Source organism: Poecile atricapillus, chromosome W, assembly GCF_030490865.1.
Source record: "Poecile atricapillus isolate bPoeAtr1 chromosome W, bPoeAtr1.hap1, whole genome shotgun sequence".
In the NCBI taxonomy this organism is placed as follows: domain Eukaryota; kingdom Metazoa; phylum Chordata; class Aves; order Passeriformes; family Paridae; genus Poecile; species Poecile atricapillus.
In genome coordinates, this window is record NC_081288.1 from 97,167,560 (window position 1) to 97,311,738 (window position 144,179).

Here is a 144,179-nt window from a genome sequence, read left to right on the forward strand (position 1 = left end):
TTGAATGGTCCTGGTTTCTTGTCATGTGCACTGTACAGATCTGCTTTCTTGGCGCAGGCCTGAATCATATCTGCTATGGTGGGTGGAGGATGGATAGGCAGTTTTAAAATCACTTTACGGCAGGCCTCGTTGGCATTTCTTTGAGCCATTTCTTTAATCAATTCTGCTTGTGCTGCTGGTTTTTCTACTTGCTGTTGCATCTGCAGTCTGAGGCAGTCTACAAACTGCAAGAAGCTCTCAGATGGAAGTTGATTAATATTAACATAACTGATTTGGGTTTCAAGATAGGTATTTTATTGTAAGCCTTTTCTGCTACCTCACAGATCTTATCTAAAATAGGTTTTGTTAGAACCTGTGCCTGGTCTTCAGGCTTGGCCCACCTCCCTTCCCCACAGAGGTGCTCAGAAGTAATCTCATTATTTTCTGCATCTTTTGCATCCTGTATGGTTTGCTTGAGTTCATCTAGGAGGTCTTTTAATGACCTTTTCCATGAACTTTCCCAAAAATCAAATTCAGTGGGTGTTAGGAGGCACCTGAAGAAATCTTTGATGTCAGCAGGAACTAATTCCTGAGATTTTAAAGTAGCTTTAATCATTCTTTTTAATATTTCACTATTTTTGCCAAATTCATGTTGTATTTTACATATCTCTCTGATATCATGGTAAGAGAAAGGCTAATATTGTCTATTAGTTCTTTTTTTACTAGTAAATATTAGAGGTGCAGCTGTAGGCATATCCCTATTTACCCCAGAGCCTGTATATCCAGGGTTTCCCTGTCCAGCCCCACCCCCACTGGGCCCTGGAGGCCCTGCTTCACCACCGGATCGGTGAGGGGACTCAGCTCCGCCCCCAGCGAGCCCAGGGGGCCTCGCCCCACCCCCGGCTGGGTGGAGCGACTTAGCTGCACCCCCAACATGTCCAGGGGCTCCTGCCTCACTCCCGGGTCAGTGGATGGAGCCACACACACCCCCACAGGGGCTGGGCAAGGACACATTTCCCACCCCCCCCCCCCAGGGGGCAGGGCCAGGACACCCCTTCCCCCGCCCCCCCAGGGGAGCAGGGGGCAGGGCCACTCCTCTCACTTTCCCCCTCCCTGTGGGGAAAGGAGGCAGGGGCGTGGAGAGAAAGATTGCAATGTTTGGAGGTGGGATTGAAAGGTGATGTCATGCTTGAGCAGGGTATAGTAGGAGGGAGGGAAATGTGGGAGGGAGGGAAATGTGGGAGGGAGGGGAGGGTTTATGGGAAGAGTAAGGGAAATGGGCAGGGTGTGGTGGATGGAAAGAGTTATGGGAAGGGGGAGGAAGATACGAGGGGGGTTCCTCCACGTGGGTATCTAGCACATGGCCAACTCCATCTTGGATTCCAGTCACGTGGATGTACAGGGATTTAATGGTCGGAATATGGGGGTATAGGGAAGTCTCTGGTAGTTTTTGCAACACTGTCAGAGCTGGGGGGCTGAATGAGACACATGAATCCAGAAATGGCATTATTACAGTGCATTTCTTGAGTTTCTGGATTTGTTCCATGTATCTTTTTCAGCACAGGAGCAGAAGGTATGGGAAAAGGGGTAAGAGATACTGATGAAGGCTGCAATGGCTGTTTTTTTATGTCTTTTTCTCTGTTAATCAATTATTTTTGAATTATAAGAAAAACCGGGAGATATTTTGAAGCATTTTTGTCTCCATCCTCTATTTTTAGCGTTAGAAGGTTGCCAATTTGATCCCATGCAGAGATAGAATTTACCTCTGACAAATCAAGCTGTGGAATGTTATGAGATAACCATGAGATGAAGCGTTTTAACTTTTTTCTAGAAATTTTAACATTTATAGTACTTAAAACTTGTTGCAATTTGGATTTTAAATTTGGTTGGGGTATAGATATTTTTGATCCCATTTCTGTTATTAAAATTGTGTTTGCACAACTCGTTTTTATCTTGTTTTACTGCAAAAGCAACAAAGTGATGCAGAGGCAGGCGCTTTTTTTTTTTTCTCTCAGCTTGACACCCCCCCACACACACTGGGGTAAGATAAGCTCAGCTGTCCTTCGGCCACCGCTGCCCACACCGCGCGGCTGCCCCGCGCAATGTGCTGTGGCCGGCTCCGCGCGGAGCCTGCGGCTCGGTCCCCGCGCCGCTCGGGGAAGGGTTTCCGTGCTGCGGACACCAATCACACGGTCCGGGCGCGGCCCCGTTGTCGCTGCCAGCCTTGCGGCCGCCGCTGCCCACATCACGCTTGCGCCCGCCGTGCGGCTGTCACCCCCTGCCTGCGGGGACACGTCACAGGCGCCGGCTCGGGCACGCGCCCTGGCTCGTCAGCCGCGCTGTTGCGCAGGCCGTGGCCGGGACTTGCCGCATCCCGGTTTCTTCCCGCCACCGCCCGCCGGCGTGACTCACCACTCTTACGTTGCCGAGCAGTAATAACTTCTTCCTTGTGAATCAACTTTCTCTGGGCTTGAGAAGGCTACCGATTCTTCCCTTGTAGGCTATATTTGTTTAGCTTTTCAAGGTAGTTGACATGCCCAGGCTTGTGAAGCACACACGTGTGTTTCCAGACGGTTTTTGGGGTCTCTCAGAGCCCTACGTTGCGCACCAACTGCTATAATTCCTATTCCCCTGCCTCCCTGTCACCACTGTCCGCCCCGCAGCATCCAGGGAAACAGGGGAGATAGTTTTAGCTTAGAAAAGAAGAACCTAAAAATGAGGCTCTTTCCCTTAGTTGAGATGGCAGTTGCAGCTTTATTTCTTGGGATCCTACAGAGTTGGGGAGCATGAGGCAAAGAGGAAGAGGTATCGATAAGAACTCCTTTTTGAAGGCAGGGGAAAAGGGTGGGAGGAATTCACACAACCAATAAGGGGAACTGGGGAAAAAGAGATAAGGGAAAGAAACTTACAATTCTACATTTTTGGGGGTACATTCGTTGGGTCATACCATTTTTCCTAACTGCATTACAACAAACAGAAGTAAAAGTTACATTGCAATAATTAGTTTTAAAACCTAATGTTAAAATATTGAATTATTTACAGCTGCTAATGAAACAACCTTCCAATTAATGTTATCTACAAAAGATATTTATGGTTTAAAAAATAATTACCTAGGAGAACTTTACTGTACAAAACAAAGTCAAGTTAAATATATATTACCCATTTGTTTGTTTTTCCACCATTTTAATAAGGCAATTTTAATGTGAGTCCTTTTGTTATAAAAAACACGTATAACAGCATATATATCAATTTGGATTTTGGATTTTAATTAGAAGTTAGACTTGATGTTTTAAAAAAGTGTTATAAAAGCTGAATGGCAACTTCCCAAATCCTGTGTTGTTGTGGTTTTTCTCTAGTAAAACTACACTTTAAAATCCTAACTAGCTTCATCATACATTAGGCAAATTCCTGTTTTGAATAAGTATTTTTAGTAACATGTGCAGTTATTGTGGGTTTTTCTCAAAGCCAGATGACATAAAATTGTGATGTATTTGTTACATTTTTATAATTTTATAGTGAATCCATGTTACTGTTATATTGTGTTCAAAAAATATATGCCAAACTTTCAGTTGTCTTTTTGTAGTAACAGAATAAGATTAAGTTATGCTTTTATTTAATATAAATTAGGTGTTAATAGAATTAAGCAAAGTAAAGTTTCATTATGTTTAAGTTTGAATGTTTTTAAGTTAAGTTTTATAAGTTTGATTTTCTTTTAAGGCTTTGTTATTTCCTTTTGTCATAATTAATTTTTACCAGGTTTAAATATTGTTTAATTTAGATTCTTTTATGTTTTATTGGAGACACTTGTTTAAACTGTAAAGTACAGTCATTTTCCTAGACAGAGAAAGATGACTACAACTGAAACAGCTGTGATAGAACACTGATGAACACCTGCTTGTGGATAAAAGTGAATGCAGTCTGTGACACCATTGATATCATCAGGAGTTCTATTGGTTGTTGCAGTCTCTGCAGTTTTTGTTTGTTATAGCTTTCTTATTTTTCAGTGTTTCCAGAATTTTAAGAACATGTACCATTGCTGAGGATCAGCTGCCATGGGAGAGGCTTCAGATTAAACCAAGTGTTGAATGGTTTAATTGGACTGTTACCTAAGGCTTCTGATCATTTGCTTTGTACAAATGCATTTCAACAGTTTGCTGTGCTGTAAACATCTCATAGCTGCTACTATTGAGAACCTTGTTTTAAAAATGAGTTAAGAGGCATCATTCCAGCTTAAAGCCTAAGGCCCTGGCCTCGCAGCACTGGCCAAGCCTTGACTTTACCTGGATGGAATGTTTGCCAACAGATCCAGATGTCTTCTGTACCAAATCAGTATTTCAGTCACTTTTTGACTCAGAAATTTGACCCTATTAATATGACAGCTGGATCAGTTTTGAAGTGGGCTTGGAGAATCATTTCTGGAGGTGGTTATCCAATCCTTCACTGATTTTTTTTTGTTTGTTTGCAGACTATAAGATGCTGGTGCAGTGTTTTAGTGGTTAATGATAGTTCTATATTACATATATTATTAATAATGTTTATTATTTGATTGATTTTTAACTGCTATAGGGTTTTATTCATTGTATATATGGTTTTGTGTTGATATTGATGTGTAGGACAGAAGTACATCTCATTTTATTTTTTTAAAACAAAAAACGGGGGGAATTCATGCCCTAAAAGCATTTGATTAGTGTAATATGTGCATTAGAAATTTGGACCACAATAATGAAATATTTACATTAAAAGTTTAGAAAAATCATATAATCTAAACTTACAATTGGGTGTACCACAGCTAAGCCAAAATGATTCATTAACTTCAAGGGGAGAAGTGCCTATGTTTTGTTGATAGGTTCAAAAAGGTCACCTGTTCATCTGACGTGACTGTCTGCCTCTGAAAGCATGAGACCCAGTGAACAGAGAAGTCACCACACAATCTTAGTACTCCAAACAAGATCAGAAGTACACCTGTCAGGACACAGTTGTGTCTGAAAACCACACAGACAGTTTGCCAACAGAAATTTTATGTTTTAATCATGATGTTGTGTCTCTGCCAATTTTTCAGTTATTTTCTGGTTTTAGAAAGATGTGAAGAACAACCTGAACATTGATGCCCTCAGTCAGTCACTGATCGGCTGCCAGCTGACGTCACAAGAACAGTGGATGTTCCAAAATTGAATCGCATTAAATCATAGTCTGTTTGTGTGAAGAATTTTGTAGAAGATCTAAAAGAGTATAGAGACTCCATTTAACTGTATATAAAAGCAAATTGTTATTGTATTTTACCATTTAAGCAAATTGCTTTCACGCTTAGATTGCATAAATACCAGAGCACGTGCGTTAAATGTAGTTAGATAATAGTTTAAGATAAAATGTTTAGCTTGTGTGATTATTGTTATTTGTAGGTTATTGATAAGTTTAGTAAAGACATTAGTATAAAGTGTAAGTATTCCCCCTTCAAGAGTTAATGTGAGCATAGTTGAAAGTTCATTTAACGTTAATGCCTTAATTATGAGTTTGCAAATATGATGTCATTTGCATGGAACAAACTGCTTATAGTAATTGTAATGTGTATAATCCCAACTGTCTGCTAGCTAACATCCAAAAGCAACAGAACATATGGGTCACTCTGACACACTGAACAGGTGTCTTGGTTCTAGAAGACAGGTGTCTGCTAGGGAGAGCAGGAGCCTCCCATGGGATGAAAGAATGTACACCCCCTCCCTCCGAATTAGTATAATTTTGAAATCAAGGGGCCTTTAGGCAGAGATCTGGGGATAGGAATAACAGTTCTTTACTAGTATAACCAGGCAAACAAACAACAATAACTACAGCATTAACAAGAAAACAGAACCAGGGACCCCGTGACAGCTTTCTCAGCTGAGATGGGATGGAGGAGAGGCTTTGTTTTCACAAACCCCTCGGGCAGGCAGTCCCGGTGCTCCTGTGGGGCTCTGAGGAACAGTCGGCTGGAACAGCAGGGATGAGCTGAGATCCTGGGCCGGTGGCTGAGGTATATCAGCAGCTCCGCGGCGGTGCCTGGCACTGCCACACGTCCTGGCAGGACAGGGGGTGCAAGGCCACCAACAAAGAGGGGAGAAGGAGAAGAAGCAGCAGCTCTGTCTGGGTGATGGCGAAATTCCCTTCTCTCCACCGCAGCAGCTCCGCGACCCAGGAAACCAATGTCTTTTCCCGAAGCTGAAGAAAGCCAGCCAAAAACTGTCCCCACCCTCCTTTCCTGTCCCCTTCCCCCCCTGGGCCCGGCCACTCTTTGTCCTTTATCGAGCACCCACTAAATACCCACAGTTAGGTTGTCTCTTCAGCTAATGGGTAAAAATTCCACGGGTAGGCCAGAACAACAAACAAGCAAAAAAAAAAAAAGACCTAACCCTCAACAACAGGACCAAAATCAATGTGTTTAAGCCTAGCCACACCTGGAGATCCTTCTCGCACCTGTCTCATAGGAGTCCCTGAACAGGATCCTCAAGCATTTGAAGGTTTAGTTAGCAATGAAATTCAATTGAATCAATGTTATGAGAGTGTGATGGCGCTGTTGGCTTCATGTCAAAACAACTTGAAGCCTGCTAGCAAGCAAAAATTATTGAAGTTCTCAATGTTACCATAGGGCCCCCAGAAGAACTGGACTTGTTAGGCTCCACCAATACCTCAGGTGGATAGATAATGTTTGAGCCCCCGTCAAAAAGCCACTCCTATTGATATATTTTATATATTAGTAAAGGCCTGTCTGCACAAACCAGTCTTTGAAATGTCGTGATATTAAAGGTAAAGTCCTTGAAACCTTCCTGCAGAAGAGAGAGTAAAGCAAAACAATATCCTTGTGTATAAGAGAAAGAATGTAAACCTGTGTGTATTAGCCAATAGTAACTTGCTTAGCCCGAGGACCCTGTAGAACCCTATAAAAGGTGTGTAAATAATAGAAATAAACGGCGTTCACGTTTCCTTCTGTGAAGGGTGGTGAATAGCTGGCGGTCTCTCAATATCTGGCGCTCGAACAGGGACCCTGTGGGCAGGGGAGCTTCAGTGGGTCCACACTTGGTGGGTCCACACATGGTGGGACGGAGCCTTGGACCAAGGTTGGTGGAGAGGATCTGAGCGCAGATAGACGCTGCCTTGGATCGGTACTGGATAGGCTGCCCCCGAATAAAGGGGGACGAGTCCCTGGGGGTGTCCGAGGGGCAGGGGCGTTGTAGAGGGGTCGCAACCTTCCCCCCCGTCGTTTGCCGCTAGCATGGAAGTGGAATTTGCGGTGGCGAAAAAATTGCTTCTTAGCATTCTTGTTAAACGAGGCGAAGCAGCTCGGGAAAAAGACCTGGATATGCTCATTATATGGGCTAATTTTCACGGGCATTTGGCAGTGCCCCCACTGCTCTTTGCAGTGAAGGAACAGACTGATATAACGGCTCTGATATGGGAAACGGCAATCATGGAAAAGAGTAAGGACACTCTGTCTCTTGGTCGAACTTGGCAGATTATAATTAATACCTTAAAAAACAGAAAAGCGAGATATGCTGAGGCTGTGAGCCCCGTAATTCTACCTGCATCACAGCGGCAGATGCCTTTACCTCCCACTGCTGGGCAAGCACTCCTATCTATGCTGCCCTTGGAGAGAGGGAGAGACAGTCAGAGAGAAGAATATAATGAGAAAGAAATTCCACAGCAAACGCTGAGACAACGAACAGAATCTGTTCAGTTACGGCAGGATGTGATACATCCGGAAATATTTGCTTCACTTTTGGAGTCACTCTTAACACTACAATCTTACTTAAGTTCCAACTTTACTACCCTGGAAGAAAAGAAGCCAAATTTAGATTGGTTTCCACCCAAACCAGGGGCACATGGGAAAGCACTGAGGTGTGCGCAGAGAGCGGGGGCACCCTCGGGGTAGAAGCAGTGCAAGAAAAGTTCCAAGGCCACTCTGAACAATTACAGAAGCAGTTGAGCAGAAACAGGTGGCTCAGACAGCTTCAAAGAGAGACAAAATAGCCAAAAAATCGCAAACTATATGGTATCTAGTTCTAAATTCATCACTGTAATTAGAAGTTGATAAGCTGTAATGGTCACCGTTGTTAGCACCTGGTCATGAGAGACTTTTTGTGTAATATTGCCTGCTTTTGTAAAATCGTGGCCTTTTCCCTCTATCTGCAAACAACAAGAGAGAAATTGAGAGAAAAAACTGCATTTGTTAAAGTTAACTTTGTGAGGTTTTTTGTTTCTTCTTTTCTTTCTCTCCATTTTTCCTCTCTGCAAGAGTATGTGGAGAATGTGAAGAAAGATAACAACAGCAAAGAGCAGCAGCAGGGCAGGCAGTCCACCCCCCCCGCTCACTCTCTAAGAAAAAGCACGAGGATAGTACCCAGTTTGTTAAAAAGTCATTATTCACTGGTTTTTCAAAATGTTTTTATATGCTCTTTTAGAGTTAAATTTGTGTTTTAAGTAATTATGAGTTTATGCAGTTGCAGTTTTTAGAGTTTTACTAGAGAAATTGTGATTCTTTGAAAGTTAAAAAAAAAAAAAAAGGAAAAAGAAAGGTGTTTAAGGTGAATATTAACAGAAGTTACCTTGCAATAATTAGCTTTAAAACCTAAGGTTAAAATCTGTTCTGAATTACAGCTACTAGGAAAACATTCCAATTAATGTTATCTACAGAAAAGATTTGTGGTTTAAAAAATAATTAGTTAAGAGCACTTTACTGTACAAGACAAAGTTAAGTTAAGCATGTATTATCTATTTGCTAGTTTTTTCCACAATTTTAATAAGGTAATTTCAATGTGAGTCCTTTTTTTATATAAAACACATATAACTGCATATATACCAATTTGGATTTTGGATTTTAGTTTAAAAATTGGACTTGATGTTCCTGAAAAGTGCTACAAAAGCTGAAAGGCAACTTCCCAAATCCTGTGTTGTTGTGGTTTTTCTGTAGAAAAACTGCACTTTAAAATCCTAACCAATTTAAGCATATACTAGGCAAATTCCTGTTATGAATAAGTATTTTTGGTAACATTTGCAGTTATTGTGAGTTATTTTCAAAGCTAGATGACATAGAATTGTGATGTATTTGTTACATTTTTATAATCTTTATAGTGAATCCATGTCATTGTTATATTGTGTTTAAAAGGTATATATCAAACTTTTAGTTGCCTTTTTGTAGTAACAGAATAAGATTATGTTTTTATTTAATATAGATTAAGTGTTAATAGAATTAAGCAAAGTAAAGTTTCATTATGTTTAAGTTTGAATGTTTCTAAGTTAAGTTGTATAACTTGGATATTCCTTTAAGGTTTTGTTATTTCCTTTTGTCATAAATAATTATTGTTAGGTTTAAATATTGTTTAATTTAAATTGTTTAATGTTTTATTGGAGACACTTGTTTAAACTGCACAGTATAGTTATTTTCCTAGAGAAATGAAGATAGCCACAACTGAAACAGCTGTGAAAGAACACTGGTGAACACCTGCTAATGAATAGAAGTGAATGCAGTCTATGACACCCCTGATTTCATTGGGAGTTTGTGGAGACTTTTGTGGCAGAATGGTTAGGCGAGAAAGGCCATGACTGTACAAACTTGCTAGAGATAAAACATAACTAGTGTAGAGACAGTCTCAAGGCCGGATTGCCCTTGAGATGTGGGGAGGAGAACAAAAATGTAGTAAACAGAACGAAAAAGAAAGAACAGGGACGGTCTGGTAATCGCAAGAATGCAAAGGCAGATAGCTATGTTTCGCAGTGTCGTAGATAGCAGAATAACCAATGATGAGCTATACTTTTGCAATATGTATGAGCTAATTAAATCATGTATTTAAACACAAGTGTAAAGATCAATAAACGAGATTTGCTTGACGACCACCTGGTGTCTGCGTCTCCCTTCTCCGACAAATGGTGACCCCGACGTCGACCCCCTGCTGAAAAGAAAGCGGGGGAGAGAACGCGCCACGGTCGGTGAAGTAGTGTTGGGGCCCGATGCACCCGGGTCGGTGCTAAACGACGAAGGGAAAGCACCCTCAAGGATCACATCGGTGGTCTTGAGCCATACGTGCTGCCGAAGCCGGAAAGGTGCAACAGCGCTGACGACAAAAATGGACAGGCAAGCAGCATATAATTTATTTTTGGGGTTATTAGATAAGCTAGGGGTTAGAGACATAAATCCTAAAAAAGACGTACCGGGATTGCTAGCATGGGGTCACGCAAAGGGTTGTTTTTCCAACCCGCACACGGTACATGAATTGAGTGAGTGGCGTAAGTTAAGAGATGTGTTGTGTAAAGCAGTTTTAGAAAAAGATAAAACAGCAACAAAGTTAAGAAAAATTTGGCGAGTTGTGCATAATACTCTATTGAAACATCAGGCAGAAAAAAGAGCGGCTCAGCAAGCAGTAGAAGCCTATAAAAGGAATGCACGGTATAGAGATCATGAACCTTTAGCGCCAAGTGTCTCTCAAGTAATTATACCTGCTTCTAGCAGTTTGGGCACAGATGATTGTGCTTGGCCCTCGGCGCCCCCTCTCACTGAGTCCACAGAGGACGCTGAAGTGCCTGTCGTAGCCACCTCTGATATTAAAGACCCTTCAGCCCAATCTGTTAAGCCTGGAATGCGTAGTTTACAATCTCCTCCAGAGCCAGATCCTGTCCCTGGGGCAGAGAGTGACCTGTGGGAGGAAATGGCTAGACAGAGGAGAGAAGCATGGAACGCATTGGCTAAGCATGGGCTAGAGAGTGGGGATGAAGTCACCGTGGAGGCGGCAAGGACGTGGGCTCTGCCTGTAGTTTACACCCCGGGGGTAAACCAACAAAGACAAGCTATTCAGTTAGGGACCTATACACCTCTTGATTGGAAGTTATTAGCTCAACTGCGACAGACAGTGAGTCAATTTGGATTTAAGAGTAAACCAGCTAAACAAATGATAGACTATATATTTGATATGCATTTGCTAACTGTCAATGACTGTAGAAGCATTGTAAAACTGATGTTTATTCAACATTAGCAGCTGCTGTTTAACGCACATTGGCAAGCTTTAGTTCAAGAGTCAGTTGCAGTTCAAAAAGGACCAGGTGATCCATTATAGGGAATTATAAGAAAAGAAAATAATGAGAAAAAAGTTCCACAGGGAACGCTGAAACAACGAACAGAATCTGTTCAGTTATGGCAGGATGTGATACATCCAGAACTATTTGCTTCATTTTTGGAGTCATTTTTAACATTGCTATCTTATTTAAGTTCCATCTTTACCACCCTGGAAGAAAAAAAGCCAGATTTAGACTAGTTTCCACCCGAACCAGGAAGATATGAGGGAGCGAGGTGAGCGCAGGGAACAAAGGCACCCTGGGGGTAGAAGCAGCGCAAGAAAAGTTCCAAGGCCTCTGATCGCCGTTGTTAGCACCTGGCCGTGAGAGACTTTTCGTGTAAAATCGCCTGCTTTTGCAAAATCATGCCCTTTTTTCCTTTATCAGCAAACAACAAGAGAGATTGAGAGAAAAAACTGCATTTGTTAAAGTTAACTTTGTGAGGCTTTTTTTTTCTTTCTCTCCGTTTTTCCTCGCTGCGAGAGTATGTGGAAAATGTGAAGAAAGATAAGAGCAAAGCTGCAGCAGCGGCGGGGCGGGCGGTCGACCCCCCCGCTCCCTCTCTCGGCGGGGGCACTGAGATGGTGCCTGGTTTGTTGTCGTGATTTATTGGGTTTTCAAAATGTTTTTATATACCATTGTAGAGTTAATTTTGCGTTTTAAATAATTATGAGTTTATGCAATTACAGTTTTTAGGATTTTACTATAAAAATCATTGTGGTTCTTTGAAGGTTTGAAAAAAAAAAAAAAAAAAAGAAAAAGAAAAAAAAAAAAAGTGTTTAAGGTGAATACTAACAGAAGTTGTCTTGTAATAATTGGTTTTAGAACCCAAGGTTAAAATATGGTGTGATTTATAGCTTCTAGGAAAACCTTCTTCCAATTAGTGTTATTTACAGAAGAGATTTGTGGTTTAAAAAATAATTAGTCAAGAGAATTTTACTGTATAAGACAAAGTTAAGTTAAGGTATATATTATCTATTTGCTCGTTTTTTTTACAATTTTAATAAGGGAATTTTAATGTGAGTTTTTTGTTATAAAACACATATAACTGCATATATGTACCAATTTGGATTTTAGATTTTAGTTTAAAAAATTGGACTTAATGTTTTTGAAAAGTGCTACAAAAGCTGGATGGCAACTTGCCAAATCCTGTGTTGTTGTAGTGGTTTTTCTCTAGAAAAACTGCACTTTAACATCCTAACCAATTTAAGCATATATTAGGCAAATTTCTATTATGAATAAATATTTTTAGTAACATTTGCAGTTATTGTGGGTTATTTTCAAAGCTAAATGACATAAAATTGTGATGTGTTTGCTACATCTTTATAATCTTTATAGTAAATTTATGTTATTGTTATATTGTGTTTAAAAGGTATATATTAAGCTTTTAGTTGCCTTTTTTGTAATAACAGAATAAAATTAAGTTATGTTTTCATTTAATATAGATTAAGTGTTAATAGAATTAAGGATAGTTAAGTTTTATAATGTTTAGGCTTGAATGTTTTTAAGTTAAGTTTTTTAACTTAGATATTTTTTTAAGGTTAAGTTTGTTATTTCCTTTTGTCATATATAATTATTGTGGAGTTTAAAACAGTTTGCTATGCTGTAAGCATCTCATAGCTGCTATTATTGAGAACCTTGTTTTAGAAATGAGTTAAGAGGCATCTTTCCAGTTTAAAGCCTAGGCCCTGGCCAAGCCTTGACTTTACCTGGACAGAATGTTTGCCAACAGATCCAGATATTTTCTGTCCCAAATCAGTATTTGAGTCACTTTTTGACTCAGCAATTTGACCCTATTAATATGACAGCTGGATCAATTTTGAAGTGAGCTTGGAGAGTCATTTTCCGGAGGTGATGATCCAATCCTTCACTGATTTTTGTCTCTGTTTGTTTGTTAACTATGAGATGCTGGTGCAGTGTTTTAATAATTAACAGTACTTTTATATTAATTGATTTTTAACTGCTATAGGTTTTTACTGATTGTGTATAAGGTTTTGTGTTAATGTTAAACAGAAATACATTTTATTTTTATTTTTTTTTAGAAAACGGGGGAAATTGATACCCTAAAAGCAATTTAATTAGTATAATTCATTAACTTTAAGGAGAGAAGTGCCTGTGTTTTGTTGGCAGGTTCAGAAAAGTCACCTGTCCATCTGACCAGACTGTGTGCCTCTGAACACATGAGATCCAGTGAACAGAGATGTCATCACACAGCCTTGGTACTCCAGACATGGATCAGAAGTGGACCTGTCAGGACACAGTTGTGTCTAAACATTAACAGACATTTGCCAACAGAAATTTTATGTTGTTATTATGATGTGGTGTTTCTATTAATTTTTCAGATATCCTTTGTTTAAGATTTAGAAGGGTCTAAAGAACAACTTGAACATCAAAGCCCTCAGTCACCGATCAGCTGCCAGCTGACATCACGGGAGCAGTGAACATTCCAGGACTGAATCGTGTTGGAGAAATTCTGTAGAAGATTTGGGAAGTGTAGAGACTCCATCTAACTATATATAAAGCAAATTGTAATTGTGTGTTTATCCTTTTAGCAAATTGCTTTCATGCTTAGACTACATATATATAGAGCACGTGTGTTAAAAGTAGTTAGATAATAGTTTAAGACAAAGTGTTTAGAAGTACGTATAAAAAATAACATTAAAATTTTTAAGACTAATATACCTTATATTTTAGCAAATTAATTATTCATAGAGAGGGGGGAATATGTTGTAGTCTAGGGCATTGCGCTGCGGAAGAATTCGGGATTGTAACGGGAAGCTGCTAGACCCCCTCTCTGTTAAGATAGCAAAACCTGCAATTAGCCAATAGCACCCAGGTGTGACGTATGCAGATGAGAGTAACACAGTGACCCCCAGGCTATAAAATGTTAAGTTTCCCTGCAACAAATTGCCATATTGCCATCCATCACATTGATACAGTGGAATATGGACCGCGCAGCTGAGGATAGCTGCCCATGCTGGTTCCAGCCAGGGCACCAGCCTTGCTTGACCCCGACATATGGTGCCGAAACCCAAGAACAAGAAAAGTGAAACAAGAAGAAAGCAAGGATACCCTGAGTCAAGAAGCAGCGGTCAAGATAGTGAGTCTATTCTTGACGGGAGAGCCTGGGCCCAGAAGGATGATGGAATCATCGAAAAAGGTTAAATTGTAAGTTATAAATTAATTAAGTCGTAAACCTAATTCGCTTGTTATTACAAAGCGTTAGGTTATCAAAGTCATAAATGAGTTTGTAAAGTTTATCCACCCTAAGGTGTGGGACAGATGTACTAAAACGCTTGCCAAAAAGAAAGCGGGGGAAGTGTGGAGACTTTTGTGGCAGAATGGTTAGGCGAGAAAGGCCATGACTGTACAAACTTGCTAGAGATAAAACATAACTAGTGTAGAGACAGTCTCAAGGCCGGATTGCCCTTGAGATGTGGGGAGGAGAACAAAAATGTAGTAAACAGAACGAAAAAGAAAGAACAGGGACGGTCTGGTAATCGCAAGAATGCAAAGGCAGATAGCTATGTTTCGCAGTGTCGTAGATAGCAGAATAACCAATGATGAGCTATACTTTTGCAATATGTATGAGCTAATTAAATCATGTATTTAAACACAAGTGTAAAGATCAATAAACGAGATTTGCTTGACGACCACCTGGTGTCTGCGTCTCCCTTCTCCGACAGGAGTTCTATTGGTTGTTGCAATCTCTGCAGTTTTTGTTTGTTATAGCTTTCTTATTTTTCAGTGTTTCCAGAATTTTAAGAACATGTACCATTGCTGAGGATCAGCTGCCATGGGAGAGGCTTCAGATTAAACCAAGTGTTGAATGGTTTAATTGGACTGTTACCTAAGGCTTCTGATCATTTGCTTTGTACAAATGCATTTCAACAGTTTGCTGTGCTGTAAACATCTCATAGCTGCTACTATTGAGAACCTTGTTTTAAAAATGAGTTAAGAGGCACCATTCCAGTTTAAAGCCTAGGCCCTGGCCAAGCCTTGACTTTACCTGGACAGAATGTTTGCCAACAGATCCAGATGTTTTCTGTACCAAATCAGTATTTGAGTCACTTTTTGACTCAGAAATTTGACCCTATTAATATGACAGCTGGATCAATTTTGAAGTGAGCTTGGAAAATAATTTCCGGAGGTGGTTATCCAATCCTTCACTGATTTTTTTTTTTTGTTTCTGTTTGTTTGCAAACTATGGGATGTTGGTGCGGTGTTTTAGTAGTTAGTGGTAGTTTTATATTACATATGTTATTACTAATGTTTATGATTTGATTGATTTTTGACTGTTATAGGTTCTTATTCATTGTGTATATGGTTTTGTGTTAATGTTGATGTGTATAGCAGAAGTTCATCTAATTTTTATTTTTTTTCGAAAAAAAACGGGTGTCCTGGGGTGACTTTATGAAACTGGTATCCCCAATCGTCTGGTTTATGTTATATATTAAGTTCTGCACCTTTAAGACTGGCTTTGAGAGCAAGAGAGGGGGAAGAAGAAGCGCGCAGTGTGTTAAGGAAAAACATCACTCCCACACATCCCGCTCCTGGACTGTGGTGTCTGCAGCACGGACAGACAGCGGGACAGAGCTTCTCTCTGGCTTTTAGTTAGTTTTAGCTAGCTGAGGAAGAGGAGTTCCCTGGACCTTTGTTTTTTTCCAATTTTCTTGAATCTGTGCAAGCCTGCTCTGGACTGAATACCCAGCCAAACCCCGGGAGCTCACGCCTGTGGCCCACCGGGGCCTGGGCCTCAACACTTTCCAGCGCCGGAGGGACTGATAAGAACCTGAGCGAGCCGAGCTACACCACATGAAAAGGACTTTTCTTCCTAGATTTGCCATCCCATCGAACAGCAAGAGGTTTTATTGTTTAATATTACTCAATTTCTGTTAAATAAACAGCTTTTTCCACTTCTCTCCAAGGAATTTTTTTTTTTCCTTTTCCCGGACCAGTTGGTGGGGAGGGGCATTTCCCTGGGGAAATCCCCATTTGGAGTTTTCCTTCCTAATTTGCCCTAAACTTGGACAACGGGGAAAATTGATGCCCTAAAAGCATTTGATTAGTGCAATTCATTAACTTCAAAGAGAGAAGTGTCTGTGTTTTGTTGGCAGGTTCAAAAAGGTCACCTGTCCATCTGACCAGACTGTCTGCCTCTGAACACATGAGATCCAGTGAACAGAGAAGTCACCACACAGCCCTAGTACTCCAGACATGGATCAGAAGTGGACCTGTCAGGACACAGTTGTGTCTGAACTCTACACAGACAGTTGCCAACAGAAATTTTATGTTTTAATCATGATGTTGTGTCTCTACCAATTTTTCAGTTATCCTTTGTTTTAAGATTTAGAAGGATCTGAAGAACAATTTGAACATCAAAGCCCTCAGTCACCGATCAGCTGCCAGCTGACATCACGGGAGCAGTGAACGTTCCAAGACTGAATCGTGTTAGAGAAATTCTGTAGAAGATCTAAGAAAAGTGTAAAAACTCCATCTAACTGTATATAAAGCAAATTGTAGTTGTGTGTTTACCCTTTCAGCAAATTGCTTTCATGCTTAGACTACATATATACCAAAGCACGTATGTTAAAAGTAGTTAGATAATAGTTTAAGATAAAGAGTTTAGTCTGTGTAGTAATTGTTATATCAGTATAAAGTATAAGTATTCTGCATTCAAGAGGTAGTGTAAGCATCTTTGAAAGTTCATTTAACGTTAAAGTTTTAGCTGTGAGTTTGCAAGTATGGTGTCATTTGCATGGAACAAACTGCTTATAGTACTTGTGCTGTGTATAGTCCTGACCAACTGTCTGCTAACTAACATCCAAAAGAGACAGAACATATGGGTCACTCTGGCACATTGAACTGGCCAAAGGTCAATGTGTTTGAGCCTAGCCACACCTGGAGATCCTTTTCGCACCTGTCTCATAGGAGTCCCTGAATGGGATCCTCAAGCATTTAAAGGTTTAGTTAGTAATGAGACGCTACTGAATCGATCAGCAATGTTGCAAGAGTACAATCCCACTGCTGGCTTCACATTAAGACAACTTGAAGCCTGCTGGCAAGCAAAAATTATCGAAGTTCTTAATGTTACCATAGAGTCCCCAGAAGAATTAGATTTGTTAAGTTCCACCAATACCTCAGGTGGATGGATAATGTTTGAACCCCAACAAAAGCCATTCTAACAAAGTAATGCAGCACTGGACTGCAGTCAACCCTATGGCTGATCTCGTTACTACCATTGAAAGTAAAGCCTTTATTCGTGGTGCAATCTCACAGGACAATTACCAAAGCGATTACCTAGTTCCATATTCCTAATCTGTGGAGATAGAGCATGGAATGGGATTCCTGCTAATCTACACAGAAGACCCTGTTATCTTGGGAAACTTACTTTGTTCCATCCAAGCTTACACCAACTGCTGAATGTAGCTGATAAATTGAAAAACATCAAACAGTCAAAGTGAAGCCTGAATGAATTAAGGCTTAGCAACTCTAAAAAGGCTCGCTTGTTAGACTAAGGAAGAATTGAATTTAACATCCACAGTGTTAAGTGAGCTTTCAGCCGATGTGAGTAGTGTACGTCGTGCAGTATTACAAAATCGAGCTGCCATTAACTTTTTGCTCTTAGAACAAGGACATGGTTGTGAGGAGTTTGAAGGCATGTGCTGTCTGAATCTTACTGATCATTCAGCTTCCATCCATAAGCAACTACAACAGCTACAGGATGGGTTACATGCCCTGGAAGAAGATAGTGACCCCATTAGAAATTGGTTCGCCAGCTGGGGTATCACTGGATGGTTGAGGTCTCTTGTGCTAGAAGGGGGGCGGACTTTACTTATAATGTTAATCGGGATGACAGTCTAAGTTGTATGTTATCTTGTCTTCATAAAAGTATAGAATGAGTCACATCCAAAGCCTGGTTTGTGCAAAAAGAGAAAGGGGGAATTGTTGATATATTTTATATATTAGTAAAGGCCTGTCTGCACAAACTAGTCTTTGAAATGTCATGATATTAAAGGCTAAAGTCCTTGAAACCTTCCTGCAGAAGAGAGAGTAAAGCAAAACAATATCCTTGTGTATAAGAGAAAGAATGTAAACCTGTGTGTATTAGCCAATAGTAACTTGCTTAGCCCGCGGACCCTGTAGAACCCTATAAAAGGTGTGTTAATAATAGAAATAAATGGCGTTCACGTTTCCTTCTGTGAAGGGTGGTGAATAGCTGGCGGTCTCTCAATACACTCCAACAAAGTGATGCAACACTGAGCTACAGTTAACCCTGTAGTTGATCTCATTACAAACACTGAAAATAAATCTTTTTATTCACGGTGCAATCTCACGGGACGATCACCAAGGCGATTACCTAGTGCAATATTCTTAATTTGTGGAGATAGAGCAAGGAATGGAATTCCTGCTAGCCCACACAGAGGACCCTGTTACCTTGGAAAACTTACTTTATTCCATCCAAACTTACACCAATTGCTGAATATAGCTGGTAAAATAAAAAACATCAAACAGTCAAAGTGAAGCCTAAATGAATTACAATGTGATGATGTTAGAGACCCAGACTTTTGTAGTTGTGTTATAATATGGCAAACCTCCTTTTTACTCTGGGAGCAGCTGCTGCTAAAGGCTTGTCAACTCTAAAAAGGCTAGCTTGTTAGACCAAAAAAGAACTGAACTTAACATCAACAATGCTAAGTGAACTTTCAGCTGATGTGAGTGTTGTACGCCACACCGTATTGCAAAATCAAGCTGCAATTGATCTCTTGCTCTTAGCACAAGGACATAGTTGTGAAGAGTTTGGAAGTATGTGCTGTTTGAATCTTACTGACAATTCAGTTTCAATCCCCAAATAACTAAAACAGCTACAGAATGGGTTACATGCCGTGAAATAACATAGTGATCCCATTAGAAGTTGGTTGGCCAGCTAGAGCATTGCTGGATGATTTAAGTCTCTTGTGCTGAAGCGAGGACAAATTTTACTTACAGTATTAATAGGGATAGTAGTTTTAAGTTGTATATTATCTTGTCTCCGTAAAAGTGTAAAACGAATCGCGTCTAAAGCCTGGCTTGTGCAAAAAGAGAAACAGGGAATTGTGGTAAAACATTTTAACAGAATAAAAGCATGATATTTTAGTAAAAGCCTGTCTGCACAAGCCAGCCTTTAGTATAAATGATGATATTAAAGGTTGTGTCCTTGAAACTCTCCTGAAACAGCAAGAATGAAAGAAAAACAATAGCCTTCTGTATTGGGGAAAGAATGTAAACCATATGTATTAACCAATAAAAGCTTGCTAAGCCCATGGACCCTGTCGGACCTTATAAAAGTGTGCTAAAGATAGAAATAAACAACGTCTGCTATACTTTTGTGAAGACTCAGTGAATAGTCTGAGCAGTTTCTCAATAATTGGTTGAGGGTCCCCTGTGTAGGTTTTAATCCAACTTATCCTTGCCTTGTCCGGGGACTTGTTTTACTTCTAGGCTGGTCGAGTTTGAGTGTCTGATATTGCCAAATTTATCTGGCAGCTACAGACTAACTGCACTATGACATGTATTATCCCTTGTATGGTGGCTATGTATGCATTACCTCAATGAGCACCTCATGGCATCAATCTTAATCACAAGCATTCTGGGGATCAGAGCCTGACTTCCCTCTGTCATATTCACCAATGAAGAATGAAATTTGATAAAACAAGTGCAGCAGTACTGGAATCAGAGCTGACTCAAATGTGCAACATGCAACAATCTCACACCTCACACCATCTTTCTTGCTTGGAAAACTGTTACCAAGGATGAAGGCAGGTCATGGACTGAATGAATTCAACCAAAAATTTTTGTGTGGACATTTTATGACCGTTTCACGGAAGTCTTCCATAGACTAAGGGAATGATGTCTGTATATATATCTATCAAAACAGATAAATAGGAAAGGTTATGGGATACTTGGAACTGTGAAACTTGGCACGACATAAATGGTATGGAATAAGGGCTAGATATTGTCCTGGTTTCAGCTGGGATAGAGTTAATTTCTTCTCAGTAGTTGCTACAGTGCTGTGTTTTGGATTCAGAATGGGAATGGTGTTCATAACACACCAATGCTTTTTTTTTTTTGCTAAACTGTGTTTATTCTAAGTCAAGGACTTTTTTGTCACATGCTCTGCCACTGAGGAGGTATGCAAAAGAAACTGGGAGGGGGCACAGCCAGGACAGGTGACCCAAACTCAACAAAGGGATATTCCACACCATAGAACGTCATGCCCAGTATATAAACAGGGGGGAGTTACCCAGAAGGGTGTCTGATCTGGGTTTGGGATAGGGGGCCTAGCATCGGTCAGTGGGTGGTGAGCAATTGCATTGTGCATCACGTGTTTCTTTCCTTTTTATCAACATTATTATTATTTACCATTATTATTGTATTTTATTTTCCATTATTAAACTGTTCTTATCCCAATGTGATAGTAAAAGGTCTTAAAATCTTAGAAAATTTGGAGACTTAGAAAAGAAAGTTAGGTTTGCCAAGCCCTGGGAAAGTAGGCCCTGGGAAATGTTAGGCCTTGTTAAAGATCATGTCAAGCTGCACCTGCGTAGTCAGTATATGATAAATGATACAATTGTTAGATGTGATTAGATATAATTATAGTTTAAAGAACATGAGGAACAATGCTAGGGGGTTTAGGGGGATCACGAGATATCCATGCTTGGGTAAAAACAATGCTTACAATAGAACAATGTAAGTTTAATAATTAATATGTAAGTTGTATAACGATAGAGTATCAAACATGTTCAGTTCAAAACCAAGACGGGTCAGATTTGGGTATGTGTACCCCTAACACCCAGAGCTCTTTAATAAAGGCACCTTCATATAATCGTTCATGATTATGTGTGTTCCTGAACGCTAACAAATGTACAAGTTTTGCTTCAATTCTCCTCCCCATTTAACTGTGGTGGAGGGTAAGGTGGGGGAGGTTTGAGTGAGTGGCTGCAAGGTGTTTCATCTCCAGCTGAGCTTAAAACCATTACACCCATCAAATTGCCACGGTAGAGTAAGGAGGTCAGGAAGGTCCATGGGCCTTGGAAAGGATCAACTTGATGCAGAGGAACTTCTACCCCAGAGGCATGGAAAAAAAAAAATTATGGGCATGCCCAGTGTAGCATTTTGCTTCCATTTTTTAACCCAAACTAGATAGGACAGGAGGCAGAACATGGTGCTAGGGGATACAGAAAGGCACCTACTTCCACAGTATTCAATAAACTCTGATCTAAATGCTTAATAGAATCACAGTATTTGGTGACACAACAGCGTTTCTCCCTCACTGGACCTGGCTGGACCAAAAGTGCTGGGTGGAAGCTGCAATGGGACTGTATTTGGTTTGCATGTGAAAAAACAAAGCCCTTGGGAAGGACTTGCTTTGGAGAAGTCCATGGAGGACTCTCTCCTGTGGGAGGGACCCCATGCTGGAGTAAGGGAAGGACTCATTTCCCTGAGGAGGAAGCAGGAGCAGAAACAACATCTGATGAACTGACCAAAACCCCCATTCCCTGTCTCCCTGCACTGCTAGGAGGAAGGCGGTAGAGAATCAGGAGTAAAGTTAAGCCCAGAAAGGAGGGAGGGGTGAAGGTGTTTTTAAGATTTGTTTTACTTCTCATTATCCTATTCTGATTCTGGTTCGTAATAAATTCAATTAATATTACCAAGTCAAGTCTGTTTTGCCCATGATGGTATGTGGTGAGTGATCTCTCACTGTCCTTATGTCAACTCATGAGCCTTTTTTAATATTCTTTCTCCTCTTTCCAGCTGAGGAGGGGAGTGATAGAGTGGCTTTGGTGGGTACCTGGTATCCAGCCAGGGTCAACCCACAACAGGGACACAAGCTGCAGTAACAGACTGCTGTTTCCTGCATTGAAAAGACAGTCCTGAAACCCAAATGTGTCACTTTCTAAATAATTTGGACTACTTCTGTCATGGGGTGACTTTGTGATGCTTGTATCCCCAATCACCTTGTTTATGTTACATATTAAGTCCTGAACCTTTAAGACTGGCTCTGACAGCGAAGGGGGAGAAGAAGAAGTGCACAGTTTGTTTGCAGAAACAACACTCACCCCTCCCCGCATCCTGCTTCTGGACTGTGTTGTCTGTGGCACGGACAGACAGTGGGACAGAGCTCTCCTTGGCTGTTTTTTAGCTAGCTGAGGCAGGGAAGTTCCCCGGATTGTTATTTTTCCTTTTTCCTTGGATCTGTTCAAACCTGCTCTGGACTGAAAACCCAGACAAACCCCAGGAGCTCACACCTGTGGTCTGTTGAGGCCTGGGCCTCGGCACTTTCCAACGCCGGAGGGACTGATAAGAAACTGAGCAAGCTGAGCTACACCCCACGACAAGGACTCTTAAGGATGTGTGATCTCTTTGAACAGCAAGAAGTTTTATTGTTAAATATTATTCAATTTCTGTCAAATAAACAATTTTTTTTCCACTTTTCTCTAAGGAAATCTTTTCCTGAATCAGTTGGGGGAGGGGCCACTTGAATTTGCTTTCTCGAGGGACCCCATTTGGAGGTTTTCTCCCAAATTTGCCCTAAACCAGGACAACTTCCTATACATTTGAGAGGAATAACAGATTTGTCTTTACAAATAAGCTGTGGGTCTGCTGGTAAATACAACTACCACTGAGAGATAAAAGAAACAATGGGAAGATTCCACTGTTTGATGAATGGAAAAAAAGATATTTGCCTTTACAAACAAACTGTAGGTTTGCTGATAAATGAAATTGGATCTTGAAAGATGAAAGAGACAATGGGGAAACACCATAAGTTCCATAAGAATTAAAAATTAAAAGGGAGGGTTATACATTAGAGGGGAATCTTAGGTATCAGGTGTTCTGGGAAGTCTGTACCTCTCAAGTACCTCAGCCAATGTGGAAAGAGAGAGGGAAATGCAGCCAGGAAATTAGGATAAAAAGGAGGCTGCGTCCTCCAAAAATTTGAGACACCCCAAGGGAATGCCCCATGGCCTCTCCCTTTTATTTGAATAAAGTAAAAGGACTCTTCTATCTCCTTTTTGGACATAAAACTTTGGTGTTTGTGGATTAATTTTCCTGACTCATTGAAGAAGAAGGGTGAATTAGCCAGTGCTGAATTTAAGCTGGTGCCATTCCGCAGTTCCTACTATGAGTGTGGGGTTTGAGTAAGCTGGAGAACAGTATTGGCAGTGACCCATGACCTTCACTACAGCTAAGAGCCTCTGGGATTGTACTGGATCAGCCCCATCCCTGCTCATTACCTACCTTAGAAGTATCCAGTGTTCCTGACTAAAGACAATGGCATGATGATATAAAAAAAAATCTTTCCTAACAGTTTTGAAGACATGTAAATGAGCAAGACTATTTTAATCCCACAAAGGAGAAGAATAATTCCTCTGTCAGCATGTCCTTGTAGGTAGACAAACCAACATACTTCCTTTGGAGGCTGTTGCCATGTCATCTGTCCAATGTCTTCACAGCATCTTCCAGATTTTTGAGATCTAATGAGAAAGAAAGAGGAACAAAGGCACCAGTTAAAAGACACACAGCAAGGTTGCTGGGACAAATATGACCCAGTCCAGCCTGTATTTATTTTTTTAATTAATTGGAGGTTTTTTCTGCATGATATTTCATCCATAAAACACTGAGTTTTCTCATTTGATTTTTAGTAATAAAGACAGAATTGCAATAAAAATATTTTCAATAAGTCTGTCAGGGCAAAATTAATTTTACCTAACTTCGGCCATCTAAGCCTAGCCTAAGGGGGCTGTCTAGGCTCCTGTTAGAATTAATGGAAGGAGAAGGGTTCCTCCCAAAGATGATTTATCCAGCCTATTTTAGACACCTAATTTAAGATAGGATTTTTACCCTTTGGCAGTATTTATCTCCTTTAACTACAGTGGGACTGTGGATGGACTAAATGTCTGGATTTTCACCCTTTGGCAGTATTTATCTCCTTTAACTACAGTGGGACTGTGGATGGACTAAATGTCTGGATTTTCAGATGAGGTAAAATGAATATGACCAAAAACCTCTGTTAGGTGTTATTCCAGGGACAGAAATTCCCAACCAAAATGAACGAGCTGAGTGAACAGCCTAGGCCACACCTTTGTGCATCTGGAAACAATGCAACTAAAATAAAAATAACTTTTTGCTCCATCCCTCAACCTTAGCAGAAATCAAAAGCCTCCCAGCATATAAATCAGTGCCAAAGGAATTCAGTGAGAGGCCATGCTCAGAAAACAAGTGAAGATAAATTAACTCTTCTTAGATAAAGTTGTCTATAGACTGTGAGTCTACTGAAGTTGCATGGTAGGCTGGTGTGCTGGTTTCAGCTGGTGTAGAGTTATTTTTCTTCCTAGGGGCTGGTATGAGGCTGTGTTTTGGATTTGTGCTGAACACAGAGTAGATAATACAGAGATGTTTTTGTTATTGCTGAGCAGGGCTTGCACAGAGCCAAGACCTTTGCTGCTCCTTGTATGGCCACAGTGGGGGGGGGGGGGGGGGGGGGGCGGGGCTGGGAGTGTGTGGGAAATTGGGAGGAGACACAGCTGGGACAGGTGACCCCAACTGACCAAAGGGATATTCCAGACCATATGACATCATGCTCAGTATATAAAGTGAGGAGAAGATGGAGGAAGGGGGAGACATTTGGAGTAATGATATTTGTCTTCCCAAGTAACTGTTACCTGTGAAGGGGCCCTGCTCTCCTGGAGATGGCTGAACACATGCCTGTCCATGGAAAGGAGTGAATTAATTCCTTGTTTTGCTTTGCTTGTGTGTGTGGCGTTTCCTTTCCCTAATAAACTGTATTTATCTCAACCCACGAGTTTTCTAGCTTTTACCCTTCTGATTTTCACCCCCATCCCACTGATGGGAGAGTGAGCAAGCGGCTGTGTGAGGCTTGGTTGCTGTCTGGGGTTAAACCACAACAGCTGGCATATAAGAATTTAAGTGGTGCATCTGAATAAGAAACAATTTTACATTAATTATGTCCATTGCAATGCTTTAAGCAGACTGTCACATTGAGTGTGTGGGGCTTGGGAGGGACACTGACAAGCAGAGCATGCCTATTTTTTAAGGCAGTTCACTTTGAAAGTATATATTATAGCCACAAATATCCTGTCCCTGAAGGGGAAATTTTCATTTCAGTCATGAAAATAGATTTCACTTGATGTAGAAATAAGGCCAGGACTTGATTCTGCAGCCTGAAGTGGAGCTGTAGGCACCTGTGAATAGCAGCATGGGTACTATTGCAGAGAAGATGCATTAGAGTTTAAAATTATGTACCAGTAAGGCAACGTAGGTGTGTTAAATTTACACATAGATACCCCTTAATCATTATTTCCAGGACCAGTTACACCATGGCCTAGGACACTCTGTGTCGCCATAATAAGCACCAGGTTTTGTGTGACGTCACCGAGGAACTTTTGGGGTCTGGCCCCCGAGGGTCTCACCCACGACACCACGGCTTTCAGGGACCCTGCCTATCCCAGTAGGCCGGGCCCTGCGGGAAGGGGACATCACACGGAGGGGACTCCTGAGTACAACTTGAGGTGAGGCTAAGACAAGGAGAGCAGTCACTTTCTGCTGCGCCGAGCCGGACCAGCCTATCCAGCCGGGCCACCGGACCGGATGCCTCCGCCACGCCCAACCGAACAGTCCCAGCATATCTCCGGAAGCGCTTGCCGGACTATAGCGGAAGCGGGGCGGGGCATATAGTCTCTTTGGTGCTAACCCCCGGAGAAGATGGTGAGTGCTGGGGCCTGGGTGCGGCGATATCTGTCATCATCCGCTGCCGTGCCGGGCTCTGCGAGGCCGTGGGTTTCGTCTGGGGTGCGGGGCGGCCCTGCGCTGTGCTGTAGCCGGCCTCGGCAGTGGGGCTGCGCTGCTGGGAGACGAGGCTGGGACCTGAGCCTGAAGGCCTGGCAGTGAGCCCCGTTCCTGGCCTGTGCGGGGGCGAAAAGGCAGCGATGGGGTATGGGGCTGTGCTACCGCAGGGTCTCCTTCGGAGTCTCCGTGCTTGCTGCGGGCCTGGCCGGGACAGTGCACTTCCCAGGGATGAGGAAGCCTTTCAGATAACGTAGCAAGAGGGAGTTTGATTGCCAAAGCATCTTGTGAGTGTACGGTTAATCTATTAAAATAAATACCTTTCCTCAGGAAAAAGCAGTTTACTGTTTATCACCGATAAATTTGATGGAGATGAGAAAGGAGTTGGAGATAACCACTCAGTGGCTTCATTTTATTTCAGCACTGGGCAGGGGGATAGGAATGGCAAAGAGAAGTGTAAGAAACTGATTTCTTAAAATGGAGGATACCTATAAAAGAAACTGAGTCGGTGTTTCAGAGTTCAGTGTGCTTCTGCCATGTTTATTGGACTTTGTGAATTTGAGAGTGTTTTTTAGAGAAGCCTGTGTTTTGAGTTACACGACGTTTGAGTGACAGTGATATTTACAATGTGCAATGTCTTGAAATATTTCTCAGACGAAGGGTACATCATCATTTGGTAAGCGACGAAATAAGACACACACCTTGTGTCGTCGGTGTGGGTCCAAGGCATACCATCTGCAGAAATCTACCTGTGGGAAATGTGGTTACCCTGCTAAGCGTAAGAGAACTTGTAAGTAGCAGAGTTGAGTTTAAAAACTTGTGTTTCTTTGTCGTCTTCAATAATCTGGCTTTTTTTTCAACCAAGAAAGAATACGGTATCATCTTGCAGTGTTAGGAGCTTTTTTGAAATTAATACTGATTTAACTATATTTCAGATAACGTGCAGTATTACTATATAATACTTAATTTATAATTGTTTTTCTCTTCTGTCAAATTGAATAGTTGTGCTATTCAAACATACCATGCAACTAATTTGGTGTAGATGAGTAACAGTAATTTCTGTGTTCTAGATAACTGGAGTGCAAAGGCTAAAAGACGCAACACCACTGGTACTGGTCGCATGAGGCACCTGAAAAGGGTCTACCGTCGATTCAGGTACGACATTTTATTACAAACTAGTGTAATCTGACATCTTCAATGGATTTCACTGAATTATAAAATTCATCATTCAAAGTTAACACTTAGTATGTTTGATGAGGTATGGTGTTTCTTTTAAAATATATTGTAGCATTAAATGATGTCATATCTTCAAAAGAATATACTGCCAATTATAAAAGGCTCATTCATTGTTAAAACATAGGATGTATAGCAAACTGATGCTTCTGTTAGTTGTAGATAGTACAGAACACAGAGGGTATTGTAATAAAGCACTCACATTTGAAAAGGTATACTTTGTGTAGCATTACCTCTTTTTGGGAGTCTGAAATTGATGGTTGCACTGAAGTTGGATTTTTTTAAGAAACAATTCTTGAAATACATTCCAATCCCTTCTTGCCCACAAAAAAGGATTTAAATACTTCAATGGTTGCTCTTTAATTTGGAGTTAAATTAGTAAGTAACATCTGATTCTGAGTTACAGGTTTCTAAAATGTGTTATAAAGCTTTGTGTTGTACTTAAAAGGTACTGTACTGTTAAACTTGCTAAGAATTTCTTTTTGTATGGCCTCCATGTTCTAAAGCACAGCTCTGTAACTTTTGGCCTGATACACCAGTAAGATGGATGAAAAAAACCCAAGCAATTCAAGAGTCTTTTCTTAAAAATGTAGATTGGATTTAATAGTGACAAGTAAGTAGGTGTATTTGAGTGATCTATTCATCTGGGATTTTTTGGTAAGCACAGTCTTTCCCAGAAGCATCTAGAAAATACCTTACAATGTGCAACTGCAGCCTGATTTCCACCAAGTGTTGCTAAAGTAGAAATGTCATCTCTAAAAGCAAGCTTGGGGTTGATTTCTATAAGAAATTGACTTTCACTTCAGTGCTAACAAACGTGAAGTCTTTTACCGAGCTGCTTAGTAGGAACATAAGGTAAGGCATGCCTTCAGTGGGTGTGCTGTATCGGATTCAGTTTTGCAGTGTTTACTCACTTAATGAAATCTTTCTGTTTGAAAAAGTCATTTACTTCAGCAGAAGAGAGAGAAAACCATATTGCTTATTCCAAACAGTTTGTGAATTATGTTTCTTAAGAAAAATCTCTGAACATATGAACTCCATAGTGATTTCAGTGCATTACTGAGAGAAGCTGAAAAAAAGCTGGTGAATCTGATCTGAAACATTACTTCTTGGAAAATAACTTGGAGCAAAAGTCAACCTTTCAAAAAATAATAACCATATTTCTACTTGTAGGAATGGATTCCGTGAGGGAACCATGCCAAAGCCCAAGAGAGCAGCTGTTGCAGCCTCCAGTTCATCATAAAGATACATGTATTTGTTAAAATAAATTGTCTTATCCAGAAAATATCATCTTTTGTACATGTTTTACTTCAGTGAAATAAGGTATATTGTGTCTGGTTGAGCTGGAGTTCGTTTCCCCACAGCAGCCCTCCCAGTGCTGTGCTTTGCATTGGGACCTGGAAAGGTGCTGATAACACATCAGTGTTTTGGCTTCTGCTGAGTAGCACTGGCACAGCATCAGGGCTGTCTCTTCAACATTCCTCCCCCCATCAAGGGGCTGGGAGGGGACACAACCAGGCCAGCTGACCCAAATTACCCAAAGGAATATTCCATACCACGTGAGGACAGCTCAGATATAAAAGCTAAGGGAGGGAGGAGGAACAGGGATATTCGTTACTTTACAGTGTTTGCCTTCCAGAGCAACCAGTCTGCATGCTGAAGCCCTGCTTTCCAGGAAGTGTCTGAACATCACTTGCCAGTGGAAAGTAGAGAATAAACCTTTTTTTCCTCTTTGCTCATGTGTGCACAAACTTTTGCTTTTGCTTTAGTAAACTGCCTTATCTCAACCTACAAGTTGTTTTCCATCTTATTTTCCCTCCCCTGTCCAGCTGGGAAGGGGAGCAATAGAGCAGCTTTGTGGGCACCTGGTGTCCAGCCAAGGTCAACCCACTACAGTCCTTTTTTGGAACACAATGTGTGGGGTGAGACAAGTGCAGTTAAATTTATACAAATATATAAATCATTCTATAGTAAATAGTAGTTATCAAGTACCAAGCTCCTGTGGGGGACATGGAGTTTGTCAGCTGCACTCCTCTATTTTGCTGAGTTTGGGAACATGTTAACACAAACAATGGCTCTATGCTTTGCCCTTACACTGACGGCCTTGTTATGCTGAGGGAACTGTTTTGCAGACAATGAGGGAATATGCTTCCCTCTGTCTGCCTGAGATTGATGTGAAGGCTTTTATAATGCAGCCTCCCGTGGTCATTGCTCATCCTTATGTAAGCTGCTTAATATTGTTAATGATATTAGCTAATACTGTTGGTACACTATGGAGTTCATGGAATCTGGTGTCATCCTGGTGTAAGAGAAAACTAGGTAAGGAGATATTGAAATATGCCCTGAGGCATCCAGTCATGAGTGGGAGGGTGGGTGGAAGGATTTGGGGCAAGTTCCTAGGGCAGTTATCATCTCCCATTACCTGGCACTTTACACCTGAACAGGTAATCAACCCTGATAAACTGACCTGTCAACTGAAGGGTGTCTTGCCTACCCCACTGCAAACCAGCAGCTCCTCACCCTGTAATGGGTCCTGGCCTGTGCCTATTGAGCCACAGTTCAGTACTCTCAGAGGACTGTAGTTGAGGCAGGAATCCAAACTGCGTTTGAGGATAATAATGGCTGAGATAGGGACCCAAAGAACAACTACAGTAATTGCCCCTGCAGTGAAAAAGAAAAACGTACAAGGCGAGCTACAGGTCCATATCATCGATTAGAAAGGGAGAAGAGGAGGGTCAGTGGAGAAGGAGGGGTGGAGCTTCCAGCGCTGTGTATTCAATACCAGTCACGTCACTGCTGGGGGGAGTAGTTCCGGCAGGTAAAATGCCACGGCCGGAAACAGAAATGTGGCAATTTTTGACTGCCTCGCTTCAGTTAAGGGGCCTGCGGATCCTGGCACCCTACGCCCTGCCGTTTCTTCCCTCGCTTCCCGTCCTTCCAGGACGTTTTTGCAGGACAAGGGACTGAGGAGAGACGGCGGCATCGATATCAGTTGAGTCTAGCCGAACCGAAAAAGGACTCCAGCGGGGTGTTAGGAAGAGGCAGCGAAGCGGCAGAACCGACCCACACAACTCCCAGCACAGTGGACTGGTGGTAGCGGTGGTGCAGGAACCTGGTGCCGAACTGAACTCAGCGGAGGGAGAGTTGACCCGGCTTGGACGACCGAGCTTCTGGGGGGTTTGTTTAGTCATTGTCTTCTCGGGTTTTATGTTGGTGTTTATTTAAATTTTTTTTTTTTGGGGGGGGGGGGGGAAGGGTTGTGTTTGTTTTTTATTTTGGTTTTGTTTTGGTTTTTTCTGGTGCCGGTAGGGGTAGAGCGTTAAACCGCAAAAGCCTTGGCCATATTGCCTTTGTTCTCGGAGGGCCTATGTGATGGTCTAGTGCGGGAACAGCAGCTATATTGTTTTTTCCCACAGGGTCAGGCTTTATATGTCCTTTGTTGGTTAAACCATTCTCTTTTTGAACAATCGTTTATTATTATTACTGTGTTTATTGCGAACCTCTTTAGTAAATTGTGACTCCGACTTCAGTCTTCCTTAGTATTTACTTCAACGTTATAGAAAAGGGAGCGCCTTGAGTGGCCTTAATTTCCCCGATGAGTTTTTAAAACCAGGACAAGGGACAGGATGTGCTCCAGCCACTGTAGCTGAGATCCCCATACAACCCATGGAGGTCCACGGTCCACCTGCAGCCTGTGGAGGAGACCCACGCTGGAGCAGGTGAATGAATGCCTGAGAAGAGGCTGTGAACCTGTGGGAGACCCGTGCTGGAGCAGAGACCTGCAGACCCGTGGAGAGAGTAGCTCATGCTGGATCAGGTTTCCTGGTAGGACTTGTGACCCCATGGAGGACCCACGCTGGAGCAGGCTGTGCCTGAAGGACTGCACCCTGTGGAAATGAGTCATTGATTTAAAAAGAATTAAGGATTTTAGAAAAATTACAGATTTTAGCTAGAGAAAGGCCTTGCTAGAATTAGTTAAGAGTTGATGATTAAGTTAGAAGTAGGATCTGAAATAATGAATCCTGGACTTAGGTAAAGAATTACTTGTCCTTGAATATTTGCTTAGCTGTGCTTATAATGAGAAAAGAGAAAATGATAAATAGGCTTAAGAAGATAACAGACCTTACATCTGAAAACTCAATTAAAATCACAAGGGAGGAAAACTGGAGTTCTACCAAATGTCATTTGTAGAAAGGTCAGAGCAAGAAAGAGCAGTTTTCCTCCATGTTCTGACGACCCCTCCTCACAAAAAAACGACTCCCTCCTCAAATTAGGGAACCAACCACGCAGGCGTAATGACTTTTTAAACTCATTACCATGTATTTTAATATGAAGCGTGGAATGAGAGGGGTTAGTGTTATGAATATGTATTAGTATTTTGGATATTCAAGACTTTTGTAAATAAATAGACACTGGAATCTTTTGTCAACTTGCAGTGTGTATTAAAGGGACTATCCCCACACTTGCCCAGTGCTGTGATTAAAACATACCCTTTCTAACTTTAAACTGTTTGAGAGTTTTTCTTGTCCGTTAACGGATTGATATTGATTCTAGATCAATATCGCTATTTTGGTAAATCAGAAAGGGATCCATGTGGGAGCAATTAGGGGAGGATTGTCGCCTGTGGAAAGGACTCACACTGGGGAAGTTAGTGGAGAACTCTTCTGTGGGAGAGACCCCACATTAAAAAGGGGGAAGGACTCCTCTCCTTGAGCAGCAGCAGGAACCACGTGTGATGAACTAGTCATAACCCCCATTACCCATATCCAGGTGTTTTTAAAGTCTTATTTTACTTCTCATTATCCTGCTCTGATTTTGTTAATAATAAATTAAATTAATTTCTCTAATTTGAGTCTGTTTTGCCCATAATGATATTTGGTGGGTGATCTCTCTGTCCTTATCTCAACCTATGAATCCTTTGTTATATTTTCTCTCCCCTGTCCAGCTGTGGATAGGAATGATTGAGAGGGTTTGGTGTCTGGCATCCAGCCATGGTCAACCCACTACAGTCTTTTTGGTGCCATCACTTGGATCATGAGGATTTTGAGATAAGGATAGTAATTGGGAGAGGTAATGGGCAAAACAAGTACTGAACAGTGTTAGAGAGTAGAATGATCATGGGCAATTGTTGTAATTGTGGCAAAGGAACAAGGGGTGGATTTTGTGTAAGTTGTCCATTTTCATTCTGTGTTATGATGATGTTATTTTGGTTTTTGTGGGGGGAATTTTTGTCCATGGTCTTCACCATGGGTTGCAAGGAAATCTCAGCTCCAACACCTGGAGCACCTCCTCTCCCTCTTTCTCCACTTATCTTGGTGTCTTGTCTGCAGGGTTGTTACTCTCACATATTCTCACTCCACTCTTCTCTGTCTGCAGTTACATCTGCGCAAGAACTGTTTTTCTTTTCCTTCTTAAATATGTTATCACAGAGGTGTTACCACTATTTCTAATTGGCCCAGGCTTGGCCAGTTGCCCATCCATCCTGGAGCCAGCTGGCATTGTCTCTGCTGGACATGGAGGAAGCTTCCAGGAGCTTCTCACAGAAACCATCCCTGTAGCTCCCTGCTACCAAAACCTAGCCATGCAAACCCATTACACATGGGATTCCTGAAAATGGATATATTTATACATAGAAATTCTTGATGGTATGCACTAAAGCAATTAATTAAAAATAATCCCTTAATTGACTTTTCATTTGATAGCACCTCCCCCTTGAAAAGGGCCATAATCTCTGCTGAATTTCAAGAGAGGGTTGTATGGTACTCTACTTGCCTGCAAGAGAAATGGAATATTGGCACTATGGACTGAGTTTCATTGTGTCCTAGCATGTAGAGTCAGGATTTATCGTAAAGACGGTAACTTGAATAATGGCTCTAAGTGCTGTTCTGGGAAGGACTAGTTTAAGAGGGAGTCCTAGTCTTAGACATTGTTCACTGTTCTGTGGCTCCGAAAGGCATGCAAAAGTATTGCCTATTCAGTGCATCATTGCTTGGGTAAAAAGAAACTTCCAAGTCTGGAGCACACATACCACCAGAGATGAAGGGACTGGAGATTTTTTTATTGAGACAAGTTACTCAAATGGTCTGGGAAGGTCAGTGTGGAAAGTTGGCACACAAATAGATCAGAGTTAATTAGTGAAAGGACTAGAGCACAAGTCTTATGAGGAGCAGCTGAGGGAACTGGGGTTATTTAAGCTGGAGAAAAGGAGGCTCAGGGGGACTTTATAGCTCTCTACAACTACCTGAAAGGAAGTTATAGCTGGGTGGGGGGTCAGGCTTTTCTCCCACGTATCAAGTGACAGGATGAGGGAAAATGGCCTCGAGATCCATCAGGGTAAGTTTAGGTTGGATGTTAGGAAAAATTTCTTCACTGAAAGGGTGGTCAGGCATTGAAACAAGCTGCTCAGGGCAGTGGTGGAGTCACCATCGCTGGAAGTGTTCAAAAAACATGTTAATGTGGCACTTGGGGACATGGTTTAGTGGTGGACTTAGTAGTGCTGGGTTAAGTGTGACTTGATCTTAAAGGTCTTTTCCAACCTAAATGATTCTAGGATTTTATGCTGGGTGTAAACATTAAATGGTAGGTAGTATGATACAGAAGTCAGTGGCTTGGGGGTACATTTGAATTATGGATTGATATCTGATAAACTTGCACCCTACATGGTGTGTTACTGGGTCACTCAGCTAGCTTTCAAACTCAGCTTTAAAAAAAAGTGATTGTAAGGTGAAAGTTTTGGAAATTTACAAGATAGTAATTCCTGCAAGGCTTTAGAGGATTTCAGATGCTTTGGAGAGAAAATACTTAACACACACACATCTCTCTTCTCTCCCCCCAAAAAACCCCAAAACAACCACCAAACCACCAAAAACTTCTAATATTTTAAGCTTCTGAGGCTGTTTATTATTTGGTTTCATCATGAATTTCTAGAAGTAGCATACTGCTTTATCAGTACTGAAGGATTAGCAGTCAACAAATGTATCTGCTTGTGCAGATCACTGAAATTTTCAGCCAGGTTTGAGATTGGAGTGCCCTTGATTGCACTTTCTTATATTTTAAATGAAGTATAGTTAATACTTTTGGAGTGTATCTACTTAGGCTGTTTCTAAACTAAAGAGAAATCTTGCCCTGCTGTTCTAGCATTTAACAAATATATTGTGCTCACTCTGCTTTTAATTGGTCCTTCTGAGAATTTGAAAGTAAGTGGTGTCAAAGCTGTTAACTTAAAAATACATTTTGTACATATTGTGCATACATGTATTCACAGGGCTCAGGAGTGCATCTAAAATGGTTTTTTTTATTATATACTGGGAAATAAATGTAAAGGGAAGTAATCATAAATGTCTTTTTGTTACTCTCAGAGTGAGAATAACCCCTCAGAGCATCTTAAAACAGGTCATCAAGGCACTAAAGGCTTTTTGAACAATAGTACTGTTGGATGGCAGGTGTTCTGACTATGGGTGGGAATGAAAGTCTTTGCTTTGCAAAGTCTTTTATGATGTTCTTTGTGTAACATGGGATTTTTGTTTTGAGCAGCCTGTGTTGCATTAAGAGTAAGAAATTTGGCAGAAAATAACTCGCCTTGCATTCTAGCTGGTCAGAGAGATCAGAGAGGCTGGGTGCAGCTGGGCTTAATTTCTGATTAGAACCAATTTGGTTCTATAGGTCTGGTCCTGTTCAATAGGAGCTTCCATGAGCACAGATTTATAAATAGTGCAGATTACCAGTCCGATGCTATAGGTCTGGTTGCATTCAATAAGAATCTTGCGATCGATCACAGATTCACGAATAGTGGGGTTTATTGAAGCAACATAAATACAGATTTGGAATAATAATATTGTGTTAACCTGAGTAATAATAATAATATACAAAATCTTATCAAGAAGGTGTCCCTGCTAGGGAGAGGAGGGGAGAGAAGAGGAGCCCAATGACTGTCTCCAAAGTCTTTTTGGGTCTTCCTCACTAAGTATAATTTTTACCCTCCTTATATACAGCCCTATCTTATCTTCCTCCTCCCATGTAACATATAGCATGATCTAAGTTGAGAGTTGAGTAGTATTGTCATGTATGTGGTACCATGTACTTCATTAAGCTTATTAGCATATGCAGGGATGTACATTTTAATATTTTAATGACCCTTAATCAGGCAAAAGTTACTTTCTTTGCCATGGTGTCAAGTTCTAGTCATATGACTTTGTTCTGTCCTGGGCTGTTCATTGGAGCCAAAACAGGACCATCCTATTTCCACAGGACCTTCTTCAGCCAACTCATCCTTTCTTGTTGTCAGCTATACAGATTTCCATCCACAAACATAACATAGAGGGAATGCAGTGTGGGCTGTAGACAGTAAGTCTTAGTTAGCCCTTGCCTGGATTCTTGGTCATCATCCCACAGCCTGTTATGCTGACCCACAAACATAATACTGCAAAGGCAAGTGATTAGCTATTTGCTGCTGCTATCTGTTAGCTCTTCAGCCTGAATTACATTATGCTGTACCACACTGCTGAAAAATGAGCATTTATATAGTATGCAACATATCAAGGTAATAGTAATTGAAACTTGCAATGGTTTGCAGTCACTTTGAAAACTTACAGACTTCCTTTCAGAGGGAATTTTACCTATGCCAAGAATGAATTTTATGAACAGAATTTGACAGCCACTGTATTTTCATCTCCTTTAAAATTCTTGGTGAGGGACTAGAGATCAGTTAATTTGGGTTAAGTTAAACCTGTTCAAAAGAGCTTAGGTAGCTCACTATTACATGTCAGTCATTGGTGGACTAAAAGCTTTACTAGATATAGATTCTGATTTGCTTCAGTTCTTTGTAGTGTTTTGTTAAATGTTGAAAGCTTAACTGCCTAGATGATTTTTCAGTATATAAATGATCTTTTGTTGAGATCTTGTTATAATAATCTTAACTTGAGGGTTATCAGTTAGAATTGAACCTCTGCATAGTGTTCACTGGTACTTTAGATCAACCCCCTTTATGTCCAAGGTCCTACATCTGGGTCGCAGCAATCCCAGGCACACCTACAGGTTGGGCAGAGAAGTGATTGAGAACAGCCCTGCGGAGAAGGACTTGGGGGTGATGAAAAACCATGAGCTGCCAGTGAGCTCTCACAGCCCAGAAACCAACAGAATCCTGGGCTGCATCCAAAGGAGCATGGCCAGCAGAATGAAGGAGGTGATTCTGCCCCTTCTGCTCTTGTGAGACCCTACCTGGAGTACTGAGTACAGTTCTGGTGCCCCTAACATAAGAAGGACATGGAACTGTTGGAGCAAGTCCAGAGATGGGCCAACGATGTTGATGAGAGGACTGGAGCACCTCCCTTACAAAGACAGGCTAAGAAAGTTGGGGCTGTTCAGTCTGGAGAAGGTTCTGTGGAGACATCACAGCACCTTCCAGTACCTGAAGGGGCTACAGGGAACTGGAGAGGGATTCTTCATCAGGAACTGCAGTGACAGGACAAGAAGTAATGGGTACAAATTGAAAGAGGGGAAATTTGAGTTAGATATTAGGAAAAAATTCTTTCACGTGTGGCTGGTAAGGCACTGGAACAGGTTGCCAGAGAAGCTGTGGATGCCCCATCCCTGGAAGTGTTCAAGACCAGGTTAAATGGGGCTTGGAGCAACCTGGTCTAGTGGAAGGTGTCCCTGCCCATGGCAGGGGGATGGAAGTAGATGATCCATAAGGTCTATTCCAACCCCTTAAAATTCTATGATTCTATGTACAGAACTATTACCATACAGTCTGTAATATGTTTTATGAAATGTTTTTTCATACCATATTTCTTATTAAATCTTGCATATTTTTTCTTCCATAGTAATGAACAGATGGGTTTTGATGTTTTGTCCCATTAGGTTAGGGGGATGCTTTAACATATAAAGAGTTTCCAGGGATCAGAATTTGTTTTCCAACTTTCTGTTAAATTCATGACTGTAACAAGTAATGCTGAATGTTCTCTGAATCATATTCAAGACTATAGAAAAAATTAACCATATGCAACACACTGCATTATTAGTGCCTGAAACCCTGTCAGCATGTGGGTGTTCAGCCATGTCATGTTTTGACACTGGTCCAATGCCAGGCACCCACAAGAGTCGCTCACCCACCCTGCCACAGCGAGGCAGAGGAAGGAAAAGGAAAAAAAGTTAACAAAGGCATCCTGAGCTAAGGACTGGAAAAAAACACAAGGGCAAAACAGGCTCAACTTAAGGTTGCAAAGTAAATGTATTACTAACAGAATCAGAGGATAATTAGAAGTAAAATAAGCCCTTAAAACACCTTTTTCCCCCCAGCCCCTCCCTCCTTCCCACTGACAGCTCAGGGAGATAGGGAATGGGGTTTTCTTGGGTCACTTCATCAGAGATTTTCTTCTGCTGTGGGAGAGGAGTCCTTCCCCTGTGAGACTGTGAGGTCCCTCCCACGGGAGACAGTTCTCCGTGAACTTCTCTGGCGTGGGTTCACTCTCATGGGCAGCAGCAATACTGCACTTGCTGCAATGTGAATTCCCCCCACGGGCAGACAGTCCTCCCAAAACTGCTGCGATGTGGGTTTCTCCTTCCACAGGGTGCAGTCCTCCAAGGACAGCCTGCTCCAGCCTGGAAGCAGGGGCCCCCTCTCTCCACTGGGTCTTCCACTGGATCACAGCCTTCTCCAGGCATCCACCTACTCCAGCATGGGCACCTTCCCCCATGGATTGTGGGTATATCTCTGCATCCCCCGTGGACCCATGGGCTGCAGGGGCACAGCTGCTTCACCATGATCATCACCATGGCCTGCAGAGGAATCTCAGCTCCAGTGCCTGAAGCACCTCTTCACCCTCCTTCTCCACTGACCTTGGTGTCTCCACATTGTTTTCCCTCACATGTTCTCACCTCCTCTGACTAGAAGCAAAAACCCGTGACTTTGTTTTGATTTTCTTCTTAAATATGTCATCACAGAGGTGTTACCAACCTCTCTCATTGGCCCAGGTTTGGCCAGCATTATGTGCATCTTCAGAGCCATCAGCCATTGGCTCTGCTGGACATGGTAGGTAGCTTCTAGCAGCTTCTCACAGGAGCCACCTTTGTGGCACCCTGCTACCAAAACCCAGGCCATGCAAACCAATACAAGCTGCCACCTCAGCAAGAGCTGCTGTATGCTCTCCGCAGGCAGATCTTGCAGTGTGCAGCAGCACAGTGCATGGCACCCTGTGGCTGTGACAATGCAGACAGCCTAGCAATCTCATTGTGCTATCACAATTTCTCAATTAAAAGTATGCCTATGTTTGACACATCTCACTTTAGCATCAGGAAGGACAACCTGTATTGTGGGGAGCGCTTAGCCCTAGCTTCCCGCTGCCTGCAGGAACAGGCCTCGCTGGCGATTGCGGTGCTAGCCAGCAACATGAAGGAGCTTAAGCTTCCAGGAAGTGCCACTTCTGATGCCGGTGGGCCCAGGTCAGCTCCTCACACCGTGCCAGCACTGAGAACTGCCACCGCCGATGAGAAGCACTCTGCATCCACCCTCCCTCCCAGTCCTGAAATCTCTGCGAATCTCCAGTATTTCCCAGGGAAGGTGCCGTAAAAACACCTTGCCCCCCTCACTCTGCCCCACAGTCTCTGGGGGCTGTTTCTCCCATCCCGCCACTATGCCCTGCCGGCAGGGCCCACCTGCATCAGCCTCACCCCTCAGGGTGCCACTGAGCTGACCCAGCCCTCCCCCACCCAATAGCAAGGATTTGCCCCCAGGGAGGGCAGGAATGTGATGAGTGCTGAGTCCACCTCCAGATTGGGTTGATGAGTGTTATTTGTTTGCTCCTCCCCCGCTAGTACTGTGTCACGGGCACGCTCTATGAGCAGGCTCGGCCCTAGGCTCAAGATGGCGGCAGCAGCGGCAGATAAACAGAAGCACGAGCACGGACGGGTGAAGATTGGGCATTATATCTTGGGCGACACGCTCGGTGTCGGTACCTTTGGCAAAGTCAAAGGTGAGTGGCAGGGAGTGGGGCTCTCGCCTACTCCACGGAGTGGCACGGCCCAGTCGAGCTGCAGAGGGTAGCGCGCTGGGCGGGTATGTTGGGCTGAGCAACGGAGTCTCCGTTGCCAGCTGAGGGACACGGCCACCTACGGTAGCCTCAAGGTGGCCGGTCCTCTGGGGCTGGAGTCAGGTGACTTGAGGCCTGACCAGGGCTGTGGGTCGTTTTGGGGTTGGGCTCCCCCCTTAGTTTGGGCTTGGTCCCACTCTGTTTCCTGCTCAGTGTTGGGAGTGGGCCTGAGTTTTGTTCGGGGTGGTGCCCGGCCGTATCTGCCAAACCGGGTGAGTCACTGGGATGTGGCCACCCTAGCACCGGGGGCCAACAGGGGTGGTGGGAAAGGGGTTGGGGAGAGCGATGTAGGGCTGACGTGTTTTCGGGGCGACCGCGAGCAGGCATTTTGTGGGCTGTTAACTGGAACCTTGACCCCAGATGCGGTGGCTACAGGGTATTGAAAAACTGCTCAGACTATTCAGCTGAGTCTTCACAGAAGTATGGCGAATGTCGTTTATTTCTATCTTTAGCACACTTTTATAGGGTCCGACAAGGTCCGCGGGCTTAACAAGCTACTATTGGCTAATACATATTGTTTTACATTCTTTCCCCAATGCAGAAGGCTATTGTTTTTCTTTATTCTCACTGCTCCAGGAGCGTTTCAAGGACACTGCCTTTAATATTGTTGCCTGGATTAAAGGCTGGCTTCTGCAGAGAGGCTTTTACTAAAATGTCATGCTTTTACTCTGTTAAAATGTTTTACTACAATTCCCCATTTCTCTTTTTGCACAAGCCAGGCTTTAGATGCAATTTGTTTTACATTTCTACAGATACAAGATAACATACAGCTTAAAACAACTATCCCTATTAATACTATAAGTAAAATTTGTCCCCCTTCCAGCACAAGAGACTTCAAACATCCAGTAATGCTCCAGTTAGCTAACTAACTTCCAATGGGGTCACTATCTTTTTTCAGGGTATGTAACCCATTCTGTAGCAGTTTTAGTTGTTTGTGGATTGAAACTGAATGATCAGTAAGGTTCAAATAGCACATGCCTTCAAACTCCTCACAACCATGTACTTGTGCTAAGAGCAAGAAATCAATTGCAGTTTGATTTTGCAATACGGCATGACGTACACTACTTACATCAGTTGAAAGTTCACTTAACACTGTTGATGTTAAATTCAGTTCTTTGCTGGTTTGACAAGCTAGCTTTTTTTAGAGTTGACAAGCCTTTAGCAGCAGCTGCTCTTGGAGTAAAAAGAAGGCTAGCCATATTATACCATGACCTCAAAACTCTAGGTGTCTAGCATCATCACATTGTAATTCATTTAGGCTTCACTTTGACCGTTTGATGTTTTTTTGGGTTTTTTTTTAACCAGTTATATTCAGCAATTGGTGTAAATTTGGATGGAACAAAGTAAGTTTCTCAAGGTAACAGGGTCCTCCGTGTGGGCTAGCAGGAATCTCATTTCATGCTTTACATCAACAGATTAGGAATATTGAACTAGGTAATAGCCTTGGTAATCATCCTGTGGGATTGCACTGTGAATAAAAAGCTTTACTTTCAGTGTTAGTAATGAGATCCACTATAGGGTTAACTGTAGCCCAGTGTTGCATCACTTTCTTGGAGTGGCTTTTTGTCGGGGGCTCAAACATTATCTATCCACCTGAGGTATTGGTGGAGCCTAACAAGTCCAATTCTTCTGGGGGCCCTATGGTAACATTGAGAACTTCAATAATTTTTGCTTGCCAGAGGGCTTCAAGTTGTCTTAATGTGAAGCCAACAGTGCGATTCCACTCTTGCAACATTGCCAATCAATTCAGTTGAGTCTCATTACTAACTAAACCTTTAAATGCTGGAGGATCCCATTCAGGGACTCCTATGAGACAGGTGCGAAAAGGATCTCCAGGTGTGGCTAGGCTTAAACACATTGATTTTTGGCCTGTTAAGTGTGCCACAGTGACCAATATGTTCTGTCCCTTTTGGATGTTAGTTAGCGGACAGTTGGTCGGGACTATACACAGCACAATTACCATAAGCAGTTTGTTCCATGCAAATGACACCATGCTTGCAGAATCACAGCTAAGGCTTTAAAGTTAAATGAACTTTCAACTATGCTTACATTAACTCTTGAAGGGGAAATACTTACACTTTATACTAATGTCTTTACTAAACTTATCAATAACCTACAAATAACAATAATCACACAAGCTAAACATTTTATCTTAAACTATTATCTATCTACTTTTAACACACGTGCTCTGGTATTTTTGCAATCTAAGCGTGAAAGCAATTTGCTTAAAGGGTAAGAACACAGCTACAATTTGCTTTTATATACATTTAGGTGGAGTCTCTATACTCTTTTAGATCTTCTACAAAATTCTTCTCACAAACAGACTACGATTTGACGTGATTCAGTCTTGGAACATCCGCTGCTCCTGTAATGTCAACTGGCAGCTGATTGGTGACTGACTGACGGTACAGATGTTCAGGTTGTTCTTCACATCCTTCTAAATCTTAAAACAGAGAATAACTGAAAAAAATTGGGAGAGACACATCATGATTAAAACATAAAACTTCTGTTGGCAAACTGTCTGTGTAGTTTTCAGACACAACTGTGTCCTGGCAGCTCCATTTCTGATCCTGTCTGGAGTACCAAGATTGTGTGGTGACTTCTCTGTTCACTGGGTCTCATGTTTTCAGAGGCAGACAGTCAGGTCAGATGAACAGGTGACCTTTTTGAACCTGTCAACAAAACATAGACACTTCTCCTCTTGAAGTCAATGAATCATTTTGGCTTAGCTGTGGTACACCCAATTGTAAGTTTAGATTATATGATCTTTCTAAATTTTCGATATAAATATTTCATTATTGTGGTCCAAATTTCTAATGCACATATTACACTAATCAAATGCTTTTAGGGCATCAATTTCCCCCACTTTCTTTTTTTAAAAAAAAAATAAAAATGAGATGTACTTTCATCATGTACATCAATATCAACACAAAACCATATACACAATGAATAAAAACCCTATAGCAATTAAAAATCAATCAAATAATAAACATTATTAATACCATATGAAATATAGAAGTACCACTAAAACTAAAACACTGCACCAGCATCTCATAGTCTGCAAACAAACAGAAACAAACAAAAAAAAAATCAGTGAAGGATTGGACAACCACCTCCGGAAATGATTGTCCAAGCCCACTTAAAAATTGATCCAGCTGTCATATTAATAGGGTCAAATTGCTAAGTCAAAAAGTGACTGAAATACTGATTTGGTACAGAAAGCATCTGGATCTGTTGGCAAACATTATATCCAGGTAAAGTCAAGGCTTGGCCAGGGCCTTAGGCTTTAAACTGGAAAGATTCCTCTTAACTCATTTCTAAAACAAGGTTCTCAATAGTAGCAGCTATGAGATGCTTACAGCACAGCAAACTGTTAAAATGCATTTCTACAAAGCAAATGATCAGAAGCCTTAGGTAACAGACCAATTAAACCATTCAGCAGTTGGTTTAATCTGAAGCCTCTCCCATGGCAGCTGACCCTCAGCAATGGTACATTTTCTTGGAATTCTGGAAACACGGAAAAATATTAAAGCTATAAAAAACAAAAACTGCAGAGATTGCAACAAACAATAGGATTCCTGCTGAAATTAAGGGTGTCACAGACTGCATTCACTTTTATCCACAACCAGGTGTTCATCAGTGTTCTATCACAGCTGTTTCAGTTGTAGTCATCTTCATCTCTCTAAAAAAAATAACTATACAGTTTAAACAAATATCTTTAACAAAACATAAAACAATTCAAGTTAAACAAAATTTAAACCTGATAAAAATTAATTATAACAAAAGGAAATAACAAAACTTAATCTTAAAAGAATATCAAAGTTATAAAACTTAACTTAAAAACATTCAAACATAATAAAACTTAATTTTGCTTAATTCTATTAACAATCTATATTAAATAAAAGCATAACTTAATCTTACTCTATTACTACAAAATAGCAACTGAAAGTTTGACATATACTTTTTAAACACAATATAACAATAACATGGATTCACTATAAAGATTATAAAAATGTAACAAATACATCACAATTCTATGTCATCTGGCTTTGAGAATAACTCACAGTAACTGCAAATGTTACTAAAAATACTTATTCATAACAGGAATTTGCCTAGTATATGCTTAAATTGGTTAGGATTTTTAAAGTGTAGTTTTACTAAAGAAAAACCACAACAACACAGGATTTGGCAAGTTGCCATTTAGCTTTTGTAGCACTTTTCAAGAACATCAAGTCTAACTTTTAATTAAAATCCAAAGTCCAAATCAGTATATATGCTGTTATACGTGTTTTTTATAACAAAAGGACTCAGATTAAAATTGCCTTATTAAAATTGTGGAAAAAAACAAACAAATGGGTAATATATGCTTAACTTTGTCTTGTACAGTAAAGTTCTCCTAGCTAATTATTTTTAAACCATAAATATCTTCTGTAGATAACATTAATTGGAAGGTTGTTTTACTAGCAACGGTAAACCATTCAATATTTTAACATTAAGCTTTAAAATTAATTATTGCAAGGTAACTTATACTTCTGTTAATATTCACCTTAAACACTTTTTAAAAAGGGGCTTTTTGAACTTTCAAAGAATCACAATAATTTCTCTAGCAAAACTCTAAAAATCCTGCAACTACATAAATTCATAATTACTTAAAACACAAAATTAACTCTAAAAGGGTACATAAAAACATTTTAAAAAACCAATAAATCATGACCTTTTCACAGACTGTATATTGTCCCAGTGCTTTTTCTTAGAGGGGGGCGGGGGGGGGGGGGGGAGGGGGGTGAACTGCCTGCTCTGCTGCTGCTGCTGCTGCTCTGCTGTTATATTTCTTTACATCCACCACATACTTTTGCAGTGGAGAAAAATGGAGAGAGAAAAAACCCTCACAAAGTTAACTTTAACAAATGCAGTTATTTCTCTCAATATTTCTCTCATTGTTCACAGATAGAGGAAAAAGGGCATGGTTTTACGAAAACAGGCGATGTTACACGAAAAGCCTCTCAGGGCCAGGTGGTAACAACGACGATCATTGCAACTTATCAACTTTTAATTACAGTGATGAATTTAGAACTAGATACCATATAGTTAGCAATTTTTTGGCTATTTTGTCTCTCTTTGAAGCTGTCTGAGCCACCTGTTTCTGCTCACCTGTTTCTGTAATTGCTGATATTTGTCCAGCGTGGCCTTGGAGCTTTTTCTGCACTGCCTCTGCCCTGGGGGTGCCTTTGTTCTCTGCGCACACTTCAGTGCTCTCCCCATGTCCCCCTGGTTCGGGTAGAAACCAATCTAAATTTGGCTTCTCTTCTTCCAGGGTAGTAAAGTTGGAACTTAGATAAGATTGTGCTGTTAAAAGTGTCTCCAAAGGTGGAGCAAATAGTTCAGGATGTATCACATCCTGCCATTGCTGAACAGATTCTGTTCATTGTTTCATCGTTTGTTGTGGAGCTGCTTTCTCCTTATTTTCTTCTCTCTGACTCTCCCTCTCTCTCTCCAAGGGTGGCATAGACAGGAATGCTTGCCCAGCAGTGGAAGGTAAAGACGGCTGCTTTGACACAGGTAGAATTACGGCGCTTGTAGCCTGAGCATATCTTGCTTTCCTGTTTTTTAAGATATTAATTACAATCTGCCAAGCTGGACCGAGAGACAGTGTCCTTGCTCTTCCCTGTAATCATGTTCTTCCACTACAAATCTCCTATGTCTTTCCATTCTTCCGCTGCAAAAGGCAGTAGTGGGACCTTGGTGTACCCGTGCCTATTATCTCTAGCTCATAGAATGAGCATTTCAAGGTCCATATCCTTGACTGCTTCGCTTCATTTAATGATAATGTTTAGAAGCAGTTTGTGCTGCCGCAAACCCATCCATTCTTTGTGGCCACGGGCAGGAGGAGGGGAGCGAACCCTCTTCCTGGGTGCCAATGCACACTGGCCCTTGGTCTTTGCCTTAGCTCCTCCCCCCTCAGCTTCCCCCAGCACCCCGCATCTGCATCCTCCTGCGCACGGACTCGCCCACCCAGTACTGATCGGAGTCTGCATCCTCCCGCTCACGGATCCACTCCACCGGCCCGCATCCGCGTCTCTCCGCGCACGGACCTACCAAATCCCTCTGCCTACAAAGGGTCCCTGTTCGGGCGCCAGATATTGAGGAACCGCTCAGACTATTCAGCCAAGTCTTCACAGAAGTATGGTGAACGTCATTTATTTCTATCTTTAGCACACTTTTATAGGGTCTGACAGGGTCCGTGGGCTTAGCAAGATACTATTGGTTAATACATATGGTTTACATTCTTTCCCCAATACACAGGGCTATTGTTTTTCTTTCATTCTCACTGCTTCAGGAGAGTTTCAAGGACACTGCCTTTAATATCATCGCTTATACCAAAGGCTGGCTTGTGCAGACAGGTTTTTGCTAAAATATCATGCTTTTTACTCTGTTAAAATGTTTTACTACACAGAACCAACTGTTTAAAATTTCAATTGTTTTTCCTGACAACATGTCAATACCCACAATAGATTTTTTTTTAACTGAGGCAGTTAACACAGTTGTGGTAAATGCAGTGTCTTTTCCTATTAAGGCAACCTTAGCTCAGAGGGCTGGGATTAAATTCCTCGAAATTCACAGGTCTGTGATGCAGCTTCTTTATTAGCAATATCATTATGTAATACAGTAAAGTCAGCTACAGTATTCACCTGAGCTAACACATGTAAAATCTCCCCAAACCACCATTTTATAGTTAAAGGAGCACAGGGGCATTGGTTCCCCCTCACAGTAAGAGATTACAGTTGTGGCAATTTTGGGGGACCTGCCAAAAAATTTCTGCCATTTGGGCGTTTTCCGGGTAGTGCTTTGTTTTGAGATGGCAGTTGGGGGTGGGGCTGGAGTGGTTGGCTTTTTTGCATGGGTGCTAACTTTTGCTGTTGGTGGAACATTTCTGATGTCATAATCCCGTTTATTTCTTGGCTTGGTGGGGGTACCTTTTTATGGGCAGGTTTCTCTGACTTGAAGACAGGTTTGTTGCTTTCTATGCAAATTAGTTCTCACATGCAGTCTGTTTTTTCAGACCTTTCTGGAAATGGGTTGGAGGCTTTAGGGCTCTTGGGTGGTCTTGATCCCCCCCCCCCCTACAGTCCATGCCTACTATTCAGCCTCAGTTCTGTGCTTGTGATGTGTTGTGTTGTGCTTATCTCCAGGAGCTACAAGAATGTTTGTTCCAGAAAAGTGCTGCCCTACCTCTGCATGGCCCCTTCTCCAGCCACATCCTGTTCTTTCCCACAGATTACCAAGTCCTTGGTTGGCTCCACTGCCATCTATCTATTGGTGTTTGAAACATACACATTAGCCTCTTCTGGGATTCTACACCCTGTTTGGATTGAATCCTGTAATCACTGCACAAGACATGACTGTTATCAGAATGCTCCCAGACACAGCAAAGTGATGAGCAGCACAGCATTACAGCAGCAATTAATGCAAGAAGTGGTCACTAACAAGCACTAGGCTCTAATAGGTAAGCAAACTCCACAGCAAGCACAGGAGCCTGCCTGTTTGTCCTGGTTTAGGGCAAATTTGGGAAGAATCCTCCAAATGGGGTCCTTCCAGAAAGCAAATTCAAGCGGCCCCTCCCCCAACTGGTTTGGGAAAATATTTCCTTGGAGAAAAGTGGAAAAAAACTGTTTATTTAACAAGCAAAGTATTCACAAGCATAAAAAATGAATAATATTAAACAGTAAAACCTCTCGCTGTTCTGAAGAGATGGCAAATTCAGAAAGTCCTTGTTGTGGAGTGCAGCCCAGCTCCCTCAGTCTCTTATCAGTCCCTCCTGTGCTGGAAAATTCCATGTCCTGGACCTTGGTGGGCCACAGGCATGAGCTCCCAGTGTTTTTTCTGGGTTTTCAGTCCAGACCAGGGCTAATCAGTTCCAAGAAAAAGAAAATTCACAGTCCAGGGAACTTCTCTGCCTCAGCTAGCTACAAACTAACTAAAAAGCAAAGGAGAGCTCTCTCCTGCTGTCTGTCTGTGCTGCAGACAATGTAGTCCAGGAGCAGAATTTGGGGGAGTGAGTGCAGTTTCTGAAGACAAACTCCATACTTCTTTTTTTTCCCCTTCACTCTCAGAACCAGTCTTAAAGGTGCAGAACTTAATATCCAGCATAAACAGAACAGACGACTGGGGATACAAGCATAATAAAGTCACCCTAGGACACCGTCATAAACTAAACTGCAATAACAGCTACAAATTCGATCTGGCACATCCCCAACAAACCTGTTGTTATCTCGAACCCCTCATGTCCTACATTGGATGTCAAAAAAGGACTGTTGTGGTGGAGCTACTGTTATAATTTTTACATGTTCTTGAATGTCACTCCTGTTTATATTTCATCAAATAAAATTAGCTTGAAGGGCTACTAATCTGCCTTATTGAGGCAATTTAAAAAAAAAACAAACTTGCCAGTTTTAATATTGCTCTCTTTCCATAATACCCCTCTGTCTACCTTATTTGGTTTAAGTTGGGTTTTCTTTTAGGTTGCTTTGTAGTTATTGATTGTGTGAAGAGTACACACATACATGTATGAACATCACTTTTTAAGAGTAGAGGGAGAAATCACCTTGTGGTAAAATGCAGCTTCGTTCTGCATATTGACTTGCCTGCCATAAATGGTCTGGGAACTTATTTAGGAATTGAAAGCAAGTGTTAGTGTTCATGGACTAATGCTTTGTTTCTGTAAACAAATTGTGTTATCTTGTCCCTAAATAATGTACTGTATTGTTTTCTTCTTGCTCTAGCTGTACTTCATAAAAAAGGCATATTTTATCTGTGATGCACTAGTTTTTTTCTTGAGCACACATTCATATCTGTGATTGTTTTCCTGTAATCTTCAGCATCTTCCTTTTCCGGTGATTGATATGGTTTCATCATTTGACAATAAAAGGATAAACTAACAGTTTAATTTTTTTTTACTTAGTTAGGATTTTTTTTGAGAGCTCATGTAATGTAGCATATGGCTTCTTGAAAATGGGTCTTTAGTTTTAACAGTGCTGTCAGCCCCAAAAGATGAGTTGGAAAACCAGTACCTAATAATTCTTAAAGGGCTTCTGCTGTCAAGATAGCTGTCAGTTGAATTCACTCTGCTATTTATCCTTTTACCCTCCCACATAACTGAGAAAACATCACATCAGTACCAGTTTAGCTTTTCATCTGGCTGTACTAGCCAGAGTTAACTACTGACAGGCTTAGCTCATTTGACTGTGCCTCAGATGGGCAGTCATGGAGAAGAAAGCTGTTTCTAGCCAATATCCAGGCAAAGCTAAAACACCACAGAAGTAAAAAGCTGTGGCATAAAAGAATACTGGACCAAAATCAGTTATGTGTTAAAAAAAAGCTGATGATTCCTGCTGCAGGCACATGCAAACTTCCAGATGTTTTTTAATAGACTTTCAGTGATTTGTACTGAGAAAACGAGGATACAAATTAACTTTGTAAATATTCAGAATTTGTTCAAGGCTGCAGGTTCAAACCCCTGGTCTGTATTGCCTGCAAAACTGATGTAAATTGGTCTTCCTGATTAAGGCAGTGATAAAGAGATCTGAGAATGCACAATGAAGATCAGTTTGCTATCTAATGTTGTTGTGCAGCAATATGCCTTTGCACAGCATCACAGCATTAACTCTTTTTTTTTTTTTAATATTAATGAAAACATTTAGCTCATATTTCTAATGACTACCTTCCTCTAAGACTTGGGTTGGCTATTTGGCATATGAGAAGAAATGCCTCATTAAACACAGCATATGCTTGTTCAGCTTTTTTTCTACAGCCTTCATGACTAGTACCTGCATTTCATAAGAATGTCGTATTTACTCTGAATGACCTTGTGATCTGTTTTCTTTTCCAGTTGAAGGCCAGGTGAACTAAGTTTAGACACTGTTGCTCCTGCACTTGAACAGTTCAAATGAGTCATTGCTGCTTTGAGACTGGCTTGGAAATCTTCATGTTATACACAGCCATGGTGAAGCATGAAGGCAGTTGGCATTATCAAAGAATAAAGAAATGGAAGGAAATGTTAGGTCTGTAAAGGGAGCTTTTTGCAGTGATTCTTTTGAAGGACTGATAGCTCATTGAGGCTTAGGGTGACTAATATAAATATATTTTGATTGCTTCTTATTTGTGAGCCTTCTTCAGTAACTTCTGTCAAGAGGTAATACAACATAGCTTTCATAAATATAACACTGGCTTCTTTTCTACATGATGTTATCTGAGGTCTTGCTTTCAGTTCTTTATGCCAAATTCAAAAGCAGTCAGCAGTCCGTTACCAGTTAGTGTCTGCTGTTTTGCTGATAACAGATATTTTGAACTGCTTCATCATACAATAAATAAATAATTATGGCATGTAGATAAAGGCTCAACTTAAAAGCACAGTAACATTTCAGTATGTTTTCTCCTTGGGATTAACAGTTTAGTTCTAATGGGATAGCATACAAACAATAGCAAAGCTGCTTTACAGTAGAAAAAATACAAATATTTTTGTGTTGATTAAATGCATGTGGAAAAACTTGTATTTGCTATTATATTATGTAGTAAAGGGAAGATAACTTTTGTAATCTTTGTAATTAATTTTGTGTTCAGCAGAGGTCTGTTACTAATGTCCATTCAAGTGGACAAGGATGAACCATGTAGCTGTGTGTCTCTGGAATCTGGCTTGTCTTCATATGGTAGGATTCAGGGTGGTGGATGAAAGTGATGTAGTTATGATAGAAGTGTTAAATCATTGCATGCAAAAACTAATGCAGATAGTGAAGCCTTCTAGTGGAAGAGATAGCTTTTGTGGTTTATCTGTGATACAATGTTGGGTTTAAGAAAAAAAAATCTTAGCAACACTATTGTACCTACTTTCAATAGCACCTGCAAAATTAAGGGATTTAGGAGGATTACCTGTCTAGGAAATGTTTTACATTTTCAAGTTCCCCTGTTGAAAGAAAAATTAAACTCTCTTAGAAGTAGGAAAGAAACTGAGGAATGTAAGAGATTGCATGTTTGCATTGCTTCTCATAGTTCCTATTGGATTTTATTTTGTGCATTTCATATAACTTTTGCCACTTATATAATAAAGCCCTGGTGTTTGCTGCACAGAATGTGGAGCTTATATAGGGTCAGACTGCTTCAAAGGCAAATATTAAGTAAACCAATTAGATACTTTCAGCAGTAATTCAGAGTAATTGCTGAAACGGGCTTCTTGAGGAAAGGATAGAAGTGATGTCCTTAGTAAGAGTATCCTTGCAGATAAAGTAGAAGAGCGTGTCTGAGTAGGTTGCCAAGTGAGCCAAAAATTTGGAGTGACTTATACAGGGAAATAAAATGGTCTCCCTAATTAGAAAGGATGGCAGTATGTAGTAAAACATTTTAACAGAATAAAAGCATGATATTTTAGCAAAAACCTGTCTGCAAAAGCCAGCCTTTGGTATAAGCGATGATATTAAAGGCAGTGTCCTTGAAACTCTCCTGAAGCAGTGAGAATGAAAGAAAAACAATAGCCCTGTGTATTGGGGAAAGAATGTAAACCATATGTATTAACCAACAGAAGCTTGCTAAGCCCACGGACCCTGTCAGACCCTATAAAAGTGTGCTAAAGATAGAAATAAATGGCGTTCACTATACTTCTGTGAAGACTCAGTGAATAGTCTGGTGATTTCTCAATATCCAGCGCTTCGATCAGGAACCTCTTGTGGACTGAGGGGATTCAGTGGTAGAGCCGGTGGAGTGGATCCGTGCGTGGGAAGACGTGGATGTGGATTGGTACCAGGTAGGCGAGCCTGCGTGCAGGGAGACGCAGAACGGAGGCGCGGGCCACTGGGGGAGACCGAGGGCGGAGGAGTTGAGGAGAGATCACGACCCTCCCCCCACCCGTGGCCACAAAGAATGGATGGGTTTGCGGCAGCACAAACTGCTTCTAAACATTATCATTAAATGAAGCGAAGCAGTCAAGGATATGGACCTTGAAATGCTCATTCTATGAGCTAGAGATAATAGGTGCGGGCGCCCGGAAGAATGGAAAGACATAGGAGATTTGTAGTGGAAGAACATGATTACAGGGAAGAGCAAGGACACTGTCTCTCGGTCCAGCTTGGCAGATTGTAATTAATATCTTAAAAAACAGGAAAGCAAGATATGCTCAGGCTACAAGCGCCGTAATTCTACCTGTGTCAAAGCAGCCGTCTTTACCTTCCACTGCTGGGCAAGCATTCCTGTCTATGCCACCCTTGGAGAGAGAGAGGGAGAGTCAGAGAGAAGAAAATAAGGAGAAAGCAGCTCCACAACAAACGATGAAACAATGAACAGAATCTGTTCAGCAATGGCAGGATGTGATACATCCTGAACTATTTGCTCCACCTTTGGAGACACTTTTAACAGCACAATCTTATCTAAGTTCCAACTTTACTACCCTGGAAGAAGAGAAGCCAAATTTAGATTGGTTTCTACCCGAACCAGGGGGACATGGGGAGAGCACTGAAGTGTGCGCAGAGAACAAAGGCACCCCCAGGGCAGAGGCAGTGCAGAAAAAGCTCCAAGGCCACGCTGGACAAATATCAGCAATTACAGAAACAGGTGAGCAGAAACAGGTGGCTCAGACAGCTTCAAAGAGAGACAAAATAGCCAAAAAATTGCTAACTATATGGTATCTAGTTCTAAATTCATCACTGTAATTAAAAGTTGATAAGTTGCAATGATCGTCGTTGTTACCACCTGGCCCTGAGAGGCTTTTCGTGTAACATCGCCTGTTTTCGTAAAACCATGCCCTTTTTCCTCTATCTGTGAACAATGAGAGAAATATTGAGAGAAATAACTGCATTTGTTAAAGTTAACTTTGTGAGGGTTTTTTCTCTCTCCATTTTTCTCCACTGCAAAAGTATGTGGTGGATGTAAAGAAATATAACAGCAGAGCAGCAGCAGCAGCAGCAGAGCAGGCAGTTCACCCCCCTCCCCCCCCCCCCCGCCCCCCTCTAAGAAAAAGCACTGGGACAATATACAGTCTGTGAAAAGGTCATGATTTATTGGTTTTTTAAAATGTTTTTATGTACCCTTTTAGAGTTAATTTTGTGTTTTAAGTAATTATGAATTTATGTAGTTGCAGGATTTTTAGAGTTTTGCTAGAGAAATTATTGTGATTCTTTGAAAGTTCAAAAAGCCCCTTTTTAAAAAGTGTTTAAGGTGAATATTAACAGAAGTATAAGTTACCTTGCAATAATTAATTTTAAAGCTTAATGTTAAAATATTGAATGGTTTACCGTTGCTAGTAAAACAACCTTCCAATTAATGTTATCTACAGAAGATATTTATGGTTTAAAAATAATTAGCTAGGAGAACTTTACTGTACAAGACAAAGTTAAGCATATATTACCCATTTGTTTGTTTTTTTCCACAATTTTAATAAGGCAATTTTAATCTGAGTCCTTTTGTTATAAAAAACACGTATAACAGCATATATACTGATTTGGACTTTGGATTTTAATTAAAAGTTAGACTTGATGTTCTTGAAAAGTGCTACAAAAGCTAAATGGCAACTTGCCAAATCCTGTGTTGTTGTGGTTTTTCTTTAGTAAAACTACACTTTAAAAATCCTAACCAATTTAAGCATATACTAGGCAAATTCCTGTTATGAATAAGTATTTTTAGTAACATTTGCAGTTACTGTGAGTTATTCTCAAAGCCAGATGACATAGAATTGTGATGTATTTGTTACATTTTTATAATCTTTATAGTGAATCCATGTTATTGTTATATTGTGTTTAAAAAGTATATGTCAAACTTTCAGTTGCTATTTTGTAGTAATAGAGTAAGATTAAGTTATGCTTTTATTTAATATAGATTGTTAATAGAATTAAGCAAAATTAAGTTTTATTATGTTTGAATGTTTTTAAGTTAAGTTTTATAACTTTGATATTCTTTTAAGATTAAGTTTTGTTATTTCCTTTTGTTATAATTAATTTTTATCAGGTTTAAATTTTGTTTAACTTGAATTGTTTTATGTTTTGTTAAAGATATTTGTTTAAACTGTATAGTTATTTTTTTTAGAGAGATGAAGATGACTACAACTGAAACAGCTGTGATAGAACACTGATGAACACCTGGTTGTGGATAAAAGTGAATGCAGTCTGTGACACCCTTAATTTCAGCAGGAATCCTATTGTTTGTTGCAATCTCTGCAGTTTTTGTTTTTTATAGCTTTAATATTTTTCCGTGTTTCCAGAATTCCAAGAAAATGTACCATTGCTGAGGGTCAGCTGCCATGGGAGAGGCTTCAGATTAAACCAACTGCTGAATGGTTTAATTGGTCTGTTACCTAAGGCTTCTGATCATTTGCTTTGTAGAAATGCATTTTAACAGTTTGCTGTGCTGTAAGCATCTCATAGCTGCTACTATTGAGAACCTTGTTTTAGAAATGAGTTAAGAGGAATCTTTCCAGTTTAAAGCCTAAGGCCCTGGCCAAGCCTTGACTTTACCTGGATATAATGTTTGCCAACAGATCCAGATGCTTTCTGTACCAAATCAGTATTTCAGTCACTTTTTGACTTAGCAATTTGACCCTATTAATATGACAGCTGGATCAATTTTTAAGTGGGCTTGGACAATCATTTCCGGAGGTGGTTGTCCAATCCTTCACTGATTTTTTTTTTGTTTGTTTCTGTTTGTTTGCAGACTATGAGATGCTGGTGCAGTGTTTTAGTTTTAGTGGTACTTCTATATTTCATATGGTATTAATAATGTTTATTATTTGATTGATTTTTAATTGCTATAGGGTTTTTATTCATTGTGTATATGGTTTTGTGTTGATATTGATGTACATGATGAAAGTACATCTCATTTTTATTTTTTTTTTAAAAAAAGAAAGTGGGGGAAATTGATGCCCTAAAAGCATTTGATTAGTGTAATATGTGCATTAGAAATTTGGACCACAATAATGAAATATTTATATCGAAAATTTAGAAAGATCATATAATCTAAACTTACAATTGGGTGTACCACAGCTAAGCCAAAATGATTCATTGACTTCAAGAGGAGAAGTGTCTATGTTTTGTTGACAGGTTCAAAAAGGTCACCTGTTCATCTGACCTGACTGTCTGCCTCTGAAAACATGAGACCCAGTGAACAGAGAAGTCACCACACAATCTTGGTACTCCAGACAGGATCAGAAATGGAGCTGCCAGGACACAGTTGTGTCTGAAAACTACACAGACAGTTTGCCAACAGAAGTTTTATGTTTTAATCATGATGTGTCTCTCCCAATTTTTTTCAGTTATTCTCTGTTTTAAGATTTAGAAGGATGTGAAGAACAACCTGAACATCTGTACCGTCAGTCAGTCACCAATCAGCTGCCAGTTGACATTACAGGAGCAGCGGATGTTCCAAGACTGAATCACGTCAAATCGTAGTCTGTTTGTGAGAAGAATTTTGTAGAAGATCTAAAAGAGTATAGAGACTCCACCTAAATGTATATAAAAGCAAATTGTAGCTGTGTTCTTACCCTTTAAGCAAATTGCTTTCACGCTTAGATTGCAAAAATACCAGAGCACGTGTGTTAAAAGTAGATAGATAATAGTTTAAGATAAAATGTTTAGCTTGTGTGATTATTGTTATTTGTAGGTTATTGATAAGTTTAGTAAAGACATTAGTATAAAGTGTAAGTATTTCCCCTTCAAGAGTTAATGTAAGCATAGTTGAAAGTTCATTTAACTTTAAAGCCTTAGCTGTGATTCTGCAAGCATGGTGTCATTTGCATGGAACAAACTGCTTATGGTAATTGTGCTGTGTATAGTCCCGACCAACTGTCCGCTAACTAACATCCAAAAGGGACAGAACATATTGGTCACTGTGGCACACTTAACAGGCCAAAAATCAATGTGTTTAAGCCTAGCCACACCTGGAGATCCTTTTCGCACCTGTCTCATAGGAGTCCCTGAATGGGATCCTCCAGCATTTAAAGGTTTAGTTAGTAATGAGACTCAACTGAATTGATTGGCAATGTTGCAAGAGTGGAATCGCACTGTTGGCTTCACATTAAGACAACTTGAAGCCCTCTGGCAAGCAAAAATTATTGAAGTTCTCAATGTTACCATAGGGCCCCCAGAAGAATTGGACTTGTTAGGCTCCACCAATACCTCAGGTGGATAGATAATGTTTGAGCCCCCGACAAAAAGCCACTCCAAGAAAGTGATGCAACACTGGGCTACAGTTAACCCTATAGTGGATCTCATTACTAACACTGAAAGTAAAGCTTTTTATTCACAGTGCAATCCCACAGGATGATTACCAAGGCTATTACCTAGTTCAATATTCCTAATCTGTTGATGTAAAGCATGAAATGAGATTCCTGCTAGCCCACACGGAGGACCCTGTTACCTTGAGAAACTTACTTTGTTCCATCCAAACTTACAGCAATTGCTGAATATAGCTGGTAAAATAGAAAACATCAAACGGTCAAAGAGAAGCCTAAATGAATTACAATGTAATGGTGTTAGAGACTCAGACTTTTGAGGTCGTGGTATAATATGGCTAGCCTCCTTTTTTACTCCAGGAGTGGCTGCTGCTAAAGGCTTGTGAACTCTAAAAAAGGCTAGCTTGTTGGACTAGGAAAGAACTGAACTTAACATCAACAATGTTAAGTGAACTTTCAGCTGATGTGAGTAGTATGCGTCATGCAGTATTGCAAAATCGAGCTGCAATTAACTTCTTGCTCTTAGCACAAGGACATGTGAAGAGTTTGAAGGCATGTGCTGTTTGAATCTTACTGATCATTCCATTTCCATCCACAAGCAACTAAAACAGCTACAGAATGGTTTACATGATCTGAAAGAAGATAGTGACCCCACTGTAAGTTGGTTCGCCAGCTGGGGCATCATTAGATGGTTGAGGTCTCTTGTGCTAGAAGGGAGACGGATTTTACTTATGGTATTAATAGAGATAGTTGTCTTAAGCTGTATGTTATCTTGTATCTGTAGAAGTGTGAAACGAATTGCGTCTAAAGCCTGGCTTGTTCAAAAAGAGAAACGAGGAATTGTAGTAAAACATTTTAACAGAATAAAAGCATGACATTTTAGTAAAAGCCTGTCTGCACAAGCCAGCCTTTGGTATAAGCGATGATATTACAAGTAGTGTCTTTGAAACTCTCCTGAAGCAGTGAGAATGAAAGAAAAACAATAGCCTTGTGTATTGGGGAAAGAATGTAAACCATATGTATTAACCAATAGAAGCTTGTTAAGCCCGCGGACCCTGTCAGACCCTATAAAAGTGTGCTAAAGATAGAAATAAACAGCGTTCACTATACTTCTGTGAAGACTCAGTGAATAATCTGGCGGTTTCTCAATAGCAATGTTTTTGGATGCAAAATGCTTTTTTTACAGTAGTGCAAAAACAGTCATGCTGTAAGACTTCTGAGCATTAGGTTTAAAATTTGTTCCTACATATCCAGTTCACCTTCTAATGATAGAATTATGGGAGAAATTTGAGTAGGGCAGAACAAACGATGTACCATGTGGTTTTCAGACTCCCCAAAGACAATGGGGATAATGTGGAATGCTTACATCTTAACTGTGAAATTTTTTGGCCTTGTTTCTTGCAGTTGGTAAACATGAATTAACTGGGCATAAAGTTGCAGTGAAGATCCTAAATCGACAGAAGATTCGCAGCCTTGATGTTGTAGGAAAAATCCGCAGGGAGATCCAGAACCTCAAACTCTTCAGGCATCCTCATATAATTAAACTGTAAGTTTTGCTTGCTATAATCATATTTAAACAGTAGTGCCTTGCTCTCACTGGTCTGAAACATGTTTAAAAGGCAATACTATTAGTGGTATACTTTAAGGAATGTAACCAGTTTTCAACTATGTGACCATTTTTGGTGTACTTTGTAATGCATTTTCACAAAACTGATTATTCTGCAGGGCAGAGGGCTTCCATTAGTTTTTACTTACAAATTCTTTGGGCAGGTATATAGAAGGTAGTGGCATGATAGATATTTATAGTAACATCCATCTCAGTTTTTTAGCTACTGCTTCTGTTTTCATTTTCTGGTTATGTTTGAGCTTTGTTTCTGCTTAGAAACTGAGTTCAGAACAAGATTGTAAAGGGTACTTCTAGAGTAAATTTGTTGCTTTCTTTACTCAAAATATTTTTTTAGGGTTGTGTTGGTCAGTGCCCTGTTTTTTCCTATGTAGATAGTACTCTACAAGATTTTTCTGAAAGATGTGCAGTCTGTTAAATGTGATCTCATATTTCAGAGTTCTTCAATATAGCTGTTACCACTTAACTAAATAAATGTGATATTTACAGTGTACCTGTTTACATTTGTTTGATCAGTATCTCATCAACAGAGTACAATTATGTCCTGGAGTAGACACCTTGTATCTGGTCTGAGGAAATAAATTATAAATACTATTGACTTTTTTACTTTTCCTATAAAGTCAACCTGTACATTTAACAGGGGAAATTTAGAATGTGGGTGACTTTCACTGTTAATTGTGAGTTAAGGTGTTCTTTATTGGCAGTCTTTTCTTTAGATCATGCTTTCACTGATATATGCCATCCCTATACACTCATTTGGCAACAGCACTTACACTGGAGCTAAATTTGTGTCAGATCACACTGACTTCTTCAGTGGGTCAGTTTTCAGAAGACTATTGAGCTGATTAGTTTGGCTGCAGAGCTGCTTGTGCTGCCAGTTAGAATTCATGAATGAGTTCAAAGTACATAACTGTAGCTAAGACAAAATAGGAAGTGTAAGTGTGCCAATTGAGATATTTGGGCCGGAACAGGAATGTGTACTTCTGGCGCTGCCGAACTTTTAAGTCATATAAACAGGTTTCAGATTTTAATTTATTTCTTGGGGAACTATGGGGAGAATTTTCTCTTCTGCATGTTGACAGAAAGGAAAAGACAAAGGAAATGATGGAAAAATTGATGGGTCCCAAGCATCTCAGCTGGTCATCCTGCATTTCAAAAACAGAAGGATTATTAGCCTGAATGTAAATAGCATTTGAGCTATAATTGATACTGTTGTGTAGATAGACTTGCTGGTGACTTTGGATCATGCTGTTTGTGCTATTAGCTGTATTAGGGAACTGTTAGGTTGTTACAAAGCAGAGCGATGCAGACTCCCCAGGCAGGTGCAAAAGAGGGCTCCTTTATGGCAAAACCCAGGCCTTTAAGCAGTTGAGCTTTTATCAGTTACATACTTTTAAAATACAACAAACATAATCCAACCAACCACCATACACCACAATGTCAACACGCGATGGTTATATAACTTGTTTTTCTACCTCTAACTCAGATGAGTCAATCCCATAGTCCTTTTCTGCTTAGCTGAAGTAACAGGAGTGAGCCATGATTTTACAAGGCCTTATTTTGTAAGGTTTTACCTATCTGCAATGCTTGGTAGCAGCTCAAGATACTTGGCATAAAGGTAATGAGATTATTTCAGCTGAATATTACAAATTAGACAACGTCTAATTTGGAACATCATGCTTTATTAAAATTTTTCATACATTGTTTTACCAATATATACAGCTGCAAAGCTGCCTCACTAAGATTTTCTTTTTATATCATGCTTTAAATAAAAACCTTTGGAGCATCTCCTTTTGTGATTTTTGACCTCTAGCAATAGAATGCATCTTGTTTTCCTATGTAAATTGCCTCTTTGTGCATTCTGGTCATCTATGCTGTGTGGTTTGATAACCTTACTTATAGGTATGTAACTATTTCACAACATCCTTTTCCATAACTAGAAAATGAACTGACTACAGAGAAGTATGATTGAATCTTCCAAGACGCTGAAAATATGAGGTGCAGAATGACTCATTGTTTTCAGAGATGCTGAGGTTTATCTTCCAGCACTGTTCACTATCTCACTATCTAGAGGATGGAAAATGATCATGCCTGAAACATAGAGCTCGGTAATTTCACAACTATGGAAAAGGTCATTAACAGTAGGAGTGTTAGAAATGAGGTTGCCCTGTAGCTTTTGGATTAAAAGGATTATAATGTTATTTCTGTAGAGTGTCTTAGTGATGACTTCAGAATGTTCAAGTACATGACACTTTCAACCAAGGTATTTGAGAGAAAATTAGTAAAGGTAAAACATCTTGGACTATAAGATGGTAGGTAAGTTAACTTTGAAGATAACTCCTTCAGAATAGTATTCAGATTATTGGAATGTTACAATACAATGCTAAACTCTTAAAATAGATACATGCACACATATGTGCACACACACATTCACCTGGATAGTCTGAATTTATTGCTGTCAAGAAAAATTTCTCTGTTAGCTAGAGTGTGTCTGTTCTTCCCCCTTGTCTGAGAATCAGCATTTGGAAGAACATTTTAGTTCTGTAGTGTATGTGTGAATTCAATTTTTTTTTTACAATTGGGATATTTGTATGCTTAAGTGTAGTACCTTGAAACATTAATTTTCATCCGATTGCTACCTCCTGTCTTCTTAATATAGTATCTGAATTTTTTGACTGAAGGTTCATCGGTGTGCATTTTCTTGCTATATTAAAAATTGGTCACTTATGACTGCTGTAAGGATAAAAAAAAAATAAACAACCTTTAGGTAAGGATATGTAGAAAACATATTGTTACCTCTGTCTCTCTTTTCTTTGCCTCCTTTGGGCTCAATTCTCTATGGATATATCTTTTCTTTAATTTCTCAGCCTTCTCTGGGCTCAATTCTCTATGAATACAGCTTTCTATAGTCTCCCAGCCTCCTCTGGGCTGAATTCTTCTGGGATCCTCCCTCGTGGGGAGTTCCACTTATCTCAGTCCTCATTATTTGAAGTAAACTCTCGAGCTCGTTAGAATCTTGTTTCTCGCGTTTATTGCAGGATCCTTACAAAAGTTAACAGGTTTCTCTAGGCTGGTTACAAGGTTAATCTTTGCAATTTGGTACATTTCTTTCTTCTGATGGTACAAACAAGGCCTTGTGGCACACTTCATGTCTGATACACAAAATGGCCCCGAATTACGCAGTTCTTTTATCTTTATACCTATTTTTATCCAATTAACAATAGACACGTATATTATTTTTCTTAATGACCCAATGACCCATCACCTCTGTGATGCACTGTGGCATTTTCTATCCAATTACTAACTATTACCCAAAAACTTCTAGGAAAAGAACATGAAGAAGAAAGAAGTAAGATAAGGGACAACACCCTAAATCCTCCATATTGTCTCCTGTTCTCTAAACTACTTTTTCACCCAGTGATTCAAGAAACTTTCTAATCTACACACCTACCTTTCTTATCTAACTTTAGCATTTGTTTTCATGTATCACCATGAAAACATGCTCATGAATTTCATATTATATGAAATTCAGTGTTCTCTTGGATCTCAGAACTAAATATTAAAAGCAAGGGCACACAGTTTGTATTTCAGACTCCAACATCTTCCCCTCTCTTTAAAAAAAAATTAAAAAAATCAACCCAAAGCTTTTCTTTGATTACTTTTCAAGAAGGGTTGTTTTTCCTTCACTCACGCCTTATGCACCAACAACAGAACTGCTGCTCTGTTCTACAGAGCGCTCTGCCTCCAGTTTTGAACATTAGTTAACTAACTACTCAAAGCTAGAGAAATAGATCTAGGTTGCTTACTTGACTAGTAGCTTAATTTGTTTAATTGCTCTAAAGTTTCTGCTGAAGCTACTTGAATTGAAAGCTGAGTTGTTATAAATTTCTATCTAAAATTTCAAAAGTCAAACTCTTCACAATCAGGTGTAACTAAGATTGATATAAGGTTACATTAAGATGTTGCCTCTTTGTATAGAGCATGATTTGGAATAACATTCATCATCTCATCTTCATTCTGTTTTAACACAGAAAAATTGGATATTATACAAAAATCTATTTTCACTGAGATAAGGTACACTTTCTTTTGAGTTAACTAAAAGAAGTGATGCAGGTGAAATTGCATCACAAAGTGATCAACAAAATGATACAGCTCAAGGGTGATACTTGATTCACCTTCATATTCAAGGACTTTATCTCTCGTGCAAGATTCTGAATCCTGACACAGTTCACACCATGCTTTAACAAATGAGGCTTTAAAATATTGACTTTCCCACTGTTTCACATGAAACCCAAAGTTCATTGTCCTTGCATGTGGGATCCAAGCTGTTCTGCTGTCAACTGTGGTCTTGATACAGTTCACATCAGCGTGCTCGCTCTTCTGCTCTTCGGGCTGTCTGCTTGTCTCTGCAGCTGATGAGTTTTCATGTTCTTTGCTAGGAAGTTACTTTTGCTTTGAACCTGTGAATACACAAACATACACTTTCCTCCAAATTATTAATTGAAATGAATTTTTTAATCTTCTTGCTTCTGAACTTTTGACCAGGACCAAAGAATTTTCTCTCAAATTTGCTTGAGTACTGTTAGAACAATACCTAATAATTGATGGAACTGGCTTCGTAAAAGACTTATTTAAAAAGGACTGTTCAAGAATTATTTGCAATAGATATAAGATCTTTACACTTTTTCCAAAAATTTAAGATATATTAGGTTTTTATACTTCCGAGGCATAGCCTTGGTCCCCCCCTTTTTCTTTATATAATTAAGTAAGGTATTTGTTTTTTTGTTATGACAATGAAAAACTATCAAATTAAAACACTTGCATATGTATACACATAGGAAATAACACTTTTACAAAAATCAAAACTTATTAAGAAGATGCATAATTAATATTATGCGTTATTAAACTTATCTGAATAATCTGTAATATGAATTGATAAATGTACTAAATATATACTCTCATCCCAGAGTCTGCAACAGCTGATAAATCAATGGAAGATTGGAAAATCATGTCCGGATAACAATTTTCCAAGCTCACTGTAAAATCCAGCTGCTATATTAGTTCACTAATTGCCAAGTCAAATTGACCTGAATATTGTTTTGATGCAGAAAACTTCTGGGTTTATTGGTAAATTCTCCATCCAGGTAAAGTCAAGGCTTGGCCAGAGCCTTAGGCTTCATCTGGAAAGATGTCTCCTAACTCATTTTCAAAGCAAGGGGTTTAAAAATAACAGCTATAAGATGCTTAAAACACAGCAAACTTTTAAAAAGCATTTGTATAAAGCAAATGACCAGAAGCTCTAGGTACCAGATTAATTAAATCATGCAGCAGTTGGTTTAATCTGAAGCTTCTCTCATGGCAGCTGACCCTTAGCAATGGTACATCTTCTTAAAATTCTGAAAACACTGAAAAATAAGAAAGCTATAACAATAGCAATAACAATATATCAACAATATAACAATATAACAATATAACAATAATAATATAACAACAAACAATAGAACTCTCGATGAAGTCAAAGGTGTCACAGACTGCATTCACTTCTGTCTACAAGCAGGTGTTCATCTTCATTTCTCTAGGAAAATAACTATACTTTGCAATTTAAGCAAACATCTTCAATAAAACATAAAGCAATTTAAATTTAAACCTGTTAAAAATTAATTATGATAAAAGGAAGTAACAAAACTTAAAATCAAAAAATACTAAAGTTATAACTTAACTTAAAAACACTCAAACTCAAACACAGTGAAATTTAACTTCGATTAATTCTATTAACACTTAATCTATATCAGATGAAAACACAACTTAATCTTACTCTATTATTATTAAAAAAAGCAACTAAAATTTTGGTATACACATCTTTGAACACAATATAATAGGAATATTGGTTCACTATAGAGATTATAGGGATGTAACAAATTTATCATCATTCTGTGTTATCTGGTTTTAAAAATAATTCATAATAATTGTAGATGTTATTAAAAATATCAATTCATAACAAGAATTTGCTTGGTATATGTTTACATTTGTAAGGATTTTTAGAAAGCAGTTTCACTAGAAAAAAAATACAACACCACAGATTTGGTAATTTGCTATTCAGCTTTTGTAGTACTTTTCAGAAACATTAAGTCTAACTTTCTCAACTAAAATTCAAAATCCAAATTGATATATATGCTGTTATACATGTTTTTTTATAACAAAAGGACTCACATTAAAATTGCCTAATTATAAAAAAATACCAAGCAAATGGGTAATATGTGGTTAACATAATTTTGAAATTACTGAAAACTGTATTGAACTAACTCCACAATACACATACTCAAATGAAAGGAAAGGTTAAAAATATAAAAAAACTTGTCATTCAATTCTTTTTCTGTAGGGTTAATCATATGATCTTTTAACTCAATTTTAAAGAAATGCTTCTTGCAGAAACTGACTGTAACTACAGTAATAATGCTTGATGATCACTCCATGTGATACAGTATTACATTATCAGTACATGTATAGAGAAGATAACCTTTTCAAAACCTTCATATATTAGGAATACTGAAACAGAATAAAAATATTTTAAACTTCTTGGGATGTATAAATATCATTTTCCATGCTATTTTGTAAAAACAAAACCAGCAGATATTATTAGAAATACAACATCTATATATATTTCACTATAAAATATCTATAAACTTTTTGATCTATTTTTGAAGGCACTTATTCAATAGAGACTTCTTTTTAAATGTCAATCATGATTACAACAATTCGCTGATTTACTAACAATACAATTTGCAAAGTTTTTAATTTTTTAATTGTCCAATTAAAACACTCTCTTTTTTATCCCTCTTTAAGATGTCCAGCTTTCTGTTCTTTCTCTTTTGTTTTGTTGCTTTCTGTAGCTTCATCGAAGTTGCTTGAGTTGTTTTACCGGTGGTTGCCATGGCGACAGCGTTTCTAGCTGCTGTGTGCTGCCATGTGCTGCTTTTGAATCTGAGAAAAAAACTCTAAAAACTTATATTTAGGAAGAAACTCCTTTTCAGGAGATAAATCCCTTTTTGGGTGATTGCTGTTTGTCCCAGAAAACGGACCCACGACCCTGAGATTAAGAGTCTCAGGCTCTGCCATCTGAGCCAGCCGGGCTGATTTCCGAAACTTCGCCGGCTCGGCTTCAGTGCCGAAACGCGCATGCGCGGCTCGACAGGGGCCCCGCCAATCTCCCCTCCGGAGGGCCGGGTCCTCCCCGTCATAGATCGCGGCACTGCTCTCCCTGCGGGGTGTGCCTTTATAACTTTGGCCAGCCCCTTTTCTTTCGCTGTCTGTCTACGGCAGCGTTCTAATATTTTTTTTTTTTCTAATCTTTCCCCCCTTTGCTCGGGGTCACTCCGCGGCGCGGCCATCCCGCCGTTTCCTGCCGCTCTTTGAAGCCTCTCCTCTTTGGGCAGCCTCTAACTCCGCCTGATGGGCAGGTATTTTCGGGGTCGCTTGCTGAGCGAAACCCCCCTCCGTGTCCCCTCTTGGGCAGACACACCTTTACCAGCCTTTTCTAACATCTCTGTGTTATTCAATTCGTCAGAGGGCGGGGTAGGCTCCCTCCCTCGCTCTGGCTCCTCTGACGTGCATGGAGGGTGCAGGGTAGGGGGCTGTTCTAAAGGCGTGGTTTCAGAAACAGCGTGGAACTTTTCTAACTTTTTTTTTTTTTTTTTCTCCATCCCCCCCCGCGATTTCTTCTAACTGCAATAATTCCAAAAACACTCTATATAAACCATCATATCTCTCCATGCAATTTTTTTTTAACCTCTAACAATATAACAAACTGCTCACTCTGCTTTCTGAAGTAACACAAGCTTCCCGGTGTTCAGTTTTCCCTCGCATTCCTCCCTCGTCCCCCCACGTTCTCTGAAGGGACAGGGACAGGGGAACCACGCCGCTGGGGAATTATCTGGGTTTCCCGCGCTTTCAGAAAGGGCAGTTCATCTCCCCCTATTCCCGGGGCTATTAACTCTTTAAACATCATATTTATATTTTCCCCCATATCCTGGGTTTAAACAATCTCTCTTTATAAATATTCAACCCCATTATCTAGACTGTATACAGCTTACCAGACCTGGCTATCTTCAGATTACCGACCAGCAGAATCCAATGTTCCGAGTCCAGGGCCCTTGGAATTTCGGAATGTGATAGCAGATGTTTTTCTCCAGGGTTTCTTTCAGGAACTGGTTGCTGTGATCCTGCAGGTGTTGATTGAAGCTTCTGTGAGTTTGTCCTCACACGGGGCACCACTTGTTACCTCTGTCTCTCTTTTCTTTGCCTCCTTTGGGCTCAATTCTCTATGGATATATCTTTTCTTTAGTTTCTCAGCCTTCTCTGGGCTCAATTCTCTATGAATACAGCTTTTTATAGTCTCCCAGCCTCCTCTGGGCTGAATTCTCTGTGAATACAGTCTTTCTCTTATTCCCCAGCCTCCTCTGGGCTGAATTCTTCTGGGATCCTCCCTCGTGGGGAGTTCCACTTATCTCAGTCCTCATTATTTGAAGTAAACTCTCGAGCTCGTTAGAATCTTGTTTCTCGTGTTTATTGAAGGATCCTTACAAAAGTTAACAGGTTTCTCTAGGCTGGTTACAAGGTTAATCTTTGCAATTTGGTACATTTCTTTCTTCTGATGGTACAAACAAGGCCTTGTGGCACACTTCATGTCTGATACACAAAATGGCCCTGAACTACGCAGTTCTTTTATCTTTATACCTATTTTTATCCAATTAACAATAGACACGTATATTATTTTTCTTAATGACCCAATGACCCATCACCTCTGTGATGCACTGTGGCATTTTCTATCCAATTACTAACTATTACCCAAAAACTTCTAGGAAAAGAACATGAAGAAGAAAGAAGTAAGATAAGGGACAACACCCTAAATCCTCCATATTGTCTCCTGTTCTCTAAACTACTTTTTCACCCAGTGATTCAAGAAACTTTCTAATCTACACACCTACCTTTCTTATCTAACTTTAGCATTTGTTTTCATGTATCACCATGAAAACATGCTCATGAATTTCATATTATATGAAATTCAGTGTTCTCTTGGATCTCAGAACTAAATATTAAAAGCAAGGGCACACAGTCTGTATTTCAGACTCCAACAACATATCAATCTCATAAGTGGAAAATTTTACCATAAACCAGTTTTTTTCAAAACCTCAAAGCTAACTTTAAAGTATAGTGATAAAAATATAATAACCAAGGTGTTAATACTCTTAAATACTAATGACAAATTTAAGTGTCTTTGTAAAAGATAATTGCTCTCAGTCATCATGAATATTTTTTCATGTCTTGAAGTATACTTTATGACAAGGCAAGGGTTTCTTGCCTGTTAAAGTTGAAGGGTGTGTGTTTTTTGAGACACTAGCAAAGTCTTTTTGAATCCCTTCCTCATTACATTAAAATGTCTGTGAGACAACACGGTATATGGCTTCACAGAAAACATTTGGATTGAGAATAGTCCTCTGAAAGTACAAAGACTGATCTTCCTCATGGGAAATACAAATTCCCTGGTAGTCTTGGCAATTATAGTATCACATAGTGAAAGGAGAAGAAATAGCTTCTGAAAAATATTCATTCCAGTAGCTGTAAATGGGCTGTTAATTTTTTTAAGTATACTTTTATCTGACTCTTTGCACAACTTTGGTTTTAACTAAATGTAACTAGCTGCTTTTACTGAGTGCATAGACTAACATACTTATTCTTATCAGGTACCAGGTCATCAGTACACCAACTGACATTTTCATGGTGATGGAATATGTTTCAGGAGGAGAACTGTTTGATTATATCTGTAAAAATGGAAGGGTAAGAAGTAGTCCAACTCTACAGATCAATGACTTGCATTCTGTTATTGCTTTTGCAACATTCCTGTTAATTGAAGGTTTGTTTCTTATGTATTCAGCATTAATTTTGCAGTTAGCAATTAAAATATACCTTATGAATATATCTTTTTTTGAAAATAAAAATGGTTATATATTAACATGTTTCAGATCTTTATGTATGACTTTGTAGCATTTTTCCACTCTACAGAAGAGTAAATGATACTGATATGTTAATTTACAATTACTGTGTACAAACTAGATGGATATGTTACCCAGTTGGAGTAGCAGAAAACTTTCTTCAGTATAAACTATTATTGAAAAGCTACTGTTGTGCCCTTATTACCCTCTTCTACTAATAGATTGGTTTCTGGGAAAGTCCTAAAGTCACTTTTGACAAACCATCTAGATAGACAGGATACTTTTAGTTAGTTGTTAGACTGAGCAAACTTTAACATGGATTAGGGTGTGTTTATAGGAAATACCCAGTTAAGTCTGCTGTTTAGGGCTAGCTGCAAATAGGAGCATAAGCAGCATCCAAAAGTTATCACTTATAGACTCATCAGCTTTTTTCAAATTTAATCTTATACCATGCTTAAATATCAAAGTTCATTGATATTCTAATTAGACAAAGTTAATGTTTGGGTGCTAATATTTCTAATTACTGAGTATATAACATCTGCTGTATAAAGTATCAAAACTATAAATGATAACTTTTGGTCATTGGAAAGTTTCCTTCAATTCATATAGAGGAAAGTCAAGTTATCCTTACACTCTCTCAAAATTGTTTAAAACCTTTGTTTGTCTTAGCTTGATGAAAAAGAAAGTAGACGTCTGTTCCAGCAAATCCTTTCTGGTGTGGATTATTGTCACAGGCATATGGTAGTACATAGAGATCTGAAGCCTGAAAATGTGCTGCTTGATGCACACATGAATGCCAAGATAGCTGATTTTGGTAAGCACTGCTGTTTTATATCTGATCACATATCTGGTGTTATTTAGATCCTGTTAATTTAGATCCTGGCTCGACCCCAGGACCTTGCTCGCTTTTCTCACTGCCGGTAGAGTTTTCAAAATTCACATCGAAACAGTTTCTAATTGCTAAATGCAGTCTTTATGAGTGGCTACAGTTGAAAACCCAAAACAACTACCTTCGAAGCAGAGCTCCCGCCTTTCTCTCTTTCGTGACAGCTTTTGCTAAAGCCTCCACTTCCATAGTTTTTTCTCCTTGGCTGGGCACTGCTGACGAGCCACCGGCGACTTGGACCGGAGCGGGGGGGGGGGTCGCTCCGCTACTGTCGGTGCGATGCCCTGGCTGCAGACAGGCAGCTGCGGAATTCACCCTAAGGCAGCTCAAAACCGCTAACTGCAGTGTCTCTGAGACAAGGAAAAACAAAATGAAAAGAGAACTCAAAACGGAAAAAAACTCCACTTAAGCAAAGCCCAAACAGCCAGCAAAGCAAAACCCGTGCGGCAAAAGGGGGCCACTCGTTCCAACAGACTTTAAAAGCTCCCTAGAAACACACCCCTTCCCCCTTCCCCCAAGATTCTGTCTGCACTGTCGGTTCTTAAGGACACAGTAACAAGTTTTGGGCACAGGTAGATATGGAATAAAATAACATTACCCCAGGATATATGGGAAACAGTTAAATGTGTATACTTGAATATCCTGATGGTAAGACATAATACAAGAAAATATGAATGTAATCCAAATTGGTGTTCTTGCACATGTGTAGAATTTATTTTCCTTTAAAGCTTTCTCTTTAAGTCAGGTGTTTTCTGTGACTGGGTGCAATTGTGAACTGTCTTGTTTGGTCTTGCTTAATATTTTCTCTGAGAATGTTAAATAGACTTAGTTCCCCACCTTGCCACTTCAAAACTGACTCTCTTATTATCTGTTTCTTTATCTATAAAATGCAGATGCTTAACATAAGTACAGTAAGTAAGTACAGTACAGGAAAAGTTAATCATATTTAAGAACTACATTGCTCTAGTAAAATACACTACTTCTAAGAAACTGCTCTAATTTCACTTTAAAAACTCTACAGATGTGATTGAAAAATGTAATTAAAGCATAAAAGGTAAAATAAGAACAGTTTTGCAAACTTTTGTGCTTTTAGCTATATAGCTGCCTAACTAATCGGAAAGCTTAACTGTTTATACTAGCTGTTTAACACAGCTGCTGTGAGGACTGGTAGCTAGTTTTTGGAACTGTCTGTATTGGGAAACCTGACCACATAAGCATAATAAGGTATTCATAGTCTTGTAGGTGTAGTAGAAAATACTTGCCATTGTAAAACACTTGGAGGTCTGAAAGATGCAATGTAATGCTGAGTATTCTAAGTATAACTTAAAAGCATGATGTTCAAGTATGTGGGTGCAAGTATGAAAACTAGCCTAGCTGTGTTCTTTCATATTCTTCCCCCACAGTACGGGCATAATTTCTGGCTGAGTTCTCTGGCCTGTACTGATTTTGATTATGCAGCCCTCAACGAAGAAACTAAAAGATATTTTACACAGCTATTCAAGAAGTGGTAATTCTTTACTGATCATAGGGTATGCCAGAGGCTGGTGAATGAGGGTGGTTTAGTTCTAAAGTACACTTTAATCACTAACAGTATTTAGTATAGCTTGATTTTTAAACTGTAGTGTTTCAGAAACCAGTTGAAGCAGTGTTGGAGTCTAAATTGTGGCAAGGCTATGTGCACTCTTCAGTTCCCTTATTCTATATAACCTCCTAAAGAATTTTAGGCAATTCTGTGGTAGCATCTTCCACTTTGGCATTTAGAAGTGAATATGATTTTTAAGACACTTTCTTGTTAGTTACCAAAATCCTATATTACTGTGTTGCTCTCTCCTTTAGAGCAGCTTTGTTCTCTATCATGGTTGTGTAATCCAGAATGGATTAATTTTTGTCTTGGAATTAATATGTTTTTGAACATTCCTAGGTTGTGTGCAATAATGGATTGATATTACTCAAGTTTCTGGTAAACTAAATGCAGGATCATGTGTCATTCTCATATAAAAATTTCAATCACTCCAATTTTTCCTCCTTACTAAGATAAATTATTTAAATTTTTAATTTGAATTACCAGTGATTTTTTTTCTAGGTGGTATATGCATTGTGAAATCACTTTGCTCTGTGAATCTTTAGTAGTTACTCTTGTATACTTGCAGGTCTATCAAATATGATGTCAGATGGAGAATTTTTAAGAACAAGCTGTGGTTCCCCTAACTATGCTGCACCAGAAGTAATTTCAGGAAGGTAGTTTCTTTTCTACTGGATGCATGTGTGCATGTACTTCAGTCATTTTGCTGCTTAATTCTAAAGGCTACAAAATAGTGTAATTCACAAGCTTTATACTAAGAAATTGTGGGTTGAACTCTTAAATGCCTTGATAATTTTTCATAAATATTTAAGACTTTGACCTAGCTTTGAATAGTTTTTGTAAGGTGGAGGTGATGTCTGATGTCCCAAATCCAGTGTGTACAGTGTTCCTAAATTGCTTTAAAAATCTCATTTGCAGCTCAGATCTTGGAAGTAGAGATACAGATAGAAATACAGGCAAAGTCTACTGTGAAGTTGAGCAGCAGTGAAATATCTGCTGTAGAATCTATATTCAGTCTGAATTTACTCAGTGATTGTCAAATATGCTGCTTTCAGTTACCCGTGCTAATATCTTTTGCTGATTGGAGGCCAAATGTATGTTTTATTCATGAAGTATCAAAGAAGATGTGACAAGTTCTGCTATGTGGACTTAATTTTCTTAGCCTCCAAGACATGGAGGCTAGATGACTACATAGATTGCACTCAAACAGTGATAGCAATGTATAACATGGACTTTCTTGGTAGTAGGTGCAAATTTCTTTCAGTTTGCCATTATCTTAAATTGTATCTGTGGATTATTTTTATACAATAGAGGGGAAAACTAAGTACTTTTCTTGTTTCTGTTGCATATATGAAGAGTGAAGACACTAGAGTTCAAGGCATAGCACTGAATGGTATAGTAATTGCAGATTAGTTGTTCAACGTTCATATACTCTTGATTAACATGATACAATTTAAGAATGTAGAAAAAAACATATTTAAATTTATTAAGCACAAATTGCTAATATTTAACCTTATTCCCAGATTATATGCAGGTCCAGAAGTAGATATTTGGAGCAGTGGAGTTATTCTCTATGCTTTGTTATGTGGAACACTTCCATTTGATGATGATCACGTGCCAACCCTTTTTAAGAAGATATGTGATGGTATCTTTTATACCCCTCAATACCTGAATCCATCTGTATCTAGTCTTCTGAAACACATGCTGCAAGTAGATCCAATGAAGAGAGCAACAATCAGAAACATTAGGTAAAATGTTAACTGATATCTGATCAGAGGAGGCTGGAATGGTAATTTTAATGAAAATATGCAGAACAAAGAAATCATTTATAAAGCTTGTCCCTGTTTTATAGTCTGAGATGAAAAATCCAACTTTTGTTTCTTTGGCTTTAGCTCTGGCTCTGATCTCCTGTGGCCAATGAAGTATCTACTGGTAGTCAGAGTAAAACAAATATATATGTTACATATAAAAATTCTGAGAAATTCTAGATTTAAGACTACTAAAGCAAGCCTGTTTACCTGCAGAATGGTTTGCAAAAACTGTACTGTATTGACTTCTCTGGGCAAGAAAAATATTTGCTGATGTGAACTGCTGTTTTGTATTGTAAATGTCTGAGGGGAAGTTATTACTTTAACCTGATAACTATTGCTTTTATTCATATTTCTGCAGACCCAGCAAAATAATCTGTTGGGGTTGAATATTCCATGTATAAGATGGCACTCACTATTCTAGCTTGAAAATCCTGACATGAACCTGTGTATGAGTGACAATTGCTACATAGAATACTGATAATTTTAAGCTTACAGCTAGAGATAGCCATCATGGACTCCAGATTTCAAGATAGGATTATGGAGAGGGTGACCACTTTGACAAGTGGACAGTGGGTAGAATTAAAAAAAAAGGTAGCTTCATGCAATAGCATAGTTAGGTATTCCTGTTTTATTTGTAAGAAGCTCTAAGGAGAGAGCTCTGAAATACTACCTTAGTGAAGATGCTTCCTCTTTTGAGGATGGAAGTTATCAAGTTAGCAATGTTTGTGTTCTTTCAGTAAAACAAAAAATGTGTTATATATATCCCTTACTACTTCATTAAAATGGGAAGTACTTTCATAGAATAATAGAATGTTAAAGGGTTGGAAAGGACCTTAAAGATGATCTAATTTCAACCCCCCTGCCATAGGCAGAGATACCTTCCACTAGACCAAGTTGCTCAAGGCCTTATCCAACCTGACCTTGAACACTTCCAGAGATGGGGCATCCACAACCTCCCTGGACAACCTGTCCCAGTGCCTGACCACCCACACAATAAAGAATTTCTTCCTAATACCTAACCTAAGTTTCTCCTCTTTCAATTTTTACCCATTACTCCTTTTCCTGTCACTACAGTTCTTAACAAAGAGTCCCTCTCTGGCATCCCTGTAGGCTCCTTCAGATAGTGGAAGGTGCTGTGAGGTCTCCAAGCTGAACAGCCCCAACTCTCTCAGCCTGTCTTCATAGGGAAGGTGTTGCATTCCACTTATCAAGTTAGTCTCCCTCCTCTGGACTTGCTCCAACAAATCCATGTCCTTCTTATGTTGGGGACACCAGAACTGAATGCAGTACTCCAGATAGGGTCTCAAAGAGAAGAATAAAGGGGCAGAATCACCTCCCTCGCCCTGCTAGCCATGCTCCTTTGGATGCAGCCCAGGATTCCATTTGCTTTCTGGGCTGCAAGCACTCACTGCTGGCTCATGGTGAGTTTTTCATTACCCATCACCCCCAAGTCTTTCTCTGTAGGGCTGCTCTCAATCACTTCTCTGCCCAACCTGTAGATGTGCCTGGGATTGCTTTGACCCAGGTGTAGAACTTTGCACTTTGTTTTGTTGAACTTGATGAGGTTTGCACAGGCCCACTTCTCAAGCCTGTCAGAGTCCCTCTGGATGGCATCCTTTCCTTCCATCATGTCAACTGCACCACACAGCTTGATGTTGTCAGCAAATTTGCTGAGGATGCCCTCGATCCCACTGTCCATGTTGTTGACAAAGATGTTGAACAGTATTGGCCCCAGTGCCCACCCCTGAGGAACACCACTCATCACTGGTCTCCACATGGACAATGAGCTGTTGACCACAACTCCTTGCATGCGACCAGCCAGCCAGTTCTCTATCCATCGAGTGGTCCATCCATCAAATTCATGTCTCTCCAATTTGAAGACAAGGATGTCATGCGGGACAGTGTCAAACACTTTGCACAAGTCCAGGCAGATGATGTCAGTTGCTCTGCCCTATCCACCAGTGCTGTAGTCCTGTAACAGAAGGTCACCAAATTTGTCAGGCATGATTTCCCCTTTATAAAGCCATGTTGGCTGTTAAAAATCACCTCTGTTTTCCATGTGACTTAGCATAATTTCCAGGAGAATTTGCTCCATGATCTTGCCTGGCACAGAGGTGAGACTGACTGGACTGTAGTACCCTGGGTCATCTGCTTTCCCCTTTTTAAAAATGGGGGTTATTTTTTTTTTTTCCAGTCCTTGGGAAATTCACCTGACTGCCACAATTTTTCAAAAATTATGGATAGTGGCTTAGCAACTTTCTCTGCCAGCTCCCTCAGGATCCATGGATGAATCTCATTGGGACCCATGGACGTGGGTACATTCAGGTTCCTTACATGGTCTTGAACCTGATGTTTTTCTGCAGTGGGCTTAAGATCTTCATTCTCCTAGTCTCTTTCTTAACTTGGGGGTGTGGCTGGAGCACTTGCTGCTGAAGACTGAGGTATAGAAGTCACTGAGAAGACTTGCAGAAATCAAAGCACTGACTGTAACTTTTCTCTAAAAAATCCTTTTTGTTTCTCTGATTCTTCTGCTTTTCTTCTATATTTTTCTTTCTCTTCCTAGATTTCTCAGTCTACTTTGGACTGAATTCTTTTGGGATCCTCCCTCATGGGGAGCTCTGCTTATCTTAGTTCTCTGGTTTGAAGAAAACTCCTGAGCTCGTTAGAATCTTGTTTCTTGTGTTTATTAGGTCATCACAAAACTTGGCAGGTCTCTCCAGACTGGCTGCACAAGTTTAAATCACTGCAATCTGGTACATTTCTTTCTTCTGATGGTACAACAAGGCCTTGTGGCTCACTTTGTGTCTGAATGCACAAAATGGCCCCAAACAATGCCGCTCTTTTATCTTTATACTTATTTTTACCCAATTAACAATAGACACGTATATTATTTTTCTTAATGACCCAATGACCCATCTTCTGTATACTGCACTGCGGCATTTTCTGACCAATCACTTACTATTACCCAAAAACCTCTAGAAGAAGAACATGAAGAAGAAAGAAGAAGGACAAGAGACAACACCCTAAATCCTCCATCTTGTCTTCTGTTCTCTAAACTAACTTTTTCACCCAGTGACTTAAGAAAACTTTCTAATCTACACACTTACACTTTTAGCTTTTTCTATCTAACTTTGACAGTTGTTTTCATGTATCACCATGAAAACATGCTCATGAATTTCATGTTATATGAAATTCAGTGTTTTTCTGGATCTTAGAACTAAGTATCAGAAACAAGGGCACACACTCTGTATCCCAGACTCCAACACTGACAACTAAACATTGTAAAACTTAAGCTAAGTTCCTATCCATTCATCTAAGTCATGTTAAATAAGTCTGAAAGAGAAGTGATATGAAAAATGATGTTGAAAAAATGGTGACTACAGAGCATGGATGGATTTTTGAATCCTAACAATTTTGTCCTGTTAGCTATGACATCATCTCATTTTAAAGGATAAACTTTTGAGTTTAATTGACTACCTTATTTTTTCTAGTGGCATGTGCATGCAAAGAAAGAGGTCCACTGTAACAAATAATAACAAAATATTCAGTTATTCAGCTGGAGTTGTGCTTTATAGTCATATAAGAAAAACTTTTTCTACTTCTAAGTTAATTGCTTTCTGTCCTGGTTTAGGGCAAATTTGGGAGAGAACCTCCAAATGTGAGTCCCCCCATAAAAGCAAATCAAGCAGCCCCTCCCCCCAGCTAGTTTGGGAAAAAGATTTCCTTGGAGAAAAGTAGAAAAAACCTGTTTATTTAACAGAAATTGAATAATATTAAACAATAAAACCTCTCGCTGTTCGATGTAGTGGCAAATCCAGAAAAAAAGTCCCTTTCATGTGGTGTAGCTCGGCTCGCTCAGGTTCTTATCAGTCCCTCTGGTGCTGGAAAGTGCTGAGGCCCAGGCCCCAGCAGGCCACAGGCGTGAGCTCCCAGGGTTTGTCTGGGTTTTTTTCAATCTAGAGCAGATTTGAACAGATCCAAGAAAAAAGGAAAAACAATCCAGGGAACTCCCCTGCCTCAGCTAGCTATAAACTAACTAAAAGCAAAAGAGAAGCTCTGTCCCGCTGTCTGTCCGTGCTGCAGACACCACAGTTCAGAAGCAGGATGCGGGGGAGTGAGTATTTTTCCTCAGCACAAGCTGTGCACTTCTTCTTCCCCCTCCCGCTTCGCTCTCAGAGCCAGTCTTAAAGGTGCAGAACTTAATATGTAACATAAACAAGGCAATTGGGGATACAAGCATCATAAAGTCACCCCAGGACACTTCCTTATGATGAAAGTACATTTTGCTCAATGCAGTTGTGCTGAGGCATGTTCTCAGGCTCATACTGACTAGAGCTTGATCAATATAAGTGCTCTTAAATCTGTAGCAAGTCTTTATGCTATAGAGTAGGATACTTATAAAATTAGCATCATACCATATTCTTTGACTAGTTAAACAGCTTACTTTAGGCACACAAAACTATTTTTTTTCATATGATTGGGCAACCTAAGTATTTGGTTCCTTCTATATGTTTCCTTTTCACTCTTAGCCTATGGACACACTGGTAAAGAGGTACAGATCAACTCTTCTCTAGCCTTCCCTCAACTCTTTAAGTCTTGAAGAGACAGCAAGGGGGTTTTCTGAATGGAAAACTCATAGGCAGCTTGTTAGCTTGTTGGGGGTGGGGTGCATGTAACTCCAGTGTTCAAACATCTACCAAAAAAAATTATTCAGTATCAAGATTTCTTTAATTTGTTAGATATTCTTATGTATGTACTTGGGGAGGGACAGCTTTGATTGAGTAGCATACAAATTTCAGTTGAAAATATCTCAAAACTAAAATTGTTTTTCTTTTTACTGCCACTAACTATAAACCCAATGCCAAAACCACAGCTATTTATATAAAAAGCTGGTTGACTTATACAAAGATATTATCCGTGATCAGGTAGTTGAAACCCTTAGAGGAAAGAGGCATTTTTCAGTCTCTTGCAAAATGTCTAGCAAAATCTTGTGAAGGAGATGATTACTTTTCATTATGTACTGTTGTGCTGCACAGAAGGGGATGTGTACTGATAACTTGATATTTTTTGAATAGACTAAGAATAATTTTATTTTTAAAATAATTTAACAGTAAAAAGGCTTGCTTTGCATATATATACTCAGATTTTATTTTTAAATCTAGAGAACATGAATGGTTTAAGCAGGACCTTCCCAAGTACCTGTTTCCTGAAGACCCATCATATAGTTCTACCATGATTGATGATGAAGCCTTAAAAGAAGTGTGTGAGAAGTTTGAATGCACTGAAGAAGAAGTGCTAAGTTGTCTGTACAGCCAAAATCATCAGGACCCTTTAGTGGTTGCTTATCACCTCATTATAGATAATAGAAGAATAATGAATGAGGCCAAAGACTTCTACTTAGCTACAAGCCCACCAGATTTTTTTCTTGATGATCACAATCTGTCTCGACCTCATCCTGAAAGAGTGCCATTCCTAGTAGCTGAAGCACCACGTCCCCGCCATACTCTTGATGAGCTGAATCCACAGAAGTCAAAACACCAAGGTGTAAGAAGAGCGAAGTGGCATTTGGGAATACGGAGTCAGAGTAGACCAAATGATATCATGGCTGAAGTTTGTCGAGCAATTAAACAACTGGATTATGAATGGAAGGTAAAGAGTAAAGGGTCTTTACAGCAGACAAAAGTAAATTTTTGTTTGAGCTGTGTAATTGCATAGCCTTGACATATGAAACTGTGTTGTCCTGTGCTGTGGAAAATTGACTTGTGTGCCTGTACTGACTAGTTGTGTTTGCTGTGCAGGAAAGGTTTGGTGGGGGAGGCTATTGTGGTGGTTTTAAAGCACTAGCTAAAAATCACCAGAAAACTTATCTCTTGCTGTGAGATATGGATTAGGAGAAGGGAAAAACAGGCTCAAAACTTAAAAGGAATAAAGAAAGTTTATTAATAGAACTACAAGAATAAGAAACCAGAATCAAACCTCCAGAAACCCTTCCTTCCCACCACCCAACCATTCCTTTGTCCAACTGACAACATAGAGACAAAACCTGGTGGTTGAAACAGTACCAACCATACAATAGTCTTTTCATCAGTCTTTGTAGAGAAAGGAGTTCCCTTTTGTCTTTCCATGGAGAGTTCTCCACAAGAAAACAGTTTTCTCATGGCTTTTCATTCCCATGATAGCAGCGGCCTGGAAAGAAAACTCTGCCATCATGCCCTCTTCCCATTTTCACACCACTCTGAGGTGTATTCATGGGCCATGAACTCAAGGGGTGTTATTTTAAGGATGAGTTATTCAAAGGCAAGGTTCTCTTCATCTGTCTCTGTGATCATCTCTGGGAACAGAGGTTTTCTCTTTTTCTCCCTGGGGGCCAAGGGTCTTCATCAACTCTTACTTTTCACTCTCTGTTCCAGCATCTCATGGGATCATAACTACTCCACCATCTGCTCAGCTTCATCAATGGATACTTTTGCTCAGTTGTACACTTTGAAATACTTAATTCCCTCCAAAATACTCTTTCATGAATTAAAGGAGTTTTTCAGAACATTATTGTCCATCTCCATGGCCTTACCAAAAGAATATTTTAGCTTATTAAAGCATCTCCTCATTCTCTTCCCATCTGAGGCTTGATTCCTTCTTTCACTGACTTTGATGGTTTATATTGTCTCTTTACATGTTGATCACTCTCGCTTCCCTCTCTCTGGAAAAAGGATTAAATCTGCAGGTCGCATCTGGGTAGTGAAAGGGTTAAAATCTGGCTCAAGCCGTGACAGGTATTCATGGTGTTGGATTTCAGCTCGGCAGCGCTGGAAAGGCCACGGACTGTTTTTGGGACCGGAAGGCTTCCCAGGAGGGTCGCAGCAGAGCCCGGCCCCAGCCTGGGGAAATCCTGCAGGCTCCATCCCCCACCTAGGAGTGGGGGGGAGGCCAAGAGGCCAATCCCAGCCCCCACCGGGTCGCATGAGCCTGGGGCGGGGCGGGGGGGGGGGGGGGGGCGGAATGGGGGCCAGTCAGAGTTCTGTTACCTTTCAAAGCTGGAAACAAAGAGAGCCAGAAACTCCCGGGCTTAGGTTTAAGAGGTGGTATTCACAGGGTTGATCTCACTTTTCAGTGGTGAACAATACTGTCAATTCTCAGAAATGGCCAGCTATTGGCCAGGTCTCAAGCAGAGAAGAAACTCCCAGCAGCCTCTCTCTCAAAGCCTTCACTTCCGTGGGTGTTTCTACTTTTTTCCCCAAATGCCAAGCTATCATATTCCACCCCTTCAACTCTGTGAATACCTATATCAAAATTCATCAAAATTATATTCAACATACAAATTTATTTAAAACAATAAAACTACTAAATTGACAGAAAGGAAGGGAAAAAAAATCCTGGGCTTTTCAAGGCCCAGGATGGTATTCCGGGCAGTGGCGTGAGGCACAGAGTAGGTTTCCAACCGTCCAGTGGTGGCTTCTACCATTGTGAGCATGTAGCACTTGCCTTGGTGGGTTTGAGGCAGTGTGATGTAGTCAATCTGCCAGGCCTCCTCATACTTTTATTTGGACCACCACCCACCATACCATAGGGGCATCAGCGGCTTGTCCTGCTTGATTGCAGCACATGTCTCACAGTCATGAATAACTTGAGAAATACTGTCCATGGTTAAATCCACCACGTGCAACCTGGTCCCTGAGCAAAGACAACCCCATTAATGGGTTTGTCTGTACACGAAGCAGAATTGATCCAAACTGTCTTTCCTAACAAACCTCTAACATGTACCATTGGGACTTTGTCTCTATGTTGTCAGTTGGACAAGGGAATGGTTGGGTGGTGGGGAGGAAGGGTTTCTGGAGGTTTGATTCTGGTTTCTTATTCTTGTAGTTCTATTAATAAACTTTCTTTATTCCTTTTAAGTTTTGAGCCTGTGTTGCCCTTCTCCTAATCCATATCTCACAGCAAGAGATGACTAAGTTTTCTGGTGATTTTTAGCTAGTGCTTTAAAACTACCACATTATTTGGTGCATTGGCTGGGAAACGCAAATTGGTGAATCTAAACTGCTACAGCTATTTATGCTGACAGGAATAATCTTGCTGATGTGTTTACTCTTTCTACTGGGGCTCTGGGAATATGTTGAGCAGGGTGTTTTGTTTGGGGTTTTTTGGTGTGCTTCTGTTGGTAAAAAAAAAAGCTCTGACAGATAAACCTGAAATCACCTAATAACACCAGTGAGTTGAAATAAGTAAAACAATGTGCACTGCTTCTAAAACAGTTCTAGTTACTAAGTCAAATCTCTTGTGTACTAGGTTGTAAATCCATACTATCTGCGTGTTCGAAGCAAGAATCCAGTGACAAGTGCATATTCTAAAATGAGTCTACAGTTGTACCAGGTGGATAGCAGGACATACTTACTGGACTTCCGTAGCATTGATGGTATGTAAAGACTTACATAAGTCAATGGACTTGTAAGGGGAATAATTTTAAGGGCAAACATAACTTACTTGTTAATAAGTGATGTATTGCCCTTTATTAGTTTAAGCCAAGGTAGTTCTACATTAATGTTTCTTTATTCCTTCCTTGTCTAATGTTCCTATGATCAGATGATTAGCTGTTTCATTCCTTAAATAATCACTTTTTGGCTATATCAACTCTCAAACTGCTCCATTTTGTGTCTGCACCAGCACTAATATTGCTGGTGCAAAAGGGAAAGGATTGTTGGAGGTGAATTTTGAATCAACCTAAACTGGTTTTGTGGCCTCGCCCCCATTTAAGCATTAATTTAGATCTGAAGTAAGTATGGGAAGATATTTTCCTAGTGAAGATAAAGCTTGGCATTTAGGCATGCAAATTAGACTTTAGCTGTACATTGCTGTACTGCATCTGGCTGAGATGGAGTTAACTTTCTTCATTGTAGCTGGTATGGTGCTGTGTTTTTGATCTGTGACTAAAACAGTGTTCTGGCTATTGCTGAACAGTACTTGCATAGTATCTAGTCTGTTTTCTCACTGTGGTGCACCCAATGAGTAGGCTGGGGGTGAATAAGAAGTTTTGAGGGGACAGAACCTGAACTGCTGACCTGGCTTGATCAAAGTGATATGTCATGCTATATGATGTCATGCTTAGCAAAAAATCTGAGTGGATGGGAGTTTGGGGAAGGTAGTCATTGGTCAGAGACTGGCTACGTGTCAATATGCTTATAGGAGGTGGCACATGGCTGCCTTTGCATCACTTTTTTTCCTTCCTTCCTTCATCTTAATAAGCTGTTTATCTTAATCTATGAGTTTTCTTGCTTTTGTATTTCCAATTCTCTTCCTCCATTGCACTAAGGGTAAGGTAGAGCGAATGAAGGGCTGGCTGGGGATTTAGCTGTCATCCAGGTCCACCCCACCAATGATAGGAGTAGACAAAATTTAAGATGAGCGTACGCTTGCAGTAAGTGAAGTCTTGAAAGCAGTTGGACAGATCTGTAGAAAAAACTTTTATAGAGTGACAGTAACACAGTATACAACTCTGTTGTGGTTTAAGACCAGCTGGGAACTAAGCCTCACAGAACTGCTCCTTCACTTTCCCCTGGTAGAATGGGGGAGAGAATCAAAAGGGTAAAACTGAGAAAACTCATGGGTTGAGATAGAGACAGTTTAATACAGAAAGCAAAGTCCACATGTGCAAGCAAAGCAAAACAAGGAATTTGGTCACTCCTTCTCATGGGCAGGCAGGTGTTCAGCCATTTTCATCATGCATAACAGTTACTTGGGAAGACAAATGCCGTTACTCCAAACATCCCCCACTTCCTTCTTCTTCCCCCAGCTTTATATGCTGAGCATGATGTCATATGGTCTGGAATATCCCTTTGGTCAGTTGGGGTCAGCTGTCCCATCTGTGTTCCCTCCCAACTTCTTGTGCACCCCCAGCCTACTTACTGGCAGGGCAGTATGAGAAGCAGAAAAGGCCTTGATGCTGTGCAAGCTCTGCTCAGCAATAACAAAAACATCTCTGTGTTTTCACACACTTTCAGCACAAATCCAAACCATAGCCTCGTGCTAGCTACTAGGAAGAAAATTAACTATTCCAGTGAAAACTAGCACAAAGTGCAAGTCATACCTTCCTGAAAATGGAGGAGCAAATATAGACTGGCCATAATACTCATTTAAGAGCATAGTAGACTAAAGCAAATTATTTATAGCCAATTGTGCACATGATATGCCTAGGAAAACATGTCATGGAAAAAGGATTTACTAGAATATGGCTAGATTACAGTATGGGATGACTAAGGCTAACCTGATCTAACTTGGCAGTGCAATTCTTACCTTGTCCCTTCTAACCATACAAGTGCTTGCTTAAGTCTAATAGTATTTGATACAGGGCATTAATCACTTTACTGCACTGACCTCTACTGTAGTATAAGACAAATGCCATTCCTGTTGAACGGGAGATGACTGCTTAGAGCCATGTAGCTGGGGCAGCTGCAGTCCTGGCCTCAACTCTTGAGGAAATACAAGCCTAGGTGTCCTGGTTTAGGGCAAATTTGGGAGAAAACCTCTGAAAGGGGTCCCTCCAGAAAGCAAATTCAAGCAGCCCCTCCCTCAACTGGTTCAAGAAAAAGATTTCCTTGGAGAAAAGTGGAAAAAACTGTTTATTTAACAGAAATTGAATAATATTAAACAATAAAGGGCATGGATTTGACATCTCTCTTCCAACAATGAAGCTGATCTGACTTTCCTTCCACCACAACTAGCCATTCTCTATCCCTCTTACAAACTGTAGTTTAAAGTAGCTTTGATGTGAAAACCCAATTTCTTCTGTGTTCACTAAGTTCTCTAAGAAATAACTTTTTCTGGTGACAGGTGCGAGTCAAAACTAATGTTGAGTATTTAAAGTAAGAGTAGAGAAACTTCAGTAGAAAATTACCTTCAGTATGAGGTACAAATACTTCCATCTTAGAAGTAAACTGTTGCAGCCCAAATGCATATTAAAGGGAAAAATTTCCAAAAATGAAGGATGTAGATGCTAGCATTTAATGCATCAATGAATTATAAGGAAATACAAATAACAGTCTGAATAACCAAATAGAAAGAAAGCAAATAAAATACTATCAAAAAGCATCTACACAATGTTCAAATTTTTATTTGACTTAACTTTATGATGCTGTCATGTTTCTGTTTTAAGTTTAAGCTAAATCTATTTAACAATTAGCTGCTGAAACTACTTCATGAAAAATGTGGTGTGTGCTGGTCTAAACTAGATCAGATAGTCCTGGAGCACAGTTCAAAGCACAAGAATAATTAGCATAAAGACATTTAATTCTGTTTCTATATGCATAAGCTTTTATTCTGTATCAACTACATACAGTTGCAAAAGCTGTTTATGTATTAAACATTTAAGAAAATCAAGATTGAAAGTGTGAAAAGGGGAAGTTTGCTGTTCCTATGATTAATTTTCCTCTTCTCTCCAATTGTCCCTCAGATGAAATTACTGAAGCAAAATCTGGGACTGCAACTCCACAGAGATCAGGTTCTGTGAGCAACTGTAGATCCTGTCAAAAAGATTCAGATAGTGATGCACAGGGAAAATCTGCAGATATATCCCTTACACCATCAGTGACCTCTTTGATTGATTCTTCTAAGGCTGAATTAACTCCAAGACCAGGGAGTCATACAATCGAATTCTTTGAGATGTGTGCAAATCTTATTAAAATACTTGCACAATAAGTTTGAAAGTGGGCTTATTTCTTTTACAGCAATAAGCATGCTTAAATCATAGTCAGATGCTTCCAGTTATAATCAAGTTAAATTAACTAAGGTACTGAAAAAACTAGCCACAGAATGCAATTTTCAGGGGGATTGGAATGATTATAGGCCATTATGTATATTATTTTGAAGCTGGAGTGAATTCTGATTGTCTGCTGTCCAATAGCATAATACAGGTATAGGAAGTCACGTGCCCTTGGGGCAGTGTTTATAACACTTTACACTGATTGCAGATTAGAATTCAAATATTTAAGTTATGCTGTCCTTCTTGCTATTTTTCACTGATAATACATACATCTAATGCACTGTAAGTAAATGTAGTTCAATGACTTAAGTATGACTTGATCATCATCTATAGTTGTGCCTTAGTTGATCAGAATTGTCAGCATCTAACAGTAATATGCTAAAACTGCTGTTTCTTCCCTCTTATTTGACAGTAAATGATAAAGAATAGTTCAATGCATTATAATATACTATTTTTAATAACAGATAAATTTGATTAAATGCATGCAAATCCAACCAGGTGAAAATATATGTAGGGGCTCTGTAACGCACTAAGGGTGAAATTCTGTGGGCTGTAAGTAGAACAATTCAGGCTACAGCAGTGGTGAGAGGCTTAATGCTGAGAACACTTGGCACCCTGTGGGCTGAAACAAATTGTGGTTCTGTGAAGGAGAACTGTCAGCAGGTTCCTGATCTGTGCAGATTTAGTAGTTCATATCTTAGTGTGGTAGCAGCACAGCAGTTTCCCATTGCTGCTGCAGGCTGAGAATCCTGTTCCTTATAAACACATGCATGTAGTTAATACCACAGCTCTATGGCCTCTTGCATGCTATTCCAGAATCTAAAATTTTCACTTTAAAAGTATGTTCATACTTTGATAGAACTATTTATATCATATGCTACCTTGCCATATATCTTATAGAATTCACATTGCAGTTGAAAATACATATATAGGTTTTGTTTTTTTCAAATCCACCTTTATAGTGAACTCTGCCATTTAAATTGTGGTGTTAATAGTCGAACTTTTCAGTTGAACATTTAAAACTGATCATGACAGCTTATCATATAATCATGGAATGGTTTGGGTTGGGAGGGACCTTAAAGATTATCTGCTTCTAACTCCAGGGACACGTTCCACTAGACCAGGTTACTTGTAACCCCATTCAACCTGGCTTGAACACTTCCAGGGATGGGGTGTCCACAACGTCCCTGAGCAACCTGTGTCAGGGCCTCACCACACTCATAGTAAAGAACTTCTTCCTAATACCTAATCTAAACTTGCTCTCCTTCAGCTTAAAGCCATTCCCCCTTCTCTTGTCACTGAAAAGTCCCTCTCTATGTACCTTGTAGGCCCCCTTTAGGTACTGGAAGGCTTCAGTAAGGTCACCCCAGAGCCTTCTCTTCTCCAGGCTAAACAGCCCTATGTCTTTCAGCCTGTCTTCATAGGGAGGTGTTTCAGCCCTCTGATCCTCTTTGTGGCCTCCTTTGGACTTGTATTGAGAGACCGCCAGCTTTTTCACCACCCTTCACAGAAGTAAAAGTGAACGCTGTTTATTTCTATCTTTAGCACACCTTTAATAGGGTTCTACAGGGTCTCCGGGCTAAGCAAGTTACTATTGGCTAATACACACAGGTTTATATTCTTTCTCTTATACACAAGGATATTGTTTTACTTTATTCTCTCTTCTGCAGGAAGGTTTCAAGGACTTTAGCCTTTAATATCACGACATTTCAAAGACTGGTTTGTGCAGACAGGCCTTTACTAATATATAAAATATATCAACAGACTTGTTCTAAAAGGTCAATGTATTTTCTTGTGTTGGAGGCCCCAGAGCTGGATGCAGGACTCCAGGTGGGATCTCACAAGAAGAGAGTGGAGGAGCAGAATCACCTCCCTCAACCAGCTGGGTATGCAGTGATAGGATGTGGGGGAATGGCCTTAAGCTGAAGGAGAGCAGGTTTAGATTAGATATGAGGAAGAAATTCTTTATTATAAGGGCGGTGAGGCACTGGCACAGGTTGCCCACAGGTTGTGGATTCCCCATCCCTGGAAGTGTTCAAGGCGAGGTTGGATGGGGCTTGGAGCAATCTGGTCTAGTGGAAGGTGTCCCTGCCCATGGCAGGGGGGTTGGAAGTAGATGATCTTTAAGGTCCCTTCTGACCCCAGCTATTCTGTGATTCTATATCAAGCTTATCATCCACAACCATCCTCCCAGGGATAATTCTTGATCCTTTCTATGTCCAGCCTTTACTTGTGCTTGGGATTCAAAAAAATTTTAACAGTAGATTTCTGTTACCAGTGTCATAAATCCTACCACAGTTATAGTTTTTGCAATGTTTTCAGAACAAAATTGAACCTTAAATGTTAAAATCTTAGCTAATACTTGCAAAAAAACATTTAATCTCTTGTAAACTGAATGTAATTATCCACAGTTCCATTTTCATCTAGCACTAATAGATGTAAACACTGCACAATAAACTATGTCATAAAACATTCACATTCATCAATGAGTATTCTCTTCAAAATCAACTTCATTACCTACTTCCTTTCAAAGATTGCTATCCTGGTTAGAGACTGGAAACAAGGCATTATTATGAACAATAAAGTCTTGACCCTGAAAATGAATGCAAGTTATTGTCAATGTCTAGCTGAAAAATGATAGCTACACCTATAAGAACAGTCCAATCCAGGCCAACTGGTTCCAGTTGTGAATATGCACAGCACAGAATTTGAACAAACTTAAAGCTGATTAAGCCCTGGAGCTGCTGTAACTGTGTTCTGAACTGGGAAATGGTGTCATTTGCCTAATACGTAGGTACATGTTACAACTCCAGTTCTTTAACCTCAAGTATCACAGACTGTCCCCATAATGCAAGGTTCTATTACTGTATCTCAAAGTGGAAAATTTCTCTTAAATAATGCTTTGGGTTTAAACTTCTGAGACTGAGATGTCAACATGAGACCAGCTGCCAATCCTACATAAGTGGGGGTTTGTGTTATGTGGGGTCTTTTTAAGCCTTGTAAGAAATTATTCTGATGTACTAAATAAATCAGTGTACTCATTTTTGTTACCCTTTTATTTTGAAGTTGGTAAATATTGTACAATATAACAAATTCAGAGGTTTGGGGTTTTTTTTAATTGCAGTAATTTCTCACTTAGAATTGGTTTGGAATCACTGAAAGGGTCTCTGTGTATGTTTAGCTAAATATTTATAAATGATATCTGGTCCTGGTTTGCAAATTTGTAATGCTGACCACAGGTGCAAGGTGTCAAGGTACAAATATATTTTAATTTTTATATACTTTTTGGCAGTCATGCATTAAGGCAACCTTGGTTATTTTGTCTCAGTATCTGATAGTTGAAGAGAGTTTCTGGCAGAAGTGTACAGTATGTATAGCTTTATTTAAAGGAAATTTTATTGGCATGATAAATCACTTTTGATGGACAAAAGTTTCCTGATGGAACAGAGTTAGGGTAGGGTTTGGGTTTTTTTGGTTTGTTTGTTTGTTGTGGGGGTTAGCTTATACAGTGGGGGGGGGAGGGAGAAAGGGGGACTGACAAGCTCTTTGAATCCAGAACAGTTGTCTGTTGTGTAACTTTCCTATGCTTTGTAGATCTTGCTTGTTGAAACTGCTTTCTTCAGATGTTCCTACTGATCTTGCAGATCATGTTTTAGCATCACACTAGTATCTGCCAATAGGTTGTGAAACTTATGCAAATATACCAATTGGTCTATATTCCCACTGGAGTATGTTGAATTATTTTGTCTTTGTATTGTAAATTTTTTAAAAATGTGGATAAACATGATTGACCATGTACATTATAACTCACTAGGTAATGGATAAAAATTTCATCCTGATAGTGCAATATTTTTTAAAAAAATTCATGATTGTTTTAATATCAGTGTTTAATACCAACTTGGAAATAAACTATATTTTACCAGTTGATTACTATTATAAGATGTAAAGTCCTGTTTGTTAATAAAGATGTGCCTAGTACCTGTGTTGTGGGTTGGTTTACTTTTATGGGTTTTTTTTTTACAAAGCTGGATGGTTCAAATGCTTTATAACATAATAAGCCCTCAATGGACCTGGATTCTTGTTTCCTGACACCTCCCTGTTGGTTGTGCTGGGCCTTGTTCCCAGCTAGGGTGACCCCCCTGCTGGGAGCATCTGTCCTGAGGATACTTTGCTGGCTGTGAAGCGGCTGTGGGGGGAAGCTTCCCCATAGGCAGCCGGTCAGAAGGCATTTAGGATGGTACAGCAAGAGGTCTGTGTGGCCATTGCAGCTCATAGTGGTTTTGTTGTCCTTAAAGTAGGGTTCATTCTCCTGGTGTCCAAGAAGCCGATCTAGACACAGAGTTGAGTTTTTTATTACGTCAGTGCAGAGATAGGTGGTAAATCCACAAAGCTGGCACACCCTCAGTATGCCAGCTTATTGAGAAACCGCTCAGACTATTCACCAAGTCTTCACAGAAGTATGGCAAACGTCGTTTATTTCTATCTTTAGCACACTTTTATAGCGTCCGACAGGGTCTGCGGGCTTAGCAAGTTACTGTTGGTTAATACATATTTTACATTCTTTCCCCAGTACACAAGTCTATTGTTTTTCTTTATTCTCGCTGCTCCAGGAGAGTTTCAAGAACACTGCCTTTAATATTGTCGTCTGAATTAAAGGCTGGCTTGTGCAGACAGGCTTTTACTAAAATATCATGCTTTTACTCTATTAAAATGTTTCTCTACACCAGCTCTCTGTATTTATACACTTCTGACAGTGAAAGATCAAGATTTCCCATATGTAAAACAACCTAAAGCCATTGACTACACCTTCCTTCATCTCTGTTTAAAGATCTAGCATGCAAGTATTTTACAGTGCTTGCTCTGGGGAAGGGGCTTATTTGAGTAAGGGACAAATAAAGACGATGGGTGGGTATTTTAATAAGTTAATTTTAATATGTTAATGACTAAAGGTTAATGTTCTAGATACATAGTATAATATTGGCTTTTCACAAGTATTAAGATGAATGCTGTTACCGCTGAAGATGAATAGATCACACGGACACAGGTCGAGGTGTGGTGAAAAGAAGAGCAAGTTTATTTTTCCTCCCAGGATTTATAGGCTTCTTACCACGGCCAGGGATTGGATGGTCAGGATAACACTTTCTCACTTCACTGGCCATGAGAGATGCCCATCACAAGACGTGTAACAGAAAGAATGTACACATATCTATGTTTATAGTTACTGTCCTGGGAAAGTCCTTAGAAAACCATGTCAGCAAGCTCAGAAGCTGAGTTTTCAGGGCGACATCTCACCCTTTTTGGTTTAACAAAAAGAAAAGAAAAAAGAAAAATTAACAAAGAAACTAGCAACATTATAAACAATCAAAATAATAAATAATAGAAAAATACAATACTCCATACAATCAGAAGGCTGTAATTTCAGGGTGATATCTCACCCTTTCGTTATTACAAAAAAAACAAACAAACCAACCAGAAAAACAACAAAAAACCCCAAAAAATAAATGAAACAAATGTCCAACATCAGCACCTGCTTGTGGATGGCTCTCAATTTGGTCACAGAGGCAGAATCCATGGCAAAACTGAAAGGTGCCTGGGAAAACATATGAAATGGTATGACAGCAGCCTGTAATTCCATCAATTGGGCTGATCCAGCCTCATGACTCTCCAAAAAAAAACTCAAAAAAACAAAACAGCGACATCAATGGAAATATTAATGTAATAAACTTGAAGAGCAGAAACTGCTTGCAGAACCTCCTCCAGCACCTACTGTGCCTCTGGGGTCAGTGTCAGAGGTGACTTTAAAATCAGAGTCCCCCTTTAATAGACCAAACAAGGGAGACAGTTCTGTCGTGGTCAGTCCCATATAGGGACACAACCATGTAAAAGTCCAGTACTATCTGGACATCATTCATGCAGTGTCTGCACTGAATGCAAAAAAAATAATTGCACCTCCAGATGAGGGACTGTTTGTCCCAAAAATTATTTTGACCCTCAAATAATTTCAAGGAGGTTGTTTCTGGAGTCACTTGCAGCTCCATATCATCGGCAAATGCTGGCAAATTTTTCATGCCTTATAGCAAAATCTCCATTGATATCTCTGTGTGGGCTCAGCATTAATGATAGCTGGCACCAGAAAGGCAAATTTTGGTCTGTCATCGGGATGCAAAGGAATTGTAAAAAACAATCCTTCAGATCCACGATGAGGACTAGACAATCAGCAGGAAGCATGGCAGGTGAAGGCATGCTAGCCTGCAACATCCCCATGCTTTCCATCATAACATGAACTTTCTGGAGGTATTGTAGCAGCCTCCATTTCCCAGACTTCTTCTTGATACAGAAAACAGGAATGTCCCAGGCACTGGTTGAAACTCCAGATCACTGTGATCCAACTGTTCCTGCATCAAGTCACGGAGGGTGTCTAGTCTATCATGAGAAAGGAAAACAGAATCTGCTGAACAAAGAGTCAGTCTCAAGTTCTTCTTTGCATAGAATGTGTCAGCATCGGGTCCAAGGGTCACTCCAAGGGACCGTCAGCAAACCTGACAATCGTGATGTCCATGCCAGTGTCAAAAAGCCCACGGAAGCTAATCTCTGACAGCATCTCACCAAGGATGGACAGGGTGCAGACCCGTTCAGGATGATCCCTGGCTGTCAGAACAGCAGTCCAGTGACCCAGGGAGGTCCTGGGAACTCGAAGCCACCATCTCCCCGCAGCTGGTTCTCAGCTCTGCGAGCATAAAACTCAAAAGGCACAAGGTGAGCAAATCCGGGTCCCGCAGGGATAGGAACAGGAGGGGTGAGTGTGAAACCCATGGCAAAAATGCACCCCAGGAAATCCGAATCAACGTCCCCTAGGTGAGCAATGATGCCCTGAGCAGTGGTATGCAACCACGCCACAAGAAGAGCACTCATGCCCTCACCCACCGGACCAAAGCATTCGGAAGCACATGGAATGCCTGATACACTCAGCTGCACAGTCATTTGACAAGAGGACAAGGTCCACAGGCCAGCCGAAGAGGCTCCAGCAGCCTGGGACCTTTTTCCCGTGGAGGCCACCGGCTTCTATCCCGCGGCAGCACCACCGGAGCTAGTGGTAAACAGCGCAGGACCTTGGTCTGCCACAGCCACAGGAGGTGACGGGGGAGGGCTGCCTCCAGCCGCAGGCTCAGGCAATGCCCGGGAACCCGAGGCGGGGGGGGTTGGAGGCAGCTCGGCACGGCCCGCCTCCAGCGCCGGGAAGGACCGAGGCGCCAGTAAGAAGCACAGCCTGTGAAGCTGAGGCACCGTCCTGCTCTGCTGCCAGGGAACAACCCGGGCTCACAGGAGGGGAATCCGGCAGCATGGGGCCGGCAGAACCACTCGCAGCACCCATTCCCACGCCCCACAAATCCGGCGCGGGGGGGCAGCGCTCAGAACCGCCCCTAACAGTGGTCCTTCAGGGGCGAAAGGTCCAAGAAGCGGCGCCGACCGCTCCTCCAGTGGAACAGCGCGCGCGGCTGCCGGCGCGGGGCCCGGGCCCGGCCCGTCCCCCACCGCAGGGCAGGGCACGGCCCAGCCGCAGCAGGGATGTGGGACCAATCCTGAGGCATCCCCCAGGGCCGGCGCCGCCCCCCATTCAAGCACCCCCCCATCGGTCTGTGCCGGGAGGGCGCACGGAGGAGGCGACCCCGCCCCAGGCTTCCACCGCCGGGGCACCGGCCGAGGCGGGGTTACACCCCCCGGGTCCTCGGCGCCCCCGGCGGCTCGCTGGCAAGGAACCAACCCCACCTCAGGCCTACACCGCCGGGGCGCTGGCCAAGGCGCGGTCACGCCCACCGGTCCCGCGGCGCTCCCGTTCAACCCGCTGGGGGCCCCGGCGATCCCAGGGGAGCCGACCTCGGGACCCGACCTCAGAAAGCCGCCGCACCTTCGCCAGATCCCCAGCAGCCAGAGCAGCCGGGGCTCATAACCGAACAGCAGAGCCTCGAGCAGGGAATCACCTAAAGCATCCCAAGCCGACTGCGAAAAAATCGCTTCAACCACAGGGAAAAACCCCTCCATTCTTCCATACTCACACAATCGCTGAAAGTCAGCATACGAAACATCAATCCCTCTCTGATCAGACACCGCACACCATATTTCCATAACCAGGCCCTCCGTAAGAGAAAGCCCAAAACTATCCATAGCCACAGGCTAGACAGTACCCTGTAACCGTCACGTGCAAGACACGTCAGGGTCCACCAGATGTTACCGCTGAAGATGAATAGATCACACGGACACAGGTTGAGGTGTGGTGAAAAGAAGAGCAAGTTTATTTTTCCTCCCAGAATTTATAGGCTTCTTACCACGGCCAGGGATTGGATGGTCAGGATAACACTTTCTCACTGCACTGGCCATGAGAGATGCCCGTCACAAGATGTGTAACAGAAAGAATGTACACATATCTATGTTTATAGTTACTGTCCTGGGAAAGTCCTTAGAAAACTATTGAGAGATCGCCAGCTTATTCACCACTCTTCACAGAAGTAATCGTGAACGCCGTTTATTTCTATCTTTAGCACACCTTTTATAGGGTTCTACAGGGTCTGCGGGCAAGGCAAGCTACTATTGGCTAACACACACAGTTTACATTTTTTCTCCTACACACAAGGATATTGTTTTGCTTTACTCTCTCTTCTGCATGCAAGTTTCAAGGATTTTAGCCCTTAATATCATGACTTATTTCAAAGGCTGGTTTGTGCATACAGGCCTTTACTAATATATAAAATATATAAACAGAAAACCATGTCAGCAAGCTCAGAAGCTGAGTTTTCAGGGCGACAGAATGCTACATATATAATGTTAAAATGGCTTTGCTGTAATAGTTGATATATATATGTTTGAACTGTCTGCTTAGTTAGGATAGCATTCAATGAACAGATGATAGGGACCCTGCTGATTATCAACACTCACTGTCTGTGGAAAGAAGGAGACAAGGCCCAAGTTAAAAGGTGATAGGAAGAAGATTAAAACCACAAGCCAAGAAATATGCATGCTCTAAAAAGGTTGTAATAAATTATGTGTAAATAAAAATTCGTAAAGATATATAAATAAGATGTATATGTTAAAATAATAAAAACCAAAGATGTGTATGTAAAAAGAAAGAAACCTTCCTCCCAAACCTGGCTGGGAGCTCTTCCCCGAAAGAAAAAGGATTGTAGCCAACACCCAGATAAGAAAAAGGATTGTAGCCAACACCCAGATAAGAAACATTAACTCGGAAAATAGACAGGATGGGAGCCATCAAGGATAACAAAAGGACTAGCTCGGAGGAGGAACCCAACTCCAGACCTGACCAACGTCTCTGCAGACCTCGGTTGTGAAACAATCAAAGTCGACAAAGACAAGCCCCAGAAAAGTATCCGCTGCTAGTCCTGAATCGCCCACCTGTCAGACCAGTGTTGGAGATACAATCACTGGAAACAAAGGGGGAGACTCCGCCGAGATTTCCATCGGCACCAACCCTGGATCACATCACTTCATCCTTGATAACTCAGAATTAAAATACATACAGAGTCTCTTTGCATATGAGGAGACTCTGTCCGGACACAAGTTAGGTCTATTCTTCCAAGCCAGGAAATCTATTCACCAAACAATCAAGAACACTTGGTGAATGTAGCCTGCTTGGAATTTTAGCCTGAGGACTTAAGAATCCTATAAAACCCCAAGCCTGAGAGCGCTCAGACGTGGATTTGGGAAACCTACACCTCGGGTGTAGGTCCTGTCCACCCAGCGCTGCGCTGATCATTTTTATTGTGTTTTTTTCTCTCTGTTTTTTTATGTTGTTTATTAATAAATTTCTCTTTGATTTTATCCCGAATTTGCCTTTGCATTTATAACAGATTGGTGCCGTGACTCGGATCGGAAAAACTGTGGGAGAACCTCGCTATCCAGGACGGGTACCCCCGCTGATTTTAGCGGCCTGGGGAGCTGAGAGCCTCCGCAGTTCACTCCGACATCCGAACCAAATTTAGGCTGAGGTAAAAACCACAATAAAAAGAACACGGATCCAGAGGAGCTCGGGAAGAAAAGCCGCGGCTTGGTAGCTCATAAAAAGTCAATCGTGCACGAAGACATCCTCGCAAGAAAATTGCTGTAAGTCCTGTGAGGTTGAGCTGGTGATTGGGCAAGCGTGTGTGAGACGTGATCTGATCACGGAGCGAGAGCGGACTCCAAGGCCGCGTTTCCATCCTCCCGCGAGGGAATTGGCTGGCCACGGAGGAAGTGAGTTGGTGTGAGAGGACTCTCTCTTCACGTTTGTAAAGCCTGGGGCCAAAGGGGTGCTCTGGGGGACCGATCACAAGGGGCTGGAAGGGGAAGAGGACGTCCAGTTGAGCTCGGGAATTAGTAAACTCTTCCAGCAACAAGGACCTAAGAGAAGGTCCGGAGGAGAGATCGAAGCGCTAAGAAAAACCCCAGTACAGCAAACCGCGAAGGTGAGTATTAGCAGACTTTTGATTCTCCAAATACGAACACAACGCAGAAAAACAGGTAAGACTCCCTTTTTTCACCATGGGACAGAGAAAGAGTAAAGTGCAAAAGCCAGTTGATGAGAAAAACCCTTCCAAAACAACGAAGGAATTGCTAGACATCCCACCAGAAAGTCCTTTAGGTTGGTTGTTGAAGTATTGGGAAAATTGCCCTGAAAGGAAAAAGAAATCCAAGGCAAAAATGATCTACTATTGTGCCAAGGTTTGGGGTGGGCAAGAATTGAGACCCCATCTCACTTGGCCAATATTAGGAACATTTGAAAGGTGGACGTGTAGTGAATTACTCTCTTATGTAGAGAGCGAAGTCTCCTCGGACTCCGAGGAAAAAGAATATGCCAAGCTCTGGCTAAAGGCCAGAGTAGGGCTATTCCCAATGAAACTAAAAAGTGAAACAAAAACAGAAACCTGGGAACCCCTTGATCATTTACCCCCTCCATACCATGAGCCGGCAGGGCCTCCCGCGGTGGATCAAGTGGTGCCATCAGCTCCTACGGGTTCGCCGGCACGACCAGGTGAAGCACACACATCGCGAACAGGGGAACCGGAACCCGCAGTGGTTCCGGTGGCCCCCCCTCTGGCTCCTCCTGTGGGGACCGCAGTCGCCGCCGCTTCTCCAGAATCTATGGTGGTGCGAGGTCGGGGATCTCCTTATCCCCCATTGCCCGTCCCACTGCCACAGCCAGGCCCCTCGAATTTGGCAGAGGGAATCCCTCATGGTAACCTGGTGGCAACGGACTTTACATCAATAATAAAGGAGCAGACTCTCAAAAACCCCAATTCCCCCCCCCCGCAAGCAGGACTCGTTTTAAGTCTAGACAGATGAGTGAAGGATGGGAAGAGAATGAGAGTAGGCACAGAATGTTCCCTCTCAGGGAGGTGCCAACTGCCCCAGGAGTGATTGGGTTTGTGAATGTACCCCTAAACTCAGGGGATGTGCGAGCGTTTAAGAAAGAGATGGGACGATTGTTAGATGATCCGTTTGGAGTGGCTGAGAGATTGGATGAATTTTTAGGTAGTAGTATATATACATATGAGGATCTCATGGCTATCCTGAGATCCCTGTTTAGTCAAGAAGAAAGAGAAATGATTAAACAAGCTGGTATCAGAGACTGGGAGCGGCGAAACCCTCAGGGAACGCCAGGCGATCAGAAATGGCCGAGCGTAAGCCCGAGTTGGAACGCCCAAACAGAGGATGGCAGGAGAAGTATGAATGATTTGAGAAATATCATTGTGCAAGGAATAAGGGAAGCGGTTCCCCGAGGCCAAAATATTAGTAAGGTGTTTGGGGAATGCCAAGGGAAGGAGGAATCACCCACCGAATGGTTGGAGAGGTTGCGACGAAGTCTGCAGATTTACTCTGGGACTGATCCTAGCTCTCCGGTGGGAGAAGTGTTACTCAAAACCCAATTTGTGGCAAAATCATGGGAGGATATTCGAAAGAAATTAGAAAAGATTGAAGGGTGGCAAGAGAAAAGTCTCCAAGAGCTTCTAAGGGAAGCTCAAAAGATTTACATGAGGAGAGAGGATGAGAAACAGAAACTCCAGGCCAAAATACTAGTGGCCGCAGTAAAGGAGGCTCAAAAGCAGGAACAGGCACAAGGCAAGTTTAAAACAGCGCCGAAAAGGCCGCAAGAGTCTCAAAAGGATGGCTCCGCCCCGCGGAAGGATCCCCCAGAATGTTTCTACTGTAAGAAAGTAGGACACGTTCAGCGGAACTGCCGTCAGAAATTAAAAGATGAACAAGTATTTCAAGAAGATTAGGGAAGTCTTGGGCTCTTTCAGATGAGGATGGTAACAGCAAAAGAGCCCTTGATAAAATTAAAAGTAGGTCCCCATCGCCAAGAAATAGAATTTTTGGTTGACACGGGAGCTGAGAGAAGCACCCTGCAGAAATTACCCAGGGGATGCGTGGCAAGTAAAGAAAAAGTAGTTGTAATCGGTGCTAAGGGAGATCCCTTCAAAGTTTCTGTAATAAAAGATGTGGAAATTGAGTCTCAAAATAAGATATGTTTAGGAAATTTATTATTAGTAGAAGAAGCTGATTACAATTTATTGGGAAGAGATATGATTGTTGCATTAGGTATAAATATTGTTGTAAAGAATTCTGAATTAGTAATAAAGATATTCCATTTGACTCCAAAAGATGAAAGGGAAATTGATCCCAAAGTATGGCATTCGAAAGGGGAGGTGGGGAAATTAGATATTACCCCCATCAAAATTGAAATAGAAAACCCAGAGGATCCGATAAGGATCAAACAATATCCCATCCCGATAGAAGGGAGAAGAGGTTTGAAATTAGTAATTGAGGACCTCCTTAGAGGGGGTACCCTCAAACCCTGCATGTCCCAACATAACACCCCCATCCTGGCAGTAAAGAAAGCGGATGGGAGCTTCCGACTGGTTCAGGATCTCAGGGCAGTAAATGCTAGAACCCGAACCAGGTTTCCGGTGGTGGCAAATCCTTATACTTTACTTAACAGACTCTCACCTGAGGATGTATGGTACAGTGTAATTGATCTAAAAGATGCATTCTGGACTTGTCCTTTGGATGAAGGGAGTAGGAATTTCTTTGCCTTTCAGTGGGAGGATCCTGACACGAACAGAAATCAACAGTTAAGGTGGACGGTCCTCCCCCAGGGATTCGTAGAATCACCAAATTTATTCGGCCAGGCATTGGAGCAATTACTTACTGAATTCATTCCGGAGGAAGGGACAAAGCTATTACAATACGTAGACGATTTATTAATTGCCGGAACAACAGAAGAACAGGTGAAAAAGAGTACAATTTCGTTGTTGAATTTTCTGGGAAAAAAGGGTTTGAAGGTATCAAAACCCAAACTGCAATTCACAGAGCCCGAGGTAAAATACCTTGGACATTGGATATCTCAGGGGAAAAAGAGATTGGACCCTGACAGAGTGGCCGGGATCCTCGTGCTCCCAGCCCCAAAAACAAAAAGACAAATCAGGCAATTTTTAGGGCTCCTGGGATATTGCAGACAGTGGATTGAAGGGTTCAGTGAAAAAGTAAAGTTTTTGTATGAAAGATTAAACACTGACAGATTGAAATGGACAATGCAAGATGAAACAAAATTTCAAGAATTAAAGAATGCCCTCATAACAGCTCCGGTATTAACCTTACCGGACACAAATAAAGAATTTCAGCTGTTTGTGGATGTAAGCGGACAAACAGCAAAGGGAGTCCTGACCCAGGAATGGGCAGGGAAAAGAAAGCCTATAGGATTTTTGTCAAAAATCCTAGACCCAGTCAGTCGAGGTTGGCCTACTTGCCTGCAAGCAATTGTGGCAGTAGCCTTACTGGTTAGTGAAGCCAAAAAGGTAACTTTTGGAGCCCCTGTGACAGTATTTACCCCACATGATGTAAGAAATATCTTACAACAAAAAGCAGAAAAATGGTTAACTGATTCCAGGCTTCTGAAGTATGAAGCCATGTTAATCAGCTCACCAGACTTGGAACTGAAAACAACTGCTGCACAGAACCCAGCACAATTTCTGTTTGGGGAACCCACAGGAGAGTTACTTCATAATTGTATTGAGACAGTAGAACTGCAAACGAAGGTAAGGCCTGATCTGGAGGATCAGGAACTGGAAGGAGGAGAAAAATGGTTCATTGATGGCTCCTCAAGAATGGTGGAGGGAAAACGAAAATCAGGTTATGCTATTATAGATGGCATAACAAGACAAATTATAGAATCAGGCCCTCTGAAAGCAAACTGGTCGGCTCAGGCCTGCGAGCTGTTTGCTCTCTTAAGAGCACTTCAGGGCCTGAAAGGGAGAAGGGGGACCATTTTCACAGACTCAAGGTATGCATTTGGAGTAGTGCATACCTTTGGAAAAATATGGGAAGAAAGGGGGTTGATCAACACAAAAGGAAAAGATCTAATACATGAAGAAATAATCAGGCAAATTCTAGAAGCAGTCAGAGAGCCAAAAGAAATATCAGTTGTTCATGTAAGGGGACACCAAACGGGGTGGCAGTTCCATACAAGGGGGAACAATTTAGCGGACAAAGAAGCTAAAAGAGCTGCTTTGTTGATGGTAAGTATTCCTGAGATAACTCCGGGAAAACCACCAGAAGTCTCCCTGCTTCCGTCCGAGAAGGAGCTGGAAGATTTCAAAAAAAGTAGGAGGTTACCAGAGAGAAGGGAAATGGTGGTTACCCGACGGGAGGGAGCTAGTCCCGAAGGGGATAGCAAAGGGAATACTTAAAAGGCTACACGAACAAACGCATTGGGGGACCAGGGCATTGGCGGAACAATTTTTAAAATTTTTCGGGTGTAAAGGAATTTTCGAACTCGCAAAACAAGAGGTGCAGGGCTGTGTGATATGCCAGAAAGTAAATCGATCAAATTTTAAACAATCAAACTGGGGAGGTCGGCCACTCTCGTACCGACCATTCGAAAGAATTCAAGTAGACTTCACGGAATTGCCAAAAATCGGTAGGAATAAATTCTTATTAGTGATAGTGGATAAGCTGACACATTGGGTGGAAGCTTTTCCCAGGACAAAAGCAACGGCTCAAACAGTATCTAAGATTTTACTTGAAGAAATAATTCCAAGATATGGGATCGTAGACCATATCGACTCTGATCAAGGTACTCATTTTACCTCAAAAATTATTAAACAATTATCGGAAGCATTAGGAATTAGGTGGCAATATCACACTCCCTGGCATCCTCAAAGTTCAGGACAGGTAGAAAGAATGAATCAGACTCTAAAATCACAACTATCAAAATTAATTATTGAAACAAAAATGCCCTGGACCAAATGTCTCCCCTTGGCATTGCTGAATATCAGAACGATGCCACATTCTGAAACAGGCTTGTCCCCGTTCGAGATGCTATATGGAATGCCATATAAGCACGGGATGCCGGTGGCACATCCCCGAATTGAGGATGTGCAACTGCAACCCTATCTCATTTCTATAAATAAAAACTTACAGGAATTGAGGAAAAGAGGACTGATTCCTCAGAGCACCCCTCTCGGATTCCCCATCCACAAAATCCAACCAGGAGATCGGGTCCTGATCAAGACGTGGAGGGAGATTCCCCTGAACCCTCATTGGGAAGGCCCGTTCCTCGTCCTCCTGACAACGGACACCGCTGTGCGAACGGCCGAGAAAGGTTGGACTCACTCCTCTCGAGTGAAGAAAATCACAGATCACAGTTCAACCGAGTGGGAAGTTACTACCCCGCCAGGAGATTTGAAGATCAAACTCCGGCGACAACACAAATGAGTGGAGATCGGATAAGTTGTGTCAATGTTGATTGTTATTGCTTTCCTTTTATCCATTTTAAATGTGCTTATTGTAAACAAATCTGGGTTGCTCACTGTTTGATGGGACGTAAACCAAGAGGTTTATGTACAAAGTGTTTTGAAAAGGAATTACAGCAGACAGACAGATTCTTAATACTTGCTGCCGAGGTGGGCCTGCTGGAACCTGACTCTCCTGAGTGGCTCCTGTTTTACCGAAACGGTCTAGGAGGTCAACTTGACTGCAAGGCAGAACCCTTAGTAGTCGAGTGCCGGCAAACAATAAAAGTTCCGTGCAGATTTGACACGATTAAAGCGTCCCGGTGGGCGGTCTTTAAGCGAAGATTTGCCATCAGAACATCAAGGGCCCCTGAAGATAGTCTTTGCTGCCGAGAAGATGGTTTACCCCGCCGTATGCTTATATACGGGCGAAGGGCAAAGCAGAGAGATGAAGTGGTGGGGAATCCTGATGTTCCTGAGCCTAGTCACGTGCTCGACCAAGGGGTTAGACCCCAAGGTGCCCCCGGGGATGAACCCCACGGGGAAGTGTGAGCAGTGTCAAACTGCCACAAGAACCGAGACACTAGCCGTTTGTCCTCCAGAACTGCACGAAGAAATATGCTGGCTACATGACACCCGATTAAAATTGTACAAATTAAAAGAGAAAATTTAGTGTTCCAATCCGGGAGCAAGTATTACAGAAAATCAAATTCGGAACTGGGAGGAACAAAAAGTTAAATTAATCACCTCCGACCAAAAAGAGAACTAAAAGGGCTTCCCTCAATCTCAGTCTGCGGGCAGTGTAATAAGGCTGTCTGGATTGGGGGAAGGAGACAATCCATTTTTGTAGCATATCATCGAGTTAACCCTATTTGTTACAATAAAGCAACTGTAAAGCCGTGTTCCGTGGGGGAGAAAATGTACTGGGAGGGAAGAAACATAAAACATGAAACTAAAGTGCCATTGAATAATGATCCTATAATCCTAATTTGAGACCAGGCACATGTTAGCACAAGAAAATAAAGAAAGTACGGAGGAATACTAGTATTCCTCTCCAAATAAATAATAGAATACGAATTTTTAATGGGATAAATTATTAGGTGGGGGACTGTAATAAATTATGTGTAAATAAAAATTCGTAAAGATATATAAATAAGATGTATATGTTAAAATAATAAAAACCAAAGATGTGTATGTAAAAAGAAAGAAACCTTCCTCCCAAACCTGGCTGGGAGCTCTTCCCCGAAAGAAAAAGGATTGTAGCCAACACCCAGATAAGAAACATTAACTCGGAAAATAGACAGGATGGGAGCCATCAAGGATAACAAAAGGACTAGCTCGGAGGAGGAACCCAACTCCAGACCTGACCAACGTCTCTGCAGACCTCGGTTGTGAAACAATCAAAGTCGACAAAGACAAGCCCCAGAAAAGTATCCGCTGCTAGTCCTGAATCGCCCACCTGTCAGACCAGTGTTGGAGATACAATCACTGGAAACAAAGGGGGAGACTCCGCCGAGATTTCCATCGGCACCAACCCTGGATCACATCACTTCATCCTTGATAACTCAGAATTAAAATACATACAGAGTCTCTTTGCATATGAGGAGACTCTGTCCGGACACAAGTTAGGTCTATTCTTCCAAGCCAGGAAATCTATTCACCAAACAATCAAGAACACTTGGTGAATGTAGCCTGCTTGGAATTTTAGCCTGAGGACTTAAAAATCCTATAAAACCCCAAGCCTGAGAGCGCTCAGACGTGGATTTGGGAAACCTACACCTCGGGTGTAGGTCCTGTCCACCCAGCGCTGCGCTGATCATTTTTATTGTGGTTTTTTCTCTCTGTTTTTTTATGTTGTTTATTAATAAATTTCTCTTTGATTTTATCCCGAATTTGCCTTTGCATTTATAACAAGGTGGACCCAAGGAGTGGTCATGCTAAAAAGTTCCTGGAAAATGTAAACTAGTTAATAGAAAATTTTGAATATGCATAAAGTTTATGAATATGCATTGAGTTGGTGCAATATGAAGGGCGTTTCCAAAACACCAGGTGTGCTCTTGGCAGAGAGCCAAGCACCCGACCATTTTAACCCTTTGCTTTATTATCTTTGTCTCCTATTGTCTTTATTATTAAACCTTTTAAAATTTACCAGAACACTGAACATCATTTTTCACAGTTATCACAAAGTTCAAACAAAATTCTTTGGCTTTATCAGCAGCTTATTACTGTGTTTTTTCCTTGTTGATTGCATTTATGGTGTAATCCTGCTCTTGCTTCTCAGGTCACGGCTCCTAGTTTCAGGTAGCTATCTATAGAGATAAAAGTATATTATGTATGTAACATATCCCCCCTTTCAGACTTGTTTAAAAATACTTCTTTTTCTTCAAGTCTCACTTTCATGCCATTTCTTTAGCATACTTCATTTTGTTGCTTCCCTTTCTTGCCATTCAATGTCTGCTAAAAAGTTTTGCTTAGTTCTTATGAGACGTTTGGCTAATTGTCATTCCCAAAAATCCTGTCTAGCTTTTATATATTTTACTTCCCATTCTTTCTCTTTTAAATCTGGGGTCATAATCATTATTTTTTGTTCTTTGTTTTCCATGGTCATTTTAGTAAAACAAAAAGAGCAACAATGGATTATAACAGACAAATGTTAGTACCGCTATAACAATTAATCCTGTTATTCTCTTAAACCAATTTCCCAAGTCTGGTAACCAAGATGTAAGCCACTTCTATACTTCAGAAAAACCTAAGGATGTATCATCACTTTGTACTTCGTGTAATAATTTTGCTTTCCTTATAAGATTAATCAATAACGTTTCTAGGCTTAAGAAAACTAATATTTTTATAGATTTCCACTATAGCTATAGGTATCAATATCACTAATACACAAATCAATAACAATAGTCCTTGAGGACGGTCTAATTCAAGGTTTCTAATTTAAGGGGATTCAGATTCCCAGGTACAATTCATTAGATAAGGTTCATGTGTAGTTTCTTTTTTTAATGGCCCCAATGCTGTCAATATCCACTGGTGATCTAGAAGAGCTATCTTCAGTCTCGAATTGTGAATCCAAGAGTTAATTTCTTCTACCTTTACTGCTGTGTAGATTGTTAAAAGTACCCAATGGGGTCCTTTCTGCTTTTCCATTAATGGCTCAACCTTCCAAGTTGGAATGTAGACCAAGTCTCCGGGTTTGAAATAATGCACTGGAGAGCCCAGAAGTGAAGCCCACTGGTTGAGATACCCATGCAGGGAGGGTAATGCCTGAGAAAGAGACAGCAAATAATCTCTCACAATTCCCTCCCCTTCTAAGTGCATTTGGTCAGATTGATTTCCTGACAGGATATGGGTTTCCATGTAATACTTCAAAGGGACTTCCTCCCTCTCTAACCCATAGAGTTATCTTGATTCTTATCAATAAAATAGGTAAAACCTCTACCCATTTAGGATGTGTTTCCTGGCATAATTTTGTAATTTGCCTCTTGAGAGTCTGTAGGAATAAGGCCTACAGCCATGAGATATGCCATAAAATGTGTTGAAGAGATTAATGTGAATGTGATAGACTACTGATGGGGCTGATAGGTTGTTGGGCAGATGCTGGATGACTCTTATCCCTGCAATTGGCCAGGTGAAAGCGAAAGTGATACTAAGGCATCACAGTTCTGTTCCACCCTTGCACAAGATCCACAGCTTTTGTAACGTCTCTCTTTGTTACTCCTGATATTCCAAATATACATAAAAAGTGGTTGTCCTCCTCCATTTATGATGTCAGTAACAGGATATTTAACTGCAGTCTCATCACCACTTCTCCCAAGTATGAGAATATGACCACCTTGCAGGCAAGTTGATGGGCTTTCTCCTCTCTCCTCCTCAAAGCAGGGACACCTCTTTGGTAAGATTTGTGCATCTGACTATGTCGTAGTATACCTGGGAACACTTGATTATAGTGCTATACACTTATATTTGGTAGATCTGATAGTAAAAGGTTCCAAAATCTTAGAAAATTCGAGGACTTAGGTTTGGAAAGCCCTGGGAAAAGCAGGCCCTGGGAAATGTTAAGCCTTGTGCTTGCTAAAGACCAGGTCAAGCTGCACCTGTGTAGTCAATATATGATAAATGATAGAATTGTTAGATGTGATTAGATATAATTATTGTTTAGAGAACATGGGGAACCATGTTAGGGGGCTAAGGGGGGATCACGAGAAATTCATGCTTGGGTAAAAACAATGCATACAATAGAACAATGTAAGATTAATAATTAATATGTAAGTTGCATAACGATAGAGTATAAAATATGTTCAACTCGAAAACCAAATCGGGTCAGATTTGGGTATGTGTACCCCTGACACCCAGAGCTCTTTAAATAAAGCACCTTCATATAACCATTCGTGGTTGTGTGTGATCCTGAACGCTAACATTTTGGCGACCCAGATGGGACCTTGTGAGTGCTGCTGAGCGAACTCGCGACCCGATCACGCTCCAGCCGGCACCGAGGGATTCTTGGGGAGCCCATCCGGCTGCGACCGTCTCCGCTGCTCACAACGTCCCCGGGAGAAAAGGTAAGGTGCTTTAATTTGGTTTTGGTGCCTGCCAGTTAGACGCGGTGAAAGCTGCGCGTGGTTGGGCTAAAGGAATTCCTCTTGGTAAAAGCCTAGGCGCCGTCCGTAAGACGACTGCGAAAGCGTCGCAGGTTCGGCATTTGTGGTATATTATAGTTATAGTTATAATATGGAGAAGCTTAAAGGTATTTTGGGCAGCAGTGCTCCCATACCGGCTACTTCTCCTTTGGGGTGCTTATTAGCACATTGGAAACAAGGTAACTTTGGGAAAGAATTACATAAGGTTAAGTTAATTTCGGTGAGATCTCCCCACAGAAAAAGACCCCAGCGACCCCGTCTCGTCTGTTGGTAGCTATAACCCCTTTTGTCTTTCTTTACTTTGTTTTCCTTATCTCTCTCTCTCCTCTATCGCATAACCCTTGTTGTTGGCACTAAAATAAAGGTATATTATTGTTGTTATGATTTAAACTGAAATCCCTTTGTGTCCTTTTTGCACTCTGAGATCAAACGAACCTCTCACGAGTCCCACTCGCGTTAGCGAGTCATGACATCTAAATTGGCGTCACGGACAGGATTTCTGACAGACAGAAGGGGCTGCAGGTTTGTTGTGCAGTCTGTATTAGGGGAAAGACGTTTTGCTCCAGCCGCACCTAGCCCGACACTCCCAAAGAGTGAGCGGTGTCTAGAAAGCAAGGGGGGCAACTCGAATTTCCCACAAACTGCACACGCCGAGGTGAAAAGCACCCCACACTCACTTGAGGGCTCTGTCTGCAGGATTTCGCAGAACATCTCTTAGTGCAAAAGGGTGGGAATGTTTTTGTTGTTGTTGTGTGTATGAATTTTGACTGCTTGGTGTAGCAAAGAGATAACTAGAATTTTAAACTGAAGGAGTGCCTCCCAAGCAGATTTGGTCTTTTTACCCATACAGGGAAGCAAAAAGTTGTGTGTGTGTGTATAATCTAAGTTTATACCTCCCTGTAGTGGTTTTTCCTTTGTAAAAAATGACTGAGAACAGCAGTGCAAAAGTTAAAACTGCATTTTATGCATGTTATGCTCTGTTAGCAAAACACAATACCAGACCTTCTCCAGGAGGAAAAAGTTGGTGCTCAATAATTGGTTTAATTTGGAAAATGTGATTGATAGAGTATGTTCATTACAATATGAAACAAAATTTAAACTGGGCAAAAATAAAACTATACTCTGCTCAGTTTTGGGACCTTGTCTTACAGCAGCTATAGAAACTCGCTGTAAGTAAAGAAGTAAAGAAAAAACTACCTCCAAAACCTAGTTAAAATTTTGCAAAGACAATTGGATGAAGAAAAAGTAAGATCAGTCTGTTGCGAGCAGCTCTCCATGATAAAAATTCAAAAAATACTGACTTGCTAAAAGAAACAGAAGAGGAAAACCCCTCTCATTAATCAAATTTACCCTCAAAAAGAGCTAACTTGGATAAAATTGTAGGGAACACTGCTGTCCTAGTTTGAAACCTCTAATTAAAAATATAATTTTTAATTAGATAATATAATTATATAACATAATTTTATAATATAATTATTATATAATATATTGTATTATAATAGAATATAATATACTATTACTACTATATTATAATAGAATATAATTATATCAATGATAAGGATCTTGATCGGCATATAACTACTAAAATAGAAATAAAAAATAGGAAAAAAAAAAAAAAGAAAAAAAAAAGAGAAAAGAAAAAGGGAGTACGGGCGTCTCCCTCACGAGTCAGAGACAGAATACGTATTCCGAGTGTCTCTCACTGGACGTGATCCAATTCGATTGGGAGAACAAGGATCCAGTGGGTACTGGGGACATGAAGTATTTTTAACAACAAGAGACATACATAGCCCATGGTCCCTAACTCAGCATGCAGCTTATTGGGCAGAGGGGCTTAACCCCTTGGAAAGGGGGGACTTTATTGCTATAGTTTGTACCCCCAACCAACTACTGAAAAATATTTAGAAAGCTGCCTGCTTACAAATGATACACAAAAGAAAATTAATTGTTGGTTATGAATCACCAATGTTGTTACTTGTGAAAACTGAAATTATAGACTTGTAAAAATCCCAGAAAGAAAAAATCAGAGAAAGCAAAGGGTGTTAGATACATTGGTTCTCTTAATGAAAACCCAGAAAAAGAGAAAGCAAATCTCTAATCGCCAGTATTGGTGGTCACTAGAGGTAAAGAAAGGGGTCTCCAAAAACATAATGGGTGGCTTATCACTTAAAAGTTAAGCAAAGTAGTCTCTAATTGGCACTGTCCCAGGTTCATTGTATCGAATGCCCCATTGTATAACTCAGTACACCTCCACAGGCTCTGGGCTGTGAGCCCAAGCAGTCTCCTTCTCAGCTTCTGGGACTGGAGCCCAAACAGCTTTAGAATCAGGGAAACTGGTAACTCTGCCTCTCATGGGTGAGCAGAGAGGGGGAAGTTAGTTTTATGCTCACTAGAAATAACAAAACTGGAGACATACTGATTACAGCAATAGTAAGTCCTAAACGTGCACCTATTGCTTCTGTAGTTAACAGTAGAGCCCAAATTTCTGCGTTGACCAATACAGACTAGTACAGGATTTGAGAGCAATAATAGGATAACTAAAGATATTTACCCAGTGGTAGCTAATCCTTGCACATTGTTAACATCCGTAAAAGAGAAATAGAAATGGTTTACTGTAATTGATTTAAAAGATGCCTTTTTCTGCATACCCCTTGACAAAGAAAGTAGGAAACTGTTTGCCTGTGAGTGGGAAAATCCAGAAAATGGAAGGAAAACTCAGCTCACCTGAACATGACTCGTACAAAGATACAAGAACAGTCCAACACTATTTGGAAGCCAGCTGGCGAAGGAGCTGGAGATTTGGACCGAGAATGGGCAAGTACCGAGAGAACAATACCTGTTGTTACAGTATGCTAATGATACACTGACAACTACAGAAGAGAAACAATCTGCATAAAGGTAACAATTGAAAATTTTAAATCAGCTGGGAATGGGAGGATATAAGGTATCTAAAACAAAGGTACAAATTGCCCAACAGACTGTGATTTACCTGGGGTGTGAAATCTCACAAGAGCAATAAAAGCTGGGTACTAATCATATTCAAGCTATTTGTGCCATTCCAGAACCCTAGAACCTATATGAGATACAAGTTTCCCTTGGGATGACAGAGTGGTGCCGTGGATCATGGACTATGGACTAATTGCAAAACCCCTGTATGAAGCCCAGAAGACACAGCTGATTACCTAGAGCAAACCACAGAAGGAGGCCTTCCTCAGACTGAAGGAGGCATTGACAACAGCTCCGGCGTTAAGACTGCCTGATTCATCCAAGGATTTTCACCTGTTTGTGCATGAAAGACTACACCCAGCACTGGGAGTGCTGACCCAATGTTTGGAAAGCTGGAAAAGGCTGGTAGGCTGCTTTTCCAAACAACTTGACAATGTGAGTGCTGGATGGCCTTCATGCCTGCGGGCAGCTGCAGCCACTGTGATGCTGACACAAGAAGCTAGGAAACTCATGATGAGTAGACACATAAATGTCTACATGCCACATATGGTAACCACTGTTTTAGAACAAAAGGGGGGGCCATTGGCTATCTCCAAGCAGGATGATAAAATTCCAGGTAATCCTGACTGAGCAAGATAATGTCACACTAAAGACAACTAACCTCTTGAATCCAGCTTTGTTCCTAGGTACCACAACTGAAGAAGGCCCACTAGAGCACGACTGTGTAGAAGTAATAGAGTACACCTATTCAGCAAGAGAAGACCTGAAAGACATCCCACTAGAGCAACCAGAATAGACGCTATTCACAGATGGAAGCAGCTTCATGGAGAATGGGACCAGATACGCTGGATATGCGGTAACAACAGTCAGTACAGTAGTGGAGGCAAAAGCATTATCACCAAATACATCTGCCCAGAGGGCAGAACTGGTTGCCGTAACCAGAACACTAGAATTGAGTAAAGGGAAATCGAAAAGCAGACTGGACAGCCCGACAGATTGCTCGAGAAGTGCAAACAACAATGGCATTGATACCTCTAAAAGTTAATGTATCTCAATTTAATTTGCCTCCAAAACAAAAATATTCAATAGAAGATGAGAAATTGGGACATTTGTTAAATGCACAAAAGGATTCAGAAGAGTGGTATGTAACTGCACAAAGACAAATAGTATTAACCCCTTTGATAATGAGAGAAGTTCTACAAATTAAACATAACAAATGTCATTGGGGTGCAGAGACATTGGTAAAACTGCTAAAGCAAAAATTAATCTCTGTACGGATGCTAACAATGGCAAAATCAACTCAGTGGCTAGACACAGGCATAGCTAGGAAGGATTAGGATAGGAATAGAATCAAGATGACACTTAGCAAGAACCCTCTAGTAGAGTGAAAGTTGGGTGGGCTCTAGAGCAGATAGCAAACTATCAGAATAGAGAAACAGGTCAGGTAGACAGACTAGCAAGAGTCACCCAGGAAAAATTTAAAGAACTAAACATACAATTACAATTTATTACTCCTGAAAGAGCATGGAGTGTGTGAGTTTTTTTTAAAGGGACAGATTGTTGCGTCCACATCCCAAATGTAACAGAAGATGTAGAACATGACATCAATCAGTTGCAACAAATAGAGCACGAAGCATGGGAAGAGAAAAAGGATGTGACTATAAGTTGGTTAGACAAAATCTTCAAAGGGTTAGGGTGGAATGTGAATTCATGAATTAAATCTATCATTGAGAATGTGATAATTTTATTAATTGTATTTTTAGTAATTTGGTTAGTTTACAGCATCTTAAAAAGAGAAATACAGAAGAAAACATCCTGGAACCAGAAGATAATAAAGGCACTGATGCGAGACCCACACTCACCATCTTCCGGTTCTCCATTTCGTGACAGCATCCAGGACAACGTTTACATCAATCAAGGATTCAAAGAACATCAAGTATAAACTCAGAAACAAAGGACTGTATCAAGTGAAAACATTTGCACTTATGGTGAAGTGAAAATGCTTTCAAAGGGGGGAATGATAGTAAAAGGTTCCAAAATCTTAGAAAATTCGAGGACTTAGGTTTGGAAAGCCCTGGGAAAAGCAGGCCCTGGGAAATGTTAAGCCTTGTGCTTGCTAAAGACCAGGTCAAGCTGCACCTGTGTAGTCAATATATGATAAATGATAGAATTGTTAGATGTGATTAGATATAATTATTGTTTAGAGAACATGGGGAACCATGTTAGGGGGCTAAGGGGGGATCACGAGAAATTCATGCTTGGGTAAAAACAATGCATACAATAGAACAATGTAAGATTAATAATTAATATGTAAGTTGCATAACGATAGAGTATAAAATATGTTCAACTCGAAAACCAAATCGGGTCAGATTTGGGTATGTGTACCCCTGACACCCAGAGCTCTTTAAATAAAGCACCTTCATATAACCATTCGTGGTTGTGTGTGATCCTGAACGCTAACAGATCTACTGAATTTATCACCATCAATCTAAGAAGAATCTATAATCTGTTGCTTCAATAGACCACACTACTTGTGAATGTGTGATTGTAGATGTTCTTATTGAACACAACCAAATTTGTAGTGTTAAACTGGTATACTGCACTACTGGTGAATCTGTGATCGAGAATGAGACCAGACTTACAGTGTAACCCACACTATTTGTGCGTTTGGGATCTTACTGAACGTGACCAGACTTATATTGCTGAATTGGTTCTAATCAGAAATTAAACCCAGCTGCACCCAGCCCCTCTGACCTATAAGGACAAGCTGGAACACAACAGGGTTTATTTTCTGCTAAATTCCTATCCCCTTAGCTCAAAAGAGTCTTATTCATTCTATTTTTCTACTTGATTGCAGTCTCCAGAGAGTGTGCAAATCCCATTACATTCAGTGAAAATTTTATACATGCTGAACTACCTCTGAAATAAAATGGGGTCCATTATCTGAGGATAGACCTTTGTGGATCCCAAACCTAGGAATTATTTCCTTTAGCAGAATTGTAGTGAGAGGAATGATGGGTTTGTCTTTAAAACCAAGCTGTAGGTCTGCTGGTAGATAAAACTAGCACTGAGAGATAAAAGAAACAATGGGATAAATTCCACTGATGGATTAATGGAAAAAAAAATATTTGCCTTTACAAATAAACTGTAGGTTTGTTAATAAATGAAATTGGATATTGAAAGATGAAATAAGTAATGGGGGTAACACCATAAATTCCATAAGAATTAAAAATTAAAAGGGAGGGTTATACATTAGAAGGGAACCTTAGGTATCAGGTGTTCTGGGAAGTCTGTACCTCTCAAGTACCTCAGCCAATGTGGAAAGAGAGAGGGAAATGCAGCCAGGAAATTGGAATAAAAAAGGCTGCGTCCTCCAAAAATTTGAAAGACCCCAGGGGAATGCCCCATGGCTTCTCCCTTTATTTGAATAAAGTGAAAGGACTCCTCTGTCTCCTTATTGGACATAAACCTCTGTTGTTTGTGGATTGATTTTCCTGACAAAACAGGGGCTCTTGTCCAGGATATTTCCACTGTCCGGGCAGGCGGGCAGCAAGCGGAGCTGAAGGCACGCCTGTCCTGGGGTGACTTGTTGGGGGTTAGGTGTCCTTCTTTTAGTTCTGGCTCACCTGTGGAATTTTTACCCATTAGTTGCGGGGAAAACTTGACTGCTGGTACTTAGTGGGTGCTTGAGAAACAGAAAGAGTTTTGTTGGGGTCAGAGATGCAAGATATATACCCTTATCTGTAATGCCTAACTCTGACACCCAAGAAAGCACTGAGTTTCACATAGCACCATGGAGACAACGGTTAGAGTTAAGTAGAAAAGACTGAAAATGTAAGTGTGTGAATTAGAAAGTTTCTTGAGTCACTGGGTGAATGGGTTGAAGTTTAGAGTTTAAGGTAGTTTAGAGAGCAGAAGACAAGATGGATGATTTAGGGTGTTGTCTCTTGTCCTTCTTTCTTCTTCATGTTCTTCTCCTAGGGGTTTTTGGGTAGTAGTAAGTGATTGGGTAAAAAATGCCGCAGTGCAGTACACAGGTGTTGGGTCATTTGGTCACTAAGAAAAATAATTTAGTTGGCATCTGTTAATTGAGTAAATGGACATATAAAAGACCTTGAAGAGGATCTTTGTTAGCCATTTTACCACTTTTTTATCATAGTGCACATTGTAATGTACCTTGTACCTTGTAATGCTGATAAGAAAAAAATAAACAACTGAGACCGAACAAGAGAAAACTGCCTCCCTCTCGTCAATCTTCAGTTCAAAGGGAAAAAGAACCTAATCCAAAAGTCCTTAACGAGACAGAGTTTGGCTGGGCCCAGGGGGGAAGTGGGGCAGGAAAAAGAGAGGGCGGGGACAGTTTTTGTGGGCTTCTTCAGCTTCAGAGAAGGACATTTTTGTTGAGAGCTGTTGCTGTGGAGAGAAGGGAATTTGCCATCACCCAGACGGAGCTGCTTCTTCTTCTTCTCTTTCTTCCGTCTTCGTTGGTGAGGCTTGCACCCCCTGTCCAGCCAGGACGTGCGGCAGTTCCAACCACTGCCGCACAGCTGCTGATACACCTCAGCCACCAGCCTGGGATCTCTGCTCATTCCTGCCGTTTCAGCTAAATGTTCCTCAGAGCCCTGCAGGAGCACTGGGACTGACTGTCCGAGGGGGTTTGTGAAGCAAAGCCTCTCCTCCATCCTTTCCCGCCTCAGACAAGAAGGCTGTCGCGGGGTCCCTGGTTCTGTTTTGTTGTTAATGCTGTAGTTATTGTTGATTGTGTGCCTTGTTATACATACTAGTAAAGAACTGTTATTCCTATCCCCAAATCTCTGCCTGAGAGCCCCTTGATTTCAAAATTATAATTCGGAGGGAGGGGGGTCTACATTTTCATTCCAAGGGAGGCGCCTGCCCTCCCAAGCAGACAACTGTCTTCCAAAACCGATACATGACTTGATGATGCTTGTATCCCCAATCGCCTTGTTTATGTTACATATTAATTTCTGCACCTTTAAGACTGGCTCTGAGAGTCAAGGGGGTGGGGGAAGAAAAAGCATGCAGTTTGTGTTGAGGAAAAACACTCCCCCGCATCCTGCTCCTGGACTGTGGTGTCTGCAGCACGGACAGACAGCGGGACAGAGCTTCTCTTTTGCTGTTAGTTTTAGCTAGCTGAGGAAGAGGAGTTCCCTGGCCTTTTTTTCCTTTTTTCTTGGATCTGTTCAAACCTTCTCTGGACTGAAAAAAACCCAGACAAACCCCGGGAGGTCACTCCTGTGGCCCACCGGGGCCTGGGCCTCAGCACTTTCCAGCACCAGAGGGACTGATAAGAACCTGAGCTAGCCCAGCTACACCACATGAAAGGGACTTTTTTTCTGGATTTGCTATCTCATCAAACAGCAAGAGGTTTTATTGATTAATATTATTCAATTTCTGTTAAATAAACAGGTTTTTTCTACTTTTCTCCAAGGAAATCTCGTTTCCCTAACTAGTTGGGGGGAGGGGCTGCTTGAATTTGCTTTTATGGGGGGACTCCCATTTGGAGGTTCTCTCCCAAATTTGCCCTAAACCAGGACGGGGCTTATATGGCCACCTTACAGAACAGATGAAATTCGTTTGTGTCAAATTTTGTGGAGGTATTTAGCAGAGAATTGGAAAGGATGGATTGAAAGGGAATGTGGATTGATATGGTTTAAACAAGCAACAGGAGAAGTCTATGTGTTAAGAAAAAAGGGAGAAGGGGAAAAAGGGGAGGAAGAGGAAAACGGTGAGGATTGGGATGTTTTTCAACACCTTCCCCCATCTTGTCCTCCAGTGTTTCCAGCTGTTATAAATGAAATGCAGCCAAAATTTATTAATAACAATTTTATTAATAAAATTTGAAAAATCAAATTGTTATAAATGCATATCATATTATTGGCTTTTCGCAAATATTATAATGAATGCTATATGTATAAGATTAAAAAATTTAGCTGTATTAATATAGTTTCCTTTATTTCTGCTATTGATGAAACTAAGAAATAGTGGTATAATACATATATGTTAGGCTATGGCATAGTACTAAAAAAAACCTACTTTTGTTTGTATAACCCAAAGACTGAAAAAGATAGTGAAACAGAGAAATTAAAAATTAGGAATCATTTGTAAAATTGCTTTGCATAAAAGAAGGTGCTACAAAACCCGTGTGAAATGCTGACTGTTCCCATAATGGCAGGAAGAGAATAAAGACTATAGGATGAGGTAAGGAGCTGGAATACGTAAACTGGATACAAGCCTAAACGCACCATAGGATGAGGGGTTTCCTTGGATTCTTTTGGACCCCTAAGCCAGAGGAAGTGGGAAGAGGGGGGGTCAAAAGAACTGAAGAGAGCATGCGGAAGGAGACAAGGTTAAAAGTTCAGCCGAAGGAAAAATGCTGACTTCAGCCCCAGAGACCCTCAGAAGACCACCAGAGTAACCAACAAGGAGCAGTGCGCAGCTGCAAAGAGGAGTGGAACTAATTTTAATACTAAGCGGGGACAGGAGGGGTTAGCAAATGAATATGTATTAGGCGTACTGTGTAATCCTACTTTGAAGAGAATAAAAAGGGAGAAACAATTCTCCAAGGTGTGCATGCCTTTGGAGGAGATATCCCCATGCACCTCAGTGCTGAATAAATTCATACCTACTCTTATAACTACTGTGTGAGTTATAGGGTGTCGCCCTGAAAACTCAGCTTCTGAGCTTGCTGACATAGTTTTCTAAAGACTTTCCCAGGACAGTAACTGTAAACATAGATATGTGTACATTCTTTCTGTTACACGTCTTGTGATGGACATCTCTCATGGCCAGTGCTGTGAGAAAGTGTTATCCTGACCATCCAATCCCTGGCTGTGGTCAGAAGCCTATAAATCCTGAGGGAAAAATAAACCTCTCTCTTCTCTTCACCACACCTCGACCTGTGTCCGTGTGATCTATTCATCTTCAGCGGCAACAATAGGGGTCCTTTCTATTCCACATATCATTTTGACAAGCCAGCCAGGAGGATCTCTGTCTGGCTTCGGGAGCAGCCGAGGAACGGATTCCCTGGCATGTCCCCAGGACCTTTCTGGGAGGGACCCCGAGCCTCAGTTCGCTCAGACAACAACCTGCTGGCCTGCGGATAATGGTATGAATTAAATATTGTAATAAATTATGTGTAAATAAAAATTCGTAAAGATATAAATAAGATGTATATATTGAAATAATAAAAAACCAAAGATGTGTTTGTAAAAAGAAAGAAACCCTCCTCCCAAGCCTGGCCGGGAGTTCTTCTCCGAAAGCAAAGGATTGTAGCCAACACCCAGATAACAAACATTAACTCGAAAAATAGACAGGATGGGAGCCATCAAGGACTAGCTCGGGGGAGGAACCCAACTCCGGAAAGTCGACAAAGACGAGCCTCAGAAAAGTATCCGCCGCTAGTCCTGAATCGCCCACCTGTCAGACCAGTGTTGGAGATACAATCACTGGAAACAAAGGGGGAGACTCCGCCGAGATTTCCATCGGCACCAACCCCGGATCACATCACTTCAGCCTTGATAGCCCAAAATTAAAATACATACAGAGTCTCTTTGCATATGAGGAGACTCTGTCCGGACACTGGTTAGGTCTATTCTTCCAAGCCAGGAAATCTATTCACCGAGCAATCAAGAACACTTGGTGAATGTAGCCTGCTTGGAATTTTAGCCTGAGGACTTAAAAATCCTATAAAACCCCAATCCTGAGAGCGCTCAGACGTGGATTTGGGAACACCTATACCTTTGGTATAGACCCTGTCCACCCAGCGCTGCGCTGCTTATTTTATTGTGGTTTTTTTTTCTCGTTGCTGTTTCTTATCAAAATTGTTTTATAATAAATCTTTTATTTTTCATTTTAATCCAAAATTGCCTTTGCATTTATAACAAATATCAAGGAAAGGGCTGCTGGTAAAGCGACCAGAGATGTCCGTCATACAGCACAGTCCCAGTGGGCTTGCAAGCACCCGGCCAGGAGGGGCTAGAGACAGAGGGAAAGGGATCGATCCTGGCGGATAGCGCGGCCAATGGAGGGGTTCTCGCAGAGCTGATAGAGCAGCCCACTAGCGACTCTGGTGGTGAGTCGAGCGAACCCTTGTTTTGTGTGAATGCTAAGTCTGGCCACGTTGAGTCACTGAGTGTGTTTGGTGTGTGAATGTGCAAGTGAGACGCACCAGAGATGCGGAGCGAGTGTGAAGCTCTATCTGCGGTTCCGACCTTGGGCGACTGAGGCAGCCGGAGAAAAGCGAAGCAACTGGAGTCAGTGTGGAGCAAACACAAGTGTAAATGAAGAGTGTTGTGCTTGAGTGTGAAGTGGTTAATATTTGGGTAGATGCTGGTATTGTTGCTTTAATAACCATCAGGTCATATGCTCCACGTGCAGAGTGAAAACTCTGAGGTTTGCATGTGGAAAGTCACATTGGGTGCCCACAAATTGTAATTGTGTGTGAGAAGAATACCGGGAAGAGACAGTGGAATTGTGTGAGGAAAAGTTTTGGTGGAAACAGGACAGGACAAGAAGGGGGAAATAATGGGCACTGGACAAAGTAAAGAAATCCCTAAAGCAAGTCCTCTAGGTTGTATACTTGCACATTGGAAAGATATTGCTGGACGTGGGGGAACTAAGAGCAAGCGGGATTTAATCAGATTCTGTAAGGACTGGTAGCCACTATATAAATTAGATGAGGGAGTGAAGTGGCCACCTAGTGGAACTTTGGACTATAACACGCTATTGCAACTCATGCTCTTTCTCAGGAGGGAAGGGAAATGGGCAGAGGTAACATATGCTGATATGTTTTTCTCCCTTCAAAATCACCCCAAATGGCAGAGGGACTGTGGGATCAGGGCTCCCTCTGACCCTCTGGTATTGGCCCTGGAGAAGGAGAATAAGACTTAGAGGGGGAGGCTTAAGCGGTGTTGTTCAGCGTGTAGCATAGGGCAAAGATGCACAAAATCAGATAAGGTTTATCAGACTGTGGCCCAGGAACAAGATCTGGCAGACGATTTGCTTAAGCCTCCCCACATAAGACCAGAAAAGTATGGGGATGAGGATGTGGACTCAGGGGACGTAGACACCCCTCCAGTTGCACACCGCACTAGACAACAGACACGCATATTACAGGCACCTCTGCGTGAGGCAGTGGCACCAGAGGGAGGAGTGGTATTGGTTAAGGTTCCCTTCTCCACAATCAATTTGGAGGCATGGGAAAAAGTTGCTAAAAATTACCGCAATGATCCAGTTAACACAGCTAAACGTCTGCAATATATAATAAAACAACACAATCCAGACTGGAGTGATATGCAATTATTATTGGATGCACTGACTGAGACAGAAAAACAATTAATTATAAAAACGGCAGGGGATCTGGCAGAAGATTATTATAAAACCCAACAATTGGATGTGAAAGATTATTTCCCACTCCAAAACCCACGGTGGGATCCAAACAGATTAGCAGAATTGAAAAAACTAGAAAGCTATCAGGAGTGGATTGCAAAGGGGATTGAAAGAGCCATCCCCAAAATTATAAATTGATCAGCTTTATATGCAATCAAGCAGGGGCCCTCTGAGTCGCCATCCGAATTCCTCGAAAAATTAAGAGATGCCATGTGCCATCACACATCACTGGACCCTAGGTCTGAAGTAGGGATACAGCAGTTAGTTAATTTATTCCTGGGGCAGTCTACGGGTGACATAAGACGTAAACTCCAAAAGCTTTGGGGGGCAGATGGGAGGAACTTAGAGACTTTGTTGGATGAGGTGTGGAGAGTTTTTAGTAACTGGGAAGAAGGATATAAACAAGGAATGAGGAAGTTTGTAGCTGTAGTAAGTGAGGGAGAGAGAGGAAAACGTGGACAGGGATCATATAACAAGGCCCGTCCCGACTGGGCAGAGACCAGTGTGCCATCTGTAAGAAATATGGTCACTGGAAAAATCAGTGCCCAGAGCGGAGACGGGGTGGCTTCCAGGAAAAGGGAGACTGGGAAAAAGGGAAAATTATTGCATATGTGAAAGAAGATTGAAGAGGACCGGTAGATCTCACCCCAGAAGATCCACTGGTTATAAAATTGAAACTGGGGGAAAAAGGGAAAGAGGTGGAATTTCTGGTTGACACGGGGGCAACATATTCAGCCTTGAATAAGACTTTGGCACCTGTGGGGAAGGATTATGTTACAGTAATAGAAGCAACTGGTCAACCTGAAAAAGCATATTTTTGCAAACCATTAAAGTATAAGCTTGGAAAGCAATGGGATATTCATAAATTCCTATATCTGCCCAGATCCCTGAGACATCTGTTGGGTAGAGACTTGTTAGAACAATTACAAGTAACTATGAAATTTAAAAATAGAGAAGTTATTCTAGAGGTAAATGATGAACAGTACATAGAAGCATTGAGTTTAATGTTGACAGCTGTCCACACAGAGGGGGAAATTAGTGACGAAATAATAAATCAAGTATTTCCTGGAGTGTGGGCCTCCAATGTACCAGGGAGAGCGAAAAATGCACTTCCAATATTAATCAAACTCAAGGAAGGAAGACAACCAGTTAGAATTAAAGAGTATCTCCTGAAAAGAGAAGATAGGGAAGGAATTAGTCCCATAATTGAAAACTTTTTGCAGTTAGGGTTGTTAAAAGAGTCCCCATCTGAGTTCAATACTCCCATTTTGCCAGTCCGAAAACCTGATAGGTCATACTGAATAGTACAAGATCTAAGGGCTGTTAACAAAATAACTGAGGATCTCTATCCTGTAGTCACAAATCCATACACTCTGCTAATGTGCCTGACACCCGAGCTAACTTGGTTTACTGTTTTAGACTTGAAAGATGCCTTCTTTTGCCTCCCTATCCATGAGGACAGACAGAAAATTTTTGCATTTGAATGGGAAAACCCCAAAAGTGGGCGCAAATCCCAGCTCACTTGGACTGTGTTGCCTCAAGGATTTAAAAACTTTCCTTCTCTGTTTGGGGAGCAACTTTCCAAAGATCTGGAATCCTGGGAGGCTCCCCCAGAAGAAGGAAAGATACTGCAGTACCTGGATGACATCCTCATAGCCAACTAGACAAAAGAGGCATGCATAGCCTGGACTGTAAGCCTGCTAAACTTTCTGGGACTTCAGGGATACAGGGTATCAAAGAAAAAGGCCCAGGTAGTGAAACAAAAGATAATTTATCTGGGTTATGAAATCAGTGCTGGATAGCGGACTCTAGGGCAAGATCGCAAAGACGCGATATGCCAAACCCCAAAACCTCAAACAGTGAAGGAGCTGTGAACATTCTTAGGAATGACAGGATGGTACAGACTATGGATACACAGCTACAGGTTGCTTGTGAAACCTCTGTATGTGCTCATTACAAGTGAGAACAGAAACCTCCAGTGGACAAAAGAGGCCACACAAGCCTTCCACCAGCTGAAGAATGCCCTAATGTCAGCTCCAGCGCTTGGACTCCCGAATGTAAGTAAACCGTTCTTCCTGTTTTCCCCTGAGAAGCAGGGAATTGCCCTGGGAATACTGGACCAGGACTTGGGTCCATACCGAAGAGCAGTTGCTTACTTCTCCAAGCAACTAGACGCAACAGCCAAGGGATGGCCTGGATGCCTTATAGCTGTTGCTTCAGTGGTGCTGAACATTCAGGAAGCACACAAATTCACCCTGGGCCAGAAAATGACTGTATTGGTGTCTCACACAGTGTCTGCAGTCCTAGAAGTAAAGGGCGGGCACTGGCTTTCCCCACAAAGGTTCCTGAAATACCAAGCCATCATGGTAGAACAAGATGATGTAGAGATAGTTGTAACTAACATTATCAACCCAACTTCTTTTCTCAGTGGGAATCAAGGAGAGCCGGTGCACCACGACTGCCTGGATACTATCGAAGCCTCCTACTCCAGCCGCCCAGACCTGAAAGACACCCCACTGGATGATGCAGAAACCTGTTTCACTGATGGGAGCAGCTACGTTATCAGTGGAAAACGACATGCCAGGTATGCAGTTACCACCTGCAAAGAGGTAATAGAATCTGGACCCTTGCCAACAGATACCTCTGCACAAAAGGCAGAGATCATTGCTCTAACCCGTGCCCTGGAGATTGCAAAGGGAAGAAAAATAAACATCTATACAGACTGAAGATATGCATTTGGGGTTGCACATGCACATAGAGCCATCTGGAAAGAAAGAGGACTGTTAAACTCACAAGGGAAAAACATCAAACACGTGCAGGAGATATTGCGGCTACTGGAAGCAGTCCAGCTACCTGAGCAGGTAGCAATTATGCACATTAAGGCACACCAGAAGGTGAGCTCAGAATTGGAGGAAGGGAACGAGCTGGCGGACAGAGGCAAAAGAAGCAGCAAAAGGTGAGATAACAATTGAGGAAGCCTTAATTCGTGATGGACAGGTCTCCCTTGAAGGTAAGCCAGTATATACTAGAAAAGATAGAAAACTAATCCAAGATCAAGGGGGAAAATATAACCAAGAGGGATGGGCTATTACTGCAGAAGGGACAATAGTCATCCCTTCTCATTTGTTATGGTCACTAGTAAGAGAAGAGCACCAGAAAACACACTGGGGAATAGATCCCCTGTATAGCTATCTAATTGAAAAGATTACTGCCAGAAATTTATACTCTACTGTCATTCAGGTAACTCAGCAGTGTGACATTTGCCTCCAGACTAAACCTAAGAATACTCCCAAGCCAAAACTTGGTCAAATTGGAAAAGGCCGTGGGCCTGGACAACAATGGCAAATTGACTTCTCAGAACTCCCAAGAAAAGGGGGTATCAATATTTGTTGGTTTTAACAGATACCTTTTCAGGGTGGCCAGAGGCTTTTCCCACCAGAACTGCCAAAGCCCGGGAGGATACCAAGGTGTTGTTACAAGAGGTAATACCACGCTTTGGGGTTCCAGCCACAATATCTTCAGATAGGGGGCCACATTTTATCTCAAAAATAGTACAACATATCACTCGACATCTGGGGATAGATTGGGAGCTCCATACCCCTTATCTCCCTCAGTCAAGTGGCCAAGTAGAAAAAATGAATCATTTAATTAAGCAGCAAATTGTTAGGCTGGGACAAGAAGCTAATTTACCTTAGCCCCAATCTCTCCCACTGGCATTGATGCGGATCCAAACCAAGCCTGGAGCCAAAGAAAAAATAAGTCCTTTTGAAATGCTTTATGGGAGACCATATGGTGTGCCAAAGGGATTGTCTACCCAAGTGGGGGAGGAGAGGCTGACTGCCTATATGATAGCCCCAGGCAAACAGCTCAGAGCAATTGAGAAACATGTGTCTGGAACCCAGAGCAGAGAGCTGGATGGGCCAGTGCATGACATACAGCCTAGAGATTATGTGTATGTTAAGTCTCTTACAGAAAAAACTTTGGATCCACAGTGGGAAGGACCATTCCAGGTACTCCTCACCACCTTCACTGCAGTTAAGATCAAGGAACAGAGTGCCTGGATTCACCATTCTCGAGTGAAGAAGGCTTCAGAAGCCCCTTGGAAAGTGACACTGGGTGACAATGAACTGAAACTAAAACTTACTCGAGCAAAATGAGTACATTGCAGTTAGGAGTATTCCATGATCTAGCTTGCACAAAGCTAGTCAATAGAATCATTCTGTTTATTTTACTTATAGCCACAAGTATAATTCAGGAATTGGAAAGCACCTCTAGCCAGAAAAATGCTGAATGGCCTTGGTCCCAAGCTTTCATTCAATCCACTGGATTCATGGGAAAATACTCTGATATAAGAGATTTAAACCTATCAACTGTGGTTATGCATGAAAACCAGGTATATAAAAAGCGAGAATGGCAAAAACAAAGGTTATGGACCCTTCAAGGGACTATTGGAGAAGTAATCAGAGTAGGATGCCGGATGATTAATGGGACTAACTATGAAAAGGCAGTCCAAATTAGTGTTTCAGCTTCTCCTATGGGCAAGCACTGGGAAGTTTGTGATCGTTTAAGTAAATTGGATTGTTGGTATAATTTTACATTAGTACAAACTGTGGATGTGGTCTGCCTTTGGGGTCGTGGTGATAAAGGGCTAACATTCAAATTTAGAATGAAAGCCATGACTATTGCAACAACCAAATCAGCTGTAACCCAAGCTCAGACCACACCATCTAAAGTTAAACCTAAGATTGAACCTAAAATTTATGAAGTTGGCCCATATGTAATAAGGAATATGGGACAACAACAACTGTTATTTAACCCAGAGTGGTCTCTCAAGCGTATTGAATTATTAATTCAAACTAACATCTCTGAGATTCAGTCAGCCTGCTCCTCTTTCCTAAAGACATCATCTGAGGGCTGGGCAACATGGTTACAAAAGCAGATACACTTCAGGGGCAGAATGAGAAGAGACTTAACTGGAATATTAGGAACAGGGTTAGGAGTATTAAATGGAATTGATTCAGAAATATTAATGAATAAATTAGCCACTGCCACAAGTGATTTGACAAAACTGAAACAGCCCCTACAATCCTCTTTATTAGCATTAGGAACTAACCAATGGGAAGTTTCTAAAATATTACCAAGGTGGAAGAAGGCTTCGGACCAGGACCACAAGCTAATAATAAAAGCACTAAATATTGCCCAAAATAATGTGTCATTAGCCCTCAGCTGCATACAGGCACAATTATGGATACAATCAATAGTCGCTTCAGTAATAAGGGAAGGAAGTGAAAGTGCTTTTCCAAATGAAATTAGGAAAATTGTCTGGGACAATGCAAACAATTTAGAAAGAAAACTTCAGTCTTGGTGGACTCTGGTAAATTTTACTTATGACCCTACCACTGAAATAGCTACTGCTTTCGTCCTGACTATACGCAATGCCACAATTTACAATATCCACCCTATTATTGCAGTAGGATTGAATCATGAAGGGACAGTGCTCTACCCCTCGGAGCATAGAGCATGGGCCTGGATGATGAATGAGAGGTGGCAAACTGAGAATTTGAAATCTTGTGTTACCCGGGAACAACAAGGGTTTATCTGTGAGGCTAACACGATTGATGCACAAGACATATGTTTAGACACTGAGCAAAGCATCTGCCACTTTGAGATTCATCCTGATACTAGTCAGAAGAGTGTGCTTGTATATATTGGCCTAGGCTGTGTATGTCTAAGAACAGTGTGTGTTTCTGTAGAAATAGTTGAAAACAATGTAAATTTGCCTATTAGGAACCATTCTAACTTTTGTATTTGTAATTTTGTTAAAATTGTAGGGTGTGACTTTTTTATATTCGGCACCGGTTAGATCCCACCAGTTGATAAGATCTAACTATACAATATACCATAAATTATCACCTACACCCATTGGAATGAACCTGACATTAATAAGACAGCTAATGAACCACCAAGACATGGCAAGAATCCTGAAAGAGATCCAGGAAAACAGGCAATAGACTCTGATTACCGTCTATCTTGATATAAAGGAAATAAGCAAAGTATTACAAAGGGTAAACCAAGATACAAATCATCACTGGTGGCATGCACTCTTTGGATGGTCACCAACTGCAACTGGGATTTTGAACACACTTTGCCACCCTATCATTGTAATAATGGCATTAGCAGGTGTAAGTCTGGTGCTATCTGTTACCTCTGTCTCTCTTTCCTTGCCTCCTTTGGGCTCTGTTCTCTGTGGATATATCTTTTCTTTAGTCTCTCAGCCTTCTCTGGGCTCAATTCTCTGTGAATACAGCTTTCTATAGTCTCCCAGCCTCCTCTGGGCTGAATTTTCTGTAGATACAGCTTTCTATAGTTTCCCAGCCTTCTCTGGGCTGAATTCTTCTGGGATCCTCCCTCATGGGGAGTTCCACTTATCTCAGTCTTATTATTTGAAGTAAACTCTCGAGCTCGTTAGAATCTTGTTTCTCGTGTTTATTGAAGGATCCTTACAAAACTTAACAGGTCTCTCCAGGCTGGTTACAAGGTTAATCTTTGCAATTTGGAACATTTCTTTCTTCTGATGGTACAAACAAGGCCTTGTGGCACACTTCATGTCTGATACACAAAATGGCCCTGAACTACGCAGTTCTTTTATCTTTATACTTATTTTTATCCAAGTAACAATAGACACGTATATTATTTTTCTTAATGACCCAATGACCCATCACCTCTGTGATGCACTGCGGCATTTTTTATCCAATCACTAACTATTACCCAAAAACCTCCAGGAGAAGAACATGAAGAAGAAAGAAGGACAAGAGACAACACCCTAAATCCTCCATATTGTCTCCTGTTCTCTAAACTACTTTTTCACCCAGTGATTTAAGAAACTTTCTAATCTACACATGTCGTGGTTTTAAGCTAGTAACAAAAAAACTACTTATTTCTTGCTAGAGATATGGATTAAAATAAGAGCAAAACAGGCTTAAAACTTAAAAGGAATAAAGACAGTTTATTAACAAACTACTAGAATAAGAATACCAAAATAAACTTTCAGAGAACCCTTTTACTTTTCACTACTTGATCATTTCTTTGTACACATAACAACATAGAGACAAAAAAATTTAGAATCTTGGTGGTCAAAAACAGTCTCAATTTTTAGAGTCTTTTCATCAGTCTCCGCAGAGAAACAGAAGTCTCTTTCTGCTAATCCATGGAGTTTCTAGAGTTTACTCCTCCCAGTGTACACTCTTCCGAGGTGTGCATGGGTCATTTTAAGTCCTGGGATGTCATTTTTAAGGATAAGTAATTCAAAGGTAGAAATCTTCTTCATTTCTCTCTGTGAGCCCTCCTGGAAAACAGCCATCTCTCTGGCTCTTTTAAAGCTTCAAAATCTTCACTTCACTCTTAAGTTCCAGCAACTCACAGTTATCACAACCACTTTTCTCTAAAGTCCACACTTTGAATACTCTATTCCTCCCATACTCTAGTCATGAATTAAAGGAGTCTTTAAACTACTGTCCATCTCCATAGCTGTAACAGAAAGACTTTTCAGCAACAAGCATCTCCTTTTCTCTCTTTCTTATTTAAACTTAACTCTTTTCTTCACTGTTTTTGGTGGTTTTATGATGTCTTACATGTTAATTGTCTCTCTCTGTCTTTTCTAAGAAAAAGGAGTAATCTGTTTGTTTATTCAGGTAGTAAAAGAATTAAAAGTTTTAAGAAAGCTGCAAAAGTTCATAGTGTCAAGTTTCAGTCTAACAGCAGACCTTGAAAACTAAACAAAAGTGTTAAGCTCGGCTTTTCTCTCCTCCTCCCCCCCCATCCCTGCGGCCTTGTCCCGGGCCTGGGAGGGGGGGGGAAACTAACACAGAGCTTGTTACCTCTCAAACGCCGGAAACCAGAAAGAGAACGAGAAAGCTCCGAGTATACTTCTTAAGGGGGTGTTTACAAGTTGAATTCACTTTTTAATGGTCAGATTTGCTGTCAATTCTTGGAAATGGCTGATAATTGGTCAGGAAGAAAAACTCCCATCAGTCACCAGTAGCTTCAACTTCCTCTTTTTTTCACTCGGTCTTAAAGGTGAAGCTAACCCATGACACTTTTAGCTTTTTCTATCTAACTTTAACATTTGTTTTCATGTATCACTATGAAAACATGCTCATGAATTTCATATTATATGAAATTCAGTGTTCTCTTGAATCCTAGAACTAAACATTAAAAACAAGGGCACACAGTTTGTATTTCAGACTCCAACACTATCAATTGCAATGCTTGTTTGGAACTGGAGGATGTTAAAACGAATAGCAGTACTGACTTCCCTAGCAACAGCATATGGTAATGCAATGAGGGATACATACTGTAATAAATTAAGTGTAAATAAAAATTCGTAAAGATATATAAATAAGATGTATATGTTAAAATAATAAAAACCAAAGATGTGTATGTAAAAAGAAAAAATCTTCCTCCCAAACCTGGCTGGGAGCTCTTCTCGGAAAGAAAAAGGATTGTAGCCAACACCCAGATAAGAAACATTAACTCTGAAAATAGGCAGGATGGGAGCCATCAAAGACAACAAAAGGACTAGCTCGGGGGAGGAACCCAACTCTGGACCCGACCAACGTCTCTGCAAACCTCGGTTGTGAAACAATCAAAGTCGACAAAGACAAGCCTCAGAAAAAGTATCCGCTGCTAGTCCTGAATCACCCACCTGTCAGACCAGTGTTGGAGATACAATCACTGGAAACAAAGGGGGAGACTCCGCCGAGATTTCCATCGGCACCAACCCCGGATCACACCACTTCTGCCTTGATAACCCAAAATTAAAATACATACAGAGTCTCTTTACATATGAGGAGACTCTGTCCGGACACAAGTTAGGTCTATTCTTCTAAGCCAGGAAATCTATTCACCAAACAATCAAGAACACTTGGTGAATAGAGCCTGCTTGGAATTTTAGCCTGAGGACTTAAAAATCCTATAAAACCCCAAGCCTGAGAGCGCTCAGACGTGGATTTGGGAAACCTATACCTCTGGTGTAGACCCCTGTCCACCCGGCACTGCGCTGATCTTTTGATTGTGGGTTTTTATCGCTGTTTTACTTATTATTGTTTATTAATAAATTTCTCTTTGATTTTATCCCAAAATTGCCTTTGCATTTATAACAGATTGGTGCCGTGACTCGGATCGGAAAAACTGTGGGAGAACCTCGCTGTCCAGGAGGGTACCCCCGCTGATTTCAGCGGCCTGGGAAGCCGAGAACCTCCGCAGTTCACTCCGACATCCGAACCAAATTTAGGCTGAGGTAAAAACCACAATAAAAGAGGATACGGATCCAAGAAGAGCTCGGGAAAAAGCCATGGCTTGGTAGCTCATAAAAAGTCAGTCGTGCACGAAGACATCCTCGCAAGAAAATTGCTGTAAGTACTGCGAGGTTGAGCAGGGTGATTGGGCGAGCGTGTGTGAGACGTGATCTGATCACGGAGCGAGAGCGGACTCCAAAGCCGCGGTTCCATCCTCCCGCGAGGGAATTGGCCGGCCACGGAGGAAGCGAGTCGGGGTGAGAGGACTCTCTCTACACGTTTGTAAAGCCTGGGGCCAAAGGGGTGCTCTGGGGGACCGATCACAAAGGGCTGGAAGAGGAAGAGGACGTCCAGTAGAGCTCGGGAATGAGTAAACTCTTCTAGCAATCAGGGCCCAAGGAGAGGTCCGGAGGAGAGATCAAAGCGCTAAGAAAGACCCCGGTACAGCAAACCGCGAAGGTGAGTATTAGCAGACTTTTGTCTCTCAAAACACTAACACAACGCAGAGAAACAGGTAAGACTCCCTTTTTCACCATGGGACAGAGAAAGAGTAAAAATACAAAAGCCAGTAGATAAGAAGAATCCTTCCATAGAAACGAAGGGATTGTTAGACATCCCACCAGAAAGTCCTTTAGGTTGGTTGTTAAAATATTGAGAAAATTGCCCTGAGAGAAAAAAGAAGTCCAAGGCAAAAATGATCTACTATTGTGCCGAGGTGGGCAGGAACTGAGACCCCATCTCATTTGGCCAATATTAAGAACGTTTGAAAGGTGGACGTGTAATGAATTACTCTCTTATGTAGAGAGCAAGGTTTCCTCAGACTCTGAGGAGAAGGAATACGCCAAACTCTGGCTAAAGGCCAAAGTAGGGCTATTTCCAATGAAACTAAAAAGCGAAACAAAAACAGAAACCTGGGAGCCCCTTGATCATTTGCCCCCTCCGTACCACGGGCCGGCAGGACCTCCCGTGGTGGATCAAGTGGTGCCATCAGCTCCCACGAGCTCGCCGGCACAACCAGGTGAAGCACACCCATCGCGAACAGGGGAGCCGGCGCCAGCAGTGGTTCCGGTGGCCCCCCCCTCTGGCTCCTCCTGTGGGGACCGCAGCCGCCGCCGCTTCTCCAGAATCCATGTTGGTGCAAGGTCGGGGATCTCCTTATCCCCCATTGCCCGTCCCGCTGCCACAGCCAGGTCCCTCAAATTCGACAGGGGGAATCCTTCATAATAACCTGGTGGCAACGGACCTTACATCAGTAATAAAGGACCAGACTCTCAAAAACCCCTATTCCCCCCCGCAAGCAGGACTCGTTTTAAGTCTAGGCAGATGAGTGAAGAATGGGAAGAGAATGAGAGTAGGCACAGAATGTTCCCTCTCAGGGAAGTGCCTACTGCTCCGGGAGTTTGTGAATGTACCCCTAAACTCAGGGGATGTGCGAGCGTTTAAGAAAGAGATGGGACGATTGTTAGGTGATCCGTTTGGAGTAGCGGAGAGATTGGATGAATTTTTGGGTAGTAGTATTTATACATATGAGGATCTCATGGCTATCCTGAGATCCCTGTTTAGTCAAGAGGAAAGAGAAATGATTAAACAGGCTGGTATCAGAGACTGGGAGCGGCGAAACCCTCAGGGAACGCCAGGCGATCAGAAATGGTCGAGCGTAAGCCCGAGTTGGAGCGCCCAAACAGAGGATGGCAGGAGGAGTATGAATGATTTGAGGAATATAATTGTGCAAGGAATAAGGGAAGCGGTTCCCCGGGGCCAAAATATTAGTAGTGTTTGGGGAATGCCAGGGGAAGGAGGAATCCCCCACCGAGTGGTTAGAGAGATTGCGACGAAGTCTGCAGATTTACTCTGGGACTGACCCTAGCTCTCCGGTGGGAGAAGTGTTACTCAAAACCCAATTTGTGGCAAAGTCATGGGAGGATATTAGAAAGAAACTTGAAAAGATTGAAGGGTGGCAAGAGAAAAATCTCCAAGAGCTTCTAAGGGAAGCTCAAAAGATTTACATGAGGAGAGAGGATGAGAAACAGAAACTCCAGGCCAAAATACTAGTGGCCGCAGTAAAAGAGGCTCAGAAACAAGAACAGGCACACGGCAAGTTTAAAACAGCGCCGAAAAAGCCGCAGGAGCCGCAGAAGGAGGGCTCCGCCCCGCGGAAAGATTCCCCAGAATGTTTCTACTGTAAGAAAGTAGGACACTTCCAATGGAACTGCCGCCAGAGATTAAAAGATGAACAGATATTCCAAGAAGATTAGGAGAGTCTTGGGCTTTTTCAGATGGGGACGATAACAGCTAAAGAGCCCTTGATAAAGTTAAAAGTAGGTCCCCATCGCGAAGAGGTAGAATTTTTGGTTGACACTGGAGCTGAGAGAAGCACCCTGCAAAAATTACCCAGGGGATGCGTAGCAAGTAAAGAAAAAGTAGTGGTAATCGGCGCGAAGGGAGATCCCTTCAAGGTTTCTGTAATAAAAGATGTGGAAATCGAATCTCAAAATAAAATATGCCTAGGAAATTTATTATTAGTAGAAGAAGCCGATTACAATTTATTAGGAAAAGATATGATTGTCGCATTAGGTATAAACATTGTTGTAAAGAATTCTGAATTAGTAATAAAGATATTCCATTTAACTCCAAGAGATGAAAGGGAGATTGATCCCAAAGTATGGCATTCAAAAGGGGAGGTGGGGAAATTGGATATTACCCCCATCAAAATTGAAATAGAAAACCCAGAGGATCCGATAAGGATCAAACAATATCCCATCCCGATGGAAGGGAGAAGGGGTTTGAAATTAGTAATCGATGACCTCCTTAGAGGGGGTACCCTCGAACCCTGCATATCCCAACATAACACCCCCATCCTAGCAGTAAAGAAAGCGGATGGGAGCTTCCGACTGGTTCAGGATCTCAGGGCAGTAAATGCTAGAACGCGAACCAGGTTTCCGGTGGTGGCGAATCCTTATACTTTACTGAACAGACTCTCACCCGAGGATGTATGGTACAGTGTAATTGATAAAAAAAAACGCATTCTGGACTTGTCCTTTGGATGAAGGGAGTAGGAATTTCTTTGCCTTTCAGTGGGAGGATCCGGACACGAATAGAAATCAGCAGCTAAGGTGGACGGTCCTCCCCCAGGGGTTTGTGGAATCACCAAATTTATTCGGACAGGCATTGGAACAATTACTTACTGAATTCATTCCAGAGGAAGGGACAAAGCTCTTACAATACGTAGATGATTTGCTAATTGCCGGAACCATGGAAGAACAGGTCAGAAAGAGTACAATATCGTTGCTGAATTTTTTGGGAAAAAAGGGTTTGAAAGTATCAAAATCCAAACTGCAATTCACAGAGCCCGAGGTAAAATATCTGGGACATTGGATTTCTCAGGGGAAAAAGAGGTTAGACCCTGACAGAGTGGCCGGGATTCTAGTACTCCCAGCCCCAAAAACAAAAAGACAAATCAGGCAATTTTTAGGGCTCCTGGGATACTGCAGACAGTGGATTGAAGGATACAGCGAAAAAGTAAAATTTTTGTATGAAAGACTAAACACGGATAGATTGAAATGGACTACTCAAGATGAAAGCAAGTTTCAGGAATTGAAAACTGCACTCATAACTGCCCCTGTTCTAACCTTGCCAGACACTAGCAAAGAATTCCAGCTATTTGTCGATGTAAGTGGACAAACAGCCCAAGGAGTTCTGACCCAGGAGTGGGCAGAAAAGAAGAAGCCCATAGGATTTTTATCAAAAATCCTAGATCCAGTCAGTCGAGGGTGGCCTACTTGCTTGCAAGCAATTGTTGCAGTAGCTCTGTTAGTTGGGGAAGCAAAAAAGATAACTTTTGGAGCCTCTTTAACAGTCTACACCCCACACGATGTAAGGAATATCTTACAACAAAAGGCCGAGAAATGGCTAACTGATTCAAGACTTCTGAAATACGAAGCCATGCTAATCAGTTCGCCAGGCCTCGAGTTAAGGACAACTACTGCCCAAAACCTGGCGCAGTTTTTGTTTGGGGAACCAACAGGTGAGCTATTTCATAATTGCATTGAAGCGGTAGAATTGCAAACTAAGGTAAGACCGGACCTGGAAGATCAAGAGTTAGAAGGAGGGGAAAAATGGTTCATTGATGGTTCATCAAAAATGGTAGAAGGAAAAAGAAAGTCAGGTTATGCCATCATAAATGGTATGACCGGACAGATCATAGAATCCGGCCCCTTGCAGGCATGCTGGTCGGCTCAAGCCTGTGAACTATTTGCGCTCTTAAGAGCCCTCAAAGGCTTAAAGGGAAAAAGAGGAACAATTTTCACGGATTCAAAGTATGCATTTGGGGTAGTGCATACTTTCGCAAAAATATGGGAAGAAAGAGGTTTAATAAATACTAAAGGAAAAGGATTAATACATGGAGAGATAATTAAACAAATTTTAGAAGCTGTCAGGGAGCCCCAGGAGATATCGGTAGTCCATGTAAAAGGACACCAAACTGAGTGGCAGTTTCACACCAGGGGAAACAATTTAGCGGACAAAGAAGCGAAACGAGCTGCATTGCTGGCGGTAAGTATTCCTGAGATTAGTCCCAAGGAACCCCCAGAAGTATCCGTGCTTCCTTTGGAGAAGGAGCGAGAAGACTTCAAGAAGGTAGGTGGATATTTCAAAGAAAATAAATGGTGGTTGCCAGACGGGAGGGAGCTAGTCCCAAAAAGTATAGCAAGAGGAATACTCCGGAGATTGCATGAACAAACCCACTGGGGAACCAGAGCACTGGCTGAACAATTTTTAAAATTCTTCGGATGTAAAGGAATTTTTGAACTTGCCAAGCAAGAGGTACAGGGGTGTGTGATATGCCAGAAAGTAAACCGTTCAAATTCAAAACAAACAAATTGGGGTGGCCGACCACTTTCGTATAGGCCATTTGAGAGAATCCAGGTGGATTTCACAGAATTACCGAAGATTGGAAGAAATAAATATTTACTAGTAATAGTAGATAAACTGACACATTGGGTCGAAGCATTTCCTAGAGCAAAGGCTACAGCCCAAACTGTGTCTAAAATTCTACTAGAAGAAACAATTCCTAGATATGGGATAGTAGACCATATCGATTCAGATCAGGGTACTCACTTTACCTCAAAAATCATTAAAACAACTGTCAGAAGCATTGGGAATCAGATGGCAATATCACACTCCCTGGCATCCTCAAAGCTCGGGACAGGTAGAAAGGATGAATCAAACATTAAAATCACAATTGTCAAAATTAATAATTGAGACAAAAATGACTTGGGTCCGATGTCTTCCTTTGGCTTTATTAAACATTAGGACCATACCTCATTCCGAAACGGGTTTGTCCCCTTTTGAAATGTTATATGGAATGCCATATAGGCATGGGATGCCGGTGTCACATCCCCAAATAGAGGATGTGCAATTACAACCTTATCTCATTTCTGTAAATAAAAACCTACAGGAACTCCGGAAGAAAGGATTGATTCCCCAAAACACGTCATTGGGATTTCCAATTCACAAAATCCAGCCGGGCGACAAAGTATTGATCAAAGTGTGGAGGGAGATTCCCCTGAGCCCTCATTGGGAAGGCCCGTTCCTCATCCTCCTGACCACAGACACCGCTGTGCGAACGGCCGAGAAAGGTTGGACTCACTCCTCTCGAGTGAAGGAAATCACAGATCACGGTTCAACCGAGCGGGAAATTACTACCCCCCCCAAGAGATTTGAAGATCAAACTCCAGCGACAACACAAATGAGTAGAGATCAGATAAGTTGTGTCAATGTTGATTGTTATTGCTTTCCTTTTATCCATTTTAAATGTGCTTATTGTAAGCAAATTTGGGTTGCTCACTGTTTGATGGGACGTAAACCAAGAGGTTTATGTACAAAGTGTTTTGAAAAGGAATTACAGCAGACAGACAGATTCTTAATACTTGCTGCCGAGGTGGGCCTGCTGGAACCGGACTCTCCTGAGTGGCTCCTGTTTTACCGAAACGGTTTAAGGGGTCAGCTTGACTGCAAAGCAGAACCCTTAGTAGTCGAGTGCCGGCAAACAATAAAAGTTCCGTGCAGATTTGACACGGTTAAAGCGTCCCGGTGGGCGGTCTTTAAGCGAAGATTTGCTATCAGAATATCAAGGGCCCCTGAAGATAGTCTCTGCTGCCGAGAAGATGGTTTACCCCGCCGTATGCTTATATACGGGCGAAGGGCAAGGCAGAGAGATGAAGTGGTGGGGAATCCTGATGTTCCTGAGCCTAGTCACGTGCTCGACCAAGGGGTTAGACCCCAAGGTGCCCCCGGGGATGAACCCCACGGGGAAGTGTGAGCAGTGTCAAACTGCCACAAGAACCGAGACACTAGCCGTTTGTCCTCCAGAACTGCACGGAGAAATATGCTGACTAAATGACACCCGATTAAAATTGTACAAATTAGAAGAAAAAAATTTTAGTGTTCCAATCCGGGAGCAAGTATTACAGAAAATCAAATTCGGAACTGGGAAGAACAAAAAAGTTAAATTTATCACCTCCGACCAAAAAGAGAACTAAAAGGGGGTTCCCTCAATCTCAGTCTGCGGGCAGTGTAATAAGGCTGTCTGGATTGAGGGAAAGAGACAATCCATTTTTGTAGCATATCATCGAGTTAACCCTATTTGTTACAATAAAGCAACTGTAAAGCCGTGTTCCGTGGGAGGAAAATGTACTGGGAGAGAAGAAACTTAAAACATGAAACTAAAGTGCCATTGAATAATAATCCTATAATCCTAATTTGAGACCAAGCACATGTTAGCACAAGAAAATAAAGAAAGTACGGAGGAATACTAGTATTCCTCTCCAAATAATAATAAAATACGAATTTTTAATAGGATAAATTATCAAGTGGGGGACTGTAATAAATTAAGTGTAAATAAAAATTCGTAAAGATATATAAATAAGATGTATATGTTAAAATAATAAAAACCAAAGATGTGTATGTAAAAAGAAAAAATCTTCCTCCCAAACCTGGCTGGGAGCTCTTCTCGGAAAGAAAAAGGATGGTAGCCAACACCCAGATAAGAAACATTAACTCTGAAAATAGGCAGGATGGGAGCCATCAAAGACAACAAAAGGACTAGCTCGGGGGAGGAACCCAACTCCGGACCCGACCAACGTCTCTGCAAACCTCGGTTGTGAAACAATCAAAGTCGACAAAGACAAGCCTCAGAAAAAGTATCCGCTGCTAGTCCTGAATCACCCACCTGTCAGACCAGTGTTGGAGATACAATCACTGGAAACAAAGGGGGAGACTCCGCCGAGATTTCCATCGGCACCAACCCCGGATCACACCACTTCTGCCTTGATAACCCAAAATTAAAATACATACAGAGTCTCTTTACATATGAGGAGACTCTGTCCGGACACAAGTTAGGTCTATTCTTCTAAGCCAGGAAATCTATTCACCAAACAATCAAGAACACTTGGTGAATAGAGCCTGCTTGGAATTTTAGCCTGAGGACTTAAAAATCCTATAAAACCCCAAGCCTGAGAGCGCTCAGACGTGGATTTGGGAAACCTATACCTCTGGTGTAGACCCCTGTCCACCCAGCACTGCACTGATCTTTTGATTGTGGGTTTTTATCGCTGTTTTACTTATTATTGTTTATTAATAAATTTCTCTTTGATTTTATCCCAAAATTGCCTTTGCATTTATAACACATACCAAGGAGGGCAAGCTATGGAAATAGACCAAAAAAGAGAAAGACATCAGTATTACTAAGTAAAAGAATTCACTAATTTTCTAGAAAAGGGGGGACTGAAACAGAGAAATTAAAAATTAGGAATCATTTGTAAAATTGCTTTGCATAAAAGAAGGGGCTACAAAACCCGTGTGAAATGCTGACTGTTCCCATAATAGCAGGAAGAGAATAAAGACTATAGGATGAGGTAAGGAGCTGGAATACGTAAACTGGATACAAGCCTAAATGCACCATAGGATGAGGGGTTTCCTTGGATTCTTTTGGACCTCTAAGCCAGAGGAAGTGGGAAGAGGGGGGGTCAAAAGAACTGAAGAGAGCATGCGGAAGGAGACAAGGTTAAAAGTTCAGCCGAAGGAAAAATGCTGACTTCAGCCCCAGAGACCCTCAGAAGACCACCAGAGTAACCAACAAGGAGCAGTGCGCAGCTGCAAAGAGGAGTGGAACTAATTTTAATACTAAGCGGGGACAGGAGGGGTTAGCAAATGAATATGTATTAGGCGTACTGTGTAATCCTACTTTGAAGAGAATAAAAAGGGAGAAACAATTCTCCAAGGTGTGCATGCCTTTGGAGGAGATATCCCCATGCACCTCAGTGCTGAATAAATTCATACCTACTCTTATAACTACTGTGTGAGTTATAGGGGTCCTTTCTATTCCTCATATCAATAACTAGAGACCACCCCCGCATTTGTAAGCTCTTATCCAGATGAAGACTGCCTGACCAGAGTTCTGAGGGAGGAATTTATTGCATTTCTGTTATCAGGGAATGTAAATCTCGATGGCGCCAAGAAGATTGATCTATTGGAAAGGGAGCAAGAGAATACTAAACAGAAGAACATCAAAAATCTTAAGAAGAATATATGAATATGTATGAGAATTTATGGCTATGTAGTAGGGTTCTGTTTTTAAGGGACAATCCTTTGTTAGTAAGGTGTACTCTCGGCTGAATGCAGACACACCCGGCCATATCTGTTTACTTTATTTTTTTCTCCTAATTGTCTTTTTATTAAACTTTTAAATTCTATAAGAAAAATATGTGAACCTCATTTTTCACAGAATTTTGGACGCAACTACAATCGCTGTCAGCGTCAAGCCCGGGGTCGGCGCTGTGTGAACTCCGAATCAGCCTCTGTTGCACTGATTCCCCCAAGTTTACAAACTGTCTTTTGGAGAGCTGAGTTTTATAGAGTTTCTTCAGCTTGAGGCTATGCAGTTACTGCTGATGAGTTTTCTGAGAAGATGAAATTTGAGTGGTTTTTTTGGGAAGCAGGCTTTGAGATGTAGAATTGTGGTGAGTTTTTTCAGAAGGATAGGGAGTCTGAGTAATTTTTCTGGGAAACCGACACTGAGATGCATGGTTTTGGAGAATTAAATCAGGTCGGTATCAGGTGTTAATCACTGGGTCGTTAGAGCACTTATCTTGCTTGGGTCGACCCACCTCTTCTCAGTGTTATCTTAATTGCTGGGTCATTCTTCTGCAAATTCCTTGTTTTCCACCAGCTGCTTTTGCAATCACAAGTTGCTTGTGGTTTTTTTACATAAAACATGATTTTATACTTGATTTTATATGTGTACAATGAAACACACATAATACCAACATATATTACAATCCTTCCCCCTCTATATCACTATTATAATTTGTGATTTTGTTGTACAATTTTTCTTTTTTTTATTATTATTTATTTTTAATTTATACAGTATGGTTACACTGGTTACAAACAGGATTTTTTTTTGTGTTTATTTAGTATCTTGTTTCTCTACTACATGAATTGAAATTATTTTTTTCTTTGATGGAAAGCTTGACTGTTTGCTCTTAGGCCTCGCAGTGGGGTTATAGTATATTGCTTCCCCTTCTAATCCACATATTTAAAATCGAGTGCTATTATAGGCACAGTACCCACTTTTTGTTATCTGGGTGAGAGGAATGACGGGTTTGTCTTTACAAACAAGCTGTGGGTCTGCTGATAAGATGCAGCTATCAGTGAGAGACAACAGAAACAATGGGATGGATTCCACTAAAAGATCAAAGATGCACTGAAAGAGCACCATGAATTCCACAAAAGTTAAGAATTAAGAAGGGATTATGCATTGGGGGTGGGGGGAGAAGGTATCCCAGGTATCAGGCATTCCGGGAAGCCTGTACCTCTCAAGTACCTTAGCCTATGAGGAAAGAGAGAAGGGACAAGCAGCCGGGAATTAGGATAAAAAGGAGGCTGCGCCCTCCAAAAATTTGAGAAATCCCAAGCGAATGCCCCATGGCCTCTCCCTTTTATTTGTATAAAGTGAAAGGACTCCTCTGTCTCCTTTTTGGACATAAACCTCTGGTGTTTGTGGATTAATTTTCCTGACAAATTTTGGGAGCTCCTCCGGGATATTTCCACCCTCCGTGGTGGCAGGCAGCGAGCGGAGCTGAAGTTACTTCTCACCCAGTTTCGGTGATTAGCTCCCCTTGGTGATCGCCGGCACCAGGCGATCGATTGGGTTCCCGAGACTGTCCAGGAGACAGACGAGTGGTGGGCCAGGGGGGTCTGTGAAGAGTCCACAGAGAAGGACCACTGAAAATCTCACTGGTGAGTAAAATGGGATCTTCGGGGAGCAAGCCTGGGAGGGCACCCAGGGAGGGTAGCACAGGTAAAACAGGACACCCATGGAGGGTTGCAAGGGTACAGCCGGGAAGGGGTCCCGGCAAAAGGGATGACAATCTCATAATACCCCCGGAGAGTCTCTTAGGGAGAATGCTGAAATCTTGGGACAGATTATGCATTCACCCATAAGTAACTATGGAGATTGTAGTAAAATATTGTTATTATGTATGGCCAGAGTATAAGTTGCCAAATGGACTTATATGGCCACCTTAGAAAACAGAATTCATTTGTGTTGAGTTCTGTGAAAGTATCTAGAGGAGAATTGGAAAAGATGGATTGAAAGGGAATGTATACAGTTTAAACAAACAACAGGAGAAATCTATGTGTTAAGAAAAAAAAGAGAAGAGGAAAAAGAGGGGGGAAGAAAAAAAACAGTGAAGATTAAAATGTTTTTCAGCACCTTCCCCTGTCTTGTCCTCCGGTGTTACCAGCTGACCCAAGGCCAGCTGCCAGACCCTGTATCCTCACCTTCCAGAGCAAAGGGATCAGGGAAATGCTGTTCCTACAGCTCCACCTGAGAATAACAGTGGTGTAGGGGGAGGGGAGAAGCATATCATATCACCCCCTAGGTCTAGAAGGAATCTTGAGAATCCACGCCCGGGGTGGGGGGGGGCAATAAGGAGAGTCAAGAAAGAGTCTTTGACAGCAGGAGATGGATGCATTGTGTTGGTGTGCTGGAACAGAATTGGTTAATGGGGAGTGTGGAGACCTATGTTGAAGCAGGGACCAGGTGTGGAGGTGCAGGACCAGGAGAATGGGCTGGGGCCTGTGGGGCTGCTGGGACTCAGCACTGGGCAGTGCCTGACACCACCGGCCCCAGGCAGGGGTAGCAGCAGCTGCCAGCCCTTTGAAGCTGCAGGATGCCCTGGCTGCCTCCTCTCTGCTGGGAGCACTGGAGCAAGGAGGAGCTGTTTGGATAGTGTGGCAGGACAGGGACTGTCTCTAGTATTCGGTGTGTGGTAGAGTGAGCACAATGAGGAAAGGTGAAGGTGATGGCCTTTTTCAGGCCAAAGAGGGAAAAACCACAAGGTCCAAGGGGTCCCCCAGAAAAGAGGGGATGGGATCGGCCACAAGGAAGTGGCAGAAACTTTCTCTCCCCTGTCGCTCTATTAGGAATGGTGAGAAGAACGACACAGACTCTCGGGAGTCGATCAGGAGAATTTTCTCCCAGTTTATTGCTTCAGCTCTTTTTTATAGACCGATACGTGAAAAGTACAGAAAAGAAACTTTTATTGGCTAGTAAACTAACACATCACCATCATTGGCCAGTGGGGTACACCACCCCTCGACCTTTTCTTGCAAGAAGACAAGGAACAGACAAACAGCACCTGCAAGGCTGTTTTCTGTCTCTGAGGATTGTTTTAATTCCTCCCCATGAATTCCCAGGCCACTTTCTCAGGCAAGACTGAGAAAGCTATGTGGCCTGCAATTTCCACAGGCACTATGCTGCCTGCTTCAGAGTTAGCATCCATACTCCCCAGCAGGGGAGACCCAACCCAAACAGTGGTTGAGAAAGGATCAGTGTGCTGTCTTCAGGGCATAAGACACTGAAAACAGCAATGTCTGCAAAAAAGCCAAAAATGGCTGGACTGTCGAGAAAGTCCAGAAGATAAGGGAAACGGATTGTTAAGAGTGTCGAAGGCTCTCATTATATCCACCAACCTAGAGCCATTGTCAACTTTTAAAGTGGGCCTGAATCAAAGAGAGGTGTGTGTCTTAGTAAAAACAAAGACCTCTCGATTTACCTTAATTTTTATCCCCGAGGGGGAAAATTTTCTAAAGAATTTTTTTGATCCTTCAAAAGAGTTGTGAAAATTGTGGTTTCTTCTGTGGGCTCAGAAGTTTGAACACATCTTTCTCTGAAAGAATTGTAAAAATTGTAGTAAATTAATTTGAGGATTTAATTCATTTGTCTACATGAGGTTTTGTGCCAAGCTGAATAGCTCCAGTTTGGAGGAGACCATACCCCTCTGCTTTTTGTATGTTTTGTTGTAAAAAGCCAGAATTGGCAAATTTCAGTTATGAAGCCAATGCTGCAAGTCATACCTTGTGGGGAACACCCCCACCAGTCTGTGGTTTGTTGTGGACCTAAAGCAAATTCTGTAACTGCAACCTTGTGAAAATAGTGTCCTATGGAAGGCCTGGGTATCTGTCATGCACTTCCTCTGTGGAAGTTATGGGAAAACTTTAAGGGAAAGTATTTTGTTTTCTTTCCTTAATAAAAGTTTTAAATGTTAAAAGTTATAAAATGTTATAAATATTGAAGTTTCCTTAGTGGAAGTTAATTTTTTAGTCACCTGCCTACGCCTCAGATGGACTGGATGCAAAACTTGAGATGGGGAGTGGTTAGTTACTAAAAAAATGAAGAAATGTAATGTAATTGGCTTGAAGCAGTGGCATTACTTGCTGCTGAATTAAATCATGTTTATACAAAGTCACCTGTTTTGTTTGGGCAAACTTCGCAAAAGAAAAATGTTAGGAGAGTTTGCTCCACCCTCAGAGGTTAAGTTTGTTATAAATCTATATTGTGATATTGGCTTTCGCAAGTATTAAGATGAATATTATATGTTAAATACTTTTTGGGTATGTATGTACTTTTTTTCTTGCTAACAAGTTTTAAGTTTAAAGGAATCTCCTAAGTACAAGCAAGGAAATCCCAGAGGGCAAAGACAGTGGGGCCCAAGCTGTTATCAGGAAAAGATTATCAGGAAAAGATATGAAGCCCAGCTGCCCTCAAAGGAAGGATGAGGGGCCCGGACTGTTATCAACATTAACCATTTGCAGAAGAAAGGAAACCAGACTCAAAATAATGTTGGTCAGCAAGAATAATGATGACCAGCAGAAATAATGCTGACAAGCAGAAAAAAGACCATACAGAGCATGTTCTAAGAAGGCGGAACCAGGGAGGGGACATGCTTTGAATATGCATTAAACCCTCACAGCAGGATGGGAATAAAAAGGGTGTTCCCAAGATACCAGGTGTGTTCCTGGCAAGGGGCCAGGGCACCCGCCCGTTTTAACCCTTTGCTTTATTTCCTTTGTCTCCTAATTGTCTTTTTGTTTATATTAAACTTTTTATAATTTATTAAGTGAATCTCGTTTTTAACAAGTTGTTGCAGTATGTGGATGATTTGCTGTTATCAGGAGAACAGGAGGAGATGGTTTAAAGAGCTGCTGTGAAACTGCTTAAGTTTCTTGCTAAAAAAGGACTTAAAGCGTCTGAAAACAGAGCACAGTTTGTAGAGAAACAGGTCAAATTTTTGGGACATATTTTAACTAGAGGATTACAGTGTATTGATCCAGAAAGAATACAAGGAATTCTACAAGTACCATTACCCCAAACAAAAAGGGAATTATGACAGTTTTTAGGGTTGGTGAGATACTGCCGAGTATGGATAGAAGACTTTTCTGTTGTGGCCAGACCTTTATATGGCTTTTTAACACAAGACAGTCCTAATGTTGTAGTATGGACACCAGCAGGAGAGCAAAGCTTAAAAAATTAAAAGACAAATTGGTTAATTCCCCAATCCTAGCTCTTTCAGACACAGAAAAATATTTGAATTAAATGTGGATGTTAAACATGTTCATGCAAAAGGAATTTTGGTTCAAGAGCATGGGGGAACACAGAGACCTGTTGCCTATTTTTCAAAACTGTTAGACCCGGTGGCCAGAGGCTGGCCCCATTGTCTGCAGACCTGTGCAGCCACAGCTCTGATGGTGGCTGAGGCCCGAAAGCTGACAAGGGGAAGGTATCTGATTGTTAAAGTTTCACACCAGATTAAAGCTTTGTTAACTGAGAGAGGCTCGAAATGGATGACCAGCTCTCGGTTATTGCAATATATGAGTCTTGTTTATTAGAACAGGAGGATTTAGAATTTAAAAGCGGGGAAGGGTTTTAACCCAGCCTCCTGTTTGAATGGCCCTGAAGAGGGGAGCCAAGGCAAATTCCATGAGTGTATTCAAGTAGTAGATCTGCAGACTAGGGCAAGGAATGATTTGCGAGAGATTCCATGGCCTGAGGGGGAAAATGTGTTTATTGATGGGTTTTCAAGGGTGATAGAAGGAAGACTATTTACAGGATACTCTATTGTGAATGGGAAGAAACTAAAGGAAGGGAGAGAGGTTACCACCCACATGGTCAGCTCAGATGGCAAAGCTGTATGCTCTTCTGAGAGCCTGTGAATTATACTGAGACAAGACAGTAAATGTTTTTACTGATTCTAAATATGCATATTGTGTGATACATGCATTTGGGAAACTGTGGGAAGAAAGAGGTTTGTTAACCTGCAGCAGCAAGACATTAGCTCATGAGAATTTAATCTCCTGCCAATTAGAGGTGGTGAATTTGCCAAAAAAAGGTAGCAATGATGCTCATTAAAAGGCACCAGGCAAGGTGCTCAGAAGAGGCAAGGAGAAGCAGACTGGCTGATGGAGAAGCTCGAAAAGTTGCATTGTTGCCAGAGGTTTCTGGGATACTTCCCTTGCTCCCAGTGGCTGCCCCCTTGCCAGAAAGGTTGTCTTTTCCACTGGAAAAACTTGAGATAGTTGTGGAGAGTGGGGCAGAGGAAAAGGGGGGTGGTTAGTTTGCAGGGGATGGTGAGCAGTAGATGCCGAGAGCTCTGACCTTGCAGTTGTTAAAGCAGCTTCATGGGGGAGGTGCTGAGGCTCCTGAGGGATGGCAGAGGCCTTCCTCAAGACGTGTGCTGCTGTGGGTCTTTTTGCTCTGGCAAAGCGAGCTTTTAGGTTTTGTTTGATTTGTGCTAAAACAAATAACAGTTACAAAGAAACTTGCCAGAGGGAGAAGGCTTTGGTCGGTACCCTCCCTTCCAGAGATACCAGGTAGATTTCACTGAAATATCCCTAGTGGCAAGATTTAAATGTCTTTTAGTAATAGTATGTCAGTTATGAGTAGCCAAAAGTGTTCCCAGGCATTTCCGCAACTACAGGGTCAGTTATTAAAGTCTTTTTTTTAGAACAAGATCAGGCCGAGTTGAAAACATGAATGGGGAAATAAAGAAACACCTTCTGAAGCTGGTGATAGAAACTGATATGCCATGGGTTCAGCTCTTGACACCAGCTTTAGCAAGAATAAGGGCCAGACCCAAGAGAGATATTCAACTTGTAACTTTTCTCTAAAAAGTCTTTTTTCTGTTTCTCTGTTTCTGCTGCATCTCTTCTGAATTTTTCTTTTTATTCTTGGATTTCTCAGCCTCCTTTGGACTGAATTCTTTTGGGATCCTCCCACATGGGGAGCCCTGCTTATCTCAGTGCTTATGATTCAAAGAAAACTCCTGAGCTCGTTAGAATCTTGTTTCTCGAGTTTTTTAAAAGGTCATCACAAAACTTAACAAGTCTCTCCAGGCTGGTTACACTAAGTTAATCTTTGCAATTTGGTACATTTCTTTCTTCTGATGGTACAAACAAGGCCTTGTGGCACACTTCGTGTCTGATGCACAAAATGGCCCTGAACTACTCAGTTCTTTTATCTTTATACCTATTTTTACCCAATTAACAATAGACACGTATATTATTTTTCTTAATGACCGAATGGCCCATCGCCTCTGTGATGCACTGCGGCATTTTCTATCCAATCACTTACTACTACCCAAAAACCTCTAGGAGAAGAACATGAAGAAGAAAGAAGAAGGGACAAGGGACAACACCCTAAATCCTCCATCTTGTCTCCTGTTCTCTAAACTAACTTTTCTACCCAGTGACTTAAAAAACTTTCTAATCTACACACTTACACTTTTAGCTTTTTCTATCTAACTTTAACATTTGTTTTCATGTATCACCATGAAAACATGCTCATGAATTTCGTATTATATTAAATTCAGTGTTTTTCTAGATCTTATAAGTATCAGAAACAAGGGCACACACTCTGTATTCCAGACTCCAACACAACTATCTCCCTTCGAACTGATGTTTGGAATTCCTTATCCTTGTAATTCTCGGCCTGGGACAGGAGTAAAGTGATGTATATTTAAAACAATTTGTGGCCTGGATACTGTCTCTTGTGAAATCTCTTCGACAGGAAACTCAGCTGTCACAGACCCTGCCTTTGGACAAGTGAGAACCAGGAGACTGAGTCCTAGTTAAAGAGTGGAAAGAAGCACCACTGGTGGCTAAGTGGCGTAGACATTTCCAAGTGTTGCTAATCACAGAAACAGCCGTTAAGACAGCTGGACACTAGTGGACCCATCACACTCGAGTCAAAGTCTCTGAGGCCCAGAGGTTTGGACATCTCAGCTGGAAGAGAAAGATGGGAAGCCATGACTGACACTCCACAGGAGTGGACTGGAGCAGCAGCTGTGCGTCGACATCAGGGGAAGCCCTGAGTGCCTACCCACAGACTGACTGCTGAAATAGTCTGTATGGACATCCCTACTCTCAAATCTCAAGACAATGGGAGCCAATCCATGCTGTCATTGCTTTCTTTATGCTTAGCTGTTTCTGTGCCTTCACTTGCCACGGGTAGTGTAGAAGACAATGTGAAAGTGAAAATCAGGTTAGGAAATTAGATTATTACACTAATAGAATGTTTCTCTTAATAATTTTTCCTTTATATTTTCAGTTAAGTTGGGTCTAAAGTGGGAAAATAATTTTTTTACCTTAGGAGAAGAAGTAGCAAAAATCTTTAATCTTAGAAATTGTTGAGTCTGCGGAGGGCTATGGAGATCTGAAAACTGGCCGTAGGTGGCCAGCCCAGTTGAGCCTAAATGGTGAGTTAGCACCTTGAGTGAGGTCCATAATGGAACAGGATTTTGGGACAAAGAAGCAAGTCCATGGCAGCTTCATTCTTCTGAAAGAGGCATATATTGCCTAAATAGAACAGGAAACACATATGTAGAAAAGAGCATTTGTGACTAGACTTTAAGTTTAGATTGTTGGACCCCCAACTGCCCTCCTTATGACTGTTCCAGATATCGAGGCAGATGGAATCAAATGCATGTTAAGCTCACTAATGGTAGCTGGGTAAGGCGTTCCTTCCATAATTACCAAAAAGATTTTGAAGGCTGTAAAGCAGTGGGGAATGATAAGTTTTTCTGACCCCTTATTTTTAAGCTGCCCCCGAGATAATTCCACAAGTAAGACACATGTAGTCCAAGACTATTAGTGTAAATGGCAACACCTGAGTGGAACTCGAACCCCTTTTCAGTAAGTTCTGGTCCAGATCTAATAAAACAGATCTGAGATGTAAGTGCAAGTAGAAGAATAAGAGTTAGCTCATGCACCAGTGCAAACTTGGAAAAGATGGGAATGGAACATGTTTTCATGGTTACCTGGTGGCCTATGTGTTAAACAGATGGTTTTTTTCCTCTTATGTGTTGTAGCAGCTCTAATCTTTTTACCATGTGTCCTAGTTTAGGGCAAATTAGGGAGGAAAACTCCAAATGGGGATTTCCCCAGGGAAATGCCCCTCTTCACTTTCTGGTCCGGGAAAAGAGAGGAAAAGAAAAAAAAATTCTTTGGAGAGAAGTGGAAAAAGCTGTTTATTTAACAGAAATTGAGTAATATTAAATAATAGTAATAAAACTTCTTGCTGTTCGATGGGGTGGCAAATCTAGGAAGAAAAGTCCTTTTCATGTGGTGAAGCTCGGCTCGCTCAGGTTCTTATCAGTCCCTCCGGCGCTGGAAAGTGCCGAGGCCCAGGGCCCGGTGGGCCACAGGCTTGTGAGCTCCCGGGGTTTGGCTGGGTGTTCAGTCCAGAGCAGGCTTGCACAGATCCGGAAAAAAAGGAAAAAAACAAAAGTCCGGGGAACTCTGCCTCAGCTAGCTAAAACTAACTAAAAACCAGGGAGAAGCTCTGTCCCGCTGTCTGTCCGTGCTGCAGACAACACAGTCCAGGAGCGAGATGTGTGGGAGTGATGTTTTCTTTAACACAAACTGCGGCTTCTTCTACCCCCCTCTCTTGCTCTCAGAGTCATTCTTAAAGGTGCAGAACTTAATATATAACATAAACTAGACGATTGGGGATACCAGTATCATAAAGTCACCCTAGGACATTCCACCCCTTATCCCCATATCGTCAACTTATTATTAAAATTAATATATATATATTTTAACTCTACAACACATACATTATATACAGACAAGGGAATTAATTCATGATCTTCGCCCAACCATCAGATCTCCCTGAGGTACACATTGTGTTGTTCCATCTTTCCGCATTATTCACCATGTGCAACCCGGTCCCTGAGCAAAAACAACCCCACGAATGGGTTTGTCTGCACTCGAAGTAGAATTGATCCAAACTGTCTTTCCTAACAAACCTCTGAGGTGTACTGCTGGGACTTTGTCTCCGTCTACTATATGTAGGGTCTCAGATTGGGCTGGTCCTGCTCGGTTGGTGGAACCTCGGGTGTTAACTATCCAGGTGGCCTTTGCTAGATGCTGCTCCCAATTTTTGAAAGATCCCCCACCCAACGCTTTCAAGGTAGTCTTTAACAGTCTATTGTACCTCTCCACTTTCCCTGCAGCCGGTGCATGGTAGGGGATATGGTACACCCACTCAATGCCATGTTCTCTAGCCCAGGTGTTTATAAGGTTATTCTTGAAATGAGTCTCATTGTCTGACTCAATCCTCTCAGGGGTGCCGTGCCTCCAAAGGACCTGCTTTTCAAGTCCCAGGATGGTGTTTCGGGCTGTAGCATGAGGCACAGGGTAGGTTTCTAACCATCC

General features: G+C 41.2%; 2 protein-coding genes and 1 non-coding gene across 7 annotated transcripts; all 3 read left to right on the forward strand.

Moving 5' to 3' along the window:
• Window positions 1–25,683: 25,683 nt before the first annotated feature.
• Window positions 25,684–28,416, forward strand: LOC131591655 (large ribosomal subunit protein eL37-like). The gene is made up of 4 exons (XM_058862599.1): window positions 25,684–25,818; window positions 26,551–26,686; window positions 26,967–27,051; window positions 28,303–28,416. The coding sequence occupies exons 1-4, from the start codon at window positions 25,816–25,818 to the stop codon at window positions 28,370–28,372; spliced, it is 294 nt and encodes a 97-aa protein (XP_058718582.1). The 5' UTR covers window positions 25,684–25,815; the 3' UTR covers window positions 28,373–28,416.
• LOC131592532 (small nucleolar RNA SNORD72) lies at window positions 28,120–28,200 on the forward strand. The gene has a single exon (XR_009280650.1). It is a non-coding gene; the product is annotated as a small nucleolar RNA SNORD72 (small nucleolar RNA).
• A 1,142-nt stretch (window positions 28,417–29,558) lies between the features above and the next one.
• Window positions 29,559–86,774, forward strand: LOC131591639 (5'-AMP-activated protein kinase catalytic subunit alpha-1-like). Of its 5 annotated transcripts, XM_058862546.1 has the most exons (10): window positions 29,559–30,306; window positions 38,941–39,098; window positions 56,821–56,962; window positions 66,781–66,874; window positions 67,699–67,843; window positions 70,066–70,153; window positions 71,021–71,245; window positions 76,471–76,957; window positions 79,592–79,718; window positions 82,749–86,774. In XM_058862546.1, exons 2-10 carry the CDS (start codon window positions 38,963–38,965, stop codon window positions 82,991–82,993), a joined length of 1,689 nt encoding a protein of 562 aa, XP_058718529.1. In that variant the 5' UTR covers window positions 29,559–30,306; window positions 38,941–38,962; the 3' UTR covers window positions 82,994–86,774. The 5 variants fall into 5 exon arrangements, with proteins under 5 accessions (XP_058718529.1, XP_058718534.1, XP_058718533.1 ...); XM_058862550.1 differs by lacking the exon at window positions 38,941–39,098 and having other exon boundaries at window positions 30,170–30,306; XM_058862547.1 differs by lacking the exons at window positions 29,559–30,306; window positions 38,941–39,098 and adding an exon at window positions 49,759–49,918.
• The last annotated feature ends 57,405 nt before the right edge of the window (window positions 86,775–144,179 follow it).

What these genes read in the sequence shown, in the direction of transcription:
- LOC131591655 (XM_058862599.1), top strand. An exon ending in TGCTAAGCGTAAGAGAACTT is followed by an intron (nt 26,687 to 26,966) that starts GTAAGTAGCAGA and finishes TCTGTGTTCTAG; the next exon opens with ATAACTGGAGTGCAAAGGCT. An exon ending in AGGGTCTACCGTCGATTCAG is followed by an intron (nt 27,052 to 28,302) that starts GTACGACATTTT and finishes TTCTACTTGTAG; the next exon opens with GAATGGATTCCGTGAGGGAA.
- LOC131591639 (XM_058862546.1), top strand. Translation starts at nt 38,963, where the DNA reads ATGAGCAGGCTCGGCCCTAGGCTCAAGATGGCGGCAGCAGCGGCAGAT. An exon ending in TGCCAAGATAGCTGATTTTG is followed by an intron (nt 67,844 to 70,065) that starts GTAAGCACTGCT and finishes GTATACTTGCAG; the next exon opens with GTCTATCAAATATGATGTCA. An exon ending in AACTGGATTATGAATGGAAG is followed by an intron (nt 76,958 to 79,591) that starts GTAAAGAGTAAA and finishes CTTGTGTACTAG; the next exon opens with GTTGTAAATCCATACTATCT.